The 144,179-nt window shown below is 36.7% G+C and overlaps 7 protein-coding genes and 1 long non-coding RNA gene across 11 annotated transcripts; 3 read left to right on the top strand and 5 right to left on the bottom strand.

Annotated features, from left to right (window-relative positions):
• The first annotated feature begins 12,301 nt into the window (after positions 1-12,301).
• On the top strand, positions 12,302-17,161 carry LOC139141483 (uncharacterized). Its single transcript, XR_011554194.1, has 3 exons — positions 12,302-12,331; positions 16,420-16,494; positions 16,728-17,161. It is a non-coding gene; the product is annotated as an uncharacterized lncRNA (long non-coding RNA).
• Positions 17,162-29,032: 11,871 nt separating this feature from the next.
• Positions 29,033-31,713, bottom strand: LOC139141618 (carbohydrate sulfotransferase 3-like). Its single transcript, XM_070711211.1, has 3 exons — positions 31,641-31,713; positions 31,055-31,060; positions 29,033-30,105 (listed from the first exon to the last, which is right to left on the bottom strand). Exons 1-3 carry the CDS (start codon positions 31,711-31,713, stop codon positions 29,033-29,035), a joined length of 1,152 nt encoding a protein of 383 aa, XP_070567312.1.
• A 6,116-nt stretch (positions 31,714-37,829) lies between these two features.
• LOC139141617 (carbohydrate sulfotransferase 3-like) lies at positions 37,830-38,399 on the bottom strand. The gene has a single exon (XM_070711210.1). It carries the CDS (start codon positions 38,397-38,399, stop codon positions 37,830-37,832), a length of 570 nt encoding a protein of 189 aa, XP_070567311.1.
• A 3,187-nt stretch (positions 38,400-41,586) lies between these two features.
• Positions 41,587-45,255, bottom strand: LOC139141482 (carbohydrate sulfotransferase 1-like). The gene is made up of 2 exons (XM_070711083.1): positions 45,110-45,255; positions 41,587-44,638 (listed from the first exon to the last, which is right to left on the bottom strand). Exon 2 carries the CDS (start codon positions 44,613-44,615, stop codon positions 43,713-43,715), a length of 903 nt encoding a protein of 300 aa, XP_070567184.1. The 5' UTR covers positions 44,616-44,638; positions 45,110-45,255; the 3' UTR covers positions 41,587-43,712.
• A 4,424-nt stretch (positions 45,256-49,679) lies between these two features.
• LOC139141481 (carbohydrate sulfotransferase 1-like) lies at positions 49,680-53,397 on the bottom strand. The gene is made up of 2 exons (XM_070711082.1): positions 53,252-53,397; positions 49,680-52,602 (listed from the first exon to the last, which is right to left on the bottom strand). The coding sequence occupies exon 2, from the start codon at positions 52,577-52,579 to the stop codon at positions 51,413-51,415; it is 1,167 nt and encodes a 388-aa protein (XP_070567183.1). The 5' UTR covers positions 52,580-52,602; positions 53,252-53,397; the 3' UTR covers positions 49,680-51,412.
• Positions 53,398-64,648: 11,251 nt separating this feature from the next.
• Positions 64,649-100,752, top strand: LOC139142583 (mannosyl-oligosaccharide 1,2-alpha-mannosidase IA-like). The gene is made up of 10 exons (XM_070712563.1): positions 64,649-65,283; positions 80,152-80,367; positions 81,518-81,601; positions 82,151-82,245; positions 86,282-86,405; positions 89,905-89,998; positions 92,394-92,509; positions 93,413-93,626; positions 93,999-94,171; positions 94,511-100,752. Exons 1-10 carry the CDS (start codon positions 64,678-64,680, stop codon positions 94,727-94,729), a joined length of 1,941 nt encoding a protein of 646 aa, XP_070568664.1. The 5' UTR covers positions 64,649-64,677; the 3' UTR covers positions 94,730-100,752.
• Positions 100,753-100,896: 144 nt separating this feature from the next.
• LOC139142584 (dapdiamide synthesis protein DdaC-like) lies at positions 100,897-139,783 on the top strand. 2 transcript variants are annotated; one of them, XM_070712565.1, is made up of 5 exons: positions 100,897-100,951; positions 129,202-129,413; positions 130,354-130,588; positions 131,273-131,448; positions 137,987-139,783. In XM_070712565.1, exons 1-5 carry the CDS (start codon positions 100,912-100,914, stop codon positions 138,194-138,196), a joined length of 873 nt encoding a protein of 290 aa, XP_070568666.1. In that variant the 5' UTR covers positions 100,897-100,911; the 3' UTR covers positions 138,197-139,783. The 2 variants fall into 2 exon arrangements, with proteins under 2 accessions (XP_070568666.1, XP_070568665.1); XM_070712564.1 differs by lacking the exon at positions 100,897-100,951 and adding an exon at positions 104,110-104,774.
• On the bottom strand, positions 111,990-120,489 carry LOC139142585 (uncharacterized). 3 transcript variants are annotated; one of them, XM_070712567.1, is made up of 10 exons: positions 119,783-120,488; positions 118,695-119,290; positions 118,092-118,409; positions 117,488-117,730; positions 117,080-117,156; positions 116,267-116,475; positions 115,493-115,894; positions 114,898-115,050; positions 114,579-114,669; positions 111,990-112,243 (listed from the first exon to the last, which is right to left on the bottom strand). In XM_070712567.1, exons 7-10 carry the CDS (start codon positions 115,838-115,840, stop codon positions 112,149-112,151), a joined length of 687 nt encoding a protein of 228 aa, XP_070568668.1. In that variant the 5' UTR covers positions 115,841-115,894; positions 116,267-116,475; positions 117,080-117,156; positions 117,488-117,730; positions 118,092-118,409; positions 118,695-119,290; positions 119,783-120,488; the 3' UTR covers positions 111,990-112,148. The 3 variants fall into 3 exon arrangements, with proteins under 3 accessions (XP_070568668.1, XP_070568667.1, XP_070568669.1); XM_070712566.1 differs by having other exon boundaries at positions 118,695-120,489; XM_070712568.1 differs by lacking the exon at positions 111,990-112,243 and having other exon boundaries at positions 114,012-114,669; positions 118,695-120,487.
• Positions 139,784-144,179: the final 4,396 nt, after the last annotated feature.

Below are 144,179 nucleotides of genomic sequence, written 5' to 3'. Positions count from 1 at the left end.
AGAATACGTAGTGGACACACAGGAAAAAAATACTGAAAAAAAGGAGGAAAAAATGGCATTAATGGGTCTTTTATAGTTAGCCCATGAAGGACTATTTCAATGGCAGACTGTCATTACAGTGGAGTAACATTGAATATCTTGGGTAGTCATAGAAAGGCAGACACTGGGTTGTGGAAAGTGCATTGAAATCACAACGGTCATGTTATACATTTTTCCCCAACATCTGAAAACATCATACAGATACTCAGTTGAAGTAAAGTTATTTTATTTGTTTATTATTTATATATTTATTTGTTTATTATTTATTTCAAGAATGCAAGAATGTTGTTTTCACTAAAGCATATATTAAAAGTTATAAGGATTATATATATGTGTACAACTTTGTACCTATGTAATCTTTCTTTTTTGGGAGGGGGGGGCCACAAAAAATTTTGTTGCCGGTGATGGGGGGGCCACTAAAATTTTTGCTGGTGTTAGGGGGGGGGCCTGTAAAAAATATACGCACCACATATTTTCTCTTCCGGCCCCCCCTGCCGTTAATTGTGCTCGTTCCCTAAAGTTAACATTACACGGGACATCGCTGCAAGTCCTCCATACCTCAATGAACTTCCAAGGAGAAAGACACCGGGATTCAAAAATCGTCGTACTATGTGGAACTTTATAAGGTGCAATATGCTTTTACAACTGTAACCGATCCAAAACTGTCCTTTGCTGATTCCGATAGCGCTTGATCGTCTTACGGTACGGAGCGGGCCCGCCAGTTTGTTTGTTTACACTGAAAGTTGCCATATCAACAGGTGTCGCGCGCGTGACATCGCTGTCACGCGACACGCTCGCTACCAGTTCGGAAGTAGACTGTATAATGCGAATGGCAGAATGTTTTCTAGAGCTTGTCTAAAAAATACAGATACTTTACAGAAAAACCGTGTAGAAACATTAAAAGACTCAAACATGTTATTTCCGTATTTAGTTACCAGAAATATCCTTGTTCTTCAAAGCCCTTGAAATTTTTACGTCGGCTATATCACTTAGCAGGTGGAGAACGCAGCCATTATGTTTGTTTTGGTGTGTTACCATTAAAGTGCAAATGTAGTTCGGGAACACTCCAAAACCGATGACGTGTATCGTGCATATCTCGACGTTTACCGTGATACTTTACGCTGAACGTCACTAGGATGAAGCGATATGGGCATGGGTATATGATAACATATTAAAAATCAAATGTACGCTGACACAAAGAAATTTTTTTAAAATGTGATTATTTGTATGAAAACGTATTCGGCAAATAACGAGGGTTGGGGTATCAATCTAAAATTTTAAAAGGAGAATGATTAGCAACCTGTTTTACTGCCTTAAAACTCATGTTTCTCACAAGTTCCTCAGTTCACTTCAGGTCGAATTGGTTACGAAGGAAGCCCTCACGCTAAGTGGTAATTGACATAACACATGGCTATAACATAACTGTCACAACTCACAGAACCATAGAGTTTCTTCGACGGTACAGTCGCGGCAAAAAACATTTTTTCCACAAAATACTACCATTCCGTAGAAATTTTAACGAAGTGAAAAAGTTATATATTATGCGCTCGACCAGACATAAAATTCATTGTACCAAATTTGACCTGGTTCGCGCAGTGAATTGGAAGCTTCGAATTCGGAAAGTTTGACATTGGAACTTCTTAATCAGCTGTGTTCAGGGTACTCCTGCACGAAAATGGTTGGGGTAATATGTCTTTTGATGCTATTTCACATTTCTCCTTCACGATAACAGCATAAAACTACAAAAGCATCTCTAAGAGTCCCATGCTATAAGCCAATGCCTGTATGAAACTCCATGTACTTATTGTTCTGTAGTTCACTGAATCTTACACTCTACTTGGCATACGAAGAATTAACTTTTGAAAAATAAAGCAGAAATGCGCCACTTTCATTACAAATCAGCGGACAGAAAATTTGTTTCGCAACATCTCTCTCTGGACGATAGAACTGGATACCAAGGCAATTTGTTCACGTTTTTATTTTAATGAGCCTACATTGCCTGACAAAAATTGATTCTACTGTTACGTGCAGTGAAAACGAACGAAAGGGTGAACTCAGCAGTTTCCGTTTAAACAAAATTTATTACGAAAATAAAACTAATTGCTAAGTCAGGGATAGAATACAAAACCCATGTTCTTACATAAGGGCATATAAGAACAATCTAGAACTTTTATTGACATGCTAAAAACTGTAAGTTCTAAAATTATCTCTCTTGCACAACTCAGTAAATTTCCAGAACATTCCAAACATGACTAATTGAATTCAAGGTTGTGGGGTCATTAAGGGCAGTGACTTGAGAATGTTCTGACTAATTGAACTCAGGTCATGATGAGTGTGGGGGGAAATGACCTACATAACACTACAACCCCATTATTAAAATGGTATGATCTCAAATATAGGTTGGCAATGACCGTCCTCGTGCACTCCGCACAGAGACTTTTCTCCTAGGTTCTGAAACTGAAACCATTCCACCACGTTTTTAGCATTCAGATGCTCAATATAAGTTGAATTGTTTGGAACTTTCGCTCAAAAAACCCGCGCGAAACCGTCATTTTTCTTGCGCTTATCTATACACTGGAAGGGACTTGCTTGATGCTTGTTTCAAAAGGCGCAGTGGTTGTAAAATCCTTTAAAAAATTTACATTGTCCTTCTGGGCGCAACCCATACCACTTCAGTCCACTTGGAATTTTTAAATTAGCCAGTTTTCAAAAGTCATTTATAAGAATGTCCTTAGATTATCATATAGATAGATTCTCATAGCAAAACTTATACCATGCACTGGTAACAGCAGAAAAAATTCATTAGATAATAAAAAATTGACGATGTGTTTACTGCAGTGGTACATGAACCAATACATATTTGGAGGTTATTACCTTGCACTTTTGAGTCGTATGTTCGTATCAGCATGAGTGCCCTTTGTGCTGCGTAAGGCATGAGACGAATCGAGTGCCTGATGCAACAAAATGACATAAGTGCTTATATGACACGAGGACCAGGCAATTTTAAGTCTTGCTCAGAATTATACAAAGAATAGAAAATTATTAAATTTATGGGCTCTACCATGTGCATAAATACGTAAATAATTTTGTCAACAGGCTCTTTTCATACACAGTCACAATATGAAGATTCAAAAGAAGTGTTAATACCACACGCGACAATTCCTCCACATCTGAATGAACACCATAATTATGAAAAGATTACATGACTTTAAAAAGTTGCAAAGGGATAACTTGGTATGATGTAAAATGTTCTTTCAATAGCAATCAATCCAAAACTCTACTCTGTTTCAAAACTCTCCTGCTTTCGATTGGGTTTGATCGAAGTATAGAGAATGTGCAAAAATGACAAGAATTTAAATGGAGTATCTTGGGATACAGTACAAAAGTCAATGTACTGGTACTGTATTTATGTACCCAAAGTGTTTCTTAAAGGACGAGTGGGATATATAAATAAGTAAGATGACGGGGAAGGTCGTCATGCAAGATGCCTCTGACCGAGCAACACCCAGGAGAGAATCTAACTTTAGTTTCTTTCGATAAAAAAGTTACAAACACCAATGTTGTCGTCATCGTATCATACATCAGCACTCGATTACAGCGCTTAGTTTTGAAACCTGACACGCTTTATGCATAATGTTCATTGATTTTGTTTGGAGGTTATTACCTTGCACTGATCAATCATGTATTGAATATCCTGTCAATCAAACGGTTCCGGAAACCTCTGCGTAAACCTTCAGGTGTACATGTAACCCTAGACCGTGTTGGTCCTGTAAACAGATCCCAATAAAGCTGTGATCCTTTCTGTTTGCACTCAACAGTCCATTATACTTTTAGCTCTTCAGTCCATTCAGTGTCAAAGAAAATATTTGCATGAAAGCAATATTTAGTTTATTGCCTGTTGCCACTTTAAATTGTTATATTCTTTCACATTAATCCAGTGCCATGATTCTGTTTGCGCAAATTTGTGTGAATCATCACACTACAATGGCACAAATCAACATTTTCGGACCGTTACTGTGCGGCAGAGATAGGAATGTTATTGCATTTTTGCGTTTTTTCATTTTTCAATATTTTTTTTGTTTTAGGCTCCGGATCATTTTTCATATCTTAATTTGAAATGTTACTTTGAGATTAGTGGATACAGACATTGGGTCTGAAGAACTAAGCCGGTTATATAAAAATGCTTGAGACCGTGATAAATTCCTCAGAATCGATAGAGAACGTATCGCATTTGTTCCCCGATTTCTTCAAATACACAAAAGGTGCTAAAGAGTTAGAGTGAATTTGCGCAGACAGTGATAAAGCATATATAACATAGTCATCCGTCATCAAACTAAGTATTGTTATTATAATTTCCTCCATTAAATTGACAGCTGAGTTAGCCATTCAAATCATCTTGGCAATTCCTAGCATGATTCGGTCAGGTTTAACATTTACCTTACTCGGTGTGATAACCTAAAATCCAAATCTAGATGTATCATCAAAATATGCGATCTCTAGAGCAATGTCTGATGGGTTAAGCATCGAAGTTAAATGCAGCAAAGTTATTGTCATTTAATGATGATCTTTGATAGACCACTCATCATTGTCTGGCAAATCCATGAATAGGTTTCCGAAGCGAGTAATTGACCTGCTTCGAGTGCTTCATATTCTATGCAAGTTGATTTACCTAAGTTATACCACTCTCTGCCTCGTGCCCATTGTTCTAACCATGCTCTCTAATTTCTATAACCGAATATTTTATTAATACCACCTGGCTTTCTTTTGTTTAAAAAGTGTCCGATTTACAAGTTCTTTTGTTTAAAAGTGTCCGATTTACTAGTAAATCGGACAGTTCTTTTGTTAAAAACTGTCCGGTTTACTAGTAAATCGGACACTTTTAAACAAAAGAACTTGTAAAATGGACACTTTTTAAAGAAAAGAAAGTCACGTGGCGACGAGTGAAAAAAATGCGCGCGGGAGGTTTATACCAGAAGAAATTTATTTCACCATTAAGTACAGAGTAAAGACACTTTAAAAGAATCACCGGACTGAATTAATTTTGCACGACTGTACATCTCAAAATCAATTACAGGTCACCGTGAAATAACGGTATTGATTGCAAATATCACTTCTGTGTTAAGGTTATTGTTATCACGATCATTCGAAGCTGAAATTTAAGACTTCAAAGTCAGTTATCAACACTGAATGTAGAGGTTTCAGTCGCCTTTGGTAAAGTTAAATCTAGCTACTGGCAAACACAAAGTACCACAGTCATTGTGGATCTAGACATATTGTTTTTGTACTTGCAGTTTCTGTTGCGCCTTTCTCTGACGTGGCTGTGTAGCTTGGTCTTCCGATTGTGGCCGTTAGCACTGGCGTGACAAGGGACTTTCCTTTTCCATCTTTGGCTTTGGTAGTTGAAGTGCACCGGATACAGCTTTCATTTGTACTTCATCCGCCATATCGAAATACGTAGAGCGATTCGGCAATTGCGTGTATGCTGCTCAAAGTTTTCGACCCAAATGAGCAAAGCGTTACTCTAACGTCGATCTGCAAACACCTTTTCACTTCATTCAAACCAACCAATCAATCAAACATAATTCATACAATTCAAATCAAACCAGGTGCGCAACCACGTCATCGCACTACAAAAGCAACACGTGTCAACTTGTTTTATCCAATCATGGGTTATTTTTTTATACTTTCGTTCAACAAGGTGTCAAAACGCGTCAATGTTTTCCTGCCAAAGTTTCACTTGCACTGCACTAAAATTACAAATAAAAACTTTCGGCGTGCAAACAAGGCTCTAAAACTCGGCAATTCGTGGTATAACACGGTCAGCGAACTCGTAGTCGGCGGTTTACGGAATTTAACGGTACAGTTTGCCATAAAACTCCTCGGCCCTGGGGCCTCGGAGTTTTACTGGCAAACTGTACCGTAAATTCCGTAACCGCCTCCTACTCGTCCGCTTACTTATAGTTAGGTAGTAAACACTGTAATTCTTGTGTGATGTCAACTTTTTGTGATCTAAAGAATCATACAGGCAAGATTCTGCTGAAATTAGACATTTGAGCGGTAAACATTGCAATGTGGAGTCAGCAATATCTACAAACACTCAGTTAAAACTACTGTTCACTGAGGTGAAAGCTGAACCCCACAGTCGACATATTACATGCACAGCATTTGCAATATTCGCTTGTACAAAGCAATCAATGAGGATGCACTGTCTGGCAAACTGAATTTTGGTTGCTGCTCTTTCTGGCCATCGTACTGACTGCACTATGCTAGTCAATATGTAGCGAGGACTGAAGCTTGTGCATGTTGCAACTTGGCTATATCCAACACTCGTGAAATGATTAATTGAAAAAGTTGCAGCTGTAAATGTTACAGTATTGACTGAGTGCGTCTGCTCTATTTGACATCAGGCGAAAAACTGATTGTTGCATATTTCCAACTGACTGTTGTTGATACTGGCGAACTGATCTATGGTAAATCAAGTGTATATGTAGAAATAGATCTTGGTGAAGCTGGCATTCATATTTTAAGAAAAGTCGAGGCAATCTGTTTGCATGTCGATTGTCCATTGAAGCAAGATACTTTGCTGTCAGAGTTATGTTCAACTCATATGCTTCAAGCCATGTAACTGTGCCAACTTGGCCGTCCAAAGTAATTCACATAAGAGCTGCAAAATTGTCCATCAATACCTACACGTTCTTTCTTCTCAACAGTATTTTGACAGACGTGTACACTGCTCTCATTCCTATTTGTGAAGCGTCTGTTTCTAATAGTGATTCTGATGGTTATGGTTAGGTGTGTATAACCTGGCCATTCCATGAATTCAGAGCATTTAGCGACCAAGCAAAAGTCTACCATGGCTGCTCAGTCTATGGACATAGTCTAATCCTATGAAGCTTTCCTCGCAAGCTGTCGATACAGGTTCTGAAGCAGTATTCTCCTCAACAAATGACCTTTAACATAGCTATCTAGAGTTGTGTATCGGTAATGTGTATCGGTACTCAAACTACTTAATGCTTCAGGAGGTAAGTCAAGATATGTTGCTCTAAAGCCATTGGAAAGTATGTGACTTACTTCCATGCTGAATATTCGTCTTGCAGATATTTTGATTTGTAAATTCGATGTTTAATAAATCGAGAGGAACATCTTCCCTTAGACTCTGGCTCTTGCGCAGCAGTCTGAATGACGCCTTTAAAATTTAACACATTACTAACAATATTGTATGATTAAAGTCGATGGTCTTATGGCCAATCCCGTTTCTGCTGTCTGCTAACCAACTCTGAAGGCCGGCGTATTTTTTGCAAAGTCCTAGAGGGTATTAAAGCCACCCATTATATCCCCAGAAGCGCAGCATCTTTCCATGCGACGAGGGTTCCTTACAGGATTCTCATTGTTTGCCGAGGGCAGCTGCTTTTTTTATGAACATGCTAATTATCTTGCATTGCGTAATTCATCTGCAGCAACTTTCACTTTAACAGTTGCTGGCCATTTGGAGACAATGCAAGTTGATGATGTCATACGGGTAATCTTTTGTCTTAGCCATCAATATGCCGATGGAGATGATCATTGTCCTTCTCAATATAAAACCTCGCCTTGAATCTTATCCAAAACTGCAGAAATTTGACTTAAGTCTGATTCATTGGTCATCATGATCACATTCTGCGTAAACAAACAGGGCAACTTAGAGCAACGAATTAGTGCGACAAATATCGCCCAACAATCAAATGAGGATACCTCTCTATGCCTGACTACAGATCTTTCGTAATACTATTAACAGACCAGATATGCATTTTTCAGTCAAGAATCTCACTGCCAATCCTCTTTGTAAGGATGTCACTGCATGAACTGCATGAACTATTGTGGACCCTCTTGTGTTCACGTGTTATATGTTTATTTACCAGACGTCTTTAAGTATAGATGAATGTTTGCTGGAAAAAAAAACAATGGTTTGGTTCTTTGCCTTGTCATTATCAAAATTGTAGTACTTAATCACTCCCACTCAAATCAGTGGCTTAGATTATACAGAATAGTTGATGATCCACTCACAGTCGATCATAAGTAATTTGAAGATTTGTACTTGGTCAGCGATTTTCAATCTCCCAAATTAAGTCAACAATTTTCATGTGATAAATCACTGGTTATTCTTAAATTCATCAGAGTAATAGATGTATGATGCCTCACTTCAGCCTTTTTTTAGTAATTGGATACATTCTTCAAACCCGTAAATTTTGCTGTGCGTTGATAAACAATCCAGTACATCATGTATCGTTTGGAATATTGTTTAGATTTTAGGATCATTGTTTGTTCTTAACAAAATCGTTTAATATATACCTTGCATGAAAGCTGAAGCAAATATGATGACTTGAGATATCAAAATTTAAGTTGTCATTTCTTTCTAGGTGCATAATTTGAAGCCCAAACTGATTGAACAAGTCAGTATGATTCACGATGTACTGCCAAACGCATCATTTTCTCCAATCGTCTTCATCCGAATTGAAAATCAAGAGGAGAGAGGAAAGGTATACTTCAAGAACCCTGTGGTTCTGAGCTTGCCACTCGTACCTAATACCCTTGATGACCATGTTGAAACTGAAGTACGTCTTGCCAGGGATGACCTTTGTAATGGCGAATGGCAAGATGTCACCGATGAAGTCAAGCCACAATGGACAAATGGAAAGATCAACATAACTGTAAACAGTCTCAGTGGGTATGTAGAGTGGTTCCAGATGAATGAAAGTTTGTAAATTACATTCATGTGAAAACAACCCTTGTTCGAGTTACTATTTGGCATTTACAATCGATAATATGTCGTCCTGTTCGAATGACGGATAAACCTTTCTCTCACCATCCCCATGGTCTGAATATTGAAACACAATGTATCCTGACACCCCTTCTCGTGTAGAGATCTAAGGTTAAAGCTTAAATGCTTTCAATGTCACCAAAAATTGATTTAATGATAATTCAAGTGCCGTGTACTGACCAATTATGAACAAAAGTTGCAATCGTGGTTTCCTGACTGGTAAGGCCATGTTTAATTGATTAAATTCTCACGTTTCCACTACTTTTCTCTCTTCAGATTTTTGGCAACCATGTGTAAAACAGGTGCAGCATTGCTAGACATCTGGCATATGATAACGCAGTACATGAAGGAAGGCCAACACACAGTTCGTATACTCCTTCTCCAGAACAAAACAACGAAGTGTTGCATGCTTTGTGAGCTGATAGATGAAAGAACTGAGTCAATTAGCAAGCTTATCTCTGAGCACGACAGATACAAGTCCTACGAGAGTTCGTTCATGCCATATACTCGTGACATCCCCATGTGGCATAATGACAAAATCAGCTGCAAGATGGATGAAACAACAGTCAACCGGTTGTTCTTTGTGACAAATGAAGAATTACCGTATAATCCATACGGAGACAACCATTGGCACGTTTTAGTAGAGCGAAAAGTTAGTGAATCTGATGAAATAACCGGATCAATGGAGTTCTGGAGGAAAACGATAGTTGGTGAAAGAAAACTCACCAGCCTTCCATTTCGTATTCCAAAGGTAAGAACATATTGCTTTTATTAAAAAATAATACTTGGTTTGCGATGAATGTATTTGTTTAAAATTTGATTATTTGCTTTTCTACAAGTTGCATATAGTCGCTTAAAATATTGAATAAAAATGTGGTTCCATCTCCCTGGCATTAAAATTAACTAATGGTTACCATCATCTCTGCACATTGAAAGACTTTCGGGATATCAATTCTTAGTTTGTTTTAATACTGGCTTTTTCGTGAATCCGTTACCAAGATGAACAAAGCATCTTAGTGTATCATTTATTATGAAATACAGGTTAAATATAGATTTTTGTATTAAAACGTGTTGTTGTAATAGATTATAGTGACAGAGCTCTTTAATACGAATAGCGTCAATTATAAAAACCAGATATGTAGCTCGCGTGTTTCAGTATATCGTACAGATGTCTGTATATTTATCCTTTTACCACAAGTTTGCTACTTCATAGAATTCGTTATTCGCCATAGATTTATTACGACTTTATATAGTATATGTAATATCCGTAGGTCCAGTTCTTCACGCTTTCTAAATATGCAAATTATAATGAGCTGATACGAAAATGCAAAATAGCTTTCACTACAGCTTTATCATTAATAAATACAGTGTCTTCATTCGGGGTTCGAACCCACAACATACGGTATCCAGTCACCTAGCGGAGAAGCAACAGACAGAACCGCTCGGCCAAATCCCCACTCTCAAAAATGAGTGGTTCAATCAAACATAACACTTTCATCAATTTTGATAAAGTCCTTCAAGTTAACACTAGTTTTGTAAGTTCAATGAATTTATGAATTAGAAACATAGCATAGCAACATAGCAACTCTCATTAGCTTTGGTCAAGTCCTTCCAATTTATGTGCCTAATTTGGAAGATCAACAGAGTACAAATTATCAAATACCTGATATGAAAATGTAAAATGTCTTTCTCTAATTAATATTGTTGTCTCATTAATATCCATCACAAGTTTCGTCATTTGTGCTCAAGTCAATCCAGATATATATCCCTTTAAAGGGAAGTTCGTTAATATGCGAATTGGTAATTAGCTGAAGTAAACTAAATGACTTTCAATAAGGTTTGAAATCAGTAACTTTAATGTTCGTCACAAGTTTCGTCGACTTTGATCAATTCAATTCAGATCTATATCCCTAATTAGGAAAGTTTTTAAAGCATGCAAATTAGAAATGTTTATCTTAAACTCCTAAAATAACTTTCATGATTGTTATATCAGCGTATCTCAACTATACATAGCAAGTTTCGTCAACTTCGATCATGTAAATCCAGGTATATCCCTAATTGGAAAAATACATTAACTATTCAAATTATAAGTAGCTGGTGAAAATGCGAAAAGACTTTAAATATTCTGTTAACCTACTATCTTCAATATACGTAGCAATTTTTGGCAACGTTGGTCAAGTAAATCCAGATATATATCCCTCAGTAGGAAAGTTTACTAAATATGCAACCAAGATATTGGCTGAATTAAAAATGGTTAATGACTTTAAATAATGTTAGTTCATGGTATCTTCAAAGTACAATGCAGACTTAATCAACTTTCGTCTATTATTTTTGTGCTCTTTATGTCACAGAAAAGAGGTGATGTTCTGTCTAAAAGCATGCGTTTTACCATAAATACGGTTAAAATTTTTGAGAGTGCGGAAATCTGCGTGCACAACGTACTCTGTCTCATTTGCATCCCCTACATTGCAGGCTTCATCAACTTTCGTCAAGTCAATTCAGATACATATGTCTGATCACAAAATTTGGTTAAGTATGCATAATTAGTAATTGGTCGAAATAAAAAATGCTATATGACTTTTTGTAATGTTATATCATAGCATCTTCAATACACATACCGAAGTATCGTCAATTCTGATCAAGTCAATTCAGATATGTATCCCTAATAAGAAAGATTGTCAAATATACAAATTAGCAATTTCAAATCTCATCCAATTCTGTTCAGCCGTTCCAAGTGTAAATGGTTTTTCTTAAAACCATTGATTTTGCAAATAAGCATGGAATTTGCAAACCATACACACCTTAAACTAATTAGTACTTCAATTCCCAAGTATTTCAGTCTGAGTTTAGTTTAGTATAAAGGTTTGTAGAACCTAAGGAAACCGGCCATATTGTGGACTAGATATTTCGCCTGTTATTTACATGAGGTAAAACAGCCCTAAAATAGCAACTTTAAATATAGCAAGTTAATTTAGCAGCTGCCTGCTAGAAAAAAGTACTTATGTTTAATTGTCTTTGGCCTGTTGGTGTTAGTCTCACAAACCGTTACCGGTTGTGGGATCATATCAGAAAATCGTTTCGGTATGACTCATGTCCAAGGTAAAATATTTTTGGCTTATACATCATAGCCAGTCATTATGTTGAATGCTCTTCCACATTGTGTTACTCTTTCGTGCAATGTGGTTATATAGAAGGGGCGTCCCTCATGATCCCCTTTGGTAACAATTGCATGCAGTTGCATTCTTTCTTACGTTCCCACTACAAGTATCACAGTATTTTTTACACCTCACCCGACATATCGAAATTTTTTCAAGTCCACGTCCACCAATCCTCATCCCTCGGCATAACTGTTGAAGTTTACATACTGTGACGTCATAAACCAGTTTTGCATTTGATGATACATGAAAACACCCAATGAAAAGAAATGTTTAAATTTGTACAAAAGTATGATCTTTTTCTTCTGATAGGATGAAGGCCGCCAACACCAGGACAGTGGTAAGTGACATTTGTCTCTATTGCTTTATCCCCGAAACAATCGATTAATAGTTCTATGTCAATAATTTAAACAAAATTGAGAGACATTTCAGTTATTATGAGAAGGTCTGCCTGAAGGAATGGAAGGGTGGTTATTTCTCCCAAAAATGACTGAGGGGAATGTGACATTGTGCATTTTACAATTTTATAATGATGCAAAATTTCAATTGTTATTTACAGTATTAAAATCATAACACTACAATCACACGGCAGTTTCAATGACAATGACACATGACATATGTGCATATACCATATGTTAAGTAAATAAATGTGTTCACGTTGAATGGTGCAGACGGTACCAGCACGGTTAGCTGCATATGTTTACAACAAATGTAATATTGGCAATCCCCCCAAAATACTGATTTGAAGTTTCTTCCCATACAAAATCATCTAAACCTTACTGATGGCATTACGATAAGTATTTTATTTATTCATATAAAATCGTATGCAAAGTGCATTATGTAAGGGACTGGGGCGGTGGATCCATGGGGGTGTCACCCTGCCTTTGACTTTGGTGATAGGGGATCACCATGTTTTTGAAATGCCCAATGGGCGGGGGGGGGGGGGGGGAGTGTGTTTTTTGAATTTCGATACGGACTCATACTTGCCTCAAATGCATCGTGCCAGCCACGAATTTCATCATTCAGTTGGATTTTTCGGCGCACCTTTCGGACGCGTAACTTAAATAATCAGACAGATAATCAGAATTATAAATCCATGCCTGCCCGTCGCATTTCGATTGGTCGAGCTGAACCACGTGACCGACCACAAATACACAGTTACTGTAATGGTTTGTTTAGATGCCCGTGAATATGATAATAAGATTAACAACTCAAAGTATCGTAACTTTACATCGCAAACGTAAATCATAATCAATCACAAAATACAATGGAGCACTTGTAGTCAAGTTGAGATACTTTTTTTTTCTGAAAACATCTCCGGATTTGCCAATTTTTTTACAGCGCGCGTGACAGTGCGTCGCGTAATCTCAGTTTCCGGGGCCCAGTTGTCGTTCGCTCCTGAATTTTCGGAAATTTTGACGATTTTCTTGGGTTCGCTGATAATATAATGGAAATAACAGACTCCGCTCTGACCATTAATGTTTATATGTGGGCGCGGGCTCGAAGTATATATATATACGTATACTTGAGATGTACAGATAGCTCCCAGTGTTGTTCGTAGCGTGGTTTGGTAATAGCGTATGAATAAAATTGCACACGTCTACTGATCTGCTTGTATATTTTCTGTTTATTCTGTTGGTAATTTTGATACAACGTTTCGTCCTAAAGTAGGACTTCATCAGGTTGAAGATGTCTACAAGGGAGAATACAGACAAATACAGAACAGTGTAAGGATAGTGTTGATCTTAATTAATGCTAAACGGACTTTATAGGCTGAGTAAATTAGAAAGTTACAAAGGATATAGAATATGACAATTCTTACCGTTTATGTGTGGCGCAGATGGAAAGTGGCAATTCAAATTAGCGGTAATGGTTATTTATAGTGCCTGTCCGAGGGCGCTGTGAGCAATTGTTATTTAAATTACTTTTAGCTAAGAATGTTGAGGCCGTTTGGTGACAATGTACCCAGTTTTGAAATCCAGATGGATTCTATTTTCTTGCGAAGCGTGTCATCTTGTTTATTTATTTTGATAATCCCTATTATTGACACGTCGTGAATGGTGTGTTGATTTTCGTTGAAATGAATCGCGACGGGAGTGTTAGTTTTGAACGTTGAATGTTGAAACGTTGTATCAAAATTACCAACAGAATAAACAGAAAATATACAAGCAGATCAGTAGACGTGTGCAATTTTATTCATCCGATATATATTATATATATATATATATAATATATATATATATATATATATATATATATATATATATATATATATATACACCATTAACAGTCTTCTTCCTTTTCTTTTGATGTGGCTCGTTCCATAAAATTTTGACGGTTTTCTTGGGTTCGCTGATAATATAATGGAAATAACAGACTCCGCTCTGACCATTAATGTTTATATGTGGGCGCGGGCTCGAGGAATATATATATATATATATAATATATATATATATATATATATATATATATATATATATATATATATATATATTATATATATATATATATATATATATATATACACCATTAACAGTCTTCTTCTTTTCGTTTGATGTGGCCGGATCCGTAGTCGAGGACTGCAAAAAGTTGTCGCGATCTCGGTTTCATTTCCCTTGATTACTTTCATTTAATGAGTAAAACAGCCCATCGCCCACGAGATATGCAAATATTTACTCGGTAGAGTCATTCATAAATCAGATCTAGTCGAATTTTTGATACACCGAATGCCATCTTAACCAATCAAACAAACGGATTTGGTCACGTAAACTTGTCCATTACTGTCTCGCGCTGTCCCGACGCCAAAGGAAGTCTGCCGAGGGCTGGCAAAGGGGTTTCACCGCGCTAGCGCTCTGGCAGCCATAGTAACATAACCAGAGTTATTTAGAATATTTTCAAATATATTTATGAAGGGAAGGCAACAACAAGATCGAAACAGTTATTTATTCTAGGAGGTGTCGTGGCTTTCAAAATATCATGAGCTTACGATCTTGGCGAGTCACAAAAGTTCAGTTGGGTGGCACCAACTGTGACCAAGACCTAAGAAAGTGGCCACTACGGGCCGTCACCATCGGTCTCAGCCGATGTCAACTCGTCAATCCCGACCCCGGTCCTTAATGTTTACGTCTTACAAACTTTGATGTTTTCAGTGACACATATCTCGCTTGTAGATACCCCCAAATTTTGTCACTTGACGACAACACTGTTCTGTTGTCCAAGGTCAACTTTTGATAATATGTCCATAGCACTGCATGGTGTGTACTGAAGAGTTTCAGGCTACAGCTATAACTGACAGCTGTGTCTCCGCTACAGTGCTACGCTGCAGGTTCGATTCCGATTGAGAATTTACACAATTTTTATGTGAGGAAGGAATTTATTGTTGTTCGTCGAATGATTTGATGTTTTTTTGCCTTCTATGTCACTTTCCGAAGATCATACAGTATTTTATTCGTTAAGGTGCAGCTTTCGGGTTTATGGCCAGGTTCAACGTTCCAACATGACGTTTAGCCGTCCGGCTGAGCTTGAGCGCTAGCCGCGACGGCACCTCCATTCTTTAGAAGAGCTACAAAAGCTTTAGCAACTTAAATTTTTGTTGGACATGCCTTTCTTATTTCCATGACTGAATTTATCGCATTACCTCTTCATAAAAATGTCACTAGATCACTGCATCGATCTCCACAGATCGGTCTGTATACGAAAGCGTCACGGCGAAGTGCAAGAAAAAAGTTCCGGTTGTTGGTTGAGTCAGACGTAGAACAGGGGTAATTCGAATTTCTTATCCGTTCTGTTCTATGTCACACAGGTGGCGATTAGGGCCATTATTGCAATTAAAAACACGACAGATAGGCCTAGTATAAGACATTAATTAGGATCGCTTTTCTCTGATCTTCGCTACACTGTTGATATCCAAATGTGACAATCTGTTGCGAGACTCCCTAGCACCCGTGTAAAATTTAACGTTGTTCGTTTCTGTTTTTCCGATTTTGATTTCTGAATTTCAAAAACGAATTTGAAATTCGAGATCATAATGACAAAACCAAATTCAAAAATCGCGTCGAATTCTGAATTGTGAGAACAAAAAAAAAAAACATGCTGTATCTCAATTAAAACTAACCCCAAAAATTGAAATTTTGCCTAAAACTTAATTCGTCGATTTCAGGAAATGTTGGAATTTTACCCAAGCGCTTTTTTATCTAAAAGGCTGGCCGAATCCTTATTGAAGCAAATATATCGATAATACACTGTAGCATTTCATGTTCTATGCATTATCCAAGTATTTACACCCCTATAAAGCTAGAAAAGTATGACTTTAAAAGTGTTGGAAGAATCTACAGTATTGAAATGAAAGATAGATTTATGAATAAAAAGCAACAAAAATAATGGGATAGAATTAAATTTTAAGTGTTACCAACTAATTTTTACTTTCAGAAGATGAGCATAAAGAAATTACAAGTCAACCAAATACTGGTGAGGGAAATGCAGCACAAGTGCAACACAACACACGTAAGTTCAGGCTGGCTCATATAATAGTTGAAAATGACAGGAAAAATGTATGCCAAACAATGAAATAACACATGTTTACTATGATTGTTAATGAAATGAAGTTCGTGCTTTCTTGGATTTTTTTATTTGAATAAAGAACATTACAAACATTTACTGTACATCTCAAATGATGCATATTTCTCATGTATACAATTAAGGAAATAATCTATTTTATATTTTACACATTATTATAGGGTTGGACCCATTACGTCAACTTTATTTAATACTTTCGGGCAAACTACAGAAAGACGATGTAAGCAAAATATGCTTTTTACTAAAGGATCGCCAACTTTCAGCCAAAGACGTCGAAAATATGAATACTGCACACGCAGTATTTCTTCGTCTAGAGGAGAAGGGAATGATATCAGAGAATGATGTAGACTTCCTGTCAAAAATACTACAGACAATAGACAGACTTCCCTTGATCTCTTATGTGAACGAATACAAAAAGTCGAATATAGAAAAGTAAGTCAAACGGATATTTTAGAAAAAATCACATTGAAATGTATTCCTATTTAACAGTCAAAATATGCTGCTTTCATCTACATCTTTCGTATTCCGGATCAGGTTACTTTCCTTATAAAATATATGTCACCTGTAGTGGCATTTGTCAACCACATCCAAAGAACTCGTCTCACTAGCATGCTGCTTTGATTTTAAATTATTAGAGTATCAAGGTCTTTCCCCGATGATAGGAAAGCCTGACTTTTAGTTAGTTAAAATAAGTAATCAAAGGAAGCAACATGCTCTACATAATTTGAATTTTGATGGTAAGATGCACGCAATTATACTTGACATCTCCCTATAATATCTTTTTGTTACAATAGCCACAGTTAGCTAATCCATTTTACTGTATTTATTGTCAAATTGATATCCCTGAAGATCAAAAAGTTATGTCTGCCGGTGAAGTTGGCAATGATATTTGGAATAATGCCAATGCTTACTTTTTCCGCCTCAAAACATATAAAATAACGGTTTAGCAATATAATTCAAAATTTGGCGGCGGGATCCATTTAACTTGATTTTATACTTTCAAGATTACTACTTGATTAGAGCGAATCTTGCTTTTGTGTACGAGTCCTCGTTGGAATACTTTTTCAGGTCTTGTAATAGAACTTAACGTAACATGCGATTCGAAAGTGGAAGGCTTAAACTTTTGCTCGAACTTTCCTTAAAGAATATTTTAACCATTCACTTTTAAAATCAAGATTATAAATTAGGAATCACCGTGCAACTTTTGGAACTAGTGAAACAAATTGCCCGATATATACCAATATTTGAAATTCAAAATGGCAGCCATTCCTGTGATAGCTCTATGGAGAAAATTAAAGTTTTCAATTTTCGAAAAACTAAGGCGGTTCACAGTTTTCTTGCACCAAGAGCTTTAAAATGAATCCCTACAAGTGGTAGATCAGAAAAGCACTGTAAAAGTTTGAGAGTGAATATCTGTCCCCGAGGCGCATTCTACCTTAATATTCCCTGTAAGCCTTGTCTTTCAAACAGGATAGTAATCCAAATCAGGAATGATTTCAAAACCGTGTTTTGTACCGAGTTATATAGACATGTGAAAGTTAATCACAACTTAAGTTACTATCAGCTTTTAATGTTATTTGCATTAGATTTTGTTTCGTGTTTTCCGTCATTTGTTAATACATATATTACTATTCTATAAGGACAAGAGTGTTCTACCGTTTGTCCTATATTTGATCATATATCCTATTTTTTATTCTGATAACATTATTCTTAATTGGGCTTTAACTTCTTCAAACATTTAGAGACTTGGAATATTAAAAAACACTAAACTTGAAAAACACTTCGCTTTTCTGTAATGTTCTATTCTGTAGATGTTATAGATCACTTCAAAGTTCACCTAGCACATATTACTTTTATTGTCATTATTTTACAAATCTCTTCATCTTGAGTTTTATTCTGCTATTTTGTAACGTTTTCTCTTGTTTGTGTTTGAAAATTCTGAAACACCTGAATGAATTGTTTTAAGTTGGCTTCTCGTCTTTGAATAGTTGTCTTTAGTATTTTTGAAGACTGTGAATGGAAGAAATTGTTTGAATTCCAGGTCAAGTGATGTTTAGTATCTAACTTTAAGGCAATTCAAATCTCGAACGTTTAGCAATGATATTTCAGCTTAGGTTTGCCATCTGTTTTGGTTTTCACTTTTCTGAAGATTTGTCATGTGACAGATTCATAAATGTAGATTAGAAGAAGACAACCAATGGTTAGTTAGTTTGCTCTGTCTATTAAGTATCTCTTTTGCAGATACTAGGTCACTTGAAAATCACTCCTGTGTTACATTAATGCATGTACAATTACTCTTTACTTCTTTCCCATCAAAGTTAAGTATAAATGAATCAACCATTCGTATTTGAGAAGGGGTCAAATGAAGAGAAAAAGATCTTCATAGCAAAAGCTACTTAATTAATTTTTTTTTGAAATGCTCCTTTGTTAAATTAGAAAATTATTAGGTCGGACTTTAAACATATGAGAAATACTGAGGATAAGCATATATTGTTGTGCTAAATCAAGCGAAGATTTCAAACTTTGGAACGTTCCAAAAAGTTTAACTTATAAGCATTCTGATCACCCCTCCAAATATCTAATGGTCGAGATTTTAAATGAAGATTTTTCATTTCATATTCACTTTTTATGTTTAAACTGTATTTTTTCAGCACCTGATGTGTCATGTATTTGGTCAAATTAGACTTTTGTATGTCCTTTCTGTATTGGTTTGTTATGTACATTTAATTCTCGGTACCTTAAATATGACTTTGCCACCTTAGTGAGTCGTAAAAATTTCAAGCGCTCGACTGTATCTTAAATGTGGCTTATTTCTACAGGTAAAATACATAAGATTACAGAAGCAAGGGTAAAGTTTGAGTTATGCAGGAATAAAATGCCGGAAATGCCTAAACAGATAAAAAGATGAATGGTTTTAGCTAGTTTTACGAACAAACAGAACTTTTTGTCATGACAGCGATTACATAGGTGTTACAAGTATCTCCCAAACTCTTACTGTGGTGAGATGTCGATTTTTTACCAACGATGCATCTCAATGCAGTCTAGTTTGCTAGTACAAGACAAAAGCTATTTCAGGTAGAGAGAATTGAATTTAAACGAAAATTCAAATAAAAGTACTGCACGCAATACAATTCTCATGTTCACATTTTACTCCATACAACCATCAGACACTCAATGTAAGCCCATCGAATGTATTTTTGAAAAGGTTATCAATCAAATGTCCGATGTGAAACATCATGAGTTTTACGTGAAACCAATACATCATCTGAAACATTAATCTGCGTCATTTTGCCTCTCATATCAAGTTACAAAGCCTAAAGAAACTGTCAATTTACTGCGATTGATGTTGAAAGGAGGTAGTCGTCGCAACTTTTCTCAAAGGTTGCCAGGGACCCCTACGGCCGATGTAAACATTGTATCTAGGGTACGTTGGCGTTTGATGAAAGTTAAAAACATGCTACAATGAATATCGTAAAATTAAAATGTTGCAGCAATGTTGACTTGATGATGCATGAAATACGGTTTGTAAACAAGAAAGTCGCACTCACGGACTGCCTCCTTTAACGTCGCTGGAAGGTTTTAATTTCTTTTCTATTTGGATACTTTCTGACTCGATTAATTGAATGCAAGCCATCATTTCAACTGCTAGAAGAAACATGCAGAGAGAAGACATCCTTGACGAATGTCTCTATTTAGTCTGAAATATGTAGAGCCACAACCGTTATTTATAATACTGTTTTGGCGGCGATTATAAATAGTTCGATAATTTGGTAAGTACTTCAAACAAGAAATAAATTCTGCAAGGAACGAATTGAAAGCTTTTGAGTAGTCGAGAAACAGTTTCGTACCGACTTTATCTTCCTCTTTAGCCTAATCACTGATATTTTTATTAAACGGATATTTTGTCCGATAAAACGAACTTTCATGCAGGCGATTTGATCTGTATCAATTATATGTGGCATGATAATCTGAAGTCGTTTAGTATGTCCCTTACACGCTCGACAAGCTCGACGTCATCACTCATTGATGACCTTCAAAAGCAATTATCTCAATTACCTTTATTCCTCATCTGTATTACTTTCATCTTCGTCCCGGAACAGTCTATGCCTAGCCTTGACATTTAGTATGCCCACACAAGTATAAAAAACACAGTAAAAATCTAGAGAACATTCAAGATGTACACTATAATGAAATCTACAATCGGTTTTTGTGAGCCATCCACAAGTAAACTCTAAGAGTTTTGCAGCAGGTTATGATGCCAAATGAGCATTCTACACTTGAAGTTAGTCTCTATGGTTTCAAGAGCAAAAATAGCCATGTTCAGTTACAGAAACAGAAGTGAATCTAGAACACCGTCGATTACAGTTTTTTCTGATTGCCCTGCTGGAAAGGCAAATGCGGTATTTTATTGCCATTTTCTTCTAATAGTATAGAGAGAAATTGCAGTATAATAGTATTACGTATTCAGAGGTGACATCCTGATGTTTTACATATAATCACGTATCTATCTCTTTTGGTCGAGAAAACAGTCATTACGTTTAGTCACCTTTTCAAATCTTTCATATTCATGAATGAGGTAACCTCCTTCTGTCACATGATATAGAAAACAAAGCTACAATTTTGTTTGACCAGTGACACTGTATATTAGCTACAAAATTAGTTGAACAAGCCTTTCTGTTTTCTCAAAACTATAGGTGGACTTTGCATACATTGATGGTAAAACATTTCGTAAAGCAACTGTAGACATACAATGACATTCGAAGTTTTCTCTTCACATCACATATGAAAATTCAAGTCACATCCTCCCTTATATGTGTCGAGAAAGTTCAAAACTTGCCCACTACACACTAGTCTACCCATTGTCCGCCCGCTTTGCGCCCCTAATATGAATACAATGTAACAGCACACCTGCCAAGCAATAGCTAAGCAATGGATTTAGAATGGCGATTTAGCTGAGCGGCTACGCTGTCGGGGCATTAAAGAGTATACAGGCGTGTATGCTCAGGGTCGCAACGACCGACCGCTAGAATCACAAGACTGCCACAGTAGTGACTTCTGTGCCAAAATGCGAGGCTCTTTCTCCAAAAATCTGCACTAAAAGGAAACAATAAGAGCACCACATCAACACCTTAATTATCGTAAAAATAAACAACTTCAAAATGACAACAAAAATAAACGAGTCGACACAATACCAAAAATATCGAGTCACTTCGTTAGGCCATTCGGTCATGATGGTATCCAAGGTGATAACCAACCAGTGAGGATAGAAACAAATGACATATTTTCTTCTTTTTTTATGTATATTTTATTTCATCGTATAAAGTTTTCCATTTCTCTTTAGCTCTTTTACGATCTAGAAAAGATTCACGGAATATGGTAGTCTCCAAATCGTGTTGAAACACAGCTTTACATGGGTTTTTAAAACCACGCCTTAAATATCGAATACATTGCAATAGTGATCAAATGTGCCAACGCCTTGTTTGGCATGCCGACAATCAATGATCGCATATTGATTATGGGATCAATGTCAAAATGTCTACTGATAAGAAGTCTAACCTCATTCCAAAAGGACTGAACTTTAATACAGTGAAAGAAAATATGTACTTGGTTCTCTGTCACGTGGCAAAAAGCACAAAATGGAGAAGTGCGTATTTTCCATTTGAATAGTTTTAGACCACAAGGCAAAATACAATGTATAAATTTAAAAACAAATTACACATGTAACATCAACAATACAAAAAACCAAAACAGCATATATAACCATCACCAACTAAATTTAAAGAGAGATGCCTCGTTGCATACAACTGATGGTATTAACCTAGATTTGTGAAGTACTAGAAAAATTAACCAAAAGAGAAAATGCGTATCATTGTCCTCACACTCATCATCAGCCTTGAGTTAGAAAGCAGGCTGGAAAGCGAACCAACGCTCTCCTTCATCAGTCATGAACAAACCACTAGTATCACTGACGTTCTCTTGTCGTACTTGTTCTAGGCTTACATACATTTCAAACTTCTTCGGCCCTTTCTGTGGACAATCACTCCCCCGTCGAGTGTATCGAGGAGGCATGATGTCAATACTAACATTACTGTTGTCCAATTGCCTACCTACAGCGTCCAAGTAGACACTACAGTGGTACTTCTGCTGGGTTCTACCATTTCCTATATTTGCCCTCGCTATGCAAGACTCAACTAGATCTGGCGCGGCTATGTTGCTTTTCAGAACATTTTCTCAAGAAAAGGAACAAATATTGCATCAATTTCAGGGTTTAGGAAAGTACAAATCACTTGTTTCATTTAAACTATAAATTTAAAGCATGACGCTATATTTGACGCACACTACACAATCATACAACAATATCACTTGACTCTATTAAGGTGGTTCTGAGAAAGATATTTCATCTTCCCGATATAGATTAAAGAAACACCATACTACTGGGAATGCTAACACAATTCTTTTCTTTGCTTTTGTTGCTTTCTTCCCAACCCGAATCCTGATATTGTTATCATATTTATTTTTCGAATTGTATTTTAAAACATCTGTGAGGAATTTCTCATCGTATTTAATTCCGTCGAGACTGTCATTATGTGATAAAGCTTAGAAAGCACATTAGCGGCATGACGCCACTTTGGCGTTGTTCCTTAAACAATACATGCTTCTTTTTCTACTCCTAAAGTAAAAGAGGTTGTCTTACCACCATCACACACTATGCAAAGTCAAGCAATTTTATTTCTGATAAATGAATCTCGACTAAAATCAGCAGTTGCCAACAATATCACTAGGCATTACACACACGCAAGCTGTGTTTACAGCTGGAAAACTACGGCATTTCCACATGATTTTTCTCAGAACAGAACAATAACCTGTATTGAAGGGGTATTGTACTCCAGAACAAAAATCATCCTGTTAACTGCAAATGTTATTACAAGTGACAGCTATTGGAACTGTTTTTGATATAAATTGTACGCTCTACATCTATATGCCAAACGTTATGCCGGCTGTGGGAGTCAAGGCGCGACCTACCAATTTCAATCTCGAAATCACCAAAGTGAAACACCGCTGTCATCTCAGAGACGTAATGTTATCTACAGAGTTAATTGCAAGACTTGTAAAATTACCACCTAAGAGGGCGACATGACGGACATGCAGCAGAGAGGTCATCGCTGTTAAAGTTGAGCTATGCTGCAAATATTTCCATTAATTAATTAATTTATTTATTTTTATTTATTTATTTATTTCGAGAACCAGCTCATACACCAAAAAGCATACAGAAAAAAAGGGGGACTGATAAACTATAAAAAAAAACTATAAAAACACTAAATCATGAAGGAAATTAAAACTGACAGACAGAGAAAACTTTAAAAGCAGTCGGAAAACAGAATTTTCCAGAACAGGCTACCACACATAATATATGTATTGATAGCAGCACTAATAAGAGAATTTTCACTATTCATCAGCCTCATATAAAATTTCGAGCGTAAAGTGCGCTGTTTACTTTCGAAAGTCAAAATGTTGCTCTGTACAAAAGTGTTCGAGATACTTAATCTTCTGTCAATACCAAACAAGATTCTAAAACCGTTGTTATAAGCAACGCGAACATTATTGATACACTGATTTGTGAACTTACTCCAAAGATGTGAGCAGTACATAGAAGTACAATATGTTATAAAAAGTCTCGTTTTGACAAAGTACGAACAGTTCCAAAACTCACGGATTAACATGTTAGCTCTGGCATAAAACAACCTCATTTGACGCTTAATATCATCATTATCATCGCCATTGCTGTTGAAAATGACACCAAGATAAGAATGCTTATCTACAAAAGAAAGCTCTTTGTCATACAAGTACACATGCGGAATCTTACGAATATTAAGCATATTAGGCAAAATGGCAAGACACTTAGATTTCAAAGCATTAAAGACAATATCATGGTCATTAGCATATTGAGTACAAATATTCAAGAGGTTGTTGATACCCTTTACACTAGGACAAATCAGTACTATATCATCAGCATATAACAGGTGATTCATGCACTTTCCACCGAGGAAGCAGCCGATATTTTTCTTAACAAGTAAATGACTAAGTTTATCAACATAAACTGAAAAAAGACGTGGAGAAAGTATGCCTCCTTGTCTCACACCATTACATGTTTTAAAATGTTTAGATAATACAGAACCCCATCTTACAGCAAATTCTTGATGCCTATACCAATAAACCAACATACGAACTATAAAATTCGGAATACCTCTATCAATCAATTTGCGAAATAATGTCCAATGGTTCACTTTATCGAAGGCTTTTGTCGCATCAATAAAACAAAGGAAAACGGGTATTATGACACTTATAAAAATCAATTATTTCTTTTACTAAAAATACACACATATCAGTTGAGTGACTTTCTTTAAAACCAAATTGATGATCACTTGTGTACAGCAGACTATCACACTTATCAAGAATGAATAATTCATACATCTTAGAAATGGCAGTGGCAATAGCAATAGGGCGATAATTCCCAGAATTAGTAACGTCACCATTTTTATTCTTTACAAGTGGAACCAAAGTGGTGTCCATCATGCGAGATGGCAAGTAACCATGAATATGCGCTGCAGTAAGCATCACTGAGAGAAGAACGTGCAGGCGTGCATGCGCAAACTTTAAATGCTCAGCTGTAATGCCATCTGGACCAGCAGATTTACCACTGGCCAATTTTGCAATGGAATTTCTAATGGCAGTTGGAGTGACAATCATATTCTCATCGAATGAAACACTCAAAATAGAATCTTTCACAAAACACTCATTACCGTTGTTACAGATCTTAAAAACATACTTAAACTTAGCACGTGATGTCCTCATGAGATCAAAAATCGGACCTTGTCTGGGACTGCCAGAGTCCCGCCACAACAGGAAAGCATCACGAGCAATGGCATGATATTCTTTAACATTTTGATTCCAACCTGGAATTGATTTAGCCCCATTATTACACTCAATGTTAGAAGGAATGCTTTGAAAACCAGCATCCTTTAAAGCTTCAACAATATCATCATACAGTTTAGAAATTGATTGCAAATGAGAAGAGTTATTACAGTTTGAATTTCTACAAAAGAAAGCTTCTTTACCAATGTTAATTTCTCTAAGGTTATTACATGAACTGTTGAGATAACTATGCAATGATATATGATTCACCTTGGACCAGTTAATGTGAGAACAACTAGAGTTAACGACGGGAGTTGAGTCATACTTTTGAAGATCATCAAGGTTACAAATGACACGTAGAGGGAAGTGATCAGATCCAATATACTCGTGTAAAATACTAATATCTGTAATACAGTTATGTGCAGGAGATGTTGAAATACAGTGATCAAGCCACGAAGTTGAATGGTGTGCTTCACTATAATATTGTATTAATCTCTGTTTCTAAGTTTCCACTGATGATACATATTGCAAGGAATTAATATATTCTGTACGATTATTAAACCAAGAAGAGGACTATCTGTCACAGTGGATTGTCTTTTAATTAAGTTTGAAAACTAATTGAGGCAAAGGGGACTTATGTACGACACGTCACCGGGATACATTTAAATGTGTTTTACAAATTCAGCCGTTAGCTTCTGATGTATATGATAGAATACGAAAAAGGGGCTGATTTTAAATGCAAAATCCAGACTTTCCCATAACTGTCGCGGTCAACAATCGAGGTGTCTTGTTTTAGGATCGGATTTCATAAGCAAGGCGAAGAGTCCTACATAATCAGAAGTTTCAATCCAACCTCAAATCTTTTGCGCGATTTTCATAGTGTACATTGAAGTTTTATCTCAACAGCCCCATTTTTTCAGTCTTGTATGTTTGGTATTTTCTAGAACAAATAATAATGCAACAGCTATCAAATACAATAGAACGTTTTGAAAAAAGCACTTTCGAATCTTAATTTAGACGTGAGTCAAGGCAGTTCATATTTGGCTGCTAGTTCCGTGTTCTCATTTATTCATTTAACATTCAAGCGTATCATATGTCTGGCAGATCAAGCCCTATAGCGTTTCCATCGAGCTCTGGTTGCCATGTAACAGCTCTTTGAAAACAGAGGCATACTGTTTCATTTTTACCAAATTAATTTCAACTTCTTAAGGGCTATGCCCACTTTTGCAATTTTTGATGTAGACCCGTGGTAGCAGTTGCCGCATAATTATTTCGTTCCGCAGATCAGATATTCCTGTTTGTAATAAGTTTAACTGGTCCAACTGTTCTTTATTACAATGCTTTCTAAACACTACTGAAGTATCTCTATATTCCAGCAATTCATCCTCCAAATACAAACTTCCAACCGTGGAACATAATGTCCTTCATGCAATGGCCGTTACAGCGATTTTGTCATAGTTAATTATGTTTGTGAATATCAATCCGGGACTTTTTAAACTGTGGTAATATTTTTGCATACACGCCATCGGCTAAAAATAAACATGTCTTTACGATTTAGATACAGTCTACCCACCATGAAAAGAACAGCACTGAAACTTATCTTCGCTGTATTTACAAAGAAATGAAATAACTTTGAAATAACGCAAAAAATGGTACAAACAATACTGTATCAATAAAATGGTAAATGACACCAATGCTTTTATTGTGTTCGCACGTAATATTGTAGATTCTATCAAATATATATGTAAAGTGTAGAAATATAATTCTATTTTATCGGAAAACAGTTGCAAGCTGACGACTTATGTGTCCGGTGAATCGTCACGCGCTAGGCGTCAATCGAATAATCGAGGAACTTTTGTACGCGTAATAGTTGACCTCGATGCCTGAAGTTTATCATTTAAGGTAAATCTCGCCTCGAAACAGATGGTTTTAAACTTTTGCCACAATTTTCCAAAGGGAAATTTTAAGTCATCCACTTTAATACGAGCAAAGGTTAGGATGGGGATTAGGATTAGAGAAACATCTTACATGATCTTCCTGATATATATATAATACTCAATAGGTGTACGGTAAAATTGATCATAAATGGATTTCTCTGAAAATGAAGACGGTGTTGGGCTTTCTTTATCTTGAAGGACTCTGTATTTGTCTGCAAAGACTAGGTATTAGAGAGTTGAATTCCAAGGACTTTATAAGCAAACACAGCTGCAACTTCACTGTCTTGAATAACAATATAAATAATTGACTGACTGTCCCTTTTAAAATTGATGGTAACTTCCTTTGTTTTACTTGCATTGAGTTCAATATTATTGAGTTCACACAATTCCACCAAGTTATCAATTTCTTTTCTGTATATAGTTTGACTTATCATTATCACTAATGAATTCAATTGCCGAAGTATTAACTATCTGCAAATTGTACGATAATATCGTTTCCGTACATATTTGTGCAGTCGTACGTGTAAAGTGAATACGATAACTGATTTAAAACACAATCCTGATGAGTGCACGTGTTCTAGACAATGGGAGAGGAAATACCGTTATCAATTTTGTTCACTAAACTAAAAATCCACTTGCATCATGAGGATTCTTTTCCTATATCAGACAGCCAAGTGACTAATTTGGAAGTGATATTGTACTGAATTTAGAAATGAAAACAAGGAGAGGCATTCAGGCATCATGGCTATTGCAGTTATCTGAATGATACATAGTATGTGAAGTACCATGGAAAACTAATTAGTTTTCAATTTCACAACAACACTGAAGACAGTGAAAACTTCCTTCACACCGTAGGCTTCCAAATAAGTCCAAATGAGTATTAGAACAAAATGTATTGTTAATATATGTGTCCACAAAAATGTATAAGAGTGGCAGTACCTTTATTAATTTGACTCCTGTGACTGAAGTCTGCCATAGTATTTCAAGAAATTTTGACAGCAAGCTTTCAACATTGCTTTAATGTACACCACGAATGAGTATTGCTTATCGATGTCAATGTAATATTCCGAAATGAAATTGATTTTGACGACACAGGAGTGAGAGAACCTCACAAGATTGAATTGAACGTCTGCTAGTTTACATGGATACTTCATCGACCATACTAAGTTTTATCGAGTAAAGATGATGTAGGCGAAAACTTTTTCTGACATAGAACAATAAAATACACGAACAGCTACGTCACTATTATCCTCCAGTCGGCCCAGAATCTACTTTTCGAGCAGCACAATTCTTCTGGGACCTTGTCAGTGCTAAAGTAATCTTGTAAATGAGTTTGTGTCCACATTTTATTATTTGACTTCATCGTCTGCCTAAGGCCAACTATTATCACCCTGCCAACAATGTTGTCATACGTGTCCACCATAATTGCAATAGTATAATAACAGTAAGACCATACCACGACTTCGACCATGGGAAGAGATAACGATCATTCAAAGAGCGTACAATTGATTAATAAACTGTGAACAAATTGGTCAAAAGTTACTTAGCTTTCAGCTAATGGTTAGTAGACAATTTTCCTGTTCATGTGATCAGATAGCAACACACTTGGGATGTAATTATGTCTCATATACTTTGTTGAAGTACACTTCTTCGAAATAGCTCTGGTCTCTAGCTGGCATGTCTTCAACTAAGCTAGTATTACTGTCATGTAACATTTCAATGCTGTTCACGAGCCGATAACCGAACATTTTCCAGATCCTCTCGGGACACAGTGCTTGCATCTTTTGTACGTTTTCGAACGTAACTCCATTCCTCCAAGCTTCCCCGTTACCTGGTTTCGAATTGGAAATAGTTTGGATGGCGCTCTTTATGAATTTTTTGGCTGATACTCCTATAAATTCGTACAATTTGGGCACAACTTCCTCCGGGCGGGCTGCGATGTCTTCATACCGAACAAGCATATAGTTAGTCCTCAACCACGATGGCGCGTTCAGTGCTTGAAGATAATTTGTTTCCATCCACCGACAATAATCGACAAGTTCTCCCTCAAGACGGTCATTTAGGTGGAGTTCCCCTTCCGTCGCTGTGAATTTGGAGGTAGCCTCGAACATCTCACGAGATTTGACCAATCCGCGAGGATCTCGAACCAGGTGGATCACTTTGATGTTATACTTTCGCAACAATGGCGCGGCGAGCAGCAGATTATACAGACGTAGTACTTTTGTGACAATATGCTTCTTTGATAGGCAATATTGAGTGATGTTATCAATGGACAATGGAGCTTTCAATGGATACGCTCCTTTGTTTCTATAAAGAGGCGTCTCATTCATGTCAGAAATGAAATATTTGTGGCCCGTGAAATTGCACGAGTAGATGCCGTCCAAGAAGCTCAAAAGCTGTGGTCGAATCTTTTCCAGAAAGTCGAATCTTTCGCCGCCAATTCCGGCTATATGTCTGCTTACGATCCGTCCCGGCTCATAGAAATAAAAGAAGTCAGGGTTCTTCCCAATGTACGAACCGGTGACACTCGAACCGGAACGCTTGCGTGCAAAAACCATTATCCTTGTGCCCCTGTGTTTGTCAACGGTATGACTGTCTAGAAGGGCATTCGATGATGTAAAGAAGTCGTCGCCATAGTAATTTTTGATTTGATGGACGTCGGGATAAAGTCCCTTCCACACTGAAAGTGCTATCAACAGGACAAACAAGAGACACAGGGGCCAGATCCTGTTCCTTTTCACGACTCGAAATATTGTCACAAAGGCTGACATACTTTCTGTTCTGTGAAGCTCAACTGAAAGAAATCGTTGAAACAACGGTTAGTGGCAGTTATAGTATATATTTCTGAACTTCTTCTCTGTAGTTAGCATAAGTTTTGTCTTCTATTCTAATATTGTCAATTGAACTCTGAACGAATGAAAATATCGTGTGTAATTATTGTGCTAGAAGTAAAGTCGAAAAATGTTCACTTTGCCACAGAACACGTGTATAATTTACAATTTTGACATATGAGCTCTCGTGCAGACTAGAATTCAGATGTCAACATTAATATCCAATATTACACACATAGACTGTTTACAACTGTGATGTCTGGCATTTGTGCATGCTGTTTAGAGAAAACGAGAAACAGTATTAAACAGACATGATGTAAAACTCATTGAACGCTACAGCTGCCAGAGCTTTGTAAATACAATATAAAAAATTATGCCCGCGGCATGTATATGCTTGAAGCAATGCCGATCGCGAGTTTCTGAAAGTAACTCACCGACGCTGTATCTCCTCGATCGTGAAAGTGGTAGTCAACAACGCTCTCGTCTTAAGAGTACTTAAACTGTTCTCTTCAGTCCCAGTGTTCCCAACAGAGGTAGTTGCAGGACCTGTGAAATGCCTGAGTGACCGAGCTGGCATCAGTGCAGCTCAAAGGCCATCAGTTGTTTCAAGCAGAGCATGTGTTGCAAATATTTCCTATTACGATCAAAGCATCATGCTATGTTTGCGAATTACCAATGACAACGTATCCTGCAAGAAATTAATGTATAGTAGAATTACGTGGAGCGGATTGTTGCACCATCAGTGCGGATGGATTTTGATTAAATTTCAAAGCACAATTCATGAAAATGTCACTCCATGTTACTCACCTTCACCTGATCACATCATTCAAGAGATTTTGCCAGGTCAGCTTACACAGATTCTGATGCCAAGGATGAACAACAAATAAGGGACCTCTTGTTGAATCTGAAGCTCAAACGCACAATTAACTGCCAATACTCACTGACCGAAACATTTTATAGTAATGGCGGACTTCATAAACTGTTCCTTATCAAACTTACAAACTATTGCCCGATAGTTGCCATTTGACAAGTAAAGCCTCGTTTGTCAATTATGCGTTTTGAGGACTGTGTTAAAACTTACGTCATATCATTCGCTTCCCAACACATTGGAACATTTCGGAAAAGCACTCTTGGATTTTAATCACAATCATGTGTCGCAGCTTGGTTCTTGTCCTCAATATTTCAATATTGGAACGTAGCGGATGTTTAATATTAATATATCAAAGCCCTTTATTTGATTGTTTTACTCTGTCCATCTGTTTGGAAGCCCTCGCAACTAAAATACTAATTACTAATTCTAATTTTAAAATTCTCAATGCAGTGCTGTGACTTGCAATTGCCCTTTGATAAATTTCTCACCACGGTTTATATATCCCTGCCCTGAATAACGTACCTTCATAAGTTCCCATGGTGTCGGACGATTGCGTTTCTTTATTACACTGGTTATCACGTCTCTTCAAAGTCATGCCGAAACACCAATAATTTACCTCGTGACCACAGCCTTGATCATGTGTAATAGAAATGCTCGTAAGGTAGTCGGGCCGATAACTGTTCGTTACGGTCAACGTTCCAATTTATTCGTTCAAGTTCAAGTAGGAACGTTGCCGCTGAGTTGATGAAGAGCCTTTAAGTCTTTTTGAAATGAATTAGTTTTCACCACTTCCGAAAATTTAGAAATTGTTAAAAACCCTCGTAAGGTTGGTGAATCCGTGAATGTGAATGGCTTAAATCTTCCGTTTAGAAAATTTTGGCAAAAGTTCAAAACGGTCTGTTTCAAGGCAAGATTTATTTTTAACTTCAGGTATCGAGGTCAAACTGTCTAATTTCAGCTCACTGCAATAAAGTTGTTTACACTCGTACGTACACCAGTTCCTCGACTAATCGATTGACGCCTGACGCATGACGATTTGCCAAGTATATTAAGTCGTCAGCTTGCAACTCTTTCCGATAAAATAGAAGTTGTTGGTCCCAATCCTATTACACTAATTACAATATTTACATATATACTTAAAAGAATCGAAATAATGACGTGTGAACACAAAAGAGCATTGGTAACATTAACCATTTTGTCGGTACCATCTTTACACAATTTTGTGTGATTTCAAAGATGTTCCATCACTTGTAAATATATTTCTTGCAGTGTGTTTTGTCAGCGCTACATCTCTATGCAAAGAGCTACGCCGGCTGTTGATTTCTAAGAATGAGTTACCGATACATCTCGAAATTACCAAAGTGAGACAACAATAACACTTCAGAGATGTAATTTTCTCCACAGAGTTACTTGAAGGACTTGTAAAACTACCTCATATGCGAGAGCGACATGACGGACATGGAGCTGAAAGATCGTAGATGCTTCACATTGAGCATATGTTGTATTTTTTTCCAAGACAAACATTGTATTAAACTTTATTTATGAGTTTCCGCTGACGACATATGCTGCGAGAAATTAACATTGTCTGTATCATAATTTAATCAAGAGGAGGACTATCGTTACCGCGGATCGTCTCTTCAATTAAGTTTGAAAACTAACTGAGGCAAAAATGGACTTATGTACGCTACGTCACCCGGATATATTTAAATGTGTTTTGCCGATTCGACCATTAGCTTCTGATGTACATGATAGAATACGAAAAGGGGGCTGATTTTTAATGCAAAATCGAAGCATTCCCATAACTGTTGCGGTCAACGATCGAGGTGTTTTGTTTTAGGATCGGATTTCATACGCAAGAAGAGCCCTACACAGTGAAAGGTTTCAATCCAACCTCAAAACTATAGCGCGATATTTTCATAGTTTACATCGACGTTTAATCTCAACAGCCCCATTTGTCAGTCTTGTGTTTCCGGCACTTGGCTAGAACTATCATTATTAAAAAATAGCTATCAAATTCAGTAAAACTTTTTGAAAAAGCACCTTCGGATCTTAATTTAGACTTGAGTCAAGGCAGTTCATATATGGCTGCTTGTTCCGTGTTCTCATTTATTCATTTAACATTGAACTGTCTGTCATGTCTGGAAGATCAAGCCTATAGCGTTTCCATCGAGCTCTGGTGAAAGTTTTTTTCTCGTATAACGGCACTTGGAAAAAAGAGGTATGCTGTTTCATTTTTAGCAAATTAATTTTAACTTCTTAAAGGGACATTAGCTGTAACTTTTGACTAATTTTTCACTTCTCTGTTTCAATGTATCAACTACAGAATTTTATTATAATCCGATACACATGACCAATGCCCGGTGTCTTGCTTGCCAACGCAGCCTGTATACATAAAATGACCATTGTTATTGTTGATAAATGTATTCTAGTCCGGACCTGAATACAAAATTTGAACAATAACAATGCAGATTACACTCATATAGGGTATATTTATGAGCTAAATATTAGGAATTTCTCCATGGTTCAGGGATTCAAACCAGAAACTGCAGATGATACACAGAACAAACAAAATTTAAAAATGACCAAAGTTACAGCTAATGGATCTTTAAGGGCTCTCCCCATTTTGCAATTTTTATTGCAGACCGGTGGCAGTAGTAGCCACATTATTATTTCGACAACAGATCAGAGGCTTCTGTTTGCAATAACAAGTTTTCATTGGTCCGAGTGTTGTTCAGTTGATTAATTCATTATAATGCTTTTGAACGACTACAAAATATCTCCATACACCAACAATACGCCCTACAAATACAAACTTCCACCTGTGAAACCGTAATGCCCGTCATGCAATGACCGTTCTTGTGATGTTGTCATAGTTAACAATATGGCTGAATATCGGTCCGGGACTTTTGAAACTTTTATAATATTTTGGCATACCCACCATCGCGTAAGTGTAAAGATACCGTTCTACACTTCAGATACAATCATTATGTGTTGACAAAAATTATTATAATTGGAACTCTACTCACTATTAAAAGAGCAGTACCTACTGAAAGTTGCTTCCGCTATATTTACAAGAAATGAAATAGCTTTTGAGCAAAAATGGTAAAAATATTGTTTCATTAAGATGGTAAATATCACCAATGCTCTTATTGTGTTCGCACTTATTATTGTAGATTCTATCTAATATATATGTAAAATGTAGAAATATGTGTAATTCTATTTTATCGGAAAACAGTTGCAAGCTGACGACTTATGTATCCGGTGAGTTGTCAAGCACCAGATGTCGATCGGATTTGAGGAACTTGTGTACGCGTGAGTGCCACTAATTGAACTGCAGTGAGTTTAAATTAGGTAGTTTGACCTGAGGTTTATCATCTGAGGCCAATCTCGTCTCGAATAAGACTGCTTTTTAACTTTTGCCACAGTTTTCCAAAGTGAAATTTTAAGTAATTCACTTTTTGGGAGCAAAGGTTAGGATGGGGATTTGGACTAGAGAAACATCATAAATGGTCTTCATGATACATATGATAAATATACTCTATAGATGTACGGTAAAATTGATCAAAATTACACAACTTGTGCCAATTTTCTCTGAAAATACAAACGTTGTTGAGCTTCCTTTATCTTGAAGGACTCTGTATTGGTCTGCAAAAACGAGATATTACATGGTTGAATTCCCAGGACTTTAAAAGCAGACACAACTGCAACTTCACTGCATTGAATAACAATATGAATAATTGGCTGACTGTCTTTTTTAAAATTGTTAGTAACTTCCTTTGTTTTACTTGCATTGAGTGCAAGATTATTTAGTTCACACCATTCCACCAAGTTATCAATTTCTTTTCTGTATATAGTTTGATTTATCATTATCACTAATAAATCCCATTGCCGAAGTATTAACTATCTGCAAATTGTACGATAATATCGTTTTCGTACATATTTGTGCAATCGTAAGTGTAAAGTGAATACGATAACGGACTTAAAACACAACCCTGACAAGCGTACGTGTTCAGAACAACGGGAGAGGAAATGCCGTCATCAATCTTAAATCAATTTGCATCATGAGGATTCTTTTCCTATATCAGACAGCAAAGTGACTAATTAAGGAGTGATATTGTACTGAAACTAGATATGAAAACAAGAAAGAGAATTCTGGTATCACACGAATCGCATTCATTTGAATGATATTTATTATGTGAAGTAGCATGGAAAACGAATTGGTTTTCAATAAGCCCCTTTACAGTTCCGCGGACCAGCGTTCTATAGCCATGATGCTTTGCGAAACTAGCGGCTTGGAGGGTACCACTTTGCGCGTATCGCCTATTCTTTAACACAGGTTTGCTATAACAAGAATCATTTTTGCTTGTTATCCGACTTATTCTGTCGATAAAAGTAAACAAATTAGTCATTTTGTACATGTCAAACTATTTGAAAGCTGTTGAATATAACAGTTCGCCAATTATTTACTGTGTAATGGAATATGGAGCAAATTTGTGTCGATCTAATGTATTTACACATGCGGATGTTGATCACAATAATCGGCTGTTGCTTTTGACAAGGAATTTCAGGCAAAAGTATACAATAATATTACTGCCATCAGATTTAACGTAGAGATTGCACTTAACATGTAAATATTACACACAAAAAGTAGTGGTGATTTTAATATCTACAGACGAAATCTTTGGAATGAAAATTTTAGCTGGGAGAGAAATGGGAACCCCCGCTCACGTAAACAAACACGTAAAACTTGATACGACACAGCGGCAATCATTGGACCGGAGAAGGGAACACCACCAGTCCGACGTTAGTTGAAGGAGACATGTCCTGAAGGTGTCTCGTGTAAGGTTTCCATTGCAATCTAACAAATCTAATTTCGCAAAATATTACTGCGTACCTCACATTTTCTTGCAGAATGAGTCTAAAAACACGCGAAAAATGAATATAGTAGGCCTGTGTTAAAGAATAGGCAATACGCTCAAAGTGGTACCCTCGAAGCCGCTAATTTCGCAAAGCATCATGGGTATAAAATGCTGGTCCGCGGAATTGTACAGGGGCTTATTTACAACAAAAAGACAGTGAAAACTTCCTTTACTCCGTAGGCTTCCAAATAAGTCCAAATAAGCATTAGATCAAATTGTATTGTAAATATATGTGTCCACAAAAATGTATGAGGAGCAGTACCTTTATTAATTTGACTCCTATGACTAAAGTCTGCCATATTAATTCTAGAAATTTTGACAGTAAGCTTTCAACATTGCTTTAATGTACACCAAGAATGAGCATTGCTTATTGATGAGAATGTAATATATTGGAATGAAATTTATTTTGACGACACAGGAGTGAGAGAACCTCGTATGATTGAATTGGACCTTTGCCGGTGTACACAAATATTTCATCGACCAAACTTAATTGAGAACATTCACATCCGAAGTTTTATCGAGAAAGATGCTGCAAGCGAAAACTTTTTCTGACATAGAACAATAAAACACCATATTGTGAAAATATTTAGTTACACACACAAATCCCTAGGTCACTATTATCCTCCAGTTGACCTTGAATCTACTTTTCGAAGAATAAGTCTTGTTTCAACACAATTCTTCTGGGACCTTGTCAGTTCTAAGTAATGTCCTAGAGAAAGATAGATAGAGTGGCAACGGGTATTGTTTAAGGCGTGAAGCGGTTACGTAACCCATCCATGTTCGCCTCGCCTCAGGTTGCTCTCGCCTTTCTTTTCCGAAGAGTGCCGACCATGAATCCTTCGGTAGTTTTCGGATTTTCGCCAATTGTTAAGCGAAAGTATGTTCGGCAAAGTTTGTGTTGTTGTTGTCGTGTGGTGCTGAGCAGAATTGACGTGCTGGCGAAAACGGGAGTGTTTTGAGCTTCAGGAAAACGAGTTTTACCGTTTTAAAAATTCCTCTAATATTTTTATGAATATATAATGAGTGTGTTTGAACCAAATTTGAAAGTCTTTTATCGATACTGTCTGGTTTTACTCAATGGTTTACGGTCAGTCGTACCCTCTTTTACACGTGCGTCAAGGAAGGACATGTTTATGTAACTGCTGCCGTATTATGTTTTGATTGGCGTGAAGCAGTGTTTCTTGCCTGAGAGCTCACAAAGTAACTATGGTTGCTACGCGACTGGCAGTACGATGCCATCTCGTCGTATTTTTCGCATAATCTCGTGTAATCATCAACCACAAACAAAGCCTCCAAAAAGTTTAACACCTTTGGAGCTCATTTTAATATGAAAAGCCAATAGTCTACCGAGACGACCATGGAACAAAAGGCATGCAAGTGTTGCTACTCTGTCTATGTTACTCTGTGGTAATGTTCTAATTTAGTTTGTGTCCACATTTGATTTGACTTCAGCGTCTGCCTATACACAATTATCAACCTGCCAACGATGTTGTCATAAGTGTCCACCATACTTGAAATAGTATAATAACAGCAAGACCACGCCCCGACTTCGACCAGGGGAAGAGATAACGATCATTCAAAGAGCATACAATTGATTGATAAACTGTGAACAAATTGGTCAATATTACTGAGCTTTCAACTAATGACTAGGAGACAATTTTCCTGTTCATGTGATCAGATAGCAACACACTGGGATGTAATTATTTCACATACACTTTATTGAAGTAGATTTCTTCAAAATAGCTCTGGTCTCTAGCTGGCATGTCTTCAACTAAGCTAGTATTACTGTCATTTAACATTTCAGTGCTTGCATCTTTTGTACGTTTTCGAACGTAACTCCATTCCTCCAAGCTTCCCCGTTACCTGGTTTCAAATTTGATAAAGTTTGGATGGCGTTCTTTATGAATGATTTGGCTGATGCTCTTATAAATTTGTACAATTCGGGTACAACTTCCTCCGGGCGGGCTGCGATGTCTTCATACAGAACAAGCATATAGTTAGTCTTAAACCACGATGGCGCGTTCAGTGCTTGAAGATAATTTGTCTCCATCCACCGACAATAGTCGACAAGTTCTCCTTCAAGGCGGTCGTTCAGGTGGAGTTCCCCTTCCGTCGCTGTATATTTGGAGGTAGCTTCGAACATCTCACGAGATTTGACCAATCTACGTGGATCTCGAACCAGGTGGATCACTTTGACATCATGCTTTTGCAGCAATGGTGTGGCAAGTAGCAGATTATACAGACGCAGTACTTTTGTGACAATATGCTTCTTTGACAGGCAATATTGAGTCACGTCATTAATGGACAAGACAGCCTTCAAGGGATAGGCTCCTTTGTTTCTATAGAGAGGTGTCTCATTCATGTCGGAGATGAAATATTCGTGTCCTGTGAAATTGCACGAGAAGACACCGTCCAATATGCTCAAAAGCTGCGGTCGAATCTTTTCAAGAAACTCGAAATTTTCGCCGCCAATTCCGGCAATATGTTTGCTTACGATTCGGCCCGGCTCGTAGAAATAAAAGAATTCAGGATTCTTCCCAATGTACGAACCGGTGACACTCGAACCGGAACGCTTGCGTGCAAAAACAAATATCCTTGTGCCCCTGGATTTTTCAGCGTTAAAATTATTCCTATTACTGTTAATACGGGCATTTGGTGGAGTAAAGAAGTCGTCGCCATGGTAATTTTTGATTTGACGGACGTCAGAATAAAGTCCCTTCCATGCCGAAAGTGCTATCAACACGACAAACAAGAAACACAGGGGCCAGATCCTGATCCTTTTCACGACTCGAAATATTTTCACAAAGGTTGACATACTTCCTGTTCTGTGACATTTCAAACTTCTTCAGCCCTTTCTGTAGACAATCACTCCCCCGTCGAGTGTATCGAGAAGGCATGATGTCAATACCAACATTACTGTTGTCAAATTGCCTACCTACAGCGTCCATGTCTCTACTTAAGTAGACACTACAGTGGTACTTCTGCCGGTTCTACCATTTCCTATACTTGCCCTCGCTATGCAAGACTCAACGAGATCTGGCGCGGCTATGTTGCTTTTCAGAACATTTTCTCCAGAAAAGGAACAAATATTGCATCAACTTCAGGGTTAAGGACAGTACAAATCACTTGTTTCATTTAAACTATATAAATGAATATTTAAAGCATGACGCTATATTTGACGCACACTACCCAATCATACATCAATATCACTTGACTCTATTAAGGTGGTTCTGAGAAAGATATTTCATCTTCCCGATATAGATTACAGTAACACCATACTACTGGGAATGCTAACACAATTCTTTTCTTTGCTTTTGTTGCTTTCTTCCCAACCAGACTCCTGATATTGTTATCATATTTTTATTTTTCAAATTGTATTTTAAAACATCTGTGAGGGAGTTTCTCATCGTATTTAATTCCGTCGTTATGTGATAAAGATTAGAAAGCACATTAGCGGCATGACGCCACTTTGGCGTTATTTTGGTAATTACATATAATTTCCGGTGAAGCTATTGCACTGTACAGTATTTTATGTATTCTTATTCTCGATTTTAGTATAAGTGAATACGATGCTTATGTATTTCATCGTTTTTAGTCTCCGATCAATGCAGGATTTCATGGTATACGCATCTCATGTATATCCGATCGGAAATGCAAGTAATTATAGCTCTACCTTTTGGCACGATTTTCAATACTGTTGTTCCTTAAACATATACATGCTTCTTTTTCTACTCCTTAAAGTTAAAAGAGGTTGTCTTACCACCATCACACACTATGCAAGTCAAGCAATTTTATTTCTGATAAATGAATTCTCGACTAAAATCAGCAGTTGCCAACAATATCACTAGGCATTACACACGCAGGCTGTGTTTACAGCTGGAATACTAGGCATTTCAACATGATTTTTCTCAGAACAGAACAATAACCTGTATTGAAGGGGTATTGTACTCCAGAACAAAAATCATCCTGTTAACTGCAAATGTTATTACAAGTGACAGCTATTGGAACTGTTTTTGATATAAATTGTACGCTCTACATCTATATGCCAAACGTTATGCCGGCTGTGGGAGTCAAGGCGCGACCTACCAATTTCAATCTCGAAATCACCAAAGTGAAACACCGCTGTCATCTCAGAGACGTAATGTTATCTACAGAGTTAATTGCAAGACTTGTAAAATTACCACCTAAGAGGGCGACATGACGGACATGCAGCAGAGAGGTCATCGCTGTTAAAATTGAGCATATGCTGCAAATATTTCCATTAATTAATATTGTATTAATCTCTGTTTCTAAGTTTCCACTGATGATACATATTGCAAGGAATTAATATATTCTGTACGATTATTAAACCAAGAAGAGGACTATCTGTCACAGTGGATTGTCTTTTAATTAAGTTTGAAAACTAATTGAGGCAAAGGGGACTTATATACGACACGTCACCTGGATACATTTAAATGTATTATACCAATTCAGCAATAAGCTTCTGATGTACATGATAGAATACCAAAAAGGGGCTGATTTTAAATGCAAAATCCAGGCTTTCCTTTAGCCGTCGCGGTCAACAATCGAGGTGTTTTGTTTTAGGATCGGAGTCCTACATAGTGAGAGGTTTCAATCCAACCTCAAAACTATCGCGCGATATTTTCATAGTTTACATCGACGTTTTATCTCAACAGCCCCATTTTTTCAGTCTTGTGTTTCGGTACTTTGCTAGAACTAATATTATTGAAATAGCTATCAAATTCAATAGAACATTTTGAAAAAGCGCTTTTGAATCTGAATTTTGACTTCAGTCAAGACAGTTTATATATTGATGCTTGTTCAGTGTCCTCATTTATTCTTTAATATTGAAACGTATCAGATGTCTGGAGGATCAAGACCTACAGCGTTTCCATCGAATTCTGGTGAAATTATTTTCCCATGTAACAGAGCTCTTGGAAAACACAGACATACTGTTTCATTTTTACCAAATTAATTTCAACTTCTTAAGGGCTATGCGCACTTTTGCAATTTATGATATAGACCCGTGGTAGTAGTTGCCGCATAATAATTTCGTTCCGCAGTTCAGATATTCCTGTTTGCAATAACAAGTTTTTGTCGGTTTAACTGGTCCAAGTGTTCTTTATTATAATGCTTTCGAAACACTACAAAAGTATCTCTATATACCAGCATTTCATCCTTCAAATACAAACTTCCAACCGTGGAACGTAATGTCCTTCACGCAATGACCGTTACAGCGATTTCGTCATAGTTAACAATATGGCTGAATATCAATCCAAGACTTTTTAACTTTGATAATATTTTTGCATACACGCCATCGCCTAAAATAAACATTGCCTTAACGATTTAGATACAGTCATTATGTTTTGAAAAAAATATCATAATTAGAATTCTACCCACCATGAAAAGAACAGCACTGAAACTTATTTCCGCTGTATTTAAAAAGAAATGAAATAACTTTGAAATAACGCAAAAAATTTAATAACAATACTGTATCAATAAAATGGTAAATGACACCAATGCTTTTATTGTGTTCGTACGTATTATTATAGATTCTATCAAATATATATGTAAAGTGTAGAAATATAATTCTATTTTATCGGAAAACAGTTGCAAGCTGACGACTTATGTGTCCGGTGAATCGTCACGCGCCAGGCGTCAATCGAATAGTCGAGGAACTTTTGTACGCGTAATAGTTGACCTTGATGCCTGAAGTTTATCATTTAAGGTAAATCTCGCCTCGAAACAGACCGTTTCAAACTTTTGCCACAAGTTTCCAAAGGGAAACTTTAAGTCATCCACTTTCTTAAGAGCAAAGGTTAGGATGGGGATTAGGATTAGAGAAACATATTAAATGATCTTTATGATACATATGATAAATATACTCAATAGCTGTACCGTAAAATTGATCATAAATTACACAACGTGCCAAATGTCTCTGAAAATAAAGACGTTGTTGAGTTTTCTTTATCTTGAAGGACTCTCTATTTGTCTACAAAGACTAGGTATTAGAGAGTTGAATTCCCAGGACTTTATAAGCAAACACAGCTGCAACTTCACTGTCTTGAATAACAATATAAATAATTGACTGACTGTCCTTTTAAAATTGATGGTAACTTCCTTTGTTTTACTTGCATTGAGTTCAATATTATTGAGTTCACACAATTCCACCAAGTTATCAATTTCTTTTCTGTTTATAGTTTGACTTATCATTATCACTAATGAATTCAATTGCCGAAGTATTAACTATCTGCAAATTGTACGATAATATCGTTTTCGTACATATTTGTGCAGTCGTACGTGTAAAGTGAATACGATAACTGATTTAAAACACAATCCTGATGAGTGCACGTGTTCTAGACAATGGGAGAGGAAATACCGTTATCAATTTTGTTCACTAAACTAAAAATCCACTTGCATCATGAGGATTCTTTTCCTATATCAGACAGCCAAGTGACTAATTTGGAAGTGATATTGTACTGAATTTAGAAATGAAAACAAGGAGAGGCATTCTGGCATCATAGCTATTGCAATTATCTGAATGATACATAGTATGTGAAGTACCATGGAAAACTAATTAGTTTTCAATTTCACAACAACACTGAAGACAGTGAAAACTTCCTTCACACCGTAGGCTTCCAAATAAGTCCAAATGAGTATTAGAACAAAATGTATTGTTAATATATGTGTCCACAAAAATGTATAAGAGTGGCAGTACCTTTATTAATTTGACTCCTGTGACTGAAGTCTGCCATAGTATTTCTAGAAATTTTGACAGCAAGCTTTCAACATTGCTTTAATGTACACCAGGAATGAGTATTGCTTACCGATGTCAATGTAATATTCCGAAATGAAATTGATTTTGACGACACAGGAGTGAGAGAACCTCACAAGATTGAATTGAACGTCTGCTAGTTTACATGGATACTTCATCGACCATACTAAGTTTTATCGAGTAAAGATGATGTAGGCGAAAACTTTTTTCTGACATAGAACAATAAAATACCATATTGTGAAAATATTTAGTTAAACATACGAACAGCTACGTCACTATTATCCTCCAGTCGGCCCAGAATCTACTTTTCGAGCAGCACAATTCTTCTGGGACCTTGTCAGTGCTAAAGTAATCTTGTAAATGAGTTTGTGTCCACATTTTATTATTTGACTTCATCGTCTGCCTAAGGCCAACTATTATCACCCTGCCAACAATGTTGTCATACGTGTCCACCATAATTGCAATAGTATAATAACAGTAAGACCATACCACGACTTCGACCATGGGAAGAGATAACGATCATTCAAAGAGCGTACAATTGATTAATAAACTGTGAACAAATTGGTCAAAAGTTACTTAGCTTTCAGCTAATGGTTAGTAGACAATTTTCCTGTTCATGTGATCAGATAGCAACACACTTGGGATGTAATTATGTCTCATATACTTTGTTGAAGTACACTTCTTCGAAATAGCTCTGGTCTCTAGCTGGCATGTCTTCAACTAAGCTGGTATTACTGTCATTTAACATTTCAGTGCTGTTTACGAGACGGTAACCGAACATTTTCCAGATCCTCTCGGGACACAGTGCTTGCATCTTTTGTACGTTTTCGAACGTAACTCCATTCCTCCAAGCTTCCCCGTTACCTGGTTTCGAATTTGAAATAGTTTGGATGGCGCTCTTTATGAACTTTTGGCTGATACTCCTATAAAGTCGTACAATTCGGGCACAACTTCCTCCGGGCGGGCTGCGATGTCTTCATACCGAACAAGCATATAGTTAGTCCTCAACCACGATGGCGCGTTCAATGCTTGAAGATAATTTGTTTCCATCCACCGACAATAATCGACAAGTTCTCCCTCAAGACGGTCATTTAGGTGGAGTTCCCCTTCCGTCGCTGTGAATTTGGAGGTAGCCTCGAACATCTCACGAGATTTGACCAATCCGCGAGGATCTCGAACCAGGTGGATCACTTTGATGTTATACTTTCGCAACAATGGCGCGGCGAGCAGCAGATTATACAGACGTAGTACTTTTGTGACAATATGCTTCTTTGATAGGCAATATTGAGTGATGTTATCAATGGACAATGGAGCTTTCAATGGATACGCTCCTTTGTTTCTATAAAGAGGCGTCTCATTCATGTCAGAGATGAAATATTTGTGGCCCGTGAAATTGCACGAGTAGATGCCATCCAAGAAGCTCAAAAGCTGTGGTCGAATCTTTTCCAGAAAGTCGAATCTTTCGCCGCCAATTCCGGCAATATGTCTGCTTACGATCCGTCCCGGCTCATAGAAATAAAAGAAGTCAGGGTTCTTCCCAATGTACGAACCGGTGACACTCGACCCGGAACGCTTGCGTGCAAAAACCATTATCCTTGTGCCCCTGGATTTGTCAACGTTATGACTGTCTAGAAGGGCATTCGATGATGTAAAGAAGTCGTCGCCATGGTAATTTTTAATTTGATGGACGTCGGGATAAAGTCCCTTCCACACTGAAAGTGCTATCAACAGGACAAACAAGAGACACAGGGGCCAGATCCTGTTCCTTTTCACGACTCGAAATATTGTCACAAAGGCTGACATACTTTCTGTTCTGTGAAGCTCAACTGAAAGAAATCGTTGAAACAACGGTTAGTGGCAGTTATAGTATATATTTCTGAACTTCTTCTCTGTAGTTAGCGTAAGTTATGTCTTCTATTCTAATATTGTCAATTGAACTCTGAACGAATGAAAATATCGTGTGTAATTATTGTGCTAGAAGTAAAGTCGAAAAAATGTTCACTTTGCCACAGAACACGTGTATAATGTACAATTTTGACAGATGAGCTCTCGTGCAGACTAGAATCCAGATGTCAACATTATATCCAATATTACACACATAGACTGTTTACAACTGTGATGTCTGGCATTTGTGCATGCTGTTTAGAGAAAACGAGAAACAGTATTAAACAGACATGATGTAAAACTCATTGAACGCTACAGCTGCCAGAGCTTTGTAAATCCAATATAAAAAATTATGCCCGCGGCATGTATATGCTTCAAGCAATGCCGATCGCGAGTTTCTGAAAGTAACTCACCGACGTTGTATCTCCTCGATCGTGACAGTGGTAGTCAAACAACGCTCTCGTCTTAAGAGTACTTAAACTGTTCTCTTCAGTCCCAGTGTTCCCAACAGAGCTACTTGCAGGACCTGTGAAATGCCTGAGTGACCGAGCTGGCATCAGTGCAGCTCAAAGGCCATCAGTTGTTTCAAGCAGAGCATGTGTTGCAAATATTTCCTATTACGATCAAAGCATCATGCTATGTTTGCGAATTGCCAATGACAACGCATCCTGCAAGAAATTAATGTATAGTAGAATTACGTGGAGCGGATTGTTGCACCATCAGTGCGGATGGATTTTGATTAAATTTCAAGGCACAATTCGTTGAAATGTCACTCATGTTACTCACCTTCACCTGATCACATCATTCAAGAGATTTTGCCAGGTCAGCTTACACAGATTCTGATGCCAAGGATGAACAACAAATAAGGGACCTCTTGTTGAATCTGAAGCTCAAACGCACAATTAACTGCCAATACTCACTGACCGAAACATTTTATAGTAATGGCGGACTTCATAAACTGCTCCTTATCAAACTTACAAACTATTGCCCGATAGTTGCCATTTGACAAGTAAAGCCTCGTTTGTCAATTATGCGTTTTGAGGACTGTGTTAAAACTTACGTCATATCATTCGCTTCCCAACACATTGGAACATTTCGGAAAAGCACTCTTGGATTTTAATCACAAATCATGTGTGAATATTGGAACGTAGCGGATGTTTAATATTAATATATCAAAGCCCTTTTTTTATTGTTTTACTCTGTCCATCTGTTTGAAAGCCCTCGCAACTAAAATACTAATTACTAATTCTAATTTTAAAATTCCCAATGCAGTGCACGTGCTGTGACTTTCAATTGCCCTTTGATAAAGTTCTCACCACGGTTTATATATCCCTGCCCTGAATAACGTACCTTCATAAGTTCTCATGGTGTCGGACGATTGCGTTTCTTTATTACAATGGTTATCACGTCTCTTCAAAGTCATGCCGAAACACCAATAATTTACCTCGTGACCACAGCCTTGATCATGTTTAATAGAAATGCTCGTAAGGTAGTCGGGCCGATAACTGTTCGTTACGGTCAACGTTCCAATTTATTCGTTCAAGTTACGTTGCCGCTGAGTTGATGAAGAGCTATTTAGTCTTTTTGAAATGAATTAGTTTTCACCACTTACAAAAATTTAGAAATTGTTAAAAACACTCGTAAGGTTGGTGAATCCGTGAATGTGAATGGCTTAAATCTTCCGTTTAGAAAATTTTGGCAAAAGTTCAAAACGGTCTGTTTCAAGGCAAGATTTATTTTTAACTTCAGGTATCGAGGTCAAACTGTCTAATTTCAGCTCACTGCAATAAAGTTGTTTACACTCGTACGTACACCAGTTCCTCCACTCATCGATTGACGCCTGACGCATGACGATTTGCCAAGTATATTAAGTCGTCAGCTTGCAACTCTTTCCGATAAAATAGAAGTTGTTGGTCCCAATCCTATTACACTAATTACAATATTTACATACATACTTAAAAGAATCGAAATAATGACGTGTGAACACAAAAGAGCAATGGTAACATTAACCATTTATCGGTACCATCTGACACGAATTTGTGTGATTTCAAAATTTGTTCCATCACTTGTAAATATATTTCTTGCAGTGTGTTTTGTCAGCGCTACATCTCTATGCAAAGAGCTACGCCGGCTGTTGATTTCTAAGAATGAGTTACCGATACATCTCGAAATTACCAAAGTGAGACAACAATATCACTTCAGAGATGTAATTTTCTCCACAGAGTTACTTGAAGGACTTGTAAAACTACCACCTATGCGAGAGCGACATGACGGACATGGAGCTGAAAGATCGTAAATGCTTCACGTTGAGCATATGTTGTATTTTTTCCACGAAAACATTGTATTAATCTTTACGTATGAGTTTCCGCTGACGACATAAACTGCAAGAAATTAACATAGTCTGTATCATAATTAAATGCAGAAGAGCACTATCGTTACAGCGGATCGTCTCTTCAATTAAGTTTGAAAACTAATTGAGGCAAAAATGGACTTATGTACGCTACGTCACCCGGATATATTTAAATGTGTTTTGCCGATTCGACCATTAGCTTCTGATGTACATGATAGAATACGAAAAGGGGGCTGATTTTAAATGCAAAATCGAAGCGTTCCCATAACTGTTGCGGTCAACGATCGAGGTGTTTTGTTTTAGGATCGGATTTCATACGCAAGAAGAGCCCTACACAGTGAAAGGTTTCAATCCAACCTCAAAACTATAGCGCGGTATTTTCATAGTTTACATCGACGTTTTATCTCAACAGCCCCATTTGTCAGTCTTGTGTTTCCGGTACTTGGCTAGAACTATCATTATTGAAATAGCTATCAAATTCAATAGAACGTTTTGAAAAAGCACTTTCGGATCTTAATTTAGACTTGAATCAAGGCACTTCATATATGGCTGCTTGTTCCGTGTTCTCATTTATTCATTTAACATTGAACTGTCTGCCATGTCTGGAAGATCAAGCCTATAGCGTTTCCATCGAGCTCTGGTGAAAGTTTTTTTCTCATATAACGGCACTTGGAAAAAAAAGAGGTATGCTGTTTCATTTTTTGCAAATTAATTTTAACTTCTTAGAGGGACATTAGCTGTAACTTTTGACTAATTTTCACTACTCTGTTTCAATGTATCAACTACAGAATTTATTATAATCCGATACACATGACCGATGCCCGGTGTCTTGCTTGCCAACGCAGCCTGTATACATAAAATGACCATTGTTATTGTTGATAAATGTATTCTAGTCCGGAGCTAAATACAAAATTTGAACAATAACAATGCAGATTACACTCATTTAGGGTATATTTATGAGCTAATATTAGGAATTTCTCCATGGTTCAGGGATTCAAACCAGAAATGGCAGATGATACACAGAACAAACAAAATTTTAAAAATGACCAAAATTACAGCTAATGGATCTTTAAGGGCTCTCCCCATTTTGCAATTTTTAATGCAGACCGTTGGCAGTAGTAGCCACATTATTATTTCGACAACAGATCAGAGGCTTCTGTTTGCAATAACAAGTTTTCATTGGTCCGAGTGTTGTTCAGTTGATTAATTCATCATAATGCTTTTGAACGACTACAAAATATCTCCATACACCAACAATACGCCCTACAAATACAAACTTCCACCTGTGAAACCGTAATGCCCGTCATGCAATGACCGTTCTTGTGATGTTGTCATAGTTAACAATATGGCTGAATATCGGTCCGGGACTTTTGAAACTTTTATAATATTTTGGCATACCCACCATCGCGTAAGTGTAAAGATACCGTTCTACACTTCAGATACAATCATTATGTGTTGACAAAAATTATTATAATTGGAACTCTACTCACTATTAAAAGAGCAGTACTGAAAGTTGTTTCCGCTATATTTACAAGAAATGAAATAGCTTTGGAGCAAAAATGGTAAAAATATTGTTTCATTAAGATGGTAAATATCACCAATGCTCTTATTGTGTTCGCACTTATTATTGTAGATTCTATCTAATATATATGTAAAATGTAGAAGTATGTGTAATTCTATTTTATCGGAAAACAGTTGCAAGCTGACGACTTATGTATCCAGTGAATCGTCAAGCACCAGATGTCGATCGAATTCGAGGAACTTGTGTACGCGTGAGTGCCACTAACTGAACTGCAGTGAGTTTAAATTAGATAGTTTGACCTGAGATTTATCATTTGAGGCCAATCTCGCCTCGAATCAGACTGCTTTTTAACTTTTGCCACAGTTTTCCAAAGTGAAATTTTAAGTAATTCACTTACTTAGGAGCAAAGATTAGGATGGGGATTTGGACTAGAGAAACATCATAAATGGTCTTCATGATACAAATGATAAATATACTCAATAGATGTACGGTAAAATTCATCAAAATTACACAACTTGTACCAATTTTCTCTTAAAATACAAACGTTGTTGAGCTTCCTTTATCTTGAAGGACTCTGTATTGGTCTGCAAAAACGAGATATTACATGGTTGAATTCCCAGGACTTTAAAAGCAGACACAACTGCAACTTCACTGCATTGAATAACAATATGAATAATTGGCTGACTGTCTTTTTTAAAATTGTTAGTAACTTCCTTTGTTTTACTTGCATTGAGTGCAAGATTATTTAGTTCACACCATTCCACCAAGTTATCAATTTCTTTTCTGTATATAGTTTGATTTATCATTATCACTAATAAATCCCATTGCCGAAGTATTAACTATCTGCAAATTGTACGATAATATCGTTTTCGTACATATTTGTGCAATCGTAAGTGTAAAGTGAATACGATAACGGACTTAAAACACAACCCTGACAAGCGTACGTGTTCAGAACAACGGGAGAGGAAATGCCGTCATCAATCTTAAATCAATTTGCATCATGAGGATTCTTTTCCTATATCAGACAGCAAAGTGACTAATTAAGGAGTGATATTGTACTGAACTAGATATGAAAACAAGAAAGAGATTCTGGTATCACACGAATCGCATTCATTTGAATGATATTTATTATGTGAAGTAGCATGGAAAACGAACTGGTTTTCAATAAGCCCCTTTACAGTTCCGCGGACCAGCGTTCTATAGCCATGATGCTTTGCGAAACTAGCGGCTTGGAGGGTACCACTTTGCGCGTATCGCCTATTCTTTAACACAGGTCTGCTATAGCAATAATCATATTTTGCTTGTCATCCGACTTATTCTGTCGAAAAAAGTAAGCAAATTAGTAATTTTATATATTTCAATCTATTGAAAGCTGTTGAATATAACAATTCGCCAATTATTACTGTTTTATGGAAATCTGGAGCAGATTTGTGTTGTTTACACCTGCGGATGTTGATCACAATAATCCGCCATTGCTTTTGACAAGGGATTTCACGCAAAAGTATACAATAATATTACTGCCATCAGATTTAACGTAGAGATTGCACTGAACATGTAAATATTACACACAAAAAGTACTGGTGATTTTAATATCTACAGACGAAATCTTTGGAATGAAAATTTTAGCTGGGAGAGAAATGGGAACCCCCGCTCATGTAAACAAACACGTAAAACTTGATACGACACTGCGGCAATCATTGGGCCGGAGAAGAGAACACCACCAGTCCGACGTTAGTTGAAGGAGACATGTCCTGAAGGTGTCTCGTGTAAGGTTTTCATTGCAATCTAACAAATCTAATTTCGCCAAATATTACTGCGTACCTCACATTTTCTCGCAGAATGAGCCTAAAAACTCGCGAAAAATGAATATAGTAGGCCTGTGTTAAAGAATATGAAATACGCTCAAAGTGGTACCCTTAGGAGCCGCTAATTTCGCAAAGCATCATGGGTATAGAACGCTAGTCCGCGGAACTGTAAAGGGGCTTATTTAACAAGACAGTGAAAACTTCCTTTACTCCGTAGGCTTCCAAATAAGTCCAAATAAGCATTAGATCAAATTGTATTGTAAATATATGTGTCCACAAAAATGTATGAGGAGCAGTACCTTTATTAATTTGACTCCTATGACTAAAGTCTGCCATATTAATTCTAGAAATTTTGACAGTAAGCTTTCAACATTGCTTTAATGTACACCAAGAATGGGCATTCCTTATGGATGTGAATGCAATATATTGGCATGAGCTTTATTTTGACGACACAGGAGTGAGAGAACCTCGCATGATTGAATTGGGCGTCTACCGGTGTACACAAATATTTCATCGACCATACTTAATTGGGAATGTTCACACCCGAAGTTTTATCGAGAAAGATGGTGCAAGCGAAAACTTTTTCTGGCATAGAACAATAAAATACCATATTGTGAAAATATATAGTTACACACACAAATCGCTAGGTCACTATTATCCTCCAGTTGACCTTGAATCTACTTTTCGAGGCATTAGTCTTGTCTCAACACAATTCTACTGGGACCTTGTCAGTTCTAAAGTAATCTTATAAATGAGTTTGTGTCCACATTTGATTATTTGACTTCAGCGTCTGCCTATGGCCAACAATTATCACCCTGCCAACAATGTTGTCATAAGTGTCCACCATACTTGAAATAGTATAATAACAGCAAGACCACATCCCGACTTCGACCAGGGGAAGAGATAACGATCATTCAAAGAGCGTACAATTGATTGATAAACTGTGAACAAATTGGTCAATATTACTGAGCTTTCAACTAATGACTAGGAGACAATTTTCCTGTTCATGTGATCAGATAGCAACACACTGTGGATGTAATTATTTCCCATACACTTTATTGAAGTAGATTTCTTCGAAATAGCTCTTGTCTCTAGCTGGCATGTCTTCAACCAAGCTAGTATTACTGTCCCGTAACAATTCAATGCTGTTCACGAGCCGATAACCGAACATTTTCCAGATCCTCTCGGGACACAGTGCTTGCATCTTTTGTACGTTTTCGAACGTAACTCCATTCCTCCAAGCTTCCCCGTTACCTGGTTTCAAATTTGATGTAGTTTGGATGGCGTTTTTTATGAATAGTTTGGCTGATACTCCTATAAATTCGTACAATTCGGGCACAACTTCCTCCGGGCGGGCTGCGATGTCTTCATACCGAACAAGCATATAGTTAGTCCTCAACCACGATGGCGCGTTCAGTGCTTGAAGATAATTTGTCTCCATCCACCGACAATAGTCGACAAGTTCTCCTTCAAGGCGGTCGTTCAGGTGGAGTTCCCCTTCCGTCGCTGTGGATTTGGAGGTAGCCTCGAACATCTCACGAGATTTGACCAATCCGCGTGGATCTCGAACCAGGTGGATCACTTTGACATCATGCTTTTGCAGCAATGGTGTGGCAAGTAGCAGATTATACAGACGCAGTACTTTTGTGACAATATGCTTCTTTGACAGGCAATATTGAGTTACGTCATTAATGGACAAGGGAGCCTTCAAGGGATATGCTCCTTTGTTTCTATAAAGAGGTGTCTCATTCATGTCGGAGATGAAATATTCGTGCCCGGTGAAATTGCATGAGTAGATACCATCCAAGAAGCTCAAAAGCTGCGGTCGAATCTTTTCAAGAAACTCGAAATTTTCGCCGCCGATTCCGGCAATATGTTTGCTTACGATTCGGCCCGGCTCGTAGAAATAAAAGAAGTCAGGATTTTTCCCAATGTACGAACCGGTGACACTCGAACCGGAACGCTTGCGTGCAAAAACCATTATCCTTGTGCCCCTGGATTTGTCAGCGTTAAAAATATTCCTGTTACTGTCAATACGGGCATTCGGTGAAGTAAAGAAGTCGTCGCCATGGTAATTTTTGATTTGACGGACGTCAGAATAAAGTCCCTTCCACGCCGAAAGTGCTATCAACAGGACAAACAAGAGACACAGGGGCCAGATCCTGTTCCTTTTCACGACTCGAAATATTTTCACAAAGGTTGACATACTTTCTGTTCTGTGAAGCTCAACTGAAAGAAATCGTCGAAACAACGCTTATTATAAATTGTAATTATAGTATATATTTCTCAACTTCTTCCCTGTAATTAGCATAAGTTATGTCTTTCTGTTCTTATATTGTCGATTTATCTGTGAAATTATTTTGTATAATGATGACTGAAATACTTGTAGCGTTGTGCGCGTCTATTTTTATGTTATACGAGACTCATTGAGATCTGGCGTAGCTGTTGTTTTTATGACATTTTCTCAAGAAATGGGACAGAGTTAAGGACCGTACAAAGTCATATATATCTTTCTCCTTCTCTGAACGAAGAAAATCATTGGGGAATAATTTTTAATTATTGTGCTAGAAGTTCGTCGAAAAGTGTTCAATCTGCCATACAACGCTTGTATAATGTACAATGTTATATTTAACAAATTCTCGCCAAGAGAAGAATTTGGATATCAACAATAACATCGGACATAAGGCTACACAAATACAGGCTGTTTCTACATGCTTTTGCTTTTGAAAGAATAACGAGAAACTGTATTTAACAAACGATACAGTTAGATTCATGATGTAAAACGTATTGAAAGTTACAGTTGTTAGACCTTTGAAAATTCGATATAAAAATTATGCACGAAAGCAATGCCGTTTGCGGATTTCTGAAAGTAACTCACCGACTTTGTGTCTCCTAAATCGTGACGGTGACAGTGAAACAGTGCTCTCGTCTTAGAGTAGTTAAACTTTTCTCTAAAGTCCTAATGTTCCCAATAGAGCTACTAGCAGAACTTGTGAAACTCCTGCGTGAGCGAGCTGGCATTAATGCAGCTCAAAGGCCATCAGTTATTTCAAGCAGAGCATATGTTGCAAGCAATTTCTATGACGAGACAGAGTGCTATGTTTGCGAGTTGCCAATGACAACGCATACTACAAAAATATTAATGTATAGTAGAATTAAGTGGAGCGGATGATTACACCATCAGAGCGGATTTAAATTAAATTTCAAAGCAAAATTCATTAAAAGGGCACTCATATACACACCTTAGCCTGAACGCATCATTCACGAGATTTTACCAGGTCAGCCTACTGATGCAAAGGATAAACAACGAATATGGGCATCTTGTTGAATCTGAAGTTCAGACGTACCATTAACTGCCAATACTCAATGACCGAGACATTTTATAGTAATGGCGAACTTCATAAACTAGACGAAGAACAGCCTGAGTACGTTTTTTATCAAACTTACAAACTATTGCCGACAATAGCCATTTATACAAGTAAAGCCTCATTTGTCAAGTAAGCGTTTTGAGGACTGTGTTAAAACTTACGTCATGTCATTCGCTTCCCGCTAAATTGGAACATTTCGGAAAAGCACTCTGGGATCTTATTTAGACTCGTGCGAGCACAGGGAACTTAGTAATCTTCTTCTTGTTGTTGTTGTTGTTGTTGTTGTTGTTGTTGTTGTGTTGTTGTTGTTGTTGTTGTTGTGTTGTTGTTGTTGTGTTGTTGATGGTGATGATGATGATGATGACGATAATAAAAATATTAAAGAACGATGTCTCATTCCTTGCTGTTGTTTGTCGATGTTGTAGATAATTGTAAAAGAAAACTGTAATCGTGACCAAAAAACGACGTAGGTCGCCCAACGTCACTCCCGTCGTATAATAGGACGAGAGTGACGTTGGGCGACCTACGTCGACCTACGTTCCAATTTATTCGTCCAAGTTCAAGTACAATATAGAAATTATGTTATCAGTCAGTTAGAAACGTCGCTAATTTCATGAAGCGCCTTTCGGTCCCTTTTTAATGAACTAGTTTTCACCACTTCCGAAAATTTAGAAATTGTTAAAAACCCTTGTAAGGCTAGTGAATCCCTGACATTCGGCCGATTATGTTTTCACCTGAAAATCAAATACTGGCCGTTAAAATGTGGGCAAGTTTCAGTACTGCGACAGTTTAAATGATCACTTACATTAAAATTGGACCGAATTCCAATATAGAAATAACGGGCGACGCGCTGACCATTAACGTTTATTTATGGGCAAGGGCGAGAGAAAGCCAAACATTAACGGGCGAGGCTTGCCGAGCCCGTTAATTTGGCTTTCCTCGAGCCCGCGCCCATAAATAAACGTTATGGTCAGCGCGGAGTCTGTTATTTCCATTATATTATCAACGAACCGGAGAAACCCGTCAAAATTTGCGAAAATTTTCGGAGCGAACGACAACTGGGCCCCAGATCTGAGCAATACGCGACGAACTGTCACGCGCGCTGTAAAATATTGGCAAATCCGGAGATATTTTCAGAAAAAATTATCTCAACTTGGCCCACAAGTGCTCCATTTTATTTTGTGATTGATTATGATTTACGTTTGAGCTGTAAAGTTACGATACTTTGAGTTGTTAATGTTATTATTCATATTCATGGCATGTAAACAAACCATTATTGTGTATTTGTGGTCAGTCACGTGGTTCAGCTCGACCTATCAAAATGCGACAGGCAGCGCATGGTAATTTCAATGTTCAATGTGCTCTCTTTGCAATGTATTTCTGAATTTGGAATTACACTCTCTGCACGGTATCTATATCGGCCAATCTTAGTTTTAGCTGGTAATGATGATATGAAACAGGAAATCCGAATTTGATAAAATGCTGCATTCTAGTAAAGTGTAGAAATCAGAGAATTCAGTTTTAAAACATGGTTTCGGTAATTAGATATTACATGAGGCAGTTGAGGGAGTTGTAATTTAAATAAACTGTTCGTGGAACTATGGTAATTATATCAAAATTGAACGTAACGTATTCACAAGTGTCGGATTCTCCACCATGTTGTAAGGAAGACGCTGACACTGACGAATGATAATGCAGACCTTGAACTTGTTTCTTGAATAAGGAAGTTAAGCATGGCTAGGCCTTATTCAAAGAGTAAAATGGTATCCACATTTCTGGTTTGCCTACAACTGATCGTTTGATTCCTACGAGTTACTTTTTGTGTCAAATTCACGTTTGATTTCAGGGTGAAAATGGTTAGCAGAATAATATCACGGATTGTCATCCTCACAAGGTTACCATCAATTCCCTATCATTTCGCTGGTGTTGAAACCCTTTCAAAACACATCAAAATTTATCATCAGCCTCATTTCTATTTTCTGTTTCAATGAATAAATTGGAATATTGACTGGCTGCAATGCACCATGGATTCGTAACCGTAATGCTGTTACAGTAAAATGGAAAAAGTCGCTCTTTTCTGACCCTTTGTACTTGTAATATCAAGAAAACATGGAGCACTCACATAAAGTCACTCAGTGTACAAAATGATGACAGTATTATAACTTGAAAATGTTTCAAATTAGCTACCCCCTTTGCTGAATGCAAACAGACGAGTTCATTTGTGACCTGTAGACAAAATGGATTTTCTTATTCCAACTTGATTTCCCATAACAAATCAACGCTGTCACAATTTAAGGGAAAGGTGTCATCCTATCTGTATAAACGGCATCGCCAATTAATATTTCACTACAGAAGCTTGCGTGAGGTCCAAACTTTATGTAAAAGTTATGTTGTTCAGCCATACATGGTGAGAGTTGTGCACAGAACTGAATATTTCGGTACAGACCGTAAAAATGTTTCATCGAATAGTTAATATTGCCTGACTGCAAACGGAGTTGAGGTTGTGAACTGTTGACCGCTATCATCAACATATTTAAAAAGAAAAAAACACTAAACAATTCCTTCACGGTTCTTTTTGCTATGACGAAAGTCGAAATTTTACAAAAGAATTCGTTTTTCTTCACAGCAAAACAGAATTTTTAAAAGAAGCTTGACATAGGTATTCTTGAAACATTTCTCTTTGGATGCGGCATATAGTTGAGGTTTTTAGTGGTCCACGGAGTGGTTTCCATTTCCAACCCCTATTTCTATCTTAACCCTTGGGTCCTTATTAATCGTAGCCAAAGTGTCATAGCCAGATGTGTACATACCATTTTACTGTTCTTGTTTGTTTCAAAAACTGTAGTTCTAATCGTAGAAAGTTCATAAACTACCGCAGTTGTATAGACAACCGCTGCAGTAGTGTTCGTACGGAAATTCATGACAGTTGTATCGATACAGAGTTGTAAACTGGTAAAGTTGTGCTAGTGTCCGTATCTTTTCAAACTACATCGAGTCATGGTTTTGTAAATGTTTCGTTAAATGCTATCGTTATTTCATACTTCCACAAAAAACTTAAGTACAATACGTATTTTTAAACGTCTGACCCCAGCCTTGTTGAAAAACAAAACCTCTGATATCAACCCCCAGCCCCCATCCCACGCCCGTATTAAATAAAGCCTCTCTGAGTTGGAATCACGTGATGCCAATATCTCATTTCTAATTTCAGTTTGCTGGTATCTTAACGCGACTAGAGTTGGCATGTCATTGATCGTTTTTCGTACAAAGAAACAAACACTTGTATGAGGCATTTTACCGAATTCGCAATTTCTACATATATGGCCGATAAGGATACGGCGCTGAACGTATTTTCTCAATTCAGAAAAACAGCGCTAGGAAATTACATTGAAGATTGAAATTTGGTCAAATTTTAATATCAATGGTCATGTGAACCGATGGAATAATGAAAATTGCCAACATATGAAAATCGATTGCAGGGTAAAAAAATAGTTTGCCGATTAATGTCACGCATAAAAAGGCAAATTTAATAAATTTACCTCTAATGTCACAAATGCTCTTATTCTGTAAACAGGTGATGCAGCAGACTCTATCAAATATATATGTAAATTTAGAAATTGGTCTGATTGGGTTAGGCGTGGCAACTTCCTTTTTTTGATAACGGTACAAGCTGACGACATGTTGATCATTTCCGCAAAACGGCACGCGTCAATTTATGAGTCTGGGAGGAGCTGGCTCTGCACTAGCCCAGGGTTCCATAGGCGCGGTTCGAGGCTACGTTTGTGTACTGTGACGCTTCTATGGCCTCTCACACCGCCGCCATGGTGCCACCTGTAGAAAAAACGGCGAGCGCGCTGCAATATGCTGCGCTCACTTTCCGAATGCAGAAGAGCACCTGAAATGATGTTCTAGTGCTTGAAAATTAAAAATACTGTTGCTATTTCCTCAATAAATACCTACTTTTACTCTAACATGTATCATCTCTCTTGCGACGTCATTTCTGGCAGTCAATTCTGCACTCGGAAAGTGAGCGCAGCATATTGCAGCGCGCTCGCCATTTTTGCTCACAATAGTGAGCATATGTCGCAGCGATGTCTGTCTGTCTGTGTGTCTGTCTGTCTGTCTGTCTGTCTGTCTGTCTGTCTGTCTATCTGTGTACTCAATATCTCAAAAACGGCTCATCAGATCAGAATCAAATCTGGTACATACATTTAGTTTGCAAATGGCAAGAACTGATTAGTTTTTGGTGGGTGTGGCTTGCTTACTCTTTGCTCATTTGCATAATTAATGATTTCAGAAAAAACTGATATATATTGACAACGACTGCACACAATTTGATGAGATTCGCTACAAATGTTGATCACACCAAGATATATCAGCTTTGAAAGATATTAAGGGGTGACGTGAAAAGATAATTACTAATTTGCATGTTTAATGAAATTTCCTAATTAGGAGTATATATCTGAATTTACTCAATTAAAATTGACGAAACTTGATATACATATTGAAGATACTATGATTTAACCTTATTGAAAGTCATTAAACATTTTTACTTCATCCAAATCCTAATTTGCATATTTAATGAATTTTTGAAATTAAGGATATATACTTGAAGTTACATGACCAAAATTGATGAAAATTGCTATGTACATTAAAGATACTATGATACAACACTATTAAATGTCATTCAGCATTTTTACATCAGCCAATTCCTAATTTGCATATTTTATGAACTTTCCTAATTAGGGGTATTTATCTGAATTGACGAGACCAAAGTTGATGAAACTGGCTATGTACATTAAAGATACTATGATAGAACATTATTGAAAGTCACTAAGCATTTGAACTTTAGCCAATTCCTTATTTGCATATTTAATGAACTTTCATAATCAGGGATATTTATCTGTATTGACTAGACCAAAGTTGACAAAACTTGCTATGTACATTAAAGATGTTACGATACGACATTATTGAAAGTCAGTAAACATTTTGTACTTCATCCAGCTCCTAATTGGATATTTAATGAATTTTTGAAATTAGGGATATATATTTGAATTTACATGACCAAAATTGATGAAACTTGCTATGTACATTAAAGATACTATTATGTAGGCTAACATATTGAAAGGCATTAAGCATTTTTGCTTCAGCCAATTCCTAATATGTGTATTTAATTAACTTTCCTAATTAGGGATATATACTTGGATTTATTTGATCAAAGTTGGCATAACATGCTATGTACATTGATGATTATACCAGGTTATACCAATATTGGAAGTCATTTCGCACGTAAGTTTTCATGTCAGCTAATTTATAGTTTGCATATCTAATGAGCTTTCAAAGTTTGGAATATATAGTTTGAAGGACTTGAACAAAGGCAATTACACTTGCTATATAAAGTGGTGATACAATGATAGCAGTCAAAGAAATTAATTATTTTTATTTCAGCTAATTACATATTTGAATACTTAATGACCTATAGAGTTAATCTGTGGTGAATATTGTTTATTATGTTAACATAATACTTTCAATGAAGGTGCAAACATGTGGCAAAGGTTCAAATTTACACATAACTGCAATATATAATGAAACACGTGAGCATTTACAGTTCATATCTGGTTTTCTAAGGGTGGCACCCAATCTCCATGGCAGAGTTCTTATTGCTCATTACCCATAATTCCTTTTGTGTTCGATTCGACGATAAGAACTGGCACAAGACCACTAATTAATTTCCCATAGGCCACCACAGTAGCGTTGAGCTCGATTTTCCTATTTTAAAACATTCAGCGGCACGAATCCTCTTAACAGGTGTTAGGTCAATGTCAGCTTGACTACTAATGAATTTTTCATGTGGGCAAGTCCACGGAAATTTTGAGATAGCGATGAAAATAGCGCCCTCAGTGGTGTTTTTGACAAAATTCAGGCTTATTGTTATGATTTCTATTAGCCCTAGAACTCCTCATATTACCACCAAATGCTTCAGCCATTATTCACAACAGTCTGCTTCTTGATTCAGGCAGAAAAATATCTTTACAAAAATTCTTGACGTTAAAGTTCAAACTAAACAAACATCCATGCAGATATCAAAACTTCGATTCAAGGTCTGCACTTTAATTCTTCCGAACTATCTTTTTGAGTGGTCTTGTGCCAACTCTGGTTCCGAGGGTGGGTGGCACCATGGCGGCGGTGTGAGAGGTCATAGAAGCCTCAGAGTACAAAAGGGCGGCCTTGAACTTCGCGGGAATGGAACCTATAGGGCTAGCTCTGAACGTGTATTCGGTTTATCCATTGCGTTGTTGGTTTTCTTTTTTTCTTTCTTTCTTTCTTTCTTTCTTTCTTTCTTTCTTTCTTTCTTTCTTTCTTTCTTTCTTTCTTCTGCTTGTTTACCCAACGTCAAATACCTAAGGTTTGCCAGAAAAGCCAGGTCGACTTGTGAGCAGTTTCAGTTATTGAACTGAAGATTATTGCTTTTAGAAATCCTAGCTGGTCGGTGATTTGCATATTTCTATAAAAACTAGTTTCATGGTCCATCTCTGATGATATTGAGACCCAGTACACCAGTATGGGCAATGACGATTGTGAAAATGATTTGAATAGTTTCGTTAAGGAGAATAACCGAAAGCCATTCAGAAACTTAAAATGAGTAAAATTCCGGGATCTAATGGTTTACCAGATGAGTTCTTTAAAATATGTGACACTTCTCCGCCCACATCGTGCGACTTTTTAATTTAAGTTTTGACGATGGAAATTTCCGTGATGTTTAGACAAAGGAATTATTTTACAAATCTGTGACATTTCTGAGTAACTGTCATGATAAGTGAAATATTTACCATTAATGGATAAAAGAATGACCAATTGGGCCGCAATGGAAGGAAAACTTTAAGGGTGCAAAGCTGGATAAAAGAGTAGTTTTCCTGTGGTTTTCCACTTCGAAAATCCATTGGGCAGAATAATTGAGGAAGACGAGAGGGAAGATTTTATTGTGCTTTGCGACACTGTTAATTGCACTCCTTCATTTATGGCATTAAAGGTATACTGTCATCTGTTCCAATTTTGCCACAGTTACCAATCGAACTAATCACAGATTTGAAGCGGGTGGCCGCGTTTTAAAAATAGCGCCCTCATATGGGCATTTTGAATACCAAGGAACGCTCCTTTGACCATATATGGGCACATTTAGATTACAGGTGACTGTACTTCTTATGATGTGAAGATGTCAAATGGTCACTTAGAGAAGGCTATCTTATTGAGAAGTGTGACTGCCGTATATGAGTCAGATGAGGTATTATCCTTAGTCCGTGTCTGGTTGCTAAATTTATAAATGATTGTACTGTATTGTTGAAAATGTACTAGATCGCCTGGGAAGTCAGATAACACGGGGAATGAAAGTCATTTTTCTTACTACATGCAGACAATATAACTGCACGGTGTTTGCCGACCCTATCATTGGTTGACAAAGACTGCTAAATACATTTTGTTTACTTATAAAGGTACATTAAATCTATAGAAAACAAAACACGTTTTCTTTAGAAATAGTGGCAAACTTAAGACAACAGGAAAATAGTTCTATAAGGGAGAGAAAAAGAGGTTGCATCATATTATGAATATCTTGACGTATATTTCTATGCCGAAATATCTGGTTTACCTTATTATTCCTTCAATAATATGATTGCACTCTCCCATTTGTCTTCTCTTTACGTGTGTGTTTGTGTGCACCCCTGGTAGCATGTTAACGTGAAGAGATCATTCAGCGAACCATAGACCCTCGAGAAAAACGTTTTTTCTCGAGGGTCTATGAGCGAACGAATTAAGGTAGTATGCTCCTCTAAAGTGATAGACTTAAAATTTTACTCAAACTTTCCTGAATAAAACTTTCAACCATTTTCTTACCGAATCAACAATAAAATTCGGGCGTCACCGCGCAAAGTTTGGTACAAGCGAAACAAATATTTTGCGATATTTGAAATTCAAACTATGGCCGCCATCCCTGTATTAACTCTATGGGGGATTATTAAATTTTTGATTTTGGATTTTCGAAAAAACAAGACGGTTGAAGTTTTTCTTTCTCCAAGAGCTTTAAAAGGAGCCCCCATAAGATGTAGGTCAGAAAGAATTGTAGAAATTTGGGAGTCCGAATATTTGTCTCCGAGGCGCGTTCTACCTTCAGCAAGTTATCCAATCTCTTCGGCTTTGCTCACAGATGTGCCGTGTGTATCATTAATTCGCTAGGTTGATTGTACATAGCGTCGTCCCGTACCAGTCGGATGTATTAAATATATTGAATGTACGAATCGACATCACGCCGCACTGAGGAATCCGAGGAAATTTCTATAAACAAAGTCTTCTGTGGATAGTGTGCGTGATGGCGCTCTTAAAAGGGACCAGTTCCATTCTCCGGTGTCTGCTTTCAAGGAGCTGATAAACGCCAAATGCGCATGTCATTCGGTTATCTATTTACTGATATGTTAAAACGGAGCTTGGGAATAGATATTAGAGAACAGAAACTACTCCATACAAGAAATTTCGCTATGTGCAAAGTATAGACGACAAATTAAAAAATGTAGGAGTTAATGCAGAGTCTGCCTCATTGTCCATTTTAAGTAAATCTTTTAGTTATTCAGGTATTGATAAATTTAATGTGATGCGATGGTTCGCTGTCCCGATATATTTCACAGCCACTGCTGATTTGTTATTCTTGATGACGAAATAAAATAGTTTTAAGCTTCCTATGCAAAGTAGCATGGGCAAGTTCAGAATAATCAAAATGATCGTTGGGGATAAATGCCTCAAATGGATAAGCTTAGACTTGAAGCGACAGAGCATCCCCATGAGTTCTCGTGTATAGGCCCTCCATCCAACATAGAAAAGCCCGTCGCCTATATATATATATATATATATATATATATATATATATATATATATATTACAGGCAGCCACTATATTCGTCACCTCGCCAGTGGCTGTACGATTAGAACAATAGAAGGGCGCATTTTATCACTTTGCGAATTGAAAAATCTTTATTGGGTTCATTATAGAAGTAGTCTGGCCAGCATTTCGATTTGATTTATGCACACTTCCATTAAAAAGATTAAGCGTGGCCTCAATTTCGTTGCGGTTTGTACTTTTTTGTTGAACAAAATTAAATGTATTTCACAGAAATCCTACGGCGCCCTCTTCTTGCTTTGCTTCTGAGACCCTCTCGAAACAGACTGCTGTTTTCACTCCGTTTGAGTGGGACTACAAATCAAACTTCGGAACATGCTCAAGAAATTCGCGGACTTGATTATGGGCGCCTTTTGCAAACCTAAAGTATTTCGAAAATCTTGATCGAAAACAACTACAAGTATCATTAATTATACTGTAAAAATAATACAAGCCTAATGAATATACAAGTATATTGAGTGTAGTAGGATTTATATGTTTGCGAACCCACTTTACATAGCCAAAACAAAAGGGTTGTCTTATATGTTTGCGAACCCATTTTACATATTTCCAAAACAAAAGGTTGTCTTGTGGGAACAATACGTCTTATGTGATGGTTCACAAACGATTTCAATGTACATTAATAGTGAACAAATTATCAGTTGTTCACTTGAGCACACATTTCACTTTGCGTATATCAATTATGTATTCACATATCAACCGACATTTGCAAATCATTCGAATGTTCACCAGCGATCATAGTCATATCATACTCTCCTGGCAGATATGGTCGTCAGCTTACTCAAAATTTTCAGTATTTATTGTAAAATTACTCTATAGTCTTTAAACAATATTGTCATGGACCTCACGACTTACCATGATTGAGGAGGTTTGACCAAAAAGAAGACAGGTAACGTTTGACATACTTTTTCCGAGTTGCAAGTTTCAAACTGCCTTTTCTGCCAAGAGTACCCACGCATGTAGTACATACCAATCCAATAATCAAAGCATGAACTTCTTTTATCAATCATAATTTAGCCACTACAATGTGACATTCTGCAAGCATGCAGGCGTTTAAAAAATATCTTTACGAACTTTGAAGAAATTTAAAAGAAAATTAAATATTTGTAGGCGGACTGCTGCGCGGTAAAGTCCTATTCAAATACAGATATTTTTGTTGTCGTTTAATTTCTTCATTAAAACCTAAAAAATACTACGGGAACGATAAGTGGGGAATTTAATGACTTCAGTGATTGGTATACCAGGATACACATAGGCCTACAGCAACCACAGGCAAAATGGACGTGAATTGTTTATAATTTTATGAGATTATCTTCGTAACTATTGAAAATAATATTTCATAAATATGAAATATTGATACCACTAAAACCAAGTTAGTATTTCATCCGGGTTGAGTTTCCTTCCTGCGGAGCAGCACTCAATAAAATCGCTGTACGTGTTTGAGTCGTGTGTGACATGGGCGGCCGGCCGGGGCGGGCATCCAATATACTGGACGCCCCAGCCGGTCGCCTACTCAGATGCAGATATAATTTTATAGTAGGCCTACAGCGATTTTATCGAGTGCTGCTCCGCAGAAAGGAAGCTCAACCAGGATGAAATACTTACTTGGTTTTAGTGATATCAATATTTCATAACTATGATTTATCATTTTAATAGTTACGAAGATATGTCATATTTTTAGACTATTCACGTCCATTACGCCTGTTCAGCGACTTGAACAATGAAATTCTGTCCCTCCACTTGCTAATTTGATGCAAGAACAGCAAATTAAATTTTTACACTGTCAACATTTCCAGTCTCATTATGAAAATTTACCATCTATATATCGTCACATGTCAGGTATTTTTTTAACTTTCATATTGTTCAGATCTCACCCCTTTCGGTCAGCGCGCTGACTATGTGGCGCAATGTACATGGACATTCGTGGGTGACGTTGCGTTCATTCGTTTGAGTAACTACACAACATACAAACGTACTCGTCGGGCGGTGATTCAAGATGGCGGGCAGTCCGGTACTTCCTACATATCAACGCTACAATGCGAATGGCGTTCCTATCCTACCGTCACGACAGACTTTACGACTTCGAGAGAAATACGTCATACTTCTTATATTTGCCACATTTGGAACTTTTTGCTTCGGTGCAGTGCTTTTCATTCCCGAGAAAGTTGGACTCGAAAATGTGAACGTCAACTTGCGAGGCGATGTTGACGCGGTGGTGTTTCCTCCACCGCTGAGGACTATGAAGCCAGGCGTAGGTTTTATAGCCCAGCATCATGATGAGGATGGTGAAAGGAATGATATTCATAGACTGCAAGATGAGCAGATTCTTAGAGAAAAAATTAAGCTCGGAATAGAGCAAGATAAAGCTTTAAAAAACGCCCAGGACGCTCTTTTAGGGGACCCCGATGAGGTCATCGATAAAATACAACGGGAGAAAGAAGAATTTGTACAGAAACAGAAGGAAGAAGAGCTCAAACGACAGGAGGAGGAGCGGAAACAGGCCGTGGAAAATGTCGAAATCCACGATATTGGAGCAATCGGTGTCAATGGAGGTGAACCAAGTGACGCCAGTGTCAAAGAGAGGAGAGACAAAGTTCGCGAGGTAAGTTGTGCCCAAGTCGTCAGTTCGTGTCGGGATCCGCGACCGTGTACTATGTCTTAGCTGTCGACGTACACAGTAGGTATGTTTACCTTTGGTCACATGTTATGACGGTGTATCTGCTGGCGTGTAAATCGGTTATGTGTCAATATGGTAGGTATTGGTGAGAACGCCGAGGATCTTATGTGCCAGTTTTGCTCAAATATCATGTACTTGTGTTAAAATGTAGCAATTTTACCCCGTCTTACATGCTTCAAAACCGGGGGTGGGGGGGGGGGGGGGTGTTGAGGGTGATTTCTGTTTTTATGAGTCACTACTGTGCATGCCATACACAATTACAATACCATCGCACATGATGGAAATTTGGTGTCAATAAGTATTAACTGGTTTCTGTCAGAAATTATCGGCTGTTGCAGTTACTTTTAAGTGTTTTATAGCGTATTTGCTATTTGTGTGATCCAGAGACGAGTCACAAACACTCTGAGAGAATACTGTAAGTAGGGTTTATTGCGCATTCATGACCATATATCGTATTATGATAATGAAGTACCCTCAATGGCGAATGAGTGCCCCTATATTTCTTTATCATGTGCATCAATTTGATTATATTTGTATAAAAGTTTATCGATTTATAACATATGGTGTCTTTGGCCTGAAAAGCACAAACAGGCAAAACAATTGAATCACAGATTACTATTTGATCTTATAATCACTGTCATTATCAAATTGTTCTTATGATGCTCTACACATGTCTCAGTGAATTACATATTGAAATTTAAATCAATCAAGCAAAAGTGAAAAAAGCTAAAACTAAACATAATGTTAAGACTGTCAACATTATGAAAAATAAACTGATTTAATTGAAATAGTTAAAAATAGTGAAATGTTACACAGTAAGGTGTGAATGCAATCAGTTTCATGCAGCAAGACTCAATGCACACAGAGACCATGATTTGCCTGCCACTTACAAACAGTGAATGAAAAGGTGACCCTTTAAATCCCATTTAAAACCATCAATGGAACTACTATAGCATTGAAAATTTCAGGCAGCAATAAGTTCAGAAGAGAATGTGTGCAAACAGACAATGCTGTCTGCCGCCATACACAAGTATGCACCAAACGTAACAAATCAGTTGACATCTCTGGCAGGGGTATAGAAGTACATCTCAGTTAGATCACTTAGTTAAAGTGATGCGACACAATGAATTATTTTGTACACACTTAACAAGATTTTGAATTTAATGCTAACTTCAACAAGCAGCTGGTGTAGATAAACAAGCTGTACACCGTTTTGAAGTGACTGAAGCTGAAATTTCCCAATGCCATATATGTATGTTATAAAAAAAACATGCAACAATAATCCAGTGTCTATACGATAAATGCATGCACCATATTATTTTTTGTTGTTGGTTTGTTAAACAATTGATGGATCTTACCAGTTCTGCAGTTTGTGCCAAAGAAACATTTCTGCAGATGTGACTGATAATAGTAAAACATCTAGCAATCAAGCTTGTTCAAAGAATATAAAAGAATATAAAAAAGATATGTTTAAAAGACCAAAACACTTTCAGTGCACATTTGGTACATGTAGCAGTAACGGTGTTTTTGATTTCCAACCAGTAAAAAGTGGAGTTAATACTAGAGCACAGTAAGTTAAATACATGTAGAGGTTTGTTTGGTTAGCGTGTAGACTCTTAGCCTGTGGAAGGATAATTAGATATTTGCAATTTGCATATTTTTATGTAAATAATATTATGGATTTTATATGAATAAATGTTTTAAAACATGACCAATCAATGTTTTCTGTGCAAAGTGGTAGCAGTGTATATACTGTCACTAGTGGAATTCCAACTATTAAAGTGTTAACTCAACCAGTTGAGTAAATGTACATGTATTACAGTGATACATTAAAGTTGTAAAATCAAGTACATGTATTTGTTAGACCCTTAGCTTGAAATTTTAACTGGGTTGTATGGAATTAATGTCATCAATTTGGTGATAAATATTTAATAATCAATGTAACAAGCACACCCATGTTAGCACATATATGATTATTCCATAGGTAAATTTTAGGTATCACATACATTATATTTTCAATGCCTGCCAATTTTTATAAAAATATAAAAATAACAGACGATAAATGACAAGGACAAAGAAAGTAAATGTACATGTAAAATTCACAGCCTGTAGTCTTTTCATAAAATGATTCTAAACGTCCATAATATGTTTGGCTTGTCTCTGTAATTGATTATAATGTAATAACCTTTGAGAGTATAAAGTCTCAGATGTAATAGTTTTTTTATGGCTTCTTCAGAGATCATGTCATCATCTTTTGTCAATATTTTTTTTAAGAACACTTCAAGGCCACATGACTTGAGTGTATGTATAGATGTCTGTCTGATTTCTGTCAATAGACAATCTCTAATCATTATTTATGCTTTTATTTTGTTCTTGGCACCTTCTTACCTTCTCTATTTTTCAATTTTTTGTGATAATTAGTGTATTAAGGACATTTACCATGTCAAGTTGAATTTTTCTTTCCAGTGTCAATCATAAATGTACACAGTATTAAGCCATCAAAATTTACAATATTATTTTGAATTTTGATGATTATATTTGTTGTACGTTATGGAACTTTGCACTCTGCTTACTTGCATGCATACACATGTAAATGCTGCAAGATTGCTTAATAAATAGATAGTAAATTTGTTCTTAATCTAAATCATGTTGAATTGCAGTCCAGATTCAAGGCACCTGTAAAAATATTACAAACTCAAAAATCACTAAATTATGTATTGTGTAATTTTGATATTTCAAAAATGAATAGGAACAGGCTTACTCATTCACCCATTTGATTTTACCATATTTTAGAATCCATAGCATACAAATTCAGTTCCATACTTTTAAAAGTTGAAAAGTTACATTATGAGAACAGTTTACATGACAGGAAAGGTACATGCAATAATAAATGATATACTGGAAAGAATCTTGATAAATGGTGTGTCTTTGCCATGTGCTTATTCCATCTCACTTATCTGTAAGAGCTACATGGTATTTTTTTTCTCAGTCAGTGAAATCAGCAAAAACATCTGACATTTGCACTATTGATTGCCCATTTAAATGAATTTCAGATCCACCTAAAACTCAAGGGAGGGATTTGAACTTCATTTTCATTGAGTAATTCACGTTTGTCTCACTTTTCAACTAATTTCAACCTGCAAGGCTTGAAATACATGTATGTAGCCTTGTTGGAAAGAATATATTAGAAACCAACCCCCCACCCCCTACCTGATTGAACCTGTTATTATTTGTGTAATTTATCAGTCACAATGGGCTAGTATTTGATTATTCTAATGCTGAGTTGAAAGCTTTCATTCATTGTTAAAGCTTGCATTTAATTACAGTACTTCTCACTTGAAAGTCTCGTAGAAGTCACAGACAAATAAAGTAGAAGTGCATTAATCTTTGAATACCAGCAGTCAAAGTGTCTAGTTTCAGACTTCAGTATCAGCTCTGAAGTGTTTCATCTGTATGTTGGTTCTGTAGTCAACCCACTTTCCTCGTAAAGTATCAAGATCATAAAAAGGTGTACGGGATAAAGCAAGACAACATACATGTAAATGCATGGTTTAGGCCAAAGAATAGTCCAACACTGGTCATTGAAAGTCTTTGCATAAACGAATACATTTATTTGGAAAATCAAGCATAATAGTGTGTAATGTTAACTTTCATGAATTAAACTCTAAGAAAATGGGTCACATCTACACAGTACATATGTGTTCGCTGTTTACGACATTTGCATGTCACTCTTGTAAAACCCCAATCTCCTATTACTGAACATGATACATTTGACATACTACATGTGGTGTGACGTCATTCAACACACACGTATGTACATGTAAGTAACACACTAATTATAGAAGGAAACATACATGGGGTAACATGTAGCCATTAAACATATCTCATTGTACACATGTACAATAAATGCATGTTGAGTAATAATGTAATATTCACAATTGATAACCTGTAATACAAGATTTGTCACTGCTTATACCAGCAGTTATATCAGCACTTGCTGCAAGTAATATTGTTCTAATAGTATACAATACATGTATCTCCAAATTATTCTGAGTCTCAAAAAAGTGAAAAGCACAAATTCACGCACAAGTCTACATGTACATGTACTATATATCCAGGAGTTACCAGCCACCAATTTGAAAACTATACATGTAACTGTATGATGTACACCATGGAGTGAGACCACGTTACTGGTTTTCACTTCTCCGCCTCCCCCCCCCCCCCAACTCTCAGTAATCACCTTCCAACCTGCACCCACCACAAAGTATTGTTCATTTTTTTCTCCAATAGCAGTGTTGCCGCCAGGACGCGCCCTTGCGACAATGTCCCCAAAACGGAACTCGTTGTCCCTCACTCTTGTGCACTGCCGGTCACCTCGGGCGCACTCGTGAGTTGATGGATGTAGTCTACAAGTAATATCTGTTACTGACGATGATCTTTGTTTTGCATAATTATTGTGAGGCTTACACAACGTACTTTCAGAGCTAGCTCTATGATTAAAAGTAATTAAAACGCTGCACTTGATATCATAATTTGCTTGACTGTAGTCCGTCTGAGCTCTGATTTGCGGCAGATATGGTATACTGCTTCAATTGCCTGAAATTCAAGCATAGCGACGCGGTCCTGGTAGCTTGAATTTTGTTCAGTGAAACTAATGTGTTACGAAATAATGCAAAATTTGATTGACAACTGCTTGTTGTCCCAAAAATGTACAAAATGTCCCCAAAAATAAATGGTGGGACACAGCGTCCTCTGATCTAAAATTCCTGGCAGCAACACTGCAATAGTATGGCCAAAACTTTTTCACAGGAAAATGAGATACTGCATACATGTATAGATATTCAGTGAAAGTTTAATCATAATGGAGATTGTAATCATAGTACATGTAGATGATTAACTTTTAACATTTAGCACTACAACAGTGACACCACATGTTCAAGCGTTAGTCTGATATAAAAGAAATTCTCCCCATAAATTGTTTTCAAAGCACTTTGATCATAAAAGCAAGTAAGCCAGAGAATTATAAGGTGTCTCCTATGTACCATTGATGTCTGGATTTGTGTCCATTCTAATCTACTGGGCTTAATCTACAAGCACAGTTCAGCCAATGAACTGTGTGAATTATTATAAACTTTGACACCTGTGCTACCCTTGAAAATCAAATGCGTGTTGAATCATTCCGTCGTTGGTGATGTGTGACTGTCTCAACATTTTTTTCACCACATGTTTTTAACAGTTATCAGTATATCACATTTTAGTATAGTGCGTTAACACAATTGATTTCAGAGTCTGCTACTCCACTTTGAAATTTACATGGTCTGCCAGATTCTGGTCTAATTAACATCATGCATAAACTGACAATAGCTACCGTTGGGTGAATTCTTCAGGGGAAAAAATAACTGTCTAATTGGTTCATCGCATTCTGACTGATGTGCTTGCCCTTTGTACGCACAATATATCAATGAATTAGATGTGCCCAGTGGATTGAATCATGCAGTGTTTTGCCTTCTTGACGGCTGTCTGCCTGTGAGTCAGTTCGTCCTTGAAGTTACTATAACTACCATGTTACATGCACATGTTATGGAAGTGAAAATGTCGGAATCTGTCTTGGTGCTTAGAACATCACCTGTGCCATTCCACACTGAGCTGTCTCAGTCTCGTTTCTGACTTGAGTTAACCTTATTATGTGTGTGTTGGCCCCTTCACCCGTACTGTACATGTATGTAGAACCAGACTAATGATCAAAACTTTGGAGTCCTTTTTTCAAATTTTCAATCAAGTGTAGCTCAGTCATAATTGTCAGTAATGTTTGTCTAATTAAACTGATCAGCTACATGTATCAGTGCCATATACATATTCCCTCTCTTCTCAACACAGCTTATTATATTCAATGAAATTTAATAAATTGTACACATCATCATTACTGTATACAAGCCGTGCATTTTACTTGTAGTTCACTTCAGGTGTAGTCTGCCAGTTTTTAAATCTGTACCCTTTGAATTTATTTCAAAAACCAATATTACCATCCAAAGAGTTGGAGGGCATCACATCCTTCAGGACACCATATATAGACGCACAGTATTGTGTATTCAGTTTGCATGTTCTTAACAATATGAAAAACAACTTAAAATAAACACACACGGTAGTCATGTAAATAGTGTACTGTTGAAAAATGTTTCCATTTCAAAACAAAACAAAACAAATGGCCAGTGTGGTTTGTACAGACTCAAAATTGCCCTATAGGTTAGATACTGTAGTGTAGTTTTTCACCATTTTGACCCAAAGCTTGTTGCATAGGTGCACACAAAAAGGCCTTTGAAAAGCTTATTGAAAGTATGAGTCAAATACTCCGGGCCTTATATGCAATTCACTACATGTATAAAAAAATATATAGCCAACAGTACATGTGATAATAGTTTGAAATTAAATTTTTTTTCATCTGGTGTTCAATTAGTGGTCAAATTTCTACATTCAAAACACTCACTGAAGGAACAAACTCTTTTCCCTGTATTATGTTGAAAATACACGGTAATGATACAGTATGCTTTACTAGAATGCCATTTCCTCCACGTATGAAACAGCTGTTTTGTTAAGACACTACTGTTATTGGTATTGTTGAAAATAACTGTTACTTTTTATGTCTTAGGTTTGATAAAGGATCAAAATGGCAGTTACATTTGACAGATCCATGTTGGGTAGTGCTTGTTATGAAGGTGAAAGTTTTGAACTTTTGCTCTGATTTTCTTCAAATGGTCCTCTTTCATCTGTGCAAGTTTTGGTATCAGCAAAGTATGACTTAATTTCTGGATATCTGAAATTCAAAATGGCTGCTCTTCCATATGTTTAGCAAGTTATGGGGAAAAAAACTTTGACTGATTTTCACAAAAAAACACAAAGAGTTTGTTTACTCTGTAATCTTCAGAATGAGTCCATAAATGCAGCAGATGAGCAAAGTTTTGTAGAAGATTTTTATGAAATATGTATAGGTTCAGTTGAAAAGTAAGCTCTCATGCCTTGATTTGCCTTGATTATTTGTTAAAAACATACAGAAAATTTAGGACATTTTTAATTGCTCAAGTTGATGTTTGTGTATCCATGCAAGCCTCTCTCTGATATCCATATGCTCTTCAGCACCACAAACAACTTTAATTAATGTATGAATTCATCACTGAAAAACTCATCTTACATGTATTACAGTTTTGTTCCAAGATAAAGACTTCATAGCTGTGTGTATTGTGATCACATGGTACCGCAGTGTATCTAAATTTTTGTTATTTCATTGTACATGTACTTAGTTTTGTTTATTGCTTTCCCATCGCTGGACCTGTTCCTAATGCTGACCACGGTCACTCCACGTACTGATATGTCAGTGATGCATGCCAAAATACTCAATTGTATCTGTACTCATTTGATGGCTGATTTGACATCAAGCTGTGAAAATTGGATTAAAGTCAAAATCCTATAAAGGAATAAAATCCTGCAGTTTGTAAAACTAATAGTGTACCTAAGTGGCCTGTTGACAGTGAAAAATGACCATCCATTAATGGAACATTGGTTAATATGATTCTGCTATTTTAAAAGAGTCATGTACTGTGCATGTACGCCAGTATCCAACTGTTCAACAGGGTTTTATCCTCAGTCATATACTCAGCTTGTTCTATCAATTCATTCTGTAAGAGGAAAAAAAGAAGCTTGGTATCTTCATGTTCATATAGGGCTGTCCTTGGCAGTTTACCTAGTGCCTGCTATTTCCAATGCGATCAATATTCCTGTATTTGATCCAAACGGCAACTCCCTGTACTCAAAACAATGCCCACAAATTCAGGAAATCAAACATGGATACCCTGTTCTTGGATGGATTGTCCTAATTTATGGATACAAGGGATGTAGCTGGTTTGTACATGTCGGACGTTATTATCAAATATGGCACTCAAAAAACTACAGTGTACTAGAGCTACAGTTATTCATGTTTTCAAGAATTGAAGACAATTGTACATTTTGGGAGCTCTGATTTGATGAGTAATTATCAATTATCTGTAATTTTGATGTACTTTCCATCATTTTTGTTGTTGTATGAATTTTTAAAAGTTCAGTTAGAGAATGATGTTTTCACTGTAAACATCACAACTCCAAAATATTATATCAGAATGCTCAGTAGAATGCCCAGTATTCAACTTGTCAGGTAACCTGTACATGTATTTATATAGAGTCCAATGTCACTGTTGATGGTTGAACTTCAGTCCACGCTGGAATTGATGTCAACAATAACATTGCATGTTGTATACAATTCCTTCTTGTTGGCATGGTAAAATACATTGTAACAAATTTCAGCGTACAGTAGGGAGGAGAGCCTTGCTTTCTGGAACAACAATAATAAAGGAATTTATCAAAATATACACCTACATTTACTGTACCTCGTCCTGACATCGTATAAATATAATATTTTCCATATCTTCTAAATGTCAATTGGCACGTCTGAGTAAAGCTGACTAGGTATGACAATAAGTAGCAATATCATACTACTATATGTACTGATGCATGAGCTGCTGACAATACCAGTATTACATGTTTATATATGTAAATATTTTTCAGACCGTAAATCGCTGTATTTGTCCCTAAAGAAATACAGCATTCCTCCAAAGTGTCAGGAATACATGTAAGTCTGTATGATGTAAATTAGAGTGTCTACATGTATATCAGTCTTATGATTTGTACAGCATATGTTTATTTTAGACTCCAGCGATTGTAAATTATATTATGTAAATTTGCTCTTCAAATAAAACGTAAAGAATTTGATATCCTTGTGTCATGTGCAGTAAACGTAGTATAGTTCCGTTGTTAAGTTGACAAGCTAGATACTTTGTATCCCAACATGCTTTTGGGAGCTGTAGTTGAGATTAAAAAAAAAAGTAGAGAAAAATCCATCAAAAAGTACAGCTACATGTAGTGTCCCTGTGATAAGAGCTTGCTGATTTGCCTAAAACCAATTGCCATGTAGAATTTTGAGTCAAACAAATAATTTCTCGAACAGGTATCACATACATGTACAATACTTGTCCAGTATCTGGACTACACCTTGGCCTTCATTCATACATGTAGTCCGTCCTTTGCCCAAATTCTTATGGAAGGCTGCCAAAAGACGGCGTCAAGATACTAGACTAATACAGTACATGTTGGTGTATATGTTAAAACCCAAGCGTTGTGATAAATCTACTCATTAGCAATCTGAAGATAAGTGTCGTTAGGTTTTGTGAAATTACACGTAATTGATATTTGTAGGTGACTAGACTTCTGTAAATTTACAGAATAACTCACAGGAATGGCCGTAAATCACTCATTGTGTACAAATAACTGCAGATTCATCTTGGGGAGTGATATTCTACTCCCTGGAGAAATTCAAAAGACCGGATATTGCGGTCGACGTTCAGCGAATTTATTGCATATACAATCCAGAAATATTGGTTTGTCGGTTCAAACTTTTCAAGGGTTAAAATGCGAAAGTTCTTTGAGGGGAAAGTGTCTCAGGGACAGAATTTGAAATTTAAAATCTCTGAGTTGTGAGTCTGTACTTTTATTTGGAAATCTGTTGCAAAAAGTACCTCATCAACATCTTGTTTTTTGCAAAAATTCCCAAACTAAATTTTACTCAAAGACTACACACTGAGAATTGTGGTCATGTTGAACATGATATACATATACATATAGGTTAAAGATGTGATAATGAGCTTCTTTTTTTGAAACATTTACAGGGTGATAAAATGTCATTTTTGTTGATACACACTTCTGAAATTATTGAACTATTTGCCACTTGTACACGTGGCAGTCTTGTTATTACGTCGCTGCATAATACACGTACAGGGTACAATAAACATCCAATTCAGTTCAATTCAATTGAACAGAGAGATGCCCATTACATAGAAATGCCCTCTTCCCATTTGGAATTTTCTCATGAGATGTTTTTGGTGAACTGATTTGCTGAGGACATGCTCTTGAAATTACAAACATATTTGCATGTCCACTTGTGCATGGAGAAAACACACACATGAGATAGAGATGTGTGCTGGTATGCTTAGTGATTTCAAAAGTTTGGATTACTGCCAGTGGGGTTCAAATGTACCCCTTCTGCCCACAGACACATTTTAATTCACCATTCTTACTGTCAGACCAATCACAGGATCCCATCATTTCATATAAACACCATCTGTTTCCTAACGACATATTCAGAATGTATCATGCAATTGCTAATTAGAAGTTGTGCAGGGTTCTCCACAAGGGGATTGATGGATGGACCACCCCTCTATTTTCCCGAAGTCTATTCATATGTTAATAATAATACAAAAGAATACACATTTTACAACAAAAGATATGCAAATTGTATATTGTCATGCAAATTGCAACTTACATGCATAAACTTTTGCTGACTTATCTTTGCACATTGAAGGAAAATATTTTCTACTTTCTATCCAAGAATAAATGTTAGGAGTCACAAGTGTTTTGGGTGAGAAATGGCAAAATGACCTGGGTTTAATGATATTCAATACTCAAAATGGCAGCAATTTTGTATGTCAGATTCATGGGTAAAATGTTCAATTTTCACAAAGAGAAGGAAAGCCTCAACATCTCAAAATGAGTAAATGTTTAGAGCATCAATGAAGTACACTCAGATAGAGTAAAAATCTGTTCATTATGATTGGCATTCTGCCTTCTGTGTCCATGTACACCGGATTTAGAAACCTTGATACTAATTACGCAGATGTTTTTCCCTCAGAGAATTGCATTGATACATGTATTCCTGGATCATTCCCAATAACATGACGTAGAACCGGAGTAAAATTTACCCGGATGCCACCCATAACAAAAGGAGAGAAGAGTTCATACATGCATGAGAATTTAGGAATTTAGTTGTGTTGCAAGATTTTACAAATTCATGCTGTTCTTGTCATATTTAATTTCGAACACGAACACTGAAATTTTTTTTCCAATCAACTAATTTGTAGTTTGTTGAATTTTAAAAATTTGTTGACTGCAATGAGGGTGTTCATATGTGCTGTTCTATGTCATTCGGATTAAAACCACATATACACAACATTTATACATGTACTCTATGAAAACAGCACTGGAGCAGATTTGTATGTCTTATCACACGTGTTGATTCTGTATTTTTTACATGAATGTTTTATAAATCTGCAAAATTTAGAAAAAAAAGATTTTTTTCATTTCCAGACTGACAGTGAAACTGTGAAAGTCCGGCTACCCAAAAACATGGAGATCTTATATATTTATTACACTATTTATTGCCTGTGGTAGATTCCCTTTATTGCAATGATAAATTTTTAGAGCATCTGTGGGTTTCACAGCTTAGTTTATGGACAGTACAACATATGCCGCACCGATTATAATCCATTGCTTTGTTATGGATTTCGCTTTTAACCTTTGTTGGAGTCATTTGTTCAATAAACTGGAAATAGGCTGCTAGAAGGAGAGTGCCTGCGTTTAGAGTTGGTATGCAATACAAAAATCAAACCTTTTAACATCTGTATCAAAGTATTGGCAAGGGTGCTGTAACCTGTTTTCTTTAATCTTTATGAGCAGAAATGTGGGATTATCAATGCAAAGCTTTAGACCACAGAATCAAATTATGCCAAATTGATTGATGTTTGAAATTCAAAGCGTCTTCCATTCTGTGTAACTTGAAAGACAAATTTCTCTTCAGCTTTTATAAAAGCAGGATCTGCTGATATAAAAGTCTCTCTAACTACCACTCTCAAAATTAGTGAACACAAGCTTCATACCAACCGAGCAGTTTGTAGACTTTGAAAGTCTGAAAATCTGTTCTTGAGCTGTTTTATGCCTGACATTATTTCTGAAATCAAGATGTGAACTTTTATTGCGCTGTGCTATCCAATCCATTCTCACGGTCTGTTAGTCAGTAGCCATGGCAACAAGATCAACTGCAGATGATATAACTGAACACTAGGCTGTACCAGTTCATCCGTTCACCACTCTCTCTCAGTTCAGCTATTTGATGTATGTGATACTTGATAGAAAGTTATCAAATTTAATGCGCTGTAATGGATGTGGTTTACAGGCTTTCAATCTCTTGAAAAGTGAGAAGATCTGGTGAAAGGAATGTGTTGATCAGTTACTGGAGAATGCAGCCAGTGTACTCGTTATACAGGTCATTATCAATGACATAGTCCCCATTCGGTTAGTGAATTTAGAAACCATTGATAGAAATTATGGCCATATTGGATTGTGTCACAAAACAAATCAACATGACATACATTCTCTTACCAAGTTTGAAAGAAATCGCTCCCGGTGTCTCTGAGAGATTTGCGTGAATGGGCAGACGTACAGAGTCGGACATGACCAAATCCATAAGTACCCCTGGACTTCATGCATAACTTTTCGCAATGAGTCCAAGCATCTATGACAATATAAAGGAGCAGTTCTTAATCCCTTGTTCTGCCATTTAGTGGTTGTTGACATTGACAGTTTCGCAGTGTATACAATTTTAAAGTTTTGTTCTTCTTTTAAAATTGAGCACAATTTGTCAGTTTGCTTAGAGAGGAAGCTGATATGCTTTAGGTCTGCTCTCATGTACTGTATTGAAAATCAATAATTACATTAATTCATTATATTAATAATTCACGATGTGTGTTTGCTTTGCACATAAATTCACTATTTGTCGTATATGATACTATTGATAGCAAGTCATCACCAGATTTGCATGTCAAAGAAATGCTCATTACTATAGTTTGCAAATTGCATATTAAATTAAACAGTATTACAGTTTGGCTTTTCAAAGTTGAATGCATGAGTCAGTCAGTTGTAGTGGTAAGCACAACATACAATATTGATTTCATCATAAAAGCCAAAAACAACTTTGCCTTCCACACATAAATAAGTAATTGAAAAACTAAAGTTTATAGCATTTACAAATTTTCATATACAATGTATGGATGGGCAAGAATGTAGTTACAAGAAGGGTTGTGTTTAGGAATTTGTACACTTGCAAAATTATTTAAAAAGACCCATGTTTTGATTTTTGACTCTCAATCTGTATATAAAGCTTGGAGAAAAGTGATTTTCAGTGACTCCAAAAATTACATAAATGTGGATTTCAGGGTAAATACTTGTAGTTAGTACTTTTTTCCGAACTACATTTTAATCCAATTGCTGTCGTACCAAGTTGAATTTTTGTGAAATGTCTCTGAATGAACTGCAAACGCTTTCTGAGTGTAATGTTGATGATTCAAAACTACAGATGCATTATCAAATTATGTTAATAATATTTGGCGAAGAATTGGTCGTGCAAGTTCATCAAAATTATTTAATTTAATTAATTTAATTTTAGGATTTTTTTACAAGCAAACTGTAATCACTGGGAGAAAGAGGATGGGTGATGGATACTCTGTTCATGTCCAATTTATTTATTGATTTATTTTTTGGTAAAGCCATATTGTGCACAGAAAAACTATATCGTAGTTATTCGTACACTTCATCAGCACAGTCAGGCAGAGTTCAGCAGTGATGTGATGGAACTTTGTCATGAAAAAATGTACGATCTAATTGTCAGCTACTTGACCATTTTCAAAAACCCCTGAATTTTCTCATTTCAGCGATTTATAAACAGCATTAAGGTTTCCTGGGATACAAGTATCTGTCACAAAAAGAAATTGCCTGTTATTCTATCCCTATTACCCAGATTCTATCAAATAATTTCCACAAGAAAAAATTTAAAAGGACATTTTTTAAGAGGCGATGAAATCTCTCCAGGATATTTCAATTGATCGATGAAAAACAACGGGATATAGAAATTTTCATCAACTCAGCATGGTAGAAAAGATGTATTATGAACAGACATGTCTGATTTTATAAAGCTCCCTATCCATGGATTGAAGTGGAAGTATATTTTGCTACTAGATCAAATCAATGTGTGTGAGGTAAAGGCAATGTCAATTGAACGATTGTTCATTTACAAGTACAAAGGATGTGCTTTGAACATTACTATAGCTGTCCATTTTGTATCGGCTGACTGGATAGCTGCAATATGAACACTGATGGCTCTATGTACATGTACAGTACTTCAGTCACAGCCAATCTGACCATAAATTTGCTGAGTGACTGCATGTACATGTGCCTAACATGTACATGTACCTACATGTATTCACAAATGTATATGACACATTTCATTCAGAATTAATTCTGTATTACATGTACATAGATATCAGTATTTTTTGCCAAAAGTTGAAACAGCGAAAAGGTTTGTTAACCTTGATATATTTTCTGTGATCTCCTGTGGGTCCTAAATGACTGCAATGATATACTGGTAGTAGGACCCTGGTAACATGGCCAGTTGCAGCTTTATCTAGACGTCGTCCTTGCTGAAAACACTATGTGGAAATGTTACATGACTGTACACTTACATGTACAGTACGTGTACAAGAACATGTACTGGCATACAACATGCGTGTCGATATGCTTTGTGTCCAAATACAATGCACATTTTACATTGCTGATATTGCTACACATACATGTATTGCTCATTACAATATAACGGAAAGAGACAATTAACAAGTATAAATGTATACTTTCGTACGCAGTCTATTTTGTATCTGAGCGTTGTTAATAAATGTGCCCAGTTTGACTGTCACAGTGTTCAACAAATGGTTTAGTAGGAAGTGGGGTTGAGACATTTAATACCGATTCTAGGAAGTAAATTTGATCTCGATGCAAACAAGCAGATTATATTTCTTTCATTTTGACTTCCTTGCTACTTTTGATTGACAGATGATGAAGCATGCATGGAATGGTTACCATGCATACGCATGGGGAGAGAATGAACTGAAACCGAAAAGCAAAGTCGGACATTCGGCCAGTATATTTGGAAGATCGCGCATGGGCGCTACGATTGTTGATGCCGTTGATACACTGTACCTGATGGACATGATGGAGGAATTCAAACAAGCCAGGGATTGGATTGCTACAGAATTCAGATTTGAATCCGTAAGTTTTCTTGATCCTTCTCCAGTACATGTCTGTGCTTAGAGTTGTGAAGAACATATTCACAGAAATTGATGGAAAATACCCTTTTTCACTCACTTTGCAATCTTCAAATTTTGGACAGCCAGTTTTGCATATGATTTGCAATGTTACTATTGAAGAACTAATTCTAATTCAGACCAAAACTCTCTGTCCAAGATAAAAATTGTGCATCACAAACAAGCAGGCTTCATTTGCATATTTGGCACTATCCCTGTCAATATAATAATTTCCGGGAGTAGAGTAAGAAACCATACAAAAAAATAGAAAAACACTGAAAAGTGTGAGGACAAAAACCAAGCTGCAGTTTGAGATGTCAAACTCATGGTAATTCTCATGAGATTATGATACAGGTGTACAATGCACATGTGTAGTCCTGACATTGTGAAACTTTCTACCAACTCTACATGTAAATGGAGCTACTCCAGTACACACTGCAAAGGACAGGAAACTGACAGTAAACTGGAAGAGATGGGAGGTGCTGTCAGTAATTTAAACATTCACGTGACAAATGAAACCCATTTACATGTACATTTTAGTGTTTGTAGGTGAAGGTGGATTTCTATTATCGTGTTCAAATTTCCGGTGTCATGTGCCGTGTGTCATGTCGTTCAAAAACCTGTTGGTACACGTACCTTAAACTTGTGTCAATGTACTGTAACATGTTTAGGGACAAGTTGAAATTGCAATTGTGTCACATTGAATTTCTCACCGCCGAACTTTATTTAGAAGGGTTAGGGTGAAGAAAAATGCAATAGTCCTCTTTGCCATGGGGGTGCTTTAATAATCCATGATCCATAAATGGTAGATAGTTTATACATGTCAGTTTTGAGTACATACATTTAACCATTATCAGCTCATATTGCCTTGTGGTTAACAGTTCTGTACCCCCTGAGACCATGGAAGATTTGAATGAAACCAACAGCTGTGTAGTGCTTTGTGAAATTGTACATTTGAGATGTACATGTAAACCTGGCTGTCAGATTATACTGTGCAGTAAAGTTTTTTGTTCTGTCAGAAAAAAAATCTGTGCAAAGGTACACTGCAGTAGCTGGCATCAGATTTCCCAGGGATTTCCCAGTGACCCTTTTGCTCTATTTTATGTTATTTACAGCAAGCAGGGGACGTGTCTGTATTTGAAGTCAACATCAGATTCCTGGGTGGCCTTTTATCAGCATACGCAATATCAGGTGATGCGGTAAGTATCAACAGTACTCCCTAACCAAGTACAGCAATGGCATAGGCTAGATCAGACACAACCCAACCATTATTGACTTTGTGGTGGTTGTCTATGTGACCATAAAAACTGAGGATGACACTGCATACAGTATCTCTTTTTTCAAGCAACCAAGCTTAATATTGGAAATTTTTTCAACCATTATTGACTTTACGGACGTTGTTTTGTGACCTTAAATGAGGATAACAGTGCTTATCTCTCTTTTCAAAATCGTTTTTGTGTGGAAAATTCATTTAAATAGAAAATACTTGCATCATGGCAATCCTAAGTTATTAACAGTTCTTTATGGTTGACACTGGTCGTAGGGCACAATCATGCAGGAAAATCTACTCTATACGTTACTTCTGATCAAACTCCCTATTACATGTAGACTCAATTTTAATCTCTCCTGGGCCGTTTACAAACAGCTTTCAATGTACACTGTACTGGGGACAATAAATATTTCCCAGTTCAAATGGTAATATTAGCCCAATACCAGAATTCTTACATGGATGTGTTTTCTACTGACAGGTGTTCAAAGCAAAAGCTGTGGAAGTTGCAGATAAATTGCTACCAGCATTCAATACACCAACTGGTATTCCTATGGCAATGGTCAATGTCAGAAGGTATGTCAGTGAAACATCACACTCAGAATCATTTAGTCTTATTATTTGTGGTCAAAACAATTGAAAAATTAAAATAAATATCTCTTGCCCACTTGAGGGTGCCTTTTCCAATGGATGAATACATATTGGTACATACATGTACTCCTAGTATGAATACACACCGGTACATACGGTATCCCCTAGGATAGTGTTAAATTTTACCGTAGCTTGGCGCGGACCAAGGGTTCTACGTTTGTTCTTGCCTCTGTGACAGTCTAAAAAATTGTGTGTGTGCAGTCGACAATGGTCCAATCCACCCTCCTCCAATGTTGTGATCTACCATAGTAACATGTATGGTCCAACCCTCCCTCCTTCTGCACTGCAGTCTACTGTATGGTCCAACCCACCCTCCTGTCATGCACCACATACATGAAATCATGCTGTTTTTTTACTCCATTCTGAATGTTTTACAGTTTTATTTCACCTTCCTCCCATCTTTCAATCTACTATGGTCCAACCCACCTTCTCATCCATTTGTTCAGATGAAGAGGAACATATGGTCAATTTCCACCTATGCTTACAGTACAATGTTTATGCCTGATTGGAAATGTACACTTTGTCTTTTGAAAAAATGTGAGGAATAATAACAGAGACTATAAAATGCTGTTCCGGTTGTGAAATCATAAAATGACAAACAATGAAGATGGCATTTTAAATTATTTCTTAATGGATTTTTGATGAAGTTTTACCATATTGATAACTTTAATGCTACTTCAGCCATATGTGCCAATCCTTTCAGATGAAGTTACTATTGTGTATGGTTTTGTATTTGTTTGTGTGCAGGGTCCTGTGTGCCTGGAAAGTCCTCAGGCCTTGAGTGTAGTGATCTTGTATGTGGAACCTGGAGGTCTGGGTTGTATTTTGTTTATGTGGAACCAGACTTTGGGATAAAAAGTCCTCTTGATTGACATTATATTAGACAGATGTTGTAACAGAATAAAAAATTCAACTTAAATAATTTCATTTGTAAATGCCTGCACATGAGAACGACCACCCTATTAAAATGACTGGGGTTGGGGGGGGTTTGAATGCTAGGATAACAAGTGGGTTCACAGTTGCTGTAATCACTTTGATAAAAATATACGATCACTTTCTTATATTGCAACTTACCCCATATTTCAGAGATTGAAAGTCAAATATGGTCGCCTTGGTGACAAAAAGAAGACGACCTATGACCTAGAGACAATCACATTTGCTCTCAAAAGAGCCAGGTTGAACTGTGTACAGCCTCAACCCCGTACAGTGTGACTTACAAACCACAAGTTGAAGTCACACATAGCATTAAGTTGATCTTTTTAAGTGGCCTTACAATTATTGTCCATCATCTGCTGTGTAAATGAAAATTTTACTGCAATTTGAGGAGGAAGTACGAACTACTCATGCACCAGATACGAGGTCTGTAGTCAAGGCAACAGTGAATGGTCATAAAAAAGTAATTCTAACTAACTGAAGAAGTGCACGGAAAACCATTAATCTACAATATTTTTACCAAATGATTAATTCAATCACAGGGTTAAATTCCAGGAACTAAATTTTGCCGTTCTGTTCAACTCAACGCTCATCAAATGGTTAACTTGTTGCATAATATTAAGGATCAAAGCCACATGAGCAAATGCTTCCCATTTTGATACCTTTTCTTCGTTATTAAGCACATGTCAATTTTTAATATTCAGTAAATGTTTAGTCAGTTAGCTACATTGAAACTGTTATCTTCTGAGAAGTACAATTATAGCAGTGATGTGATCACATTAAAGAAATTACATGACATTGGTAAATGAAATTGTGAACAATATTGTGTGAAGTCAATATACATGTACTTCATCCAGCAGTATTCAAAAATACGCCCATGCTCTGTGTCTGAGTGTGATATATATACCTTGCAGAGTTGGTGAATGAACTTTTAAACTGAATGACTATCTTTGTCCTTCAAAAATACCATTTTATGAATTATTTCCAGGCTTGGAAAGACACCATCATTAAACTGTAGAGTTCGAAGATCAACTGTCCCCCAGTTACAATGTTTTGGACAGTGAACAAGCCGGTCATCTATTTTGTCAAAAGAAATAAAATAAACACGCCACTGTTACCGATATCATTCACCTTATAATGAACTCTGCCAGCGTTCATCATATCAGTACTCATCCGTCATGAACTATGACATCAACACTGGACAACTGTATCGGCTGTTGACCTTCCCACCAGATTTCTGTAAAGTCTTAAAACTCTTACAAATGGCTTTACATTTTCCTGTAATTTTGGACAAATTTGTGACAAAAGTGATCCAAAACTGCCCATATAACATATAACTGCCCATATGACACAGCGTGCCAACAAAGTTGTTTTTCCAACAAAGCATAAATGTTATCATAGCCCACAGAACAAGTTAAACCCTTTCACCGTAGTGGTTTGGTCCATGCTGATGGTTATCAATGTAAGTGCGGACCTGTTCACAGGGAATAGGGGTGAACAGGTTAGGAGTGTTTATGGAAAGAGAGATGAATGCTCTCGGGTCTTTTGCATTTGTCTCAAGTTGTCAGCTTACCTGCAGAATTACTGCATCTCTAGATGCATAAAACAGATGGTGTGAGTTGATGTTGCATAAAATACATGTACCATCACAAAGAAAAAGCTATACCAATCCCAATGTGAAAGCCTACTACTGTACAGTGTATGCATGTATGCCAGCTTTTTGTTATTTTTACATGTTTAATATACCTGCACCCAGTATAGATCAAAAATTATCAACTAGATGAAAAATGCATGAGTCTTTGAATGTAGAAGTGGACATGCATAGGTGCTGGTTGCATTCACGTATACGAAGACACTTATTCAGTATTTCGAGCTCTTAGTAATGGAAAATGCAAATGCATGTTAAATTTTATGGCTATTTTAATGTAATAGTACTTTGTTATACACACCACAACAGCATCCATGAAAATTGAAAAGAAAAATTTACCATTAGGATACATGTATATTACTGCTTTTGTGCGATGTTGCACAGTTTGTACTGGTAATTGAGCTTATTTTAGTAACTGTACATGTATTTCGTTGGTATGGAAACAGTTATATTTACGTACAGTGGAACATCTTTCAATAGGTTGAACCTGGAATTCGAATGGACCATGGTGCAAACAAAGCCATGAGTGCAAACTCACATAGAAATATGTGTATTTCTATACTTGTTTGTACACATGTATTTGTTTCTACCACCTTCACACAATCTTTGGAGTGCAGAGTATCTGTAGAACACCATGTGTCCTTCTTATTCCAGAGTAGAACCATTCCACGATGAAAAGTAATTGTACATGCTTTCATCTGGATATTGTCGCTATAGAAGTCTAGGATTGCAACATCAGTTACACGTTTACGAACTAGGACCTGTTTTTGTAAAAAAATTTGTTTTCTGATATGTATATCAGGACCAGAAGCTGCAACTTTTTATGATTTTTTCACCAGTTTTGGTTTGTACATTCATTGTCAGTTCTTGTTCAACTCTCCAAAAGCTTATTAAAGCACCCATTATTTAGCTTGTAAAAATGTGATATGTAGCGGTATGTGTGTAGAATTCACTTTTATTGTTAGCATTTTAAGGCTAGTCTGAACCAGACCAGACCTAGCATTTTAAGGCAAGGGACTCGATCCCAGGGATTGAGTTTGTTCTAGTCTCTAAGAGGATTATGAAGGTGTCATAGCCTTTTGTTTTCCATTAAAATTGTAATCTTGTAAGTAAATTTCCCGGCAAGACAATCTGACGCCTGACCCCTTGCCTTTAAGGCTAGTCTGTAGATTGCATTGGCATTCTATGCTATACTGATAATACATCAATTTTACATACTGTTTGCTATCTCACCATCCTAGTGTAATAAATGTAAGTTTCAAGTATATTCCATACTAGATTACTGATACCATAATGGGAAATAAGCAGTTTCTCTTGGTATCTGCTATCAAGATTTCCACTTCACCACACTCACTTCTTTCTCTCTTTTGTCGTTTTCAGTGGGAGTTCTCACAACTGGGGCTGGGCGTCCGGCGGCAGCTCCATTCTGGCCGAGTTTGGCTCCATGCATTTGGAATTTGTTTACCTTTCTGAAATCACAGGCAATCCCATCTACAGAGAAAAGGTAAAAATGTTTGTGTCACTCGTGGTCTCCTTTTGTTTGTATTCGCCTCGCTTGAAATAGAATAGAGCTTTTGATTTAATGTCATTATCTGTTTTCCATGAAATGTATATTTTGTTCTTCTTATCCTTGCAATATGTTTAGATACAGAGTGGCAACCACAATAATACCATATGCAATGTCATTATTGAGAAATTAGTTTTCCTCCAGCCTTAAAATCTGGTGTCAATGATAATATTAACTCTTTGAGCACTGCAATTTTTCCCAACAAAATTATAGTGTGCAACAATTTACCAATTTTGTGGAATTTTTTGTAATTTTTTTGACAATTTTGGACCAAATGAACATGAAATTTTATTGGCTTCAGATTTTATCAAAATTTTAGCAAAATTTAGAAAAAGTTGACTGGTGTATATTTTGATATAGGCGACAAAAATTTACTTTGGCACTCAAAGGGTTAAATATGCCATCCACTCAGGCGGTACGAGCAGGTTGGAGAACAGGCAGTTCAATATGATTTGGCAGTAGAACAAGAAATTTTTCCTCAGTTCGATGAAAAACTCTGGAAAAAACCACTGGAAAGTCACAGCTAATTGAACTGCGGTAATTTTCCCAACCCAAATTTTAGCGCAATATGTTACCAATTTTATGAATCTTTTTGTAATTTCTGTGATAATTTTAGACCAAATGGACATCGCATTTAATAGGCTACAATTTTTTATGAAAATTTTGGCAAAATCCAAAAAAAATTGACTTTAGTATGTTTTATAAAGGCAACAAAAATTAATTTTCGGTGCTCAAAGGGTTAATACAGTAATTTCATAAATTCAACCATATGGGTAGACCGTACTTAGAACTAAACCAGGCCTTCAGCAAATATTAGGAATTCATAAGACAGACTAATGTTAAGCCAGAGCATTTCTTGAGCAGCCAAAACTCCCACATACCCAGATTATCAATCTTCTAAATGTCATAGCAAAATTGCGTTCTATGATAGTATGCAGTTTACATGTTATTTGCACAGTGTGATGGAAACCTCTATTTTGCCGTAGTTAATATTTCTAATCATCTTGTCCGTGCAACACACTTTGTGCACATGTGATACAGAATCACATGATTGGTGTTCATAATCTTTTAAGCCTTTCACCACCATGGTTTGTCCCAACTCCATTGTTTTCTATGGTAAAGTTGGACCTGTATACAGGGAACTGGGGGTGAAAGGGTTAAGAGAGAAGTGTTTTGCAAAACATTCAGGTAAAATAACAAAAAAACCTGAAATATTAACAAATAGAGAACAATTATTAGGTAAGGTGGATTTTATCAGCCCAGCCATGCTTACATACAGTATTGAATGGTGCTATAGAATTCCTGAACAGCTGTGAATACAGGCAATATTATTTAAGTCCAAACAGGATTATTTCTGAATAAAAAACCGTGATCTGGTTTAATGTGGAATTTATTAACATGATACCTCCAGAATAGCCACAAATCCGCAATACATAGATGGTCCGCTTTTAATGCAATAATTTTGTAACCCATCCAACACCTCTGTGTGGTTCAGACCCATTGCATACCATTTGATGGTTTGATCCATCTATTTTAAAGAGGGATGTCAGGGTCACTGAAAGCCAAAGAGATTGTAGTATTCCCAAACTGTGAAATATTTCTATTATGTAAGTATGTAGCATAGGATGATGTGTAAATGTAATTAAATAAAATCAGTAAGTCTTCCATTAAGTCTTTTTTAGGAAAAAGATGTAAATTACTATTATCATTATTATTACCACTTTACATAGATTTTTTAATAATAGATTAATGTATTCATCATACAATGTATTAATAATGTGATGACTTTAAGAGGGCAATGTAGCAGGTATATTTATTGATAAAGGGATCACAGTGAGAGAAAGAATTCGTATCTTTGAAAGAGTGTTTTAATATAATCTGCATTGATCACTAGAATTATACAGTCAGTGGGGATTATGATAAAAGGACTTTTGGCCGTCTTTTGACAAATGATTTCATATCATGGATCAAGTCATTCTTCTGTTTCAGTGTTGACTTTCTAAGATGAAAAGTAATTTATCTTGCATTGAGAAGCCATGCATTTTTAATTTATTCAATTTGCTAAATGGGAATTGTGGCGACAGACTTGTACATAATGAATGCGTACATTCATTCCTACCTGAAGAGTTGAAAAGACAAAAAATTTGCAGACAGACTGATGCACCTCAAGAAAAATAGGAAATGTTAACGTTGAAGCTGAAGTTCAAATTTTTCTCAAAAATTTCCAGATCAATGATATTGAAAGTAAATAGAATTTTTAAATTGACCAAAATGTTTGACAATTAAAATAATAATTTCCAGTATTCTTTATTGAGATGGAGTTATAAATGTTTTTGTGCATTGTAAAATTATGAATAAATTATGGTTGAAGAAAAGTATCTAATTACTGTAACTTGTTTATAAGGTATCTTTTTGTTTTCAAACTTTCTATTTTTTATAGTGACACATTTTAATTTCTCATTTATTGTCTGTATCCCATAAATGAAAGTATTATGAAACAGAGAAACTGTACTATTAATTGAAATAACACATATTTGTAGGAAAACATTGTTTTATCATTGTAGTGACAAATAATTTACAGTTCCAAATGAGAGAGTTGAGCAGACGTTAATGCTTAGTCATACAACTTTGAAGGTGTTGTTAAATAATGCATACGATATGCATCAGTTGGTAGCTTGTCACAGAAAATGTGTCACCAACAGTAATGTTTTCACTGGTGTTGAAATGTCAAGGGAGCATGTAACTTCAAACTATCAAGATGAAAATTGCTTGTAAATTGACAGCAGTATGATCCGACTACAGAGTGGCAAGTTTGAGTTTCTAGTCTCATTATATGCATCAATTCTTGTGCCTTACTACCTGTGGCAACAATTACCAACAAACGTATCAACAGTTAACACATTTCCCTCAATTAAGGTAGCTCTTGTCTCAAAAGTGAAAGATTTGAACTTTTGCTCAAACTTTCTTAAAGCAAACGTTCAACCTTTCTCTTTAAAAATCAAGAATATCCAATATGGCCATTTTGAATTTCAAAGATAGGTAATACCTATCTTTAAAAAATTTCAAAATAGCCGCCATTCCTGTGTTATCTCTATGCTGGAAAAAAGTTCCCAGTTTTCACAGACTTGAGGCCGTTGAATACTTTGTTTACTCCAAAGGCTTAAAAATGAACCCCAACAAATGGTAGGCAAAACTAATATTGTAAAAGTTTGAGAGTCCAAATATCTGTCCCGGAGATGCATGCTACCTTAAATGCTGAATCTGAACAGCTGCTGTTCTTGAAGATTCATATTTTTAGTTCAGAGGATGGAAGTGTATCTCTTAATTTAGCAAAGCTAGTTTACAGACCTCCTCAAGCTATTTTGAGTGTTAGAAGCAACATTGTTGATTTGGGATTTAATATTTGTTCGTTTGGTTTTTTGTCACCCCACCACAGGTAGCAAAGGTTCGGGATTTCTTGGACCATATTGACAAGCCCAATGGTCTCTACTACAACTACATCAATCCCAAAACTGGAAAATGGGGAAACCGTAAGTTATCTGAATTGATCCTCATCAAAGTTTAGATTTCATGCAAACAGTAATTAAGGCCGCTCTTCATATTTTTCATTGACAGATCATGTTTGTTTGTTGCTTTGGTGCATTTGATGTGGTAGTTCCATACATATACTGTACTGTCAGTGAAAAATGTTTTAGAAAACGTGATGGCCTGCTGGTTTTTTGCCATATCTAACCCTTTGAGCACCAAAGTCAATTTCTGTTGCCTTTGTTAAAATATAACCAATGAATTTTTGTTCATATTTTACAAAATTTTGATCAAAAACTGTAGCAAATAAAAAATGAGGTCCATTTTGTCAAAAATTATCAAAAAGTTACAGAAAAAATCACAAAAGTGGTAAAATGTTTCACTAATTTACTAAAATTGTAGAGGGAAAAAATTACAGCTCTCGGGTTAATTATGTTAACAGCATCTTTCCTGAAATTTCTTTTATATTTTTTTCCCTCTAACCATAATTTTGCAATGGGAACGCTTCCTCAGAATATTATTGAAATTTGGATTGACATCTTATCATAGTTGACCTCCACATATTTTGTTTTTGTTAAACCCATACTGTGAAATCAAACATGTTGGCCACATTAAAAGATTAAAATATCATTAAAAATTGTGTACTTTAAATACCATATTGCCAGCGAAAAAACAATGTATTTAATACAACTTCGGTACTTGCAGAAAGTATACAGCACATCTCAAAAATGGCACTTATTGAATTTCCTTGCTGAGATCTTCCGGGTACATGTATGTGTGTATGTTTGCACTGAAGGGAATGTAAACTCTCTCAGTCTAAGGTCATTGCTTGAGGGTAAATTGATTCGAAAGGGAAAGTTTATTTATGATATCCTTGATCCTGTTGTAGTTACAATGAAGCCACCAGAGGGGTACAATTGAGGTCAGTTGATACTGTGATCTGTGAACTATAAAATAGGGGACAGGAGGTTGAAGTATTTTAGCCGTGGCATATGTCCTTCACCCCTGTATGTCAATGGAATAATTTTGATTAAAATTCTCAGATCAGAGTTGCGGACAAACATGCACATTTTAAACTGCATCTCTTCCTGTTAGCCAGGGATGTCACAGGAGAGCAAAATATCGATGTAAAGTGCTTTTCTTTGGAAGCACATTTCTGTAATGTAGTGATTGGCAGTTCCAATCCATGGCTGTGGATTGAAAACATATGAATGAAAATAAACAGTTAAAGTCTGTGTGCTGTTGTTGATATAGAGCAGACTGTGCATTTGTGAAAAACTAAATAAACATACATTTGTATGCAACACTTTCCTCATTTGCTTTAAAAAGCATCCTTTTGACTGTGCACTCTTGGATCTGTCAAGTACATTTATAAAATGTAGACTGGAATATCATGATACAAGACCATTGCACACTAACTTCTTATCCTTTTAGGGGACTGTCTTACCTCCAGCAAATTCTCACCTAGTTTTGGTAAAGATGTATCTAAAATAATTGGTCAAATTTCCTGATTTCATATCATGTATTTTTATCTTATTACGAAAATGAAATGCTTAAGGAAAAACTTGCCACAAACAGAAAATCGGTATAATCAAAATTTTCCAATTAGTTGAGAATATTAGGCCATCCTTTATACTGGTTGTCCTCTCACTGAAAAAAAGATCAGATTTCATCAAAACAAACACACAACAGTCCAGTAGAAAGGAAGTCAATTGATGGAGACAGCAGTGTTTCTTTGGATCAGTATTTTACATAAGTGCCTTGACCATGGGTCAAACCGTCAGTGATTCTGCCATACTCACATGTGCTGAGAGTGTGAATTCTGACATAATTTTCACTTCTCAGCCAGTTTACACCCACCAGTTTGGCAGGATGCAGATGAATTTGCCAGATCTGTTGCTGTGATTTACAGTACACAGTTCACTATCTTCAAAGTGATGGAAACCACAATAACATCATGGCACTGAAGCAGCATTGCTTGGTCAAAAAAAATTGAAAAAACTTGTCAAATGACGACTATCGATGAGTGAAATTCCATTATTGTACCATTATTTTACAAGTTGAAATACAGTTAGAGACAAATAACATTATTTATTTTTGAGAGCTTTCTTGTGATATGCTAGGTGGAGTAATTATTTATAGAAAACTAAAAGACACATGTTTATTAACTGACAAGTAAAATGCGCTTTGTGGGAGTTTTTTACTCAAATTTTGTCACTGCTGTTCTGTTTCGAGGCACCCTGACCTATTTGACCTTCTTTCCTGTAAACAAGTCCACATTCAACATTGATAACAATGGGCTTGGGCCAAACCATAGTGGCTAAAAGGGAGAAAACAAGACTTGTATGTCTTTGTAGTCAAGCTGAGCTGTAACAGAGATGCAATTATCTGGTCTTTCAGAACACGCTTGCATTGGTGCCTTAGGAGACAGTTTCTATGAGTATCTACTCAAGTCTTGGATTCAGTCGGACCATACTGATGAGCAGGCCAAGAGAATGTACTACGCATCCATTGAGGTGAGTGGACTGCTGTGTCAGAGTGGTGTGATGGTTTGTGCACGAGTTGCTAAGAAATTAACTTCTTTGTCAGTCTGTCTTGAAGATGTCGTCATTGAAAATTTGCTAATGATAGCCATTGTCAGCATCATTCCGTCTTCGTCATCATCATCATCATCATCAACATCTTTGTTCAGTGAAAGCATTCAGTCTCAGAATTGCCTAGTTTATGATAACTGCCTTACATATAGACTGTACCAGATACAAAAGGTAGCTACAGGGGTGTTCCACTTCACTCTTTAAAAGGTTCTCATCAACATGGTTTCAGTAGAAGAGACAAGTATCACTTTTCCCTCATCACAGCCTGTGTATTCTCAAATGTGATAATGAAGGGAAGGTTAACTGTTCACAGATGCTTTTTGTCGTCATTTACACAATACCCAAATGCACACTCTTCACCCAGATCACATCTTCAGCTGAACTTTGTTGTTTTACAACTCTTAAAACTCTGTTCAAGCATCACTGTCAACAAAGAAAAGCAAACCTTGAAAACATGCGCATTGCTCACGCAAGATCTGATTGACCACTAGCTGGCGCTTTTCATCTCGAACACATTTTTGTACCATTTGATTACAACAATACACAGTTACCGTACTTCTGGATAGATGAAAACATATGTAAAGTTATAATGGTAGCAGAAGCTACTGATTTTGTCCTTTTCTTTAGTTGATCTTGCATTTCTTACTCCCTAGTTGTTTTTTTCATCATGATATGACTGAACATGTGAGTTTGTGAAAATTCCCATGTTAAGTAGCCCCCAGTAATAAGTTCCTGATTGCTTTCATGGCCTGCATTTTATCATGCCCTCTAACTCACTGTTTGTTTGCTTATTTAATCTTGTCTTAATATGTTTTATTTCTGTAGGCAATTGAAAAGAAACTGAAGCAGGAATCATCAGGGGGCCTCACATTCCTCGGAGAGTACAGATCTGGCAGAATCGACAGGAAAATGGACCACTTGTCATGTTTTTCCGGCGGCATGTTTGCCCTGGGTGCCAAGGGATCCACTCAAGAAGAACACTACCTGGATCTTGGTGCCAAACTTACAGAGACATGTCACCAGGCGTATGCAAATACAGGTAAGGGGTCATTGAACTTTTGTCACCCCACCATTTGCAATGTGTGGGTAGTACTGAACAATACTGAAGTATGCTTGCTTGAATTTCGATACACATATTCTTCCCATGTCGCATTGTTCTATAAACTATGAATATAACAATGAAAGCTAGTTGTTTATACGTACTACCATCAAGTGTTTCAGAAATGAAAACAGGTAGAGAAAATGATAGTCATCACTGATTCCCCAATTCTGACTTGTTACATTCCTGTACCCCTTGATGTACTTCAGGGAGAAATCTCTGGATATCGTGGTTGGCAAGGGGCTCAAAGTTCAAATATAGCATCATTCGGTCTTGCTCTATTCTCTATTTCATTCATTTGTATCTCCACAGCCACAAAACTTGGACCCGAAGCATTTCGTTTTGATGGACCAGTAGACGCCGTAGCAACCAGGCAGAATGAAAAATATTACATATTGCGACCAGAAACATTTGAATCATATTTTGTACTGTGGAGGCTCACGCATGACCAAAAATACAGAGAGTGGGGCTGGGAAGCCGTACAGGTCAGTCGACTCAGACAGAAGTTTGAATTTTTATTTAACGTAAAACTCTCTTTTGCTCATGAGGCAAGCTTTGTTTGCAAGATTTAGAATTCTAATCATGAAAACTTGAAAACATTCAACACAGCTGAGAAGTTTGTATATTCTTTGCAAACTGGCTGGGAATACACAATAGGCAGACAATGCAACAGAATACATGTAGGAGTGATTACGAGCACCACCTATCAGCAATGATAAAGGAATCTTTTGTTTTTATTCAATATTCCAATAAACCTTGCTTTTTAATTCAGGGTTCTTCCAGTATCACTGAATTTACCGTTTCCTTCATTTCCACCTTCACAGGCTCTGGAAAAATATTGCCGTGTGGAGAACGGCTATTCGGGAATACGAGACGTGACCAATCCCAGGCCAGTGCATGATGATGTACAGCAGAGCTTCTTTTTAGCAGAAACTTTAAAATATTTATATTTACTCTTTTCAGATGATAGTCTAATACCATTAGATAACTGGATTTTCAATACGGAAGCCCATCCTCTGCCAGTCATTAAAAAGGCAGCATAATTACAGGGAAGGGGGGGGGGAAGGGAGGGAGACACCAAAACAAGGGGGGCAAAGGAAATAATCTGATTTACATTTTATCAATAATCTTTCTGTTATAATTTTTATCTGTCTGTCTGTTTTCTTTCTTACTTACTTTCTGTGTCATTATTTCAATGTTATGCTTCAGTTCATCGTCAGACAAATGCTGGAAAATGGATCTGAAAATATTTTGACCTAAGTGTTGGATTAGACATGCCGGCAGCTTTTCTGCCCAATCAGATGTTCCGTTACAGTGCACACTGTGTGACAGTTTGTCCCAAAAGGAGTAAGCTGCAAGGCTTACTGAAAGATCCTTGTTGATTGGTAGTTTGAAATGATACAGAAAAGTAACACGTAGACAGTTTTAAGAAGTTACTCTATATCTCTTTTCAGGGTTAAAAAATAATATTTTCTGTCCATACCAATTAAAAAGGCATTTTCTTCTAATGGTTTGCCAAGAATATTTGCCAAGTGAGGCATATGAATTTTTTTGGGCATATAGATGTCAAGTGTGCAATGACTGTTTGAGAAGCAACTCCAAAAGCCAGATTGCTGTATGCAATGGCATGTTGTCACAAAGAGGACTTCAAAAGTTTAGTAGGAAATGTGGACAAGGTGTTGCACCCCAGTGTTGTGAGGCACATCAAGGCAAGTGAAACAAAAAAAGATGATTAATAATTTCATGTTGCCAATGTATATACTGGAAAGACTACATTTTGGATCTTGAAAGTTCAACAACTTCACTATTTTATCCCTGCAATTGCTTTCCCCATTTCACGCCAACAGATCCAGTCCTAGCTTTGGAAAAAAACAGCTTGAGTAAAATTTGTGCCTTCATGTCAAATTTAAGATGTAATAAGAACATCAGGCTGATGTCCTTCCCAACAAATGTCAAATTTCTTGTCCAAGATGATTTTATCAGAAGAAAATTTATTTTAACTACTTTTTCAGTTCCAAAAACAAACCATATAAGAGCTACGATATAAATACATAGGGATAAAAAAATCCATAACAATAGCTGTATTGAAATAAAAAAGTCAACTTTTACAAGATCTGATTGGCAACATTGGTTCATGCAGATATTGGTGAATGACCAATTAATTTGCATATGCAGTCCAAGTGGTTGTCACCATTACATTAACATCACACAGATTTGCCAAATAATTTTCATACATTTTCATGTCCACATCTTTTTTGATGATGGAAGGTGGTGAACAGTAGTGAAGTCTGCAGAAAGATCAAATTTTGCAAGACTTTTCATTCTAAAACAAGTCAGAATCAACAGCCAATAACAGAGCAGTGGCTAAATTTGCATATGAAATCTGATTGGTCATTACCATGGCATCGAATAATATCCAGATTTGTCAATTTCTAATGTAACAAGTGAGAATTAATATTTAATAACACAGTAGTGGCCATCTTGTTAAATACAACCGAATTGATGAAACTTGAAATGTAGTAGCCGTAATTTTCAAGATCTTTCTGATGGTAAAGGTTAGACCAACTTACACATAACAGGAGTGAAGTTTTTACACAAATTTTCAGTAGTGCAATTTTAAAATACTTCTTCCAATCCTTGTGTAGTGACAGCAATAACTAATGCAGAATTTTGTTTGAGTAATCAATATTTGAACTCTTGCTTTGTTCTTTGTCATGATCTTTGCCCAGCGCAGTTCTTAGTCAGAATCTGACAGTGCTATTCATATGAGAGGTTGATGCACATCTTATCACAAATGTTCAGGAGAATGAAATTTCAAATGTTATGGTAGTATGCACCTCGAAAGTGAAAAAGTTAAACTTTTGCTTAAACTTTCCTTAATGAAACTCAGCCATTCTCTTACTCAATCAAGAATAAAAATCAGGGGTCACCATGCAAATTTGGTACCAGAGAAACAAATTGCACAAGATTTACGGATATTTAAAAATGAAAATGGCCACCATCCCTGTGTTAACTGTATGGTGAAAAATGAAATTTCCGAATTTCAAAAAACTAAGCTTGGTAAAAAGTTTTCTTACACCAAGAGCTTTAAAATGAACCCCCACAAGTGGTATATCAAAAAAAATTTGTAAAACTTTGAGAGTCCGAAATCGGTCCCTGAGGTGCAATCTACCTTAAAAGAGTAAGTGACATCCTCTGTAATTCTGTAATGTTCAATGACCCATTGTCTTTTGTTGTGGTAACATGACTTCATGGATGGTGCCAGAGGGGAGTGGGGAACAAAAATTGAAGACAGCTTTCACAAAGATGTGTGAAACTTTCTAACAGTACTGTAATGTATGGGTGTGTACACGATGGCTCACTGTACTGTCCCACAAATCTGAGAGTTGCCGAATATGTATTGAAATGCTGTATTTTTGTACATTCCTAATTTGCAGTCCATGTACCCCTAAATGCAGTTGTGGACCTGAGAAAGTTGAATAAACGCGGTTGATGCAAGAGCGAATTTTACTATGTAAAACAAAAATAAGATTTACATGTTTTTACAATATAAGATAACATATATATGTGTATGTAAAATATTATAAAACCTCTTCTAATCATACAAGATGTAGATTTATATTGGAAACAAAAAATTTTCACTTGCATCATTCAACACTGAACAATAATAAGTGGTTTTGCATTCACAACAACTGTTTTTCACAATTTCATTTTTGTTTTGCATCATTTGTGAGTTGCCATTGCCGCATTCAGCATCACATAAAATTTGAAATATAGATGTTTTTAAGTGAAAATGAAGAGAAAAGGGAACTTGTTCACTTTCCAGAGATTATTTTGACAGAGTGTAGTGTAGACATTTTATTTTTTCCCTGTAATATATGTCAAGTAGTTTGCGCCTCAAATTTGAAAGACTTTAACTTTTGCCCAAGCTTTCCTCAAGGAAATTTTAAAAATATTCCTTTTCGAAATCAAGAATAGATATCAAAGGTCACCTTACACATTTTGGTAGTAGAAAAACAAAAGTGACCCAATATTTACCAACGCTTGAGCTTCAAAATGGCCGCCACCCCTGTGTAAACTCTACGGGGCAAAATAAAATTTTCGATTTTCTGAAAGGTAACACAGTGAAAATTTTTTCGCTCCATGATGTTCAAAATGAGTCCCTTCAGTGGTATACCAAAACAGTATTGCAGAAGTTTGAGAGTCCGAATATCTATCCCCGAGGCGCATTCTACCCTAAGCACTTTGCTTGTAATTCTATTTCACCACAAGATGTGACCTGTAATTTATTGATATCAGCCTTGACACTTTGTACTTTGAGAATCACTTGAATGGAGATATTTATGTGTCTGAAAGGTACTAGGGAAGGGATGTGTTAGACAATGGAATGTCTGAAATATTTTAACGTGTGTAACGTACAGTACAGACACGGCAAGCTATGCAGTAGAGATATGTGTATGTACAAGATTCCTGCTTACAAAAAGCAAACAAGAAGCAAACTGCACAGTTTGTGATATCTTTTTTACTTGTAATCCCTCTGTTGTGTGTCCGGCAACACAGGGACGGCTGAATTGTAGATGGTGGTGGGATTTTTTCTACGATATTTAGGGTCAAAAGTGGGATGGGTCATTTGTTTCCACTTTGTATTAGGTTCTGTAGTACATTTGTCTTGACTTTGCTGTCTTTTGTACCATAGGGATCTGTCTGTGCAGGGCAGGTTGTAATGTATTTATCAGTGTTGAGATAAATTGCCCCTCAATTATCATGGTCAACCTTACCTCCCCATAACTTGGTAGCATCCTCATTGAGTTACGCTGTGTGGCAGTGTTTCATCCAGGCTGATGGATTCTGGGATTCCCTGACGTAAGAAGAAGGTGTCCAATTCATCAAACTCTGAAGGGCATTACATCATAGAGTAGTGGGGAGGGTTGGGGGCAGACTCTCTATGATTACATGTTGTCCCATGAATTGACCGCACCTAACCATGCCTCTCTCTGATCATATACGCTTGCTGCTGCTGATTGAAAGCAAGGCAATAATGTAACAAGCACATTTTGATAACACTCGACCAAAAATTAATAATTTGGCATGTTCCCTGATTAAAATTTACTTTGAAAATAATTCTGAAGTCTACTTTGTATCGTATCTGCGGGGGCAAACATGATTGGCTCTAATTAATGTTGAAAAACCTTTCACAGATACTGTTTTGTTTGCTTGACAGTATACGCAGGTCAGCTTGCTATGTGTGTTTTCTCTGAAAAAATCAAAGCGGCTGTGACAAAAGCAAAGAGATACTGTTCAAGCCACAGCTTTCAAACTCCTGCAATAATTCCAAATCCTCTTCGTAAATATTGCAGAGGGTACAACCCCCTAACCCCCCTCCCCTACCAAGCATCCTGGATGAAACACTAATTGACGTCGTTGGACTAATGTACTTTTATATAAGGGATGAGAGGGTAAAGAAGTGATCTCAGAAACCTGTATATTTCATTTATTAACCCTTCCACCCCCATTCCCTGTCTAGAGGTCCAACTTTACCATAGAAAACAATGAAATTGGTTCAAACCATGGTTGTGAAAGGGTTCAGCCTTCCTTCTGTTTCTTTTATTTACCCAGATTTTCATTGCAGAGATATTGCCTCCGTTTCATGTGAATCTTAAATTTATTTAGGACCAAATTATTTTCAAATTTACGATAGCCTATTTTTTCAATTCTCAGTAGAAATTTGAGATTATACTGTAATACATATTCCACATGCAAGAACTTCGACACACAGTGTGTATTGTAGGGACAGACGAGAAAATTTCTGTTTGTTTTTGCAGATTTATTTGATTATTTGTTCTTGATGGTGCAAGGCAAAGGGTGTGTTTGTCTGAATTGTCATTCCGTCACATCACATATATATCAGCAGTGAAGTCATCAAAAGAGATGACATCATCACATATAGACTGAAAGATCTGCCGGTTGAGGGCGTTCTCTTTGAGGGAGTGAAGAGAATGCCCTCAAGTGGCGGATTGTTCAGTCTACATCACATGCTAACACATGTTAGTTATTTTCCTATTCAATAGCCATCTTGCATTTTGTTGATCAAGATGACTCATTTTGTAATCGAATTACAGCACGTCTTGCTTTAGAGTCTGTAATTTTAATCTCTCTTTTCAGTTTCTTTCGGTATGTCCACAGTTATTTTTACACACAAGCTGATTTCCTAGGTTCTGTTAAAATGCCAGGATCAGAGAGATAGCTGCTTTCAATTTCATGGCTGTTTTATGTGCACTAGCCTATGAGTGTTTTCTTCAATTCATGAAAGTTTCAGATATTACCTCACACTTATAATATTAGCTAGAGCTCAGAAATGGCTTAGTAGCCCACAAGGGCTTGCAGGTTGCAAATTCAGTCGAGAAAAAAAAATCAGTGGTTGCCAAGTTACACAGTCAAGTAGAATTGTTGATGCCCGCAAATAGGGTTGATGTTCACTCACAGTCGAAAAAAGTTCATTCAGATAAAGAGCTATTACACAAGTTGTGGGGACAGACAGGTGAGAATAAAGCTATTACTAGGCCCCCCCTAGGTTTCCAAATCTAAACACCCTGATTTGTGCAGCGTTCCAATCCTATATTCGTGGCGTAATCTCCATGATTTTGGCAGTGACATTCTTCAGTCCGCTAGCTGGACAGTCAGCCCAACATCAGCACCTTTTAGAAGTTGTATATTTTCTTATTGAGGTCAATATCAATGAAAATGAAACATATTCAAATGTATGTATTTTTTTGTTACAATGAACTTCGTGTTAGCAAAAAATAAAGAGTAATTTTTATGATTTTAGAGCATGACCGGTACTACTGCTTTACGAGGGTCCTTAGTTTCATTGCACGCCCTCATAGCTGTTCTACATCTTGCTTGTACACCATCAGCAATATTTTTTTGTTCTGTAAATATATGATTTCTTTACTTGTAGGTCCTGAAATAAGAAAGATTCCAATCTGTGTAAAATGTATAAAATCATTTTCTCCTGTTTGTTAATGTCTCAGAAAAATCTAAAAATAAACATACCAAAATACCTTGATGAGTTGTATTTCGTCTGTCAATGTTGATTTTGATTCCGAGCTGGTTGAGGGCGCTGTTCATGATCCGTGTCAGCGAGGGTACTCTTGAATGACGAATCTTTCAGTCAAGGTCGGGCACACCTGGCGATGACCTTCCTCAGATGGAAGGTTACCCGTGAATGAAATTTCAAAGCAAACCTTTTTCACCGACCCAGCAAGGTCATTAACGAATCGTCTTGTAAATATATGACGAAATGAGTGCAAAATATTACTCCTATCTCATGATCCGGCAGATTTATTATAACGTCTTTTTCACACTTTATCAATGCGTCCATACATTGGAACTACCAATGGTTTGAATCAAATATGTAGGCTTATGCTTGCTGGATGAGTTGCGTCTTCCGAAAGGTCTAAACATCTACCTGGGTATCGAAGTAGCTTTTGTGAACGATTATGTTTGCATAGTTTCAGATAGTTCGCTTACTTGGCAACATTATGCGCGGTGTCGATGCGGGCTCTTTATTTATACAACTTCACCTCTTAATTGACCCCCACTTGCCAGAAAAAAGAAGTGTTTGTTTCTTTTAGACAAACAAGGTGAAAGTTTTGCCGAGAACAAGTGGTAGAGAATGTCCGGTAACTGCTGGTCGTTGTCCGGCCATTTCGGTCTCCTTGACCCCATTACTAACCTTTTCACCTCAAAACTCTAACTGTGTACACTCCTGACAGTCTAAACATATGGCACCTTCTTATAAGAGCGCTTCAAGCTTTGCTCTTTGATTTATTTTGCTTTGAGAATGAATGGTGTCGAACGTGTGCAATGTTTCGTCCAGTTTCGTCGACAATCACTTCCTCACTCAGGCTGCTGACTTAGAGTCCAGATTTGTTCTGTTTTTAAACGTTTGAAGAGAAATTAAAAAAGCCTAAAACCTTTCCATAACTGTTAACTTGTGTACATTCTTCCTCATTCGCTTATCATTCTTTTTTGTTTTTTTTGTTGTTGTTATTGTTTTTTAGGGGGCAGGATTGGATCTCATGATACGCCAATTCTGAATTCGGTTTGAAGGATTGTTTACTCTTTCATTGGTAGCCGACGTAATGTCGATTTAATGTACAAATGTTATCTCATCTGCTTTTCTTTTTATATTACACACTTGTTTTTATGAGTATAATTTGCAGTATTGCAACATTCAGCTGTATGGCAACAAACACTTTTGAGAAATTTGCAAAATATGAAAATCCAATTTTCCCAAATTAGTTCCAATCGTGTTAATTATAGTGTATTCGATCGTTTCACTTCTGAATTTTTTACAGATCTGTTTGGTACTCTCCCAATCATGTTATCATGTTATTGTAGAGTTTGAGCATTGGATATTGGAGAGTGGTTGTTAGAATACCAACTTATACAATTTGACACATTTTTCTTTTCGCATTCCAAAAGTTGACGATTTCCCCCTACATTTCGCATGGTACGTACACATTCTCATTACAAAAAATGCAATTTTTCGCAATTTTCGCTGTGTAGATCTTTTCCCGTTTTGACTACCCCTTCTACTGGACGACTCCTTATGGTATACTGTTGTTGCATTGTCAGGAATGAGGATGATACCCAGGAGTCGACCATTAGACATGGGGGAGTTAAAACGAAAAAAATTCTGCAGAGCAAATATTGTTTCAAAAACTCTCTTTCTACTTTCGTAAATACTTCCACACGACCGGAAAGTGAGAAAGGCGTTGAATTCTTGGAGTGGAAAACAGCATGCTTGAGGGCGAATGTATGTCATCTTTCTGACCATTCCCTATCATAATCGAGTGGCCCATCTTAACTGTCGGTAAATGAATGGAACTGTCATGTTTTGATGACGTCAATGGTTGTCAAGCAGAGATACTGTTGAAAGTGGGCCTGTTGAAACTTCTACAGTAGTTATCTACAGCATAGAGAAACATAGATAGAGTGGCAACGGGTATTGTTTAAGGCGTGAAGCGGTTACGTAACCCATCCATGTTCGCCTCGCCTCAGGTTGCTCTCGCCTCTCTTTTCCGAAGAGTGCCGACCATGAATCCTTCGGTAATTTTCGGATTTTCGCCAATTGTTAAGCGAAAGTATGTTCGGCAAAGTTTGTGTTGCTGTTGTCGTGTGGTGCTGAGCAGAATTGACGTGCTGGCGAAAACGGGAGTGTTTTGAGCTTCAGGAAAATGAGTTTTACCGTTTTAAAAATTCCTCTCATATTTTTATGAATATATAATGAGTGTGTTTGAACCAAATTTGAAAGTCTTTTATCGATACTGTCTGGTGTTACTCAATGGTTTACGGTCAGTCATACCCTCTTTTACACGTGCGTCAAGGAAGGACATGTTTATGAACTGCTGGCGTGTTATGTTTTGATTGGCGTGAAGAAGTGTTTTCTGGCCTGAGAGCTCACAAAGTAACTATGGTTACTACGCGACTGCAGTACGATGCCATCTCGTCGTATTTTTCGCATAATCTCGTGTAATTATCACCACAAACAAAGCCTCCAAAAAGTTTAACACCTTTGGAGCTCATTTTAATATGAAAAACCAATAGTCTACCGAGACTACCATGGAACAAAAGGTATGCAAGCGTTGCTACTCTGTGTCTACAGTGATTAAGGTTACACGTTTTAGATACTTTAGTTTTGTTTCTTGGAAGGCATATTGTTCGGTACATAATCATAGTATTAGGTTATTTCTCATTACAAACTATGCAATTAACCAGACATACTTCTATTTTGTGAGGCACGAAAATATAAACAAAATCATTTGCCCGCACTTTTAATATATACGTACAGACACTTATAACTATTAAAATGTTTTCTTTTCGTAAAAACTTATTTTCTTTGTGTAAAAATATATTTTGTGTGTAAAAGAAAATGGATGTTACAAAATGAAATTAAAAGAAGAAAATTGTTAGGTTTTACAGAAAAAAAAATGTTTTTTCACAAAAGAATTTTTTTTTTACAAAACAGAAAATAGGTTTTCCAAGGATGTTGCATTTCTTCCCACTTTAACACGAAGTCAGAATTCAAGCATTGCTGTTCTGGCTTCCATAGCTCAAGATATTGGGGACTGTGTGGGCTTTATTTTGTGCCTGTAAATTGGCATCGCCACTTACCAGCCATGCATGCCTGATGGGGATTAGAGTATACTACTGGTGCCGTGTGGAACCGGTCAGAGACAACAACCACCTAACCTGACGCGTATCGCATTATGAATCGTTTGTAGTCCACCCACTAACACCAGCACAGCCATGCCAGTCACCCTCAATGACAGAAGTTTCAAGGTCACTCTCAACTAATTTATAACTTTTCTATTCCTAACTGCTTACCGATGCACGTACACCGTTTTTAGTAAGTTTTTAATGCATGGAGTAAAATATAGCATGGCGTGAACTGTCTGTTGAAATTTACATATTTATTAATGAGTTACTGATCTTGATACACTCTACACCTCCAACATGTTGTGCACATGTTATTGTGTAATGAACATGAAAGGATAGCGGAATCAGGTGACATTCGGCGATATCGATGCGCTCTGTGTAACAGGCCTCTGCGGTATATACATAGACACGTACACGTAAAAGTGTAATAATTGTCCAACCAACTCTACAGAGAAGCAGGTCACCAGATTTTTAAACGACACAGAGTTTGAGCAGTCAAGATGCTGTCGAATTTCAGAGTGCTGACGAGATGGTCAAACTGCGCAAGTTTACTTGCGTGTTCGGAAAACTTCACAGTCGGGGTGAAAGTGTATTCCGTCGGGACAAGAACTCTTGTAAACATGGCCAGCAGCTCGCCTCGTTTGGTAGCCGGTGACGTACCTATGTACACGGCGAGCGCGCTCGCAGGAAGGCCCCACTTTCCCGGCGCCGACAGGAAGGACTTTCCGGCCTACCTGGGCAGGCCACGGCGGAACTTCCCGATGATAATTCGTCCGGAAGATGAGAAAAGCGCTCTCGATTTCGGAATAGAAGAATGGGCCAAACTTTGCAAGGAAAGAATAGACAGCTTGCTTGCAGAGGCAGGTTAGTATTGTAAACAGGGCCGCCGCACCTGGACACATCACGCCACCTTAATGCAATAGAACCAAAACCTTGATTTGAACTGTCCCGGGCTGGTGTGCGGTCACATCCCATCGTACGTACACGATACTGAAAAATATTGACTCGGACAGTTTTAACCGGGTACTGGTGCGATTTAAAAACTTGGTGCACGGAAAATGGTGACCCTACCCCAAACTTTTGCACAAGAAATAGTGATTTTCCCCCAAATTCACACACGAAAAATCATGACCTGTCTTCCTGTCTCCATTTTATTGCCAGTACATATAACAATGTGATAATTATTATATTTATAACAATTATTAGAACAATTGTATGATTTAAAAATTAAAATTGAATGGCACTGTGCAAAAGCAGTAAGCTTAAACCAGAGTATTACAATATACACTTTTCGAATTCCGTAACACAGAAAAGACATGGATAGTTTGTGTCCAGCCATATATGTTCATGTTGGGGGGGGGGGGGGTTAGTATGTATAGTATGTGGAAACTTTGGAAAATTTAGCCATCAAGTTTATGTCTTTTGGTGGCATTCGAGGTAAATTTTAAAACCTGGTGGCTTACTTGTAATTATGAAAGTACAACATTAACTTTTCTACAACGCAGAAAAAAGAGCGATATTTTGTGACAAAAAGTGGCGCGATGCAACTCTGCAGTGGTCATATCGGGGAGGGGTCAAAAGGTGACAGTTAATTACACTTGCCAAGTAAACTCCTGTCCGCATTTCACGCCTATGTCGCATCGCGGCCTCAAATTTTCCTGGCCATTCTTTAACTTTCGAATTATCAAAGCAAGGGCCAGTGTCATCTTGTCATGTATTAAAGATAATTTGCAAATTAAAATAAGAACAGGAGCGTTTCTGTCCGTTCTGGACGTGTCTGTGCCATTATTCATTTGATGTTACGTAGAGGAAACACACCTTCAAACGATGAATAGGCTGTATGCATCGCAACCTAGCTTCAAGCTGAAGTCCCGAAGCTTGTCCGTGTGAAAACCACGTCAATGGCCATTCTGTGATAGCTCGAGGAGGCCATACGAGGCGCCAATAATAGTTTACGAGGCAGAAATTATCGAAGTACGCCGATGACTAGATCCCATGTATATGAACCTTTTAGTTTTCAGATATTCTCGACAAATTCTTGACCTGTTAGTAAAGTATAAATTTGTCAATTACTTGTAATCATGCGAATAACAAGCTATGTGCCAGCCAAGCCACAATTTCAGAGTCCAGAAACTAGGTTTCTGGAGCCTGAAACTGGGTACAAGCCTTGCCGTGTGTTTGTGGTATTCTGTAAAAGAAGTGATAATTGTTAAATTCTTGCACTGCTTAATGGAGGCAGAATTTGAATTGTGTGAAACAAACCCATTAATCGTTCGGATCATCGTAACAATCTTCCGAGCATACCTGAGCGATGTCATGCGTACAGTACGGCCTTGAATCGTCTTTGTATACATAAACACAGGGAACTGAATGGTTTCAAAAAACATGACGCGGACATATTCTTTCAAGAATAATGCAGGTAGGCATGGCCTACGGTCTGTATTAAATTGCATGGCTGTTATTTGGTATAAGTACAAAATTGGGACACTCCGCTATTGTTAGAACGCCCATTGAGTTGCTTTAGTGTCAAGTACTGGCCAGGTTCATTTCTGTACAGCTGGTAAGGGTGTGCATGGCTTTCTAAAAATACAGCGAGTTTGTTATACATACACATACGACCAACAGATAGATTCCTATTGACAAATTGGCGATACGTATCGTCATCACGGTGTAATTAGGTCATTATTTTCACTATGCTGCAGAGGAACCAGAGAACTGACATTGAGCGAAAACACGTGTTTAATATCAGTAATAAAATCTCATATCAATCAATCAATCTTTTATTACTCAACACACACTGACAGAGAGTGTGGTATGGTACATTTCAGATGAAAGAACAACATGTCCAAAACTGAACACCATCAAATGGATATTAAAATCCAAGTAAATTGAATTGAAGTACAATTTATAACTCTGACTGTAAACAGCTAACTGTAGGTAGCTACTGGAGGGGTCAGCAAACACCAGAATTCCTTATAAATATAGCAAGGTTTAGAAAATTCTGTTCCATAATCTTTTTCATCTCTTCTACTTTTTCTTCGACACTCATAGTGATAGAAAAATCTGTTCCGCTTTTCTGGCACAAAATCAATCTCTCAGAAATATGACACTTGCATGTGAATAAAAAGTGAAACTCATCATCTATTACATTACTATCACATCTCAAGCAAATTCTTTCATTTAAAGGTAAATGAGGTTTACATTTCCTACCAATTTCAACACGCAAATTATGATCACTCTGTCTATATTTTGTTAAACTTCTACGTAACCTGAAATCTGAAATATCTCTTAAATATTTTTCAAAACCAAACTTGGTCTTGAAGATTCTATAAGTGCGCAGTTTGTTACCACTTCCATTCTTCCTTGAATCATTGAAAAGGGTTCTCTTCCAAGTTTCTAAGTATTGATTTTCATACTCATGTTTTAACTTTTTACATAACTGAGAATAAGAATTTACTCTAAATTCACTGAAAACACGACTGTGATTGTAACTTCCCAAAACGTGATGAACAAATTTTGCCCATGGAGAATTGATTTGTACATTTTCTCTAAGTGCATTTTTCAAAATATGGTCTCCTGGTAAATTATTTACACCAATATCTTATCACAGACATATTGAGCTTAATTTTAGAAGGAATCTACCTAGCTCAGATCTAATACCCTCAAAAGGGGTGCGTTTACTTACTCCTAAAATAAACCTGAGATATGATATACAAAGACTTTCAAGGCAGTTATCAACACTTGTAATTTCTGTCCCCCATATTTCAGAACAATATAAAAGAATTGGGACAATCAAACAATCAAAAAGTTTTAAACACATCTTTGGATTCAGCATTTTTCACACAATATAGACTTTTTAATGCTGAATAAAGCTTTCATAGCCTTATTTTTAAGATTAATCATATTTTGTTTGAACTTTCCATTAGGTGTAAAAACAACACCAACATATGTGTACTGATTCACTGCTTCAATCACACTTTTCTCAATAAAAAATTGCCGGTTCTTTATGAAACGGTTACCTCTATTAAATATCATTGTTTTTGTCTTATTGATATTGATTGAAAGGCCCCATATTTTACTGTAAGCATGCAACTTATCTAAACAATTTTGTAAACCATCAGCTGATTTTGACATAAGTATCAAATCATCTGCATATAATATACAATTTAACTTCTGATCTCCAATTTCGATAGGAGAATCAGAAATACCACCAAACTCGTGTGGAAGATCATTTAAGAAAATATTAAATAATGTTGGTGACATATCGCAACCTTGTTTCACACCACATGAGGAGATAAACCCATCTGAAATACAACTAGACAGTTTCATTTTGTTCTGAGTATCATCATACATAGACTTGACAACATTGTAAAAGCTACCAGATATACCCAACCTCTGCATTTTTAAAGAGAGGCCTTTTTCTCCAAACACGATCAAATGCTTTTCTTAAGTCTACAAATGCCACATGAAGATTGTTTGATGAATTTTTCAATCTTTTCATGGAGAACATTTTATCAATAGCAGTCTTTAACAGAAAACACAGTTTGACGTACATCGTTTTGGCGAAAACCGAACTGGAAGTGAGAAAAAAAAGATTATTATCCTCAAGATACTTAATAAGCCTGCAATTCATCACTGATGTAAAAAGTTTTGAGAAACAACTTGAAAGAGCAATTGCTCTATAATTATTCGGATCACACTTATCCCCTGACTTGTGAAGTGGAACTAATAAAGTGGATTTCCAAACTGCTGGAAAATTGCCGCTTTCTAAAATGTGATTAAATAACTTAAGAATGCTACTTATACAAAGACTATTACTGACTTTAATCATTTCATTTATAACTGAGTCTTCTCCTGGCGCTTTATGATTTTTTAATTGTTTTATAGCGAGCAATAACTCATTGTGTTTTATTGGCATATTAAGATACGTATTCAATCTCTTTACTTTTTCAAGATCATTTAGTTCATGTGAAATACCATTTTCATTGACAGTTGTTGATGAATTGTAAAGTGACTTAAAATATTTTACCCAGTACAATGTATAGACTCATCTACAGATGCCCCTGATTTGGAACGAAGATTCTTCAAAATATTCCAATACTCAGTTGAGTTATTATTTGTTGATTCTAATCTGTCTATTAAACATCTGCTATACTGCTTTTTATTAAATTTCAGAAGTTTTCTATATTTTTCCTCAAGCTGAAATAATTGCATCTAAAAAATAATCATTGGGATTCTTATCAAAGGCTTTCATAGCGATCTTTAGTTCTTTGCGTAAATTATTACAATCTTGGTCAAACCACTGATTTCTTTTCTTCTTTTTTCCAGGATTGCTGTACTTAATTTTTAAACTTTCTCGGGCTCCTTTAGAAAAAATTTTAGTTAACGTGATAGCTGCTGAGTTCGTATCAACAAGACCTTCATTATATTTCAAAAACTTATCAAATGTATTTGTAAAATCTTGATTACTCATCACACTATTGAAAGCATCAGCACTATTACTTTCCCAAACATATTTTGGCGGAAGCTTATTTGGAGGAGAGTCATGAACTACTCTGTAATTACAACTCAATGAAGTACTTATGGCACAATGATCAGACATGGCATTAAAATCATGCACTTTAAAGTATTGCAAATTCTTATAATTTGACTTAGAAGTGATACAATAATCAACAGCACTAGATCCCATTGGATGATGATAGGTATATTTTCCAGATAAGTCTCCAACAGTTTCTCCCATTAGCAATTAACAGGTTGTTATTCAGACAAAGATCAATCAATTGTTTACCAAATCTATTACCTTTGGTAGCGAGGAATCTTTAGAATTTCTTACTCTAAAATTATCAGATGTATAAAAATTGGGAACTGGAGTATATACTATATCATCGTTCTGGATAAAGTCTGTTAGAAATCCAACTCTACTATTAAATCACCCATTACAACAATATCACCTCTCAAAGAGTATTGAGCTATTTCCCTCTCTAATGCATCAAAATAATCATATTTCACATGTACAGAAGAATTTTCAGGTGGAATATACACACAGCAAATGTACACATCATTGTTCAAAGAAAAGAACTGCTTATCAAGTTTACACCATAAAAAATCAGAAACACTAGATTTTAACTTTGAAATACCTTTTTTCAGTGATGATCTGAACATGATTGCTGACCCTCCAGCAGCTCTACCTCTTTTTTTAACATTACAACTTCTTTCAGAACGAAAAACACTATAACCCTTGATATGGAAAAACTCCTTACTACAAGTCAACCAGGTTTCTTGTAAACAAGCTACATCAAACTGTTTGATAAAATCTAAAAACTCGTCCGCAAAAACATTTTTATTGGCAAGACCATGCACATGATATAGTGGCTTTTCCGACCACCCCCTTCCTTGTGACACGGAGGCCTTGAAAGGTGAATAAATTTCATTTATGATTGATTGTCGGTATTTAATATTACTTGGAGATAGCGCCAGCGGTGTTGAATATAGGAAAGTTTATGCTGGTTTGCGAGCCTGAGAGATGCTTTAACCATATTGGTAGCGAGAGCAGGCAGGATGCTTTCTAGGGTTTTTTAGGAGATGAAACTCCCGAGATGGCTGGTTACCCATGTTCATTAATACAAATTTAGAGATACCCGATTTCTTAGTATCTTCTATGAATATACACCTTTTTCTGAACAAAGTCTGGAGAAAGTAATAAGGCCGCAAAACGCCCTTTATTTACAACAATCTAGGATATTACTTATATAATTTGCCGTTTGAAGGTAAGCTGGGGTCATTTCCAATTCTTACTCGGAAAATGTTCTTTGCAGCCGCAGCAACTTTTAATTTTTCCTGATTTTTAGCCTTATAGGGTCTCTAGGTCTAAGTTCGAATACCGCCTTTTCTAGGAAAATTAGTAGGAAGAGGTAATGCTTGCAGCTTAAAAGTTTTGTTCTGTGAGTTCCACTTAAGGCCATTCCAGGACATGTCTGGATTTTCTTTCTAGGGTCATGATTTTTATATCTCTTTGTATTTTAATCCCGTTGATTGGTTCTAATTTATTCTGATGATTAAGTCACTTTTTCCGATGCTAATTTTTGGCAACCAAGAGAAGTCCCCTGTGTCGCAGGCAAGTTGTTTCTGAACTGAGCAAAATTGGCTTTACTACCGACTGATCGTTAATGAACTTATACGGCAGTATTAAAGGTGCAGCAGATTTCGTTCGGTCGTCAGACATTGCCTCGAGCGAATAAGATAGGCGCTGCGAACATGTATATACTTTTCAGACGTACAGCCCTCATCGTTTGATGAGTCCAAGCAATGCTTTCAGCAAATACGTTCCATACTGAAAGAAGGTCATTTGTAATCTTTAAAATAAATCATACCGAAGCACTTTAGACTTCAGAATAGTTTGAAATGTAGCTTTGTAATAGTAATCGAGGAGCTGTTGTGGTTGTTATTGTTGTTAATGGTGGTGTCTTTGTTATTATTATTATTATTATTATTATTATTATTATTATTATTATTACAAGTTTAGGGGCTATAAGTATTATATAGAAATGTAAAAACACTAGTTCATTGAAGCTCTGGGAATTCTGAAAAAGAGGTGTTGTTTATTTTAATTTTGTCAAAAGGGGTGACTTCTAATTGTTGTACGTGCAGCGCAGAATTATACATAATACTGTACGGAGAGAGGGACATCATTAGGCCAAGGAGTAATTAAATACTCGTCGGAAAAGTGACACTAAGCAGTTTAAAGCGATACCCAGCAGGCCCAGACTTTTAACTTGTGTGCGAACTTTATGGATACACATTCAATCGGAAGTCACAGAACAGTGCCACAAACGGCAAAAATTAGAGATGCACCTTTTTCATCATATAGGCAGAAATCAATGTATTATTGCCTTATTTGTATTGTACGGTGATTGTTTTAACAGCACAATGGCAAATTAACTGTAATGTTATTAAAAATTACTTCAAACCATAACATAAATGATCAAAACAGGCACGTGCATATAGAATAAAACATTTTTTTTTATTTCTTGAAGTGACAAGACTCAATAAATTACATGTACCGATAACAAGTTTCGGGCAAACATCTTTTACAAACTCTCTGAATATCAAAAGTAACTTATCCCACAAAGTTGCATTTTAAAAAAGGGACAAATAAAGAGCTAAACAAAAAATATAGGAAACGAAAAGGAAAGGTACACAGAAACTAAAAAAAATACAAATTGAAATGATCAAATACCTTTATTTTAAATACAATATGAAAATACAGACAAAATTAAAAAATGACAAATACTTGAAATCAAATGGACACCTGCAACTTCCAGGGTCGTTGTATTCTCTAAACAGATAAGCAAAACAAGGTTATTTACATCTGTACTTGTTAGTATATATACTAAATCATAATGAAAGCATTTAGAAGTATTTCATTCTTATTTTCATGCTAAAAATTTAACTTTTCCAATGATATTTCATGTAAGATAAAACTGAAGGAAGTTTCATTTGAACATGTGAAAACATCCTAAAATGGTAAGTCATCATTACATATACTGGACTTACCATAAAGATGACTTTTCAAGCATCAATTTTAAATTGAACAAGTCGTTGATGGCACAGTCCCCACTTGTTCGTTGGTACTTTAATTAAAAGTCCTCAGAGAGGATAGAGTCCTCTTCATTAATTAGGTCTATGATAAAAATACTGTGATACAGATGGCGCTAAATGGCCAAGAATGAGTTCCACGGTGGTGAAAACATAAAACCAATGTAGGCCGCCATCCTAATTACAAAAGGTCATTAAATGAGTCAATTAGTAATGAATCAACAGGATGTTGCCAAACATTTTTGCATACTATCCTAACACTAATAGATTATCACCGGTACCATATTTCATAAAGTTTGATGCAGTATTTACAAACTATGAGATCAACATCTGTACCGAGTTTCATCAAATTTTGACGCAGTATTTGTGGATATATAACTCTAATTGGGAAAGTTGATTAAATAAGCAATTACAAATTAATCAAAATGACACTGATAAATGCCTTTTTCATTGTTAAAGCAATGTAAGCTTAACATGTGTACCAAGTTTCATGAAATCTGATGCAGTATTTCTCGACATATCAGTCTAATTATGAAACTTAGGTAATTGACATGATACTGCTACACGCCGTTCAACAAATCAATGTGCATATGTATGACATAGGTCAATGTCCTTATACCAACTTTGAATGATACTGGTGGAAAGATGTCTGAGTTATGGCTCTGTACATGAAAAGATCGTAACAAAATGGCAGCCATGCAGCCATATTTAATCTTACTGTCTAAAAAATCTATATGCATATGTATGACATAAGTCAATGTCCATGTACCAACTTTGAATAAAATCGGTTGAGACTTGCCAGAGTTATGGCTTTCGATATGAAAAAAAACCATAACAAAATGGCCGCCATGTGGTCATATTGGATCATATCATAAAACAAATCGACATACATATGTATAACATGAGTCAATGTCCTTGTAACAACTGTGAATAAAATCGGTTGAGATATGATTGAGTAATTGCTCCGTACATGAAAAAATTGTAACAAAATGGTGGCATGGTAGCCATATCGTGTTCATATGTATGACATAGGTGGTCAAAGTCCTTGTACAAAAATTTGAATAAAATCCATTTAGACGGGCCTGAGTTATGGCTAAGGACATGAAAAAATTGTAACAAAATGGCTGCCATGCGGCCATATTGGATCATATCATGAAACAAATTGACATGCATATGTATGACATAGGTCAATGTCCTTGTACCAACTTTGAATAAAATCGGTTGAGATATGCCTGAGTTATGGCTCCGTACATAACAAAATTGTAATAAAATGGCCGCATGGCGGCCACATTGGATCATGCATATGTATATATATTGGACGTGCATATGTATGACATATCAAGTAATCCTTGTACCAAGTTTGAATGAAATCGCTCCATGTATCTCTGAGATATCTGCGTGAACAGACGGATGCATGGACGGACAAACGCACACACTGACACACGCTCGGACATGACCAAACCTATAAGTCCCCCGGACGGTATCTTGGGGACTAAAATACAAGCATCAATTTAGTAAAAATATGATTCATAGAAAGAACCAGATTTCAATGTTTTTATTTACATATTGGTTTGTTATTGACTTAATTAATTTGTTCTTTACATGTTTATTTTATCATGATTTATCTTTACTTTTATCACTATGGCCATCATTATTTCACGTTGCTTATTTGGTTCTGTATGAACCCCTTTGTGTTTTTGGCACTTTCACATGACTTGAATTGGTCATCACATGATGCTCCCTTACCATAAGTTCTAATTTCTTTAAACCATTATGGCCAGGTACTTTACTATACCGATCCATTCCCTTCCTAATCTCATGATGGATACTCTCTACACCGTTCTGTGAGGAAACCAAAGCCAAACCCTGTTTTTTCAATCTGAGGGATGACATGATCTTCTAACATATGCATTTTGGGGGGTACACTTTCATTAGGAAAGTGTTCTCTGTAATATGCCATTAAATGTGATATGTTTGAACTGAGAATGCTAATATATTCATCTGACATTCTATTGCTTGTACTCTAAAGATTATGGCAGGCTGCAAATTTTGAAAATATTGGCTTATACAGACCACAAATGTGTGCAGCCTGTTCATTCAGCTGTGGGCATATTCTTGCTGTGGTCCTGATGACGCTCTTGCACAACGTTTGAATGTTTTCTTCCTGAAACACAAAAATAAAAAAAAGGATATGATAACTTTCTTTCAAAGAAGCAAACAGAGTTGTTTCACTGAAAGTAGGTCAAAATAATGTAGACGAAATACATCTTCTGTAGTATATATATAACACACAATAAATCTGACACTGAAAGCTTGAAAATCCTGACAAGCAGAATACTGAACCTTTTAATGACTTTAGCAACAAAACAGTTTACAGTTGTAAAACACATACTTTACAGCACTTGTTCACATGATTTCCGATGAATGCCTGCCCGTGGTAAGAATAACGTCCAACACCAAATGACTGCAGAGCTTGGTCAATACCGCAGACTACAAAACCACATTGTTTTGGCAGTTTCGCTTTTACGTCTGTAGGTTCAGATATCTAAGAAAACAAGATAAACACTGTGTTGTCTGGAAAGTATTGACTGCACTACAAATGTGCACAAGCCAAAATTCTGAAAATGCAGCATAGACATGACTGTGCACTTGAGATTGACAATGTTATTGCTTATCATCACAAAAATGATCTTACTTCTGGTATCAATATGACATTTTCAAAGATGAAGGAGACCCTCTGAGATCTCAGGTTGCTAGACAGGTTATCTGTGGGTGTTCTCACATGATACAGGAAATTTAACACCATGCTAAACAAACATTACATGTTTATTTAACATGGCAACTATTCCAGTTTGATAAAAAGTTTGACTGGCTAGCAACTCACTGCCACTGAAATTAATTGCGTCTCACAAGATTTCAAAATTATCACAAAATCATGTATTTTTATTTTGTTAATGTAGTATGGTCTTCTATTAATAAATACTAACCTTCCTGTCAGCTTCTTCACTGAGTTCCTGCACTTTCTCCTGGGCTTTTTTAACTTTGCCCAAGGTCAATAGTGGCGGTCTGCCATCATCTTCACTGTTGTCGTCATCATCATCATCATCATTGTCACAGTCATCATCAGCAAGGAGAGCCTTTTCAACACTATCAGCCAAGGTCTTAGCTTCTTCTTGGAGTTCTTTCGCTTCACACTGTAATGTCTTGACTTGTTTCAACATGGCTACATATGTGTCAAATCCAGCAGGCTTCAGCACGGGTTCATCAATGTCATCATCTCTCTCCAGATTCGTGATGATCTTGATATCCAGTACTGCACAGCTAGCTTCCATCATGGTGAAAAACTTTTAAAACAAGCCAGGACTGATGTGCAACCCTGGGACTGCAACCTGTGATAAAATATAAGGGTTAGCACATGTATCTTTTACTTTTAATGTATGACAATATCTTGTAACTTTCATACCTACCTATTTATGAAGAAAACACTACATACAAATATACAACAACTAGATTGATCACAAATGCTGACATATGTGCTGGCTTCATTGTCAACTTGTTTTCGCATATAGCTTCACTAATAAACTTCTATTTGTGCACACCATTATGGACATAGTGGCATGCATACATGTAGATAGTCACAGTGTGGTCTGTTGAACTGTTCAGAGAAAGGTAAAGTGAACTGATTGAAACAGAACAGAGCTATATGTTTAGTTGGTCAATGGAAGCAAACAACATAGTGGATTGAATTGATTAGTACATACTCTGTGCAGTGGTACATTGAAAAGTGGCTTTCTGACACTATTGTAGTGCTGCATGGCATGCCTTAGGTTTCAGCCAGTTGAAAGAAATTCACTGTGACATTTTCTGATATCATCAAGGTTTCTCATCTTCATTGATGACAATAGTTGTTCCTCCCTCAGCAACTGTGCTTGTTCCTCGCTGATCACACAGTATACGCAAAAATATTTCCCTAAAATATTTCAATGTGAGGAAGACAAGGAACAAAACTGACATACTTACTTAAAAACCTTAGTAGGTATAGACATGACTGGTGTTCATGAAGTCAATTTGATGTGCATGTGTGAACTATTGAAGAGGATGTACCTGTAATATGCAAACTTATCAATTTAAATATTTATTTCAAAGAAATTCATGGTTACTACATTTTGCATTGCCAGTATACATATTAATACTATGTGTAAGAATTAAATTGAGAAATAAATACAAGAATTTCTACAGAGGAAAACAATCATTTGTCAATAGCTTGCAAATATTTATCAAGATCTGACCCACTGTGTACCCCTTCCTTTAAATTTATCTGACTAATCAATGTTAGCTGTGAATGTCTTAAGTCAACGAAAAACTACAACAAATTATCATAATTGTGTTCTACAGCATATCATACACAATGCATGCTGATTATTAACAGTCGCACATATTGCAAACTGATAGGTCAAGGATGTACACATGTAAATCATAGGTAAAACTGAAGTGTACACAATAAACTGCCTGTCCTGTCAGTGCCTCAACTTTTCTTACGTATAAATCATAGCATGCAAGTATACATTTCATACCATTTGGTCCAGACAATCCATAACTCTTGGCCAGATACTCATAATCTCCCATCATCCGTGCTAATAGTGTCTTGTCCCTGAAATAAATCAAAGTGGAATGTAAGACAATTGTCCACACCATTCTAAATTAATACCCATGTTTCTACACATCAATGCATTTTGTACATGCAAGAAAACAACTTTGCCTTTTTTTACTATTTAATGTAGCCTAGGTATCATATTTATGCTGCATAAGTTTGGTCAGATTTGCACATTGTTTTTCAGATTTTTGGATCAGCAGTATAATGCATGTATTAACTTGGATAACCAATATGTATGTATCTTAAGTTCCAAATATTGTACCAAAATAGATATATGGTACAATCTGTTCATTGTTTAGTAAAACACAGTATGCATGTTTAGACTTACTTCCACTTTGTGCCATCCAGTTTGTCTACCTGACCTCTGTTAACAGCTAAAGCTATTTCTAAATTGTAATAGGAATCAGGTGCTGCAAATGTACTCCAAATCACTGTATTATCTGCTACATTTGGATTGTTGATGTTAGCAACTTGGTAAACCATTCTCAGAGTTCCCTGACCCTTGTCCCCACCTAACTTTATCCAAATTTCACTGGTAGGTATTGTACCATGCCGGGTAAGTTTGCTAGACCTAAAGACAAATATGAACAAGATGCAAAAACAACAGTAACACTTATATTCAGTAATATGTGATAACAAGATTACTTATCCACAGTCTTTCTCTACATGATCATAATAGAGTTTGCACACAATCCAAAAGTCTGACTGCAAGCCTGCTGTCCCAATATTAATACTCATGTGCTTATATAAGAGCATATAAGAAAATCTAGAACTTTTATTGACATGCTAATTACTGTTCTAAAATTCTCTCTCTTACGCAACTAATTAAATTTCCAGAAAATTCCAAACATGACTTATTAAATTCATGGTTGTGAGGTCAAGAAGGACAGTGACCTTGATGAGTGTGGGGGAAAATGACCTGCATAACATACCTCACTTCCAATATTCACATGCCATGCCTTGAAGTAACGCCGTAATTTCCTCTTGGCAGCCCATGTTGTTCCCATAGCAACTTCCAAATGAAGGCCAGCACCTGGAGGTATGTCAGGAGTGAGTCCCAAGATCTGGAGGATTTTCCTTCTTGTCCTTTTGTTGGTGTCTCACCTCCTCTCACTCAGCTGCAGCATCGCATCACCACCACTGACAATGTCTCTCCTCTGACTTAACTGCAACACCCTCTGACATCTTGTCCTAGTACTAGCTTCTGAGGTTGTTTTTCGTGGCTTTGGTGTATATGTTAAACACAATGGCTGAAAAAAATCACACCAAAAATTAAAAAACCAAATTTATCTTTCAAAAGTATATGTGGGTGATAAATTCATGAAATTGGACTAGCTCATTACTTGATGAAATTAATTTGTTGAACCACTACCCGGTCACACATGTACTACAAAACCAAATAAATATTATTACAAATACAAATTTACAAATTATCATATTCCATGATAGCTTTATCAGAAGAATTTACTCCAAAATCTAACTGTATATTGATATGTGGGTATAGATCAGCAAGAGTAATGCTGGTAAAAACTCACCTGGCCCTTGGTTTTAACCTTTATCAAACTATCATCACTTCTGTTTGCTTCTATTTTTTTTTCTTGACTAGTGTTGTTGCCATTTCTTCATACTGTGGCAGCATATGCACCGCTGATACATTCTGCAACACAATTTCTGCGGCCTTCACTGCACATATATTGTTCTGCCTATCCCTTGATGTTTCATCATTTGATGTCTCGGTATTGATTGTGTCAGGAATGGGGACTGGAGTATGGTGGCTTCTGATGGAAATGGGCTCACTGACGAGAAGCAGTGGTCTCCAGCAATGGACTGGTAAACACACCGTTCCATGTTGTGTTGCAGATCTTGCAGTGGCACAACTGCCATGAGTTTCACTCTGTAGTTTCCCCGTCTTTCCTGTCTCCTTGCCAGTGATACCAGAAATGTCACTGCCTTGGTATTGACTTGGTCTGCCCCTGTTTTTACTGTCTTTCTTTTTCTTTCCTGCCTTACACAATGCATCACACACCGCACATCTCCGTCCTCTACAGTGTCTGGACCATTTCACTACGTGTGTCCCTGGCCGATAGGTTTTGTTATTGCTTTCTGCCTGCTGCCATGAAGCAATGACTCTCTTACAGAGACAACAAAAATTGGACGGGTGAACATCAGAATGTCTTCACTAAAACTGTACTCTGAAACAATTCTTTAACTCCACGATAAAATTGGAGCATGGATAACTTGTGCCATTTATTTTCCGTGCACAAATACGACACCAGTTTTTTAGCACACGAGCATGAAATTGGAATGACATTTTCACAGTCTAGGCCAACAGACGATTGAAAAAGGCGCCAGAAAATATGCCAGTGTGTAAACAAACCCGTTACCAGGGAGACATGCGTGATGGTCCGAAAAACTATGCTCAACTGCAACGCACATATCATGCCATATGGACGTAAATAAAAAAAACCCACACGCATAAAAAATAACCCATGACAAATCACGCCATGAAATGTACAGATTAAATCACTGCGGACACGGTTAAATCGGTTTCAATCTTGTTAAAATTGATTTACTTAAAATCTGAACCTCGTAAATTACACATCACATTAATGAAAATACTTACAGACCGCCATGCTTTATGTTATCAAGTTGTCCGTGCTAAGAAACTTCTCCTGCAAATGTCGCGAGGTCAAAGGTAAACTAGCGATAAACATCCAGCTATGCTGAGTATGCCACCTTATTAATTGAGAACAGCTTTCACTATCACATTTGAATGCATTTTTTAAATAATTATGGGTCAGAATTCGAGGAACAACACGCGCACGGCGAGCGATCGTCTCGGTATGCATACAATACGATGGCCGCCATCACTGAGAGTGCGTTCGGCTGTTCGTTATTTGTTTGCTCAACCTAAGTTGCCAAGTCGGCCGCGCCGGAAGCAAAACACAGGTGACGTAGTCTGCCAGCCTGGGAGCGCGAGAATGTGTCAGAACTCTCTCGCGCTATCATGTCGTTCAGCTATAAAATGTGTGCATGTTAACAGAAACTGGAATTACTGCAGAGAATACTTTCCAGGACATCACATGTAAGTCTCTAAGGTACCAAGGAGGACGTTTAGGAAATCCTTTCAGAAAGTTCACGCTGTCTGTGGCCATTTTGTGGAGTGTACCTGCACTGGCTGCAGCGTATACAGTATTTCTACTGTACAGTGCACATATTGCCGGAACATATGCGATGGAATTTTGCGTTTCACGTCGTTCAATCATTCAGATGGAAATACCGCCCTTCTCAAAACTTTGAAAAAAAATGGTGACAGACTTTGGAATGCTAACTCTTGTATATCAAGAATGGCGTAATATTTGTATTCGAGCATGGCTACAGTTTTTGATTCGAGCACTCTCATCATGGACCGTGGTTGTATTCAACAATCGAGAGGGCTAGGGTGAGTCGAAGTTTTTCCTATGTCCATGTAGCACTTGTGCAAAAATAAGCGAATCCACAGGCCTTTGGCGAATCAATAAATGCGTTTTTCACCAAGCTGAAAGGTTGAAAGATGCGTCCGTCACTTTGGGACGAGCTAGATAAATGCAGTCAAACCAAACTGGGCACAGAAATTTGCCATAATATGACATTGTTCTGGAAATAGTTACCATGGCAACTCGAAACATTAAAATAAGTCTGGTTTTTGTGTTCTCTGACCCGAACTCCCCCAATAGATAATTTTCATATCAATCAAAGTAACGTTTCATGGGATATTAGAAAAACTGAAATTTTCAACCCCTAAAATGGTTACCATGGAAACATGGGGCAGTGAATTCGATATCATATTTGGTCTTTTCGACCCAAAATACCCATATGATGAAATTTTCACAGAAATTGGACCTATTATTATTCGCGTTATTATTTCTATATAATACTTATATTAATTATTACAAGTTTAGGGGCTATAAGTATTATATAGAAATCGAGTCCACAGGCCTTTGGCGAATCAATAAATGCGTTTTTCACCAGGCAGAAAGGTTGAAAGATGCGTCCGTCACTTTGGGACGAGCTAGATAAATGCAGTCAAACCCAGCTTCGCATAGAAATTTGCCATTGTATGACTTTTTTTTTATCTTTTATTTAAAATTGTCAGGAAGTTTCACATCGATCATGTTATACAACAAATCCTACACTTGCAAGAAATACAAATAAATTAAATCAAATCTATTATTTTTTCAAAAGCTTCTACGAATTCATCTCTTCGTGAAACTTTCTCCACTTTACATCTCATAACACACTCGTGTCGGAACAGTACATTTAAAGGTACACTCTTGTCACCGAGCCAAAATTTATGAATTGACCATTTTCCAAGCAAAATCAACACTTTGATGACTTCGCCATCAAACTTTTTGCCAACAAATTTTTTTGTGTTACAATTAAAAATAATGTCAGTATTGGATAAAGTTACATTTCTATTCAAATAATTACAAATAGTCCCTGTAATTCTCCTCCAGAGATTTTTAGCAATCTGACAATCCAGGTATTTGTGTTCTAAAGATTCTGGTACCTGACAAAGGTGACAGTTCATGGAATCAATTTTCTTCCAAAAAAACAAATATTTTATTACATGGTAATAACCGGTGCAGCAATTTCCACTGAAATTCTCTCAATTTTGTTTCTTTTGTGCACGAGTAAATATTTTCCCAGATTGCCTGATTGTAGACTTTGGTTTTTAAATGGTTTGCACCAAGTGAAGTATACCATTTATCAAGCTTATTAGCATTATCAGCATCTAAACGTCATTGTATGACTTTGTTCTGGAGATGATCGGCCGTGCGGTGGAACTTTGCAACAAAGTTTCCATATCTGAACTGACGTACTTGAATGACAGGCACAGGAAACAATGGCCAATAAAAACGCACTCTCGTTGCATTTTGATAATAATGTATCAATCACAATGACATGGAAATTATGCCTCAATGGCCATGGTCTATTTTTAGCCCTGCTACAGTATATGTCTCAGTGCTGAAAAGGCCATATTGTTGTCATGTTGTCATGGCGACTTTTAAAATTTGCATACAACTTTGAGAGTGAAACGGGTTGTTTATAGGTCACAAAACCTTTGAGTCCCACTGTCGTCCATTACACCTGTTTCCTTGGGCATTAAAGGTGTGCAAGTATACACATCAAAAGACTAGAAAATTCACTTCATGGGCAAAACCTTGTAAAATAGTCCTTTCTTCTCTGGTTAACGAAAAAAGATACCCCTGATCTAAAATATGCATGGGCTACCAGCCAGTGCCACCGGGCTACCAACTTCAGAATATGGTTGCCCAAGTGGACTAGCAGGGAAAAAAAGTTAATTTTGAGCCCTGGGCAATATTAAACATGAAACACCTGACATCACTTCTTGGTCTTCTGGCCAGAGGTCCATATATCTTTCTTTCATGAATGTGACTTTGTTTGTGTACCGTCTATTCACTGTCTGTTCTGTGCTGTTTTGTGTCTATGTTTACAACTATTGTCTTCCGAATTCCGACCTACTGTCATTGGATTATGGATTGGTATGATTGCGATTATGAAACATTTAACTTGTAATAATTCCCCTTGTCTTGGCTTGCTTGGTTTTAAAAAAATGTTTAAAGGTAAACAGGGACCATGTTCAAATTTAGCCATTGCTACCATGGAAAGGGGAGATCAAGCTAATCATCAGAATCATAGAGTTTATGGGGTCACGCCAGGTCACACAAAAAATAATGCACCACTACTTGGCCATAATTTTACTTTAGTTAAACAATCAGAAATAATTTGTGTTCATTATTCTTCCTGGAATGAGACAAAGAAATCAAAATAATTTATTCTAAAATGAATATTATTATACTTCGTATAATTATAAATCCATAAAATAAATAAGAACCAGTGAATTATGTTTTAAATAAAACAAAAAAAAAATGTGTGCTACTGTTACTGCTTGTGATAAATATACTGGTACATTGGGTGATATTAGTAGAATTAATTTCAGCACATAAAATTAATTTGAAGGCATAAACTTAATTCGATAAATGCATAATAGGTTAGTAATATACTATGGAACACTTATTTGGGATGACTGCATGAAACACAATTAAAAATGCTTGAAAAGTTATTTCTGGTCTATGTAATATTAATTCTAACACACTAAAATTAACGGAAAACATAATTTTGACCAAATGGCCCCAATATACATTATCTTTATTATTCTTTCTACAATAAAGGCAAAGAAATTACAATTATTATTATTATTATTATTATTATTATTATTATAGAACAAATATTAAAAGTTGTTACTTTAAAATCCATAAAATAAATAAAAACTAGTGAATTATGTTTTAACATAGACCCTCTCGGGGGTCTGTGGTTTTAAATAAAAAGCAACTGTGGTTACTGAAATGGTTACTATGGCAACATAAAACAAAAATGAACATGGAGTTCATGCTGTTATAAATACACTTAGGAGAGCATTTGCATAGTAACTGGGATTAGGAAAAACATTGAAATTTTAAAACGCAAATAGGTTACTATGGAAACACAGGGCAGTAAAAATGGATATCATATTTTGTCTTTCTAACCTGAAATAACCCTTTGGTATAATATTTCTGTTGATTACTGGATTTTTACACTGGATATTTGGTCTTTCTAACCCAAAATATCCCTTTGATATAACACATTCTGTTGATTCCTGGATTTTAGGTGGAATCTTTGAAAAACTGGTAATGTTTACTTCTGAATGGTTGCCATGGAAACATCTCACATTAAAATGAGTTTGATTTTTTTTGGTGCGCTAACCCTTATTATCAATTTTTACATCAATCAATAGTTCTTTAATAGGAATTAGGGAAAAAGTAACATTTTCAATCCCAGAATAGTTACCATGGCAACTCAAAAAATTAAAATAGATAATTTTCATATCAATCAAAGTAACTTTTTATGGGATATTAGAAAAACTGAAATTTTCAACCCCTAAAACGGTTACCATGGAAACATGGGGCAGTGAAATCGACATCATATTTGGTCTTTTCGACCCAAAATACCCTTATGGTGAAATTTTCACGGAAATTGAACCTATTATTATTCGCATTATTATTTCTATATAATACTTATATTAATTATATTAATTATTATTATTATTATTATTATTATTATTATTATTATTATTACAAGTTTAGGGGCTATAAGTATTATATAGAAATCTAATAACAGTTCATTGAAGCTGTGGGAATTCTGAAAAAGAGGTGTTCGAATGCAGGCCCATCGTGGCAGTCGTGGGCGTGCACAAAATAAGGCACAGCGACTGTGGAGAGTCTATGCCAGTGTATTTGCTGCAAATATACCTTCACGCATGCACACTCGTTTGCCAGTGTAGTCTGCCAATATGAGCATGCGCAATTGAGTTTACTGCGCGTGAATGTGTAGTCTGTACACTACGTCTCGTGCTATAATCTTGTCGTTGAGCTTTGCATGTTGACAGAAACTTGAATTACTGCAGAGAATACTTTTCAGGACATCACAAGTGAGTCCCTAAGGTAACAAGTGGGACGTTTAGGAAATCCTTTCAGAAAGTTCACGCCGCCTGTGGCCATTTTGTGGAGTATAAGCTTATACCGTACCCGGAGCGACGGTATACAGTATTTCTACTGTACATATTGCCAGATAATATGCGATGGAATTTTGCGTTTCACGTCGTTCAATCATTCAGATGGAAATGCCAGCCTTCTCCAAAGTTTAAAAAAATCAGGGTGACAGACTTTGGAATGCTAACTCTTGTATAACAATGACGTAATTTAATGAGAAGACCTTTGTATTCGAGCTCGGCAACAGTTTTTGATTTGAGAACTCTCATCATGCATGGCGGATTCACTGAAACAGTGAGTATTCAACAACTTTTTCATATGTCCATGTAGCACATTTGTGCAAAAATAAGCGAGTCCACACAGGCCTTTGGCGAATCAATAAATGCGTTTTTCGCCAAGCTGAAAGGTTGAAAGATGCGTCCGTCACTTTGGGACGAGCTAGATAAATAATATTTTATAGCGGTTCGAAGTAAAGCGTTAAAATTTTGTTTTGTCGGCACAGAGATATGTAGCTATGTAGGCTGGGGTGGATCTCAGCTGATAGATACAAAGTATGTAAACTGTAGCAAAGGAAATGACACCAGCTGCAATGCTGTTGTAATCTTGGCGGGATTGCCTTGATCGGTGATTGGTGGGAAGTTTCGAAGGAAACATTTATAGGCCGTTGATTGGCTGTGACTGTGGATGAAGTGAGGGTGCCACACGAGGTAGCACCAGTCCAGACTCACGCTTCAACGGGCCGGGGCACTGTGAGACACCGAGTAAAGCACGTGAGCCTCATTCCTCATGAACAAAGTGATTAGCATTGTGTATTGTGTTTTCTGTTGGAAGATAGATTGAATGGGAATGTAGACAAAACTGCAGTCAAACCCAGCTGGGCATTATTTGCCATAGTAGAGACGATATAGTACGACCGGCCGTGCGGTGGAACTTTTCAACAAAGTTTCCATATCTGAACTGACGTACTTGAATGACAGGCACAGGGTATGATGGCCAATAAAAATACATTCTCGTTGCATTTTGATAATAATGTATCAATCACAATGACACGGAAATTATGCCTCCTCCCAACAGAAGGGCCATGGTCTATTTTTAGCCCTGCTACAGTATATCTCAGTGCTGAAAAGGCCATATTGTTGTCATGTTATCATGACGACCTTTAAAATTTGCATACAACTATGAGAGTGAAACGGGTTGTTTATAGGTCACAAAACTTTTGAATCCCACTGTCGTCCATTACACCTGTTTCCTTGGGCATTAAAGGTGTGCAAGTATTCACATCAAAACACTAGAAAATTCACTTCATGGGCAGAACCTTGTAAAATAGCCCTTTCTTGTCTGGTTAACGAAAAAAGATACCCCTGATCTAAAATATGCATGGGCTACCAGCCAGTGTCACCGGGCTACCAACTTCAGAATATGGTTGCCCAAGTGGACTACCAGGGAAAAAAAGTTAATTTCGAGCCCTGGGCAATATTAAACATGAAACATTTAACTTGTAATATTTCCCCTTGTCTTGGCCTGCTGGGTTTAAAAAAAATGTTTCAAGGTATACAGGGACCATGTTCAAATTTAGCCATTGCTACCATGGAAAGGGGAGATCTAGCTATCATCAGAATCATAGAGTTTATGGGGTCACGCCAGGTCACACAAAAAATAATGCACCACTACATGGCCATAATTTTACTTTAGTTAAACAATCAGAAATAATTTGTCTTCATTATTCTTCCTGGAATGAGGCAAAGAAATCAAAATAATTATTATAAAATGAACATTATAATACGTCGTTAATTATAAATCCATAAAATAAATAAGTACCAGTGAATTATGTTTTAAATAAAACAAAAACAAAAACTGTGCGCTACTGTTACTGTTTCTGATAAATAATGGTACATTGGGTGATAAGGGGAATTGGGTTCATAAAATTAATTTGAGATTCAAGTAGAATTAATTTTAGCACATAAAATTAATTTGAAGGCATAAAATTAATTCGATGAATGCATAATAAGTTGGTACTATACTCTATAACACTTATTTGGGATGACTGCATGAAACAAAATTAAAAAGTTTGAAAAATATTTCTGGTTTAAAAATTATTTCTGGTCTTATAAAATTAATTCAAACACACTAAAATAAACGGAAAACAAATTTTGATAACAATGGCCCCAATGTACATTATCTTAATTATTCTTCCTAGAATGAAGGCAAAGAAATTACAATTATTATTATTATTATAGAACAAACGTTAAAAGTTGTTACTTAGAAATCCATAAAATAAATAAGAAACAGTGAATTATGTTTCAACATAGACCCTTTCAAGGGTCTATTGTTTTAAATAAAAAAGCTGTGGTTCCCAAATAGGTTACCATGGCAACATAAAACAAAAATGAACATTGAGTTCATGCTGTGATAAATACACTTAGGAGAGCATTTGCATAGTTACTGGGATTACTTTTAATGGAATTTTGAAAAAAAAATGAAATTTTAAAACGCAAATAGGTTACTATGGAAACACAGGGCAGTAAAAATGGATATCATATTTTGTCTTTCTAATCTAAAATAACCCTTTGGTATAATATTTCTGTTGATTAATGGATTTTTACACTGGATATTTGGTCTTTCTAACCCAAAATATCCCTTTGATATAACACATTCTGTTGATTACTGGATTTTAGGTGGAATCTTTGAAAAACTGGTAATTTTTACTTCTGAATGGTTGCCATGGAAACATCTCACATTAAAATGAGTGTAATTTTTTTGGTGTGCTAACCAGAAAAACCCTTATTATCAATTTTTTACATCAATCAATAGTTCTTTAATAGGAATTAGGGAAAAAGTAACATTTTAAATCCCAAACTGGTTACCATGGCAACTCGAAACATTAAAATAAGTCTGGTGTTTTGTGTTGTCTGACCCAAACTCCCCCACTAGATAATTTTCATAACAATCAAAGTAACTTTTCATGGGATATTAGAAAAACTGAAATTTTCAACCCCTAAAATGGTTACCATGGAAACATGGGGCAGTGAAATCGATATCATATTTGGTCTTTTCGACCCAAAATACCGTTATGGTGAAATTATCATGGAAATTGAACCTATTATTATTCGTGTTATTATTTCTATATAATACTTATATTAATTATTATTATTACAAGTTTAGGGGCTATAAGTATTATATAGAAATCTAAAAACAGTTCATTAAAGCTGTGGGACTTCTGAAAAAAAAAATTGTTCTTACTCCTGAATGGTTGCCATGGAAACATCTCACATTAAAATGAGTGTGATTTTTTTGGTGTGCTGACCAGAAAACCCCTTATTATCAATTTTTTCACATCAATTAATAGTTCTTTAATAGGGATTAGGGAAATGTAACATTTTCAATCCCAAAATAGTTACTATGGCAACTCAAAACATTAAAATAAGTCTGGCATTTGTGTTCTCTGACCCGAACTTCCCCACTAGATAATTTTCATATCAATGAAAGTAACTTTTCATGGGATATTAGAAAACCTGAAATTTTCAACACCTAAAATGGTTACCATGGAAACATGGGGCAGTGAAATCGATATCATATTTGGTCTTTTCGACCCAAAATACCCTTATAGTGAAATTTTCACGGAAATTGAACCTATTATTATTCGTGTTATTATTTCTATATAATACTTTATTATTAATTAATTATTATTATTATGGTTGTTGTTGTTGTTTTCTACAGCTGTGGTGGCCAGTGTAGAGTGGAAATCCAGATAAACAGGCTTGTGAAACGCAGTTTTAGCTTTTTCAACTATTACTCAAATTCCCAAGTCGCCGCTTGTCAGTCGAAATTTCAAATCGTAATGTGGCCAAGCGTCGGGTGTAGGCTCCACAAATATTTGTCCGCGCTTTAATTATGAGGAGATACCTTGATTGCATATTCCCGCAATCTCGGAGGATCATTTTCGTTGAGATATATTGCAAGGTGTTGTTTCAAAATATTGTAAGACATGTAAACATAACTCAAAATCTTATAAGACTTAAGAAACCCGTATCTAGGGGAGGTGAAAATGTGACTGAAACGGGCGTTACCGTGAATTTCACTTGAGGTTTTTTTATCGTCAACTTGAGAACATTCAGTGATCGGTACCATGATTGTTAGGCAATTTTCCCGCTCAATAGCTGTAGCTTCAAGACATACTGTTAACACAATTGCAACTACTTTTGAGATTACTGTGTAAGTTCCATAATATTATCATAGTTTGTTAAGAACTCTTGTAACTCGAACTTTGAAAAGCGTGAGCTCAAACATCTAATTATCATTTTTTTTCAGGTGTAAAATATTTTATATAGTAAAAACTGGACAAAAGAATATGTCTAGATTTCTTTCACTTGCTATGCCTAGCCTCATACAATTGTCCCATAGTTAATGCAACCGTGCACTTTGTTGTTCACCTTGGTTTTTGTCTTGACAGGAGCCATCCTATTTCGGGATCTCCCTCTCCACACCGCAGAGGATTTTGGGAAGTTTGTCAAGGGACTGGGATACTCGTCTTTGAAATACAGGGGCGGCGCCGGTAGACGGGACTTAGTCACGGAGAACGTAATGACGGCCAGTGACGAGCCGTTGGAATTTACCATAGACTTACATATAGAGATGGCTAATCTATCGTATTTCCCGACAAAGGTATAAGGGGTGGAAAATTATATCTTGGGAGGGGTGATCAAAAAGGGGTGAGTCTGCAGAACGGAAAGTGTGATACAATTTTTTTGCAACCAAACCAAATATTCACTGACGAGAGGCAAATAAAAAGGAGGTGTAAATTAATGTAATAGTATGTTATCTGCTGTTATCTGTTATGATCGAGGAAATGATTTTCAAATTTTGGAACGCCCTACCCTGAGATGTAATGGTGATTCCCTAGGTACATATTTTTTTTCTCAGAAATTGAAATGGATCATGATTGTAAGCTATTTGAAAACTTTGAAATATAACCTTAAGAGAGAGCATGCCTTTGCATCAATACCAGTTTTCTTTTACGATAACACAAACACATCACTGATAAAATCGTAACGGGGTTTCCTGTGGTGACCAGCTCGATCCCACTCAGATTTTTTTGTTTGCTTATTTGGTGATGTCATGGCTTATTTTGGTTTCATGGGCAAAGTGCCAAATATCCTACGAAAGTGGACACGCCCTTTATTTGTAATGACTTTAAAGGCAAAATGATGCTATAGTTTCGCAAAAGTCAGTCGTAAGGATTATGAATAGTATAGGCCATTGTGCGATATCATTCTACTTGACTCAGGAGTAGAACTGAAAAGATCTCTGATTTAATTGAACAATTTCGGAAAGGGTTTTTTGAAAAAAAATCTAGCCAAGTGCGCTGGCCCCTTTTATGGTTATTTTTTATGGAATTAAGAAAACACATTCCTGTCATCTCCACTTCGAGTCGACAGCTGTATCTTATTAACTCAAAAAATTGAACTGAGAAAATAAAACTGATTTGTCGCATGACTTTGATGGGGAAACAAAGTTTCATCTTGGGCCTTATGGCTGATTCAAAACCTAACATTTATTCCAAATTTTATTTTAACTTTATAATTATTCCCTGTGTCGTTCACAGATACTGTTCTTCTGTGTAAGACCTCCAGAGGATCAAAACAGCGGTGAAACACCGGTAGCCTACTTTGGCGAAGTGCTCAACCAACTCGACAAACTGTTGATGGAAAAGCTAAACAGGAAAGGCGTCCGTTACTATAGAAACATTTGTGACAGGTCGCGTAGTAATTATGTATATTGGCAGAACGTGTTCATGACAGAGGAAAGGGGAGAGGTTGAAAAACATTGCCGCGAACAAGGCAAGTATATTCATAGTATTTTTATAATGGCTACAGTAATTATTAATGTAAAGGTTAATTTATTATCTCTATTTTTATGCGGGGAATTATTTTTTGTCATGTCGAAATCTCACTTTTAATTTCCCCCATTGGTTTGCAGCTTGCAATAACTGAGCTTGAAACCTCCAAAACGAACTTTCGAAGTTTTTAAGCTCTTATGTTTACTTTTTTGAGTAAACAATAGAAAACGACAGAGAATTCGAAACTCAAATGTCGGTCACTTTTCGGTATTTTTCTTCTTTTACTACTTTTTAATGCTACGGTCACCCAATTTTTGTCCTTGTTTATATAGAGAAAAATAAATAAATTTAATTTTCGATGTGCGCACTATATTTACATGGAATTTAGGGAAAGTTTGGCATATCACAACTTTCCCTGTTGTTGTGAGATAACACAAACATGATTGTAAGCGATCGTCCGTAACACGTTAAAAAGTTATCATGCAGGGTTCTATAGAGTATGGTCAAGGAAATTAGCATTCATGTACACTTCGCCGACGCGGAGGTTGTGGAGAAAGATACGGTGGCCTAAAAGCTTCAAGGAGTTTAGGTGCAATCGTCTGTCACAGCCTAAGACATATGCAGAACGGCACGGGGTTTTATCCGACAATTGTTGATCACCGCCTGTGTTTCATGAACCATACAGGGTACGAGTTCAAGTGGAATGATGACGACTCAATAACTTACTATTACTCTCTACCGCCAACCATCACACACCCTGTCACCAAGGAGACCATATGGTTCAACCAGATCACCAGTCATCACGCTAGCTTCTTCCATGCCCATCCAGATTACCAGAACGATAAGAGATCGCTGACAAAGGTATAGTAACTCAAACTTGTAGGAGGCGGGGGCTGGAGTGGAAACTCAAGTTCAGGACAAAAGACCTAGTGGAGAATCTGCTTTGAAAGATTACTTGCATGGAAATGTGTTGGGAAAAACGGACCGAAAATTCATATTTTATGGTTATTAGAAAAATTGTCCTATTGCAAGTTTTTTCACTTTTCCCGAAACTGCAAAAATTGCATCTTTAACAAATCATTCTGCATTGTGAATTTCAACGCGCATGTCGCCGGAGGCCTTAAAACGCAATAAATTGAAGCATGGACTATGAATAATTGTTTGAACGAAAGGTGTTTTTCCCTATCACGGAATAGATGCTCGATCTGACCTGTATTCAATTTCCTTAAAATGTCAGGAAAATTAACCAACTTTGGGCGAAACAGAAATATCCATCACTGCCTAAGTTGACATCTTGTTGAGGATGGGACCATCTAAAATTGTCGGTTGATATATTGCGGGCGCCACATATGGGACAGGATGTGCCCACTCATTTTGGAACATGCGAAGTCACTTCTGATTTTAAAATCGGAAGTCATACACCAATTCCCCTCTATTGTACATACCCAATCGTTATGCAAAGCAATCCTGTGGATGTGAGTCGAAAGGTTGCCATACTCAACAGATATGTATCGCACTGAAAAGTTAAGAGAATGGTCCTATGACGTCATAGTTCTTTTGACTGCAAAGTACTGATAGCAAAGAACAAAGATTTGAAATTCTGCAAGTTTTTCGTTAGTGCGGTGAATAAACCATAGATAGTGGAGTGGAATACCACTGTCAATGAATAAACTGATTAATTGGAACGTTTTGCAAAACTAAACATATGTCCGAAACTCTGACCTACATAGTAATTTGAATTGTTGTCACCAATATAATAAAAGCAAATCAAATCACGCATCTAGGCATTGCGCCAAAAATGGCAGGAAAAAACAAGTTACACGACAGAAAAAAATGTCTGCCTCCTTTAGCAGAAGCATTTTGTGCTATTTTTAGTAATAAAACAACTGGCCTAGAATCCATTCTCATTTTCAGTGCCCCTAACTTACCGAAACGGCGATTAAATTCTAGGTATACGAATCCACAATCGCGAACAGCAATTTTCGTTTCATCATAAAAAATGAATGTTATTTAGCAGTGGCCTAGTTTAGCGCCCTCTGACTGCCGAATAGTGTAAATCGGGGCATTGTTACAATAGAATGTACGTCGCTCGTCATCTAGATAACATTTAAATCTTGATAACATGCATAGCGCATGTTACTGCGGGTTATTGTACTTTTCGACACAATACCGTCCAAAAACTAATGACTGTTAAGATTTTCCGATATTTTTCTGCGAATGATAGAATGACGTATGTTTTTTGAGAAAATCAGAATTTCAGAAAACAGATATAAAGGTATAATTTCACTCGATGTAGAATGCGTCTCGAAAGTGAAAGACTTAAGGTTTTGCTACAACTTTCCTCAATGAAACTTTCAACTGTTCTCTTACCAAATCAAGAATAAAAATCAGGTGTCAACGTGCAAAGTTTTGTACTAGAGGAACAAATTACCCAATATTTACTGATGTCTGAAATTCAACATGGCCGCCATCCCAGTGTTAAGTCTATGTGCAAAATGAAATTTTCGATTACGAAAACTAAGATAGTGAAAATTTTTCTTTCTCCAATACAAGAGCTTTAAAATGAGCCCTCACACGAGGTTGATCAGAAAAGAATAGTAAAAGTTTGAGTTTCCAAATATCTGTCCCAAAACACATCATATGTGAGGGTGACTCATTAGAATCGGCCAGTTGTTTTGCCCAGTCCAACACCTGTTTGGACACTGTAAGGGATTCATATCTGGATCTTGTGGCAGTAAGAATAAGGATATGAAGCCTTGTTTTCCTACTAAGGTATGAAATATTTTCGGGGTAGGGACAGCATGCATACCTGCTTCTTGGGAGTTCAATTTTCCCCTATCCAATCAGTTATATTACAAAGTAGAACGATTGAGCTTATTCTGACAATTTTCACTCCGTTGCGATGTATCAATCTGATACTACAAAGTAACTTTTGTGACCTATAATGGCCCATCCCCTATAGAGTCTGCGTTTCCGAAGAAAGGTACCGCGTCCGGGCCACATAAGAGAATTTACACTCACCGTAACAGACTATTTGTGAAGTTAAAAATCAGATACAGATTCATAGTACTTTAACAAAATTTAATCATGTATTATTTTATTTAGAAATCTGATGCCTCTGCCTCTACTCAGATCGTGCGAATGAAGCTAACTCCGAGCTTCATTCCCTATATCTCATTTCACACATATTGAATTACCACGTACATATATTTCATTTATTGATTAATCCTCCAAAAATGCGTTTGGTATACATTGTCTTTGTTCGAGAAAGTTGTCAATGTCAATTGTAACTGCATGGGTGTTCGCACTTTCAAAATATGTCGCTTAAGGTAGTTGGTGCCTCGAAATCGAAAAACTGAATTTTTTTCGCGAACTTTCCGTAAGAGAACTTGAAATCACATCTTTCTTTCGAAATTAAAAAAATAAAATTTGCAGACCCCGTGCTGACTAAGGATATATAGAATTAAAAATCAACAAATATTCCCCGATAATTGAAATTCAATAAAGGCAGCATCGATTTCCACGAAAATAAGCCGGTTAAAATGGTATTTTTCTTACGAACTTCAAAATGAGCCTCATGCAGTGGTATAAACCAAAGCAGTGTTGCAGAGGTTTTAGAAACCGAAGTTTCAGAGACCCGAGGCGCATTCTACTAATTGAATTTCATCTTCTCTTTGAATTTGCTTAGTCACTGTATTCTTTGAGATAGTGGCATGAGTGCCATGGGTCATAGCTGGCCAGTTCTTACATTTTGTCGGTCATAGATACGGTTTTGTGTTTGTTTGTTTTTTGTTTGTTTGTTTGGTTTTTTTGCAACCTGCGTTACCGACCGCATACCCCTTTCCGCACGCAGAGGGCGTTATCGTGTCAAGCTCCATCGAGTCAAAAACAACAGGGGTATTTGTTTGACCCAGTTAGAAAGCATTTCCAAATCTGCCCAAAGAAAGCACGGTCGATGAGAGATGACGCTTGTAGCGTGAGACTCTGTCCTTGAAATACCAACTACTCAACATATTTTGTTGCGTTTCAGTGTTCGCCTTTAAAAGTACACTAAATCTCATTTTTCACGGCTTACACAAAAGGAACATGCAAATTATGACATCATGTTACACGCTGAGTTCAACAAATCATGTCAAGGACATTTCAGGTCTTCGCTGTCAATCATCAACATCGACGTCCATAGTACCACTGTTGTTCTTTTGATAGTTCACCCTTACAAAGTCTGGGCTAACGTCCTCAAAGTAGGGCGAATGATTTTCCAGTCCACAAAGTAGTACAATCGTCATAACATTGTCATTTGTGGCAACATTGCTGACATCAGCACCTAAAACAGTTCTGAATATCATCCATATTTAAATTCCTATTTTCTTAACATTGCTCCTGCCCAGCTGGCACTCTCTCGTGCAAGTATGCTGCTTCTTGTCTCGATCTTCAACTGTAATATACGGTGGCCCAAAACTACCTGTTCTCCGCATTCAAAGTCTGCGTCGCATTCAATTGTTTTTCTCTCACATATGTCTCCGCATTCAAAGTCTGCGTCGCATTCAATTTTTTTTCTCTCACATATGTCTCCGCATTCAAAGTCTGCGTCGCAATCAAATGTTTTTCTCTCACATAAGCTTATGTCTCCGCATTCAAAGTCTGCGTCGCAATCAAATGTTTTTCTCTCACATATGTCTCCGCATTCAAAGTCTGCGTCGCAATCAAATGTTTTTCTCTCACATATGTCTCCGCATTCAAAGTCTGTGTCGCAATCAAATGTTTTTCTCTCACATATGTCTCCGCATTCAAAGTCTGCGTCGCTATCAAATGTTTTTCTCTCACATATGTCTCCGCATTCAAAGTCTGCGTCGCAATCAAATGTTTTTCTCTCACATATGTCTCCGCATTCAAAGTCTGCGTCGCAATCAAATGTTTTTCTCTCACATATGTCTCCGCATTCAAAGTCTGCGTCGCAATCAAATGTTTTTCTCTCACATATGTCTCCGCATTCAAAGTCTGCGTCGCAATCAAATGTTTTTCTCTCACATATGTCTCCGCATTCAAAGTCTGCGTCACAATCAAATGTTTTTCTCTCACATATGTCTCCGCATTCAAAGTCTGCGTCGCATTCAATTGTTTTTCTCTCACATATGTCTCCGCATTCAAAGTCTGCGTCGCATTCAATTGTTTTTCTCTCACATATGTCTCCGCATTCAAAGTCTGCGTCGCATTCAATTATTTCTCTCCTAGATGGGCGTCGCAGTCAGTGATTTTGTCACCAACACATGAGGGCGCTGGCAAGTTTTTGTGAGCGTGACCCTCACTCCATGACCCATGATTGCATCCGGAAAAAGTATCACTCTTTCAGTGTTCGTGATCGCGAAAAGCTCATTGATTTCGAAGGTAAGTGACAAAGTTATTCATTGTATTGTAAGCTTATGGGGTTAATGATCTAGCCACCGTCTAGCCCTGGATGTATTGGCAGTTGTGGGACGGGCTGCCGTTTTACATTCGGACGCTCATGTGGGACCCATTATGATGCGCCCATAATGGTGAGCAGCGTACCCCCTTGGCTAGATCATTAACCCCATAAGCTTACAATACAATAAATTACTTTGTCACTTACCTTCAAAAATGAGCTTTTCGCGATCACGAACACTAAAAGAGTGATACTTTTTCCGGATGCAATCATGGGTCATGGAGCGAGGGTCACGCTCACCAAAACTTGCCAACGCCTTCATGTGTTGGTGACAAAATCATTGACTGCGACGACCATCCACAGGCGGCCCAATCACTATTAATAAAGCTTATTATTGAGTTTTTCTCAGTTTTCTCTGTCACTATCAGTCCCTCTCCTTTTCTTCATGCTCTGACTGATCGTAGTAAATAAAATAAATGACTATATAGCCTAACCTAGCCTCTTGACTCTTTATTTATTTTACACCCCATTACAAGGACGTTTATCTCTCATATACACATCTTGTAATTAATAAGTCAACACAACTAATTATGCTAATCCGTGGACTTATCAAGGGTTGGTCAACATTGGAAAGATAGAGATGTAAATGAAAAAGGAGTTTTAGTAACCTTTCCTATCTTTCGCGATGTTGACTAACCTATAAAATCCCTGATAAGTCCACGGATTAGCATAATTAGTTGTGTTGACTAATTAATTACAAGATGTGTATATGAGAGATAAACGTCCTTGTAATGGGGTGTAAAATAAATAAAGAGTCAAGAGGCTAGGTTAGGCTATAAAGTAATTTCTTTTTATTTCCTACGATCAGTCAGAGCGTGAAGAAAGGGAGAAGAACTGATAGAGAAAACTGAGAAAAACTCAATAATAAGGTTATTAATAGTGTTTGGGCCGCCTGTGGCCCATCTGGGAGAGGAACGCAAGACTTTGAATGCGGACACATATGTGAGAGAGAAACAATTGAATGCGACGCAGACTTTGATTGCGGAGACATATGTGAGAGAAAAACATTTGATTGCGACGCAGACTTTGAATGCGGAGACATAAGCTTATGTGAGAGAAAAACATTTGATTGCGACGCAGACTTTGAATGCGGAGACATATGTGAGAGAAAAACAATTGAATGCGACGCAGACTTTGAATGCGGAGACATATGTGAGAGAAAAACAATTGAATGCGACGCAGACTTTGAATGCGGAGAACAGGTAGTTTTGGGCCACCGTAGTAATACAATGCTACAATCTTAAAAGTATTAGTATTCATTTAAGCAAAGTATATTAAAGAGCAGTTTTGATTATGCAAATTTTATGACAATCATTATCAACGGACAGTAGTCACGTGCATTGGATAATGCATATGTACCTCATTGCTTACCACCGTGTAATTACTTCCCTTCAAAGAACTTTGTCGTGGCTGTCAAAAAGCTCCATTGGCTGTATCTTTTTGAATTTTTGCGATAAGATGCATGAGTTGAAGTCAAATGCAACTTGTCTAAAAGTGCTTACCGAAGTGTGACCACAGAACATAAATAAGCGACGAAAGCACGACGTAAATTTCATCAACGGATTTTTGAGTCACAACTCAAATATGGTCGCCACTTATACGCGTATTAAGCGCCTGAATTCAAATGACCAAATCCATCTCTAAGGATTGAAATAGTGACATTTTCAATGACAATATCAATGATGAATATGGCTTAATAAGAAGAATTCAAAAGATTGGATGATGTTTTTTGTAGACAAAATACAAAAAGGTACAGCTAATGTGCCGAATTCCTTAAATATACAGGATATAATATCTGGAATATATTTTTCAATTAATAACCAGAACTAGTTTGAAACAAATAGCAACTTATTGGATCCAAGTCACCAAAGCCGACATACAGTGTTTGACTTATCTACACTTGTATCATCTTTCTTTTCTCCGTCTGATTTCTTCCAGTACCCTTTTCACTGTAGCTTTGGAGACGGAGAAGAGTTCAGCGATGACGAAATCGCCCACATGCGCCAAGTCCAGTGGACCAAAGCAGTTGGTTTCCACTGGCAACAAGGAGACGTGCTCGTAGTGGACAATCTGACCACTGCGCATGCCCGTCTCGGTGTTCACAACAAGGATTCGCAGAGGAGAATTCTTGCCAGTTTGTTAGATTGAAGAATATGTCGAACTGCTGTATGGCTGGAGTACATTAGCTGTAACTTTAAATATATTTCCATTCTTTTTCGTGCTTTTTGTAAAGTGAATTTTATTCTTCTATTCCTCAAAATATGTCAAATGCCTTGCTTTCGACTTGTCAACTCGGCCTGTGCATGTAAAATCTGATTTTACTCCGCACAAGATTAATATTTCGCATTATACATAACGCGTTGTATTTTCAGTGCTAATTCTTTTACTCAAATATACTTTCAGAACAAAAAACAAAATAAAATGTAAATATTATGAAAGAAATATCATTGAAAGTTACGGCTACTGGCCTTTCAGCTAACAGCATATTGAAAAGGACATTTTTTTTGGGGGGGGGGAGCGGGGGAGAGTTAAATTACGTATCGAGCGTAATACTCTGTTATTCCCACAAATAAACATAAACTCAGCACGGATGAACATTATAAATTTTGGTGCGATCAACATGAAAATGTATATGCCTACTGTTTTGGCAGTCAATATTTTTTTCTAAGATATGATTTTTTTCGGAGCAGGCAAACCATATACATTTTTCAAAAATTCCCCCTCTTTTCGGTCGTGTTAATGTTTTCCTTACAAAAGCAAGGCTGAACTCTTTTTTCAATAATTGCTCCGCAGATTTTTCTCCTAGGTTGACAACCCTATTTCAGATGAACTGGTGAGCAATCCAGAGCCTAACTCGTACATCATGACTAGTTTCGACAAAACGCGTTTTAACGTTGGTGTGCTAAGAAAGGGCCTGAATTTGTTTTGATGAAAATGCTTACCATTGTCATGAAAGCTCTTGTCCAAAAGACTAGGGGATGAGGTATAAATGATGAGCCAAGTGTAGAGCACATAACATTTGATTTACTATCACAGGTTGCGCCACCTATACAATGATGAGTGTGTAGAGTGTTATGACTCATAGTATTGTCCCGTGTAGTAACAGTAACTATTCATAATATTATCAAACGGAAAACAGAGACTTGCAATTTATAATAGATAAGCGTACGCGTGACACCATAGAACAATGGATGAACAATGTCAAAAATATGTGACTTTAACGATAATCAGTTGACATTAATTGAAATACAATAGAATGGTCCAGGTAGCGAATAGATGGTGCAACAGAGTTCGTGCTGAGGCTTCCTGATCAGAGCGCCTCCAACGCCGCTCTTAAAAACACTGCTCCATTTTAGGAGACAATATTTCGGCGTTTTAGCCGAAGACGGCTTTTGCCGTGGTCGTAGACGCACACTTTAACTTCTTAGATGAATATGCCGATGAGCAAATTACATTTTAAACGGTGCACTTTACGTTGCGTGAGCATTAATGGGAATCTTCAGAGATCTTACACTAATTTTAAGGTAATATTTTTGTCCGAAACCATCCGAAATAGGAGTTTTAATATTGTTGAGTTCTAAATCGTAGATGCACTCTGGGTAATAATAACACGTACACATCGTCATTTACAATAATGACCACATACGCAAACGAAATATTAATGGTGCTATTCCGCCACTGAGTTAAAACTTTTTACACATGAAATAAAGGAACAAAGATTTTAATCAGTTATAAGTGTATATCGATGCTCTTTTTTGTCACAAACGCTTATAGACTACAATTTCGACTCCTCAAACGGCGTGCCCTCAAAGCTTCATTCAGGCCTCACTGTCTCGAGAAACTTCACACTGACGTCAACATTTTTATACATATATGTAGATTTTTTTAGAAAATTGAATTTCGTAGATCGACTTAGCAGTCTGTGCGGTAGAGGGCGCACAATTTGAAATGTCTGACACAATCACCGTTTAGAGCAAAATCTTCGCGCTGGAATTTAGAAGATGATCAGCCAGCTATTTCAGGTAGGATCACATAAACCCGGAACGAAAACGATTGGATCTCAGTCGCGACAGACATTTATTCTCATGATTTATATCAAACTACGCCTATACAAGCTGGAAAACTATTCAAACGCTTTCTGTCTTGGGTATAACTCATATTTAAGCGAAATACTGGAGGCGTCAAGTGGTACTGTAGTGAACTTACTGAACTGTTACTTTTCCAGTACTCTATGACGATAAAGATCGAGAAGCCACCCCAAGCAAGGGACGCATGCGTAAATGCCCTGCTACCTGATTCCCGTTGCACATATCGTCTGTTTTCATCATATCGAGTGGTTCGCTAGCACAGATTTACATGAACTCACACAAGTTCTTTACTTAAATTTTTAATTAGATTGCTTCAAATTTGCCAAATTACGATAAAAGAATCGTGAAAGCCTGCAAATAAAGCAACAAATAAAACCACAACAAAAACTGTCACTTTATTGTAGTAGACTCCGCTGACAAGTGACAATGATCAAATCAGTCATGGTCTTGAGTATAGCAGCACCATAGACCCCACAGTCTATGGCAGCACCAAATGACAGAGGCTGGCACTCTCTGCAAGCATTTGTTTGCATAATAAATACACACAGCCCTGGAAATTGAATAACAATGGAACCTTGTAATATACGGTGCACGCTTATTCGTGATCAAGGGCCGCAGAGCACCTGTGTATCTTTCAAACAGGGCATGCTAGATATTTTGGTTTCCTATCTACTAGGATAAAAGATATATGTATGAATACCTTCAATTTGGAACATACCTAAATGTTTTCGATAGTCACAAGGAAAACTTTACTTTCAAAGCAACATATTTGAACAAAATTTGTCATTCATAATGAAACTTTTGTGATTGAACAAATTTGTATGATTCTTAGGAATGAAGACGTAACTAAATCTCTTCATTCAGTGTAAAATTATTTTTATCTTGAAATAATTTCTTATATTCATACATGACATTGTTTGCAATCCACAAACTTCTGCTTTGTCACACAGATTTAAGTTTTGGAACACTTTAGGTTGCTATAATTTTTTTTCCAGATTTTTTTCAGTTATTTGGGATTACTGGGCAGTAACGAAAGCTATTCATTCAAACATGTTGGCAAGTCTCCTTTCTCACTGGAAAGCATACGCCATGCTAAAAACAACTGCATAATTTCTCCAAAGTCAGGCTGTCTAAAAATATAGCAATGTACTTCACAAACACCATTACCATTTAAACACACACACACACACACACACACACACACACACACAGATATATATATTTATCACATACATAGACCCAGTTATCCCTATAGTATGACGTCACACTATAGGTATATGACTACGATGAATCCATATTCCACATGTGGTGGATATGGGACCCGGACTACTTTTAAAACGTAAACAAAAAATCAGCTGTTCAGAAATTATTTTCAAAGCCCTGAAATGCAAAAGTGGGAGGGTAATGAAACATAAGGAAATATGGAGTATTAAAATATATGTGTAGAATACAAAATACCGTCGATACTAGAATTTTTATGAATTTGTGTTTCTTCGTCGTTGATTTCGATTGAAACGTTTGATTTGTACACCGCTGACATTTTAATACGGTATGTGTTACCGGCATTTTGTGTTGTCTACCTCGTCAAAATTACCCTTCTCGATGTCCATCAAACAACATAATAAGCATAGCCGATAACCCAAGACACGTACCAATCGTCGCTACAGCAGTAAGAATGTTTTCTGAAGCAACATTGACGGGTTTCAAGTTCAACATCACGATCAATGCTGCCGCGGCAGTCAACCAGTCGAGCCCCCGGGGCGAGCCGATGAAGCGAAGAGCGTACATTATTTCTGACAGCAATGACGATACTCCGGACTTGAGACTCATCAGAAGAAACGCTATTTTATTTTTCAAGAGCGACAAGTTCACAATGTTATCAGTGCATTTAAAGGTGCAAGCTATTGTTTTGTCCATGCATATTGTGCATCACGTTTCCTGTATTGTACCTTGTTGTTGAACTTCCATCGTCTCGCGTCTCGTTGCTTGTATTTAGTCTTACCGATTGAGTCAGAGCCGAACACTGTTCTTCATTATATTAAAACACGCTCATTTTATTCGTAAAATATTAAACATACAATTGACAATTTCGTAAAACATAATAATTGTTAATTTTGAAAATTTCATACAAACTTTGCAAAGCAGGATTATTTGAATGATGTTCGAATATTGACAAAAAATACCCGTTCTCGCCAGCCGCGGCTGAGTGTCGCGACGTCCCCCTTGTACGTCCAATAATTTTATGAATGAATTTTCACTAAAATTGATGTTATAGTAAGTACCAAATAAATACCTTGCATTAAAAATCCATAGTCTTTCCTATTTCCGCTTGATTCGCACAGAAAAAGCCCTACGAGAGACGCTAATTATCCATAGGAGCAGCCTCGACATGTTGAGCTGACCGCAGTCAAGTCAGCTGTGACCCAGCCACGACCGCATAACACAAGCGTATGAATTCTTGTAAAATACTCCCTCTCGTTTTTTCCCAGTAATTATCATTCCTTGAAGGTTTATTCACGGAAAACTGGGTCTATGCATGTGATAAATATATAATCCCCCGTATTCCTCACTCGTGTGTCTGCGTCGCTGACTCGTGATTCCCCGTGTTGCGGCCGTATCCCCCTCGCCTACGGCTCAGAGGGATACGGCCGCTACACGGGGAATCATTCGTCCGCGACGCAGCCACATTCGTTCGGAATACGGGGGGATTATATATAATTATATATATATATATATATATATATATATATATATATATATATATATATATATATATATATATATATATATATATTTATCACATGCACAAGCCAAGTTTGTCGTCTCCGAACAAAAAATACGGGATTTATTCTCTGGTCGTTCTACGTCACGACAACCCGCGTCTATGTCATCAATTTTGGTGCGTCGGACCTTTTTTTGTCGATCTTCGGTGTGCTCGTAAATATGTAAACAAACAACATGGCGGCCGATGTTTCTCTCACGATCAAAAGTAATGAAATCGATATTTTCACAGACTACGACATTACTAATCCGAACAATGTAAACACAAGAGTGTACCACCTGTATATTCCGAAGGAATTACGTGAATAATTTGCGGAAACAACGAACTCGAAGCTGGTCGCGTATACCGTGGGTTCCGTACGCATTGCAAACAGGGTCAGGCGCGACGTTTACAGTGTTCGCGCCGTCGAGATTCAGTCGATATTTGTTCCCGAAAAATAGCGTATCTTCGTCTGTGATAAAGTTTTAGGACTATACTATCTTTGAAATAGAGTATAACTTTGCGGAAGGAAACCTGCGTGTAGACCGAGAGCTGTCACTTGCTCCACACACGAACGAACGTGAGCGTTAACGCACACTACCGACGACTGGAAATGATTGACAACTTGTGCACGGCGTACTGATATATATTCCTAAAGTAGTTCAAAAGTTTAACGCGGAATCGTCATGGAAAACTTATTTTATTTTGCAAAAAATAACGAATTCTTGGCTTGTGCATGTGATAAGTATATTATTCCCTAATATTTTTCTTCGTTCAGCTCGGAAAATACTCGTGACGTAATGACCGTGTCACCACTCGTCTTCGACTCGTGGTGACACGGTCATTACGTCACTCGTATTTTCCTTCGATGAACGAAGAAAAATATTAGGGAATAATATCTAAATATATATATATATATATATATATATATATATATATATATATATATATATATATATATATATATATATATATATATATATATTTAAAAACTATCTACTGTTGATTGACCAATCAGAGTGCTCAATTCAGGGTGTTTTATTTACTCATAAAGCCTTGGTCACCAAATTCCAGAAACGAATGACAGCGCCGTAGTAAAGTACTGTCCAATCAAAAGTGAACATGTCATATTCTGTGGACATCTGGTACGTTTTAATATTTTAATTTGGTAACACAGCGGAACCAGCTGCAACACAAAATCTGCTGTGCCCAAGGCATTTATATAATGTGCCCTAGGGCATTTATAGGATGTTCCATTACATTGGAAGGCTATTTCACAAAT

Source organism: Ptychodera flava, chromosome 10 (genome assembly GCF_041260155.1).
Source record: "Ptychodera flava strain L36383 chromosome 10, AS_Pfla_20210202, whole genome shotgun sequence".
NCBI classification, from domain to species: domain Eukaryota; kingdom Metazoa; phylum Hemichordata; class Enteropneusta; family Ptychoderidae; genus Ptychodera; species Ptychodera flava.
Note: the sequence above shows the minus strand (reverse complement) of the source record. Positions and strands in the feature narration are given on the sequence as shown.

Bases quoted from the DNA above. Each gene is read 5' to 3' on its own strand.
- LOC139141618 (XM_070711211.1), bottom strand. From the start codon at position 31,713: ATGACTTTGAAGAGACGTGATAACCAGTGTAATAAAGAAACGCAATCG.
- LOC139141617 (XM_070711210.1), bottom strand. From the start codon at position 38,399: ATGAATGAGACACCTCTCTATAGAAACAAAGGAGCCTATCCCTTGAAG.
- LOC139141482 (XM_070711083.1), bottom strand. From the start codon at position 44,615: ATGTCAGCCTTTGTGACAATATTTCGAGTCGTGAAAAGGAACAGGATC.
- LOC139141481 (XM_070711082.1), bottom strand. From the start codon at position 52,579: ATGTCAACCTTTGTGAAAATATTTCGAGTCGTGAAAAGGAACAGGATC.
- LOC139142583 (XM_070712563.1), top strand. From the start codon at position 64,678: ATGGCGGGCAGTCCGGTACTTCCTACATATCAACGCTACAATGCGAAT. The intron at 80,368-81,517 runs GTAAGTTTTCTT...TGTTATTTACAG, and splicing joins CAGAATTCAGATTTGAATCC to CAAGCAGGGGACGTGTCTGT. The intron at 82,246-86,281 runs GTATGTCAGTGA...TGTCGTTTTCAG, and splicing joins GCAATGGTCAATGTCAGAAG to TGGGAGTTCTCACAACTGGG.
- LOC139142584 (XM_070712564.1), top strand. From the start codon at position 104,411: ATGCTGTCGAATTTCAGAGTGCTGACGAGATGGTCAAACTGCGCAAGT. The intron at 129,414-130,353 runs GTATAAGGGGTG...TGTCGTTCACAG, and splicing joins TATCGTATTTCCCGACAAAG to ATACTGTTCTTCTGTGTAAG. The intron at 130,589-131,272 runs GCAAGTATATTC...TGAACCATACAG, and splicing joins AAAACATTGCCGCGAACAAG to GGTACGAGTTCAAGTGGAAT.
- LOC139142585 (XM_070712566.1), bottom strand. From the start codon at position 115,840: ATGATGGAAGCTAGCTGTGCAGTACTGGATATCAAGATCATCACGAAT. The intron at 115,051-115,492 runs GTTAGTATTTAT...TTGTTTTCTTAG, and splicing joins GTGAAGAAGCTGACAGGAAG to ATATCTGAACCTACAGACGT. The intron at 114,670-114,897 runs GTATGTGTTTTA...TTTGTGTTTCAG, and splicing joins ATGTGAACAAGTGCTGTAAA to GAAGAAAACATTCAAACGTT.